The sequence below is a fragment of the Natator depressus genome, chromosome 23 (genome assembly GCF_965152275.1).
Source record: "Natator depressus isolate rNatDep1 chromosome 23, rNatDep2.hap1, whole genome shotgun sequence".
Classification (NCBI taxonomy): domain Eukaryota; kingdom Metazoa; phylum Chordata; order Testudines; family Cheloniidae; genus Natator; species Natator depressus.
Genome location: NC_134256.1, coordinates 5,781,677 through 5,917,257, shown reverse-complemented (window position 1 = coordinate 5,917,257; position 135,581 = coordinate 5,781,677). Strand labels below are relative to the sequence as shown.

Sequence of the window (135,581 nt, the reverse complement as noted above, 5' to 3'; positions counted from 1 at the left end):
CACTAAGAGGCCCCGCTGTGCTAGGTGCTGGACACACAGAGCATGAGACAGACAATCCATGCCCTAAAGAGCTCCCAGTCTAACTAGACCAAGGGTGGGAGAGGAAACTGAGGCATGGGTGGGGAAAAGGGATTTGCCCAAGCTTGCAGTCAGTCAGCCCCATGGCTGCAATCCACTGCTCTGCCCACTGGCCTGTGCTGCCTCTCAGTCCAACTGTAAGACAAATAAGGGGGGGGAAAGATTAAGGCAGGGGTTCTCAAACTGGGGATCGGGACCCGTCAGGGGGTCACGAGGCTATCACACGGGGGGGTCACGAGCTGTCAGCCTCCACCCCCAAACTCCGCTTTGCCTGCAGCATTTATAATGGTGTTAAATATATAAAAACGTGTTTTTAATTTATAAGGGGGGGGTCGCACTCAGAGGCTTGCTGTGTGAAAGGGGTCACCAGTGCAAAAGTTTGAGAGCCTCTGGGTTACGGGAAACAAGGGCCTCACCCCATGGGCAGGGCTGGCCCTTGACCAAACGGTGCCACAAAGCTTCATTTTTATCGAAGCTGATAGACACTGGTTTTATTTTCAGACTAACTGCCATGTTCTACCGTGAAGAAATTGGTCTGTGCCCCAACCGTGGGTGGGCCAGTGTTAAACAGTGTTACCGCAGGTGAGGGCGTTAGAAGGGGAACCCTCGTCCTTTCGTTCCCAAAGGTGTTGGGGTGACCAGCTGCCTGGCTGCCCCCGTCAGGGCAAGAAATGAAATAAGCGAATGGAGCAACGACCTGGGGCGTGTCCCGTTGCGCTGGCAGCCACAGAGTATGGCAGGATCTGGGCAGGGCACCGCGTCACTAGGATTTTGTGTGACAGAGAGGGCCCTACCCAGCAGAAGCTCACACTAGAAGGGTCTGAACTTTGATAGAGTCCAACCCTAACCACTAGACCCCCCTCCTCTCCCAGAGCCAGAAATAGAACCCTGGCGTCCAGGCCTCCCTCCTAACAACTACGCTAAACCCCCACTCCCTTCCCAGAGCTGGGACTGCAACCCGGGAGTCCTGCTTCCCAGCCCCACACATGGTTTCCCACTGCTTTGAGCTAGGATCAGTCAGGGGCCATTCTAACACTGGCTGCCCTCGCTTGGGGGCAAAGCTCAGCAGGTCCCAACAGCATCCGTGTGGCAGATCCACATTCCTCTGGCACTGCCGCACCAGCCTGGCAGCTGGGCGCGGTCTCTGGTTAGGAGGTGGAATTTGGGGGCTTGGATACGGAGCCCAGCCGCAGCCGTCAGGCTCCAGGCCCAGGTCTGGAGTTTAGATCTCACCTGGGCCTCTAGCGCCTACCGATCCACCATTCTGGTGTGCCCGCCTGGCGCAGGCATCCCCACTCTGGAGCTGCACCCCACAAATCCTCAGGAGAGTAACAACAAAATCCGCAGCTGCCCAAGCTGATCCAAGTCATCTGAGCTTTCGGGGGCCTCCCGTTTGCCCATTTCCTCTGCAGCCCCCAAGTCTACAGTCTTCTCTTATGAGCTGGGTGCATCCTAGTTATTGGCTGGGTTAAACCCCCACTGAGGTTGGTGGGGGCGATTGTGTGTGTGTGTGTGAGAGAGAGAGAGAGGAGAGAGAGAGAGACCTTGGAAAAAGCTGGAGAGAGCGATGTTGGGTCTGGTGTTGGCTAAAGAGGCCTGTGTACGTTCTTGGTCAGAGAACAAGGCTGCATCAAAGAAAATCACAGATTCCATCCATTCCTATTTCCATCTGGAAGGTCCCCAGGGTCCCAGCCTTTGACGAACCGCTCGACTTCCTTCTTTAAAGAAGAGGTGACTCAGGCCCTCCCAGGATCCCAGGAATCTGGGAGGTGGGGCTTTTCAACACTCCCCCCCAATAACAGAGCCATGAAACCCATAAGAGTCGGCAACGCGGCCCATTGCAGGGCAGGAGCCTTTGGTGACAGCTGCTGAGCCAGTGCATATGGGCAGGTGGGGGCCACCCGCTAACCCGCCTGATGCATTTAACAGCCCATCCTGGCTCTAGTGCCCGTCTCGCTAGAGCTGGATCCCGCCAAGTGCTAGGCCCCGATCCAGCCGGGCACCTGTTTCTCCCCACTCTCAGCCCTTTCGGTGCAGGGAAGTGAAGAGTTAATCAGGGCAGCGCCGTGTTATCGCAGCAGTGAGTCCCCACAGAGATCCCACCGCTACCACCATCTGTTCCCTTATCTCTCCATATCCTTGTCCCGCATCTCTCAGTGCGGTGCCGCCAGGATTAACCATTAACCAGAACTTGTTGTTTGCTGCCAAATGAAGCAGGACTGAAAAGGGGAACAAGAGAGAGAAAAAGGAGAAGAAAGGCCAATGCAAAGCTAGTGCAGGGTGCTTATTAGCGTGGCATCCGCTGGCATCCCTGGCCCAGGGACTAGTGTCCATAACACCCTGCAATAGGGCTTGGAGACAAGGGCTTGGGGGGGAGGGATAGCTCAGTGGTTTGAGCATTGGCCTGCTAAACCCAGGGTTGTGAGTTCAATCCTTGAGGGGGCCATTTGGGATCTGGGATTTTATGGGATTTTACCATAGTAAAAACAGGAAAATGCTCCACAGTCATTTTTATTAGATTTAACTCATATTTTAAAATCATCACATAAATTAAAGTTGGCTACTCAAGCTTACTATGAAGCACTACGTCTACGTCCTTCTTGGTTTCTTCTTGTAATTTTGCACAACTCTGTTAATGAACTTCTCAAATGCAGTGCGTTCATCTGTGGTGGCTTCTCGTGTGTCTGGTACTTCCAGTCCTCCATGATATGCTCATGATCCAGCAGAAGGTGACGTCTTTCAGAACATAAAATTCTGTTCAATGAGGTAAAGGAACGCTCAGCTGTAGCTGTTGTGACTGGGAGTAGCAAGAGATGAATTCCTACTTCTTTCATCCCAGAAAACGTAGCACAAAGATCGGGTCGAGCCACTAGTGATGATAAAGAAGTTGAAGTCAAATCTTCATTCATTTGTCATATGATATTCCACTCTGTGTTCAAATTCTCTATTCTGTCCTGAGCACCAGGCAGCCCCATTGCTGGCAATGCCTCACTCCACTCAGCTGTCGGTGTTTTAATAAGACTGGGACTATTCAGTTTGGAAAAGAGACAACTAAGGGGGGATATGATAGAGGTCTATAAAATCATGACTGGTGTGGAGAAAGTGAATAACACAAGAACTAGGAGTCACTAAATGAAATTCATAGGCAGCAGGTTTAAGGCAAGCAAAATGAAGTATTTGTTCACACAACACACAGTCCATCTGTGGAACTCCTTGCCAGAGGATGTTGTGAAGGCCAAAACTATAACAGGGTTCAAAACAGGTCTAGATAAATTCATGGAGGATTGGTCCATCACTGGCTATTAGCCAGGATGGGCAGGGATGCAACACCGGGCTCTGACTGTCCCTAGCCTCTCTTAGCCAGAAGTTGGGAGTGGATGACAGGATATGGATCGCTCAATGACTGCCTGTTCTCTTCGTTCCCTTTGAAGCACCTGGCATTGGAAAGTATCTAAAGACAGAATACTGGGCTGGATCATAGGTGCAGTTTGACTTCTATATTTGTGGGGGGCATGTTATGGGACACTCGTTAAGTTTAAAACTGTAATGTCTATTCTTATTCAGATACGCTTACTAAAGTCAGAAGACACCATTGAGATCATCTAGTGTGACCTCCTGCACGTCACAGGCCACAGAACCTCACCCACCCAGCCCTGTAACAGACTTCTAAGCTCTGGCTGAGTTACTGAATCCTTAAATCATGGTTTAAAGACTTCAAGTTACAGAGAATCCATGATTTACATTAGTTTAAACCTGCAAGTGACCCAGGCCCCATGCTGCAGAAAAAGGGGAAACTCCCCCACATTTTCTGCCAATCTGACCCAAGAGAAAATTCCTTCCTGACCCCAAATATGATAATCAGTTAGACCCTGAGCATGTGGGCAAATTCCACCAGGCAAATACCTGGGAAAGAATTCTCTGTAATAACTCAGAGCTCTCCCCACCTAGTGTCCCGTCTCCAGCCGTTGGGGATTTTTGTTACAGGCAGTCGCCGATGGGCCACACACCAGTGCAGGGAGCCCTGTCATCCCATCCCCTCCATAAACTTATCAAGCTCACTCTTGAAGCTAGTTAGGTTTTTTGCCCCCACTACTCCCCTTGAGAGGCTGCTCCAGAACTTCACTCCTCTGATGGTTAGAAACTTTCACCTAATTTCAAGCCTAAACCTGTTGATGCTCAGTTTGTATCTATTTATTCTTGGGCCCACACTGATGCTTAACTTAAATAACTCCTCTCCCTCCCTGGTATTTATCTCTCTGATGTACTTCTACAGAGTAATCATATCTCCCTCAGCCTTCTATTGGTTACACTAACCAAGCCTACAGGGTTCAAAAAAGAACTAGGTAAGCTCATGGAGGATCATCAATGGTTATTAACCTGGATTGGCAAGGATGGTGGCCTTTTTCATTCCCTCTGGGGCACCTGGCATTGGCCACTGTTGGAAGACAGGATACTGGGCTAGATGGACCTTTGGTCTGACCAAGAATGACTGTTCTTATGTTCTCATGGAAGCCAAGCTCTTTGAGTCTCTTCTGAAAAAACTGGTTTTCCATTCCTCAGATCATCCTAATAGCCTTTCTCTCCACCAGCTCCAGTTTGAATTCATCTTTCTTAAATATGGGAGACCAGAATTGCACACAATATTCCAGGTGAGGTCTCACCAGCATGGTCACTTGGGAAACACAGCTCTGTCTGCTGGATACCGAGGCAGAAGAGGTGCATTCATGTAAATGCAGGCTGGTCCTGAAGCCTTTCCCCATTCCTCCCCCTCCTCCGCCCATCACGAGCTGTCAGGGAAGAGCTCATTCAGACCTTGATAACAAATCATAATTTGAAATTATGAGGTTGGGCAATTTTGCCGAAACAAATGTGCCAACGCTGACATAAAAAACAACAGCTGTACCTCCTGTCTGCGGGGCCCTGGCCCTTTACAGCACTATGACCGCTGATAATGGCCCTCGGCAAACAGCTTGTAAATGTCTCCGAGGTGTTTGTGGAGAGGCTGGGCTTGTGGGGGTGTGGGGAGGGATGGGACGGGTACAGCAGAAAAAGGTGGAACTCCCCCACGTTCTCTGCCAATCTGACCCAAGGGAAAAGTCCTTCCTGACCCCAAAGATGATGATCAGTTAGACCCTGAGCATGTGGGCAACATCCACCAGGCAGATATCTGGGAAAGAATTCTCTGTAATAATGCAGAGCTCTCCCCACCTAGTGTCCCGTCTCCAGCCGTTGGGGATTTTTGTTACAGGCAGTCGCCGATGGGCCACACACCAGTGCAGGCAGCCCTGTCATCCCATCCCCTCCATAAACTTATCAAGCTCACTCTTGAAGCTAGTTAGGTGTTTTGCCCCCACTACTCCCCTTGGGAGGCTGCTCCAGAACTTCGCTCCTCTGATGATTAGAAACTTTCACCTAATTTCAAGCCTAAAGCTGTTGATGGCCAGTTTGTATCTATTTGTTCTTGGGTCCACATTGATGCTTAACTTAAATAACTCCTCTCCCTCCTGGGTATTTATCTCTCTGATTTACTTCTACAGAGTAATCGTATCTCCCTCGGCCTTCTATTGGTTACACTAACCAAGCCTACAGGATTCAAAAAAGAACTAGGTAAGTTCATGGAGGATAGGTCCATCAATGGATATTAACCAGGATTGGCAAGGATGGCGGCCCTTTTCATTCCCTCTGGGGCACCTGGCATTGGCCACTGTTGGAAGACAGGATACTGGGCTAGATGGACCTTCGGTCTGACCAAGAATGTCTGTTCTTATGTTCTCATGTAAGCCAAGCTCTTTGAGTCTCTTCTGAGAAAATTGGTTTCCATTCCTCAGATCATCCTAGTAGCCTTTCTCTGCACCTGCTCCAGTTTGAATTCATCTTTCTTAGACATGGGAGACCAGAATTGCACACACTGTTCCAGAGAAGGTCTCACCAGTGCCTTGTATAATGGCTCTAACACTTCCCTGTCTCTGCTGGAAATCCCTCGCCTGATGCACTCCAGGACCACATTAACCTTTTCCTGGCTGCATCACACTGAAGGCTCATAGTCATCCTGTGATCAACCAATACACCCATCTCTTTCTCCTCCACTATCACTTCCAAAAGTCCCCAGCTTAGAGCAAAAATTCTGGTTGTTAGTCCCTAAATGCATGGCCTTGCACTTTGCACTATTAAATATCATCCCATTTCAATTACTCCAGTTTACAAGGTCATCCAGTTCTTCTTGTATGGTATTCCGGTCCTCCTCGATATTAGCAATTCCTCCCCACAGGCAGGCACCCGATGAAGTGAGCTGTAGCTCACAAAACCTTATGCTCAAATAAATTGGTTAGTCTCTAAGGTATCACAAGTCCTCCTTTTCTTTTTGCGGATATAGACTAACACGGCTGCTACTCGGAAACCTCCCCACTTTGTGTCTTCTGCAAATCTGGTAACAATGTGTTTCTGGGGGTGCAGGGAGGGATGGGATGGGTGCAGCAGGATGCAGCCTCCTCTGGGGAGGGACGGGCTCCTACGCCTCCCCCTGCAAAGCTCTCCCTGTGCTGGCTCCCCCCCGATCTCCAGCAGGAAGATGGGTTGCAGGGCGCACCCCCAGCCAGGGGCCCCCAGATCATTGCTCAGCTGCTGGGCACCTGGACCCTGCAGCCGACACCCATCAGCGGGCCCTGCCCGGGGCGGTTTCACTGTGGTGGTGGTTTGATCCTGCTCTCAGTAGCTAATTGAAGCCGGGGATCCACCCCCCGAGCAAACAGCAGCTGCTGATGTAAAAGGCTTGATAGCAGGCGGGGAGCTCCCTGCGGCAAAGGGGGGCATCTCACTGCAGGGCTGGAGGCGTGGGGCTGGACGCTGCTCCTGGGGGGAAGGTGCAACCCCTATTGTGGTCCTGGTGAATTTAGGCTGCCGGTTAACCATTAACCCTGCTGCGGTTAGCTCTGGCGGGGAGCGTTGCCAGCACCCACGGGCAGGCTGGGGTTGCCGAACTGCTGGGAGGTGCCCACCACCTCCCTCCAGGGCCTTGCGTCTTCCTCCCCTGTTCTGGAGATGGCTTCAAGCCCATCTCCAGATGGATCATTTGTGCTCTGGCAAGGACTAGGGGTGCTGTGCTCCCCACCCACCCACGCCCCATTTCTCTGGGCCCTGGAGCTCCCCCATCTCCTCCATAGCAGCCAGGCTGAGAGTCCCTTTATGCACCCCAGTTCTCTGACTCCCAGGCAGCACCTATGTCCAGTAGAGTGAGAAGTTATGGAGAACTCTGCTCACATATACAAAATGTTCTTCTGATCCCCAAAGGGCCGGCCACGTTACCAGGTCAGTATTAGTTAGGATCTTACCCAAAATACCACGCTGCCAGCCAATCCTTAGTGTCTAAAGCTAAAGGATCATTATAAAAGAAAAGAAATAACAAGAAGAGAGTTGTTAAATGGTCAAAGCAATCAGATACATATATAAGACTTCAAAGTCCATATATCAGGTTCTTAGCAGTATTGGTGAGTTTGCTGGCTTGAAAGTCCCTCTGGAACACATCCACAGCTTGGGTGGGTCATTCAGGCCCTGTTCAGAGCTTCAGTTTGCAGAGGAGTGAGTCCAGAAGCAGGACTGAAGACAAAATGGAGATGACGCAGCTCCATGTGGCTTGTACTTCCTGTGTCCCAAACACAAACTGCCCAACACATGGCAAGGAAAAGACTTATAGTTCCCTGTCCATAGGCATGCCCCTACATGTCTTCCGGACTCATAAGATTTAGCCCCTTGTGGCTTCTTTCAAGGGCACATTGTACAGCTGATGTCCCTTGATGGGCCATCAAGCAGGCTTAGTTCTGATGCCATTCTGTCTGGGGTCTCACCCAGACCACAGCACAAGTTTGAGATACAAACATACCATACATATTTATAACTTATCAAACAAAGATGAAATATACATATGTTGATTTAATTGGGGATTAGTCCTGCTTTGAGCAGGGGGTTGGACTAGATGACCTCCTGAGGTCCCTTCCAACCCTGATATTCTATGATTCTATATAAATGTGATGATCATATTTAGTGAATTATAACTTTTCCACTGATAGTTTACACGGCATATCTGGTAAGATTAATTGCAATTCTATACTATTGGTATCAATAATATCATAAAGTGTTTCACATATTCCATGCAGCATCACAATGATGATGACGATGTTAATATCAGGAGGTGGGGTGGGGCAAGGGTGCTAAGAAAACAGTCTGTTATTTGTGAAATACAGTGTTGACAAGCCTACCTGGCAGCTGTCCGCCACACCCGCAGCACCCTGCCCGGCCGGAGGAGGAGCATGGGTGGGAGCAGAGAGCAGCTCCCTTGAAAGGCACCAGTGGAGGTGAGCACAGCTGAGATCTGCAGAAGGAGCCAGGTAGCAGACCCAGCTGATGCTCTACCTGAGCTGCTGAGTGGGGAGGACTCTGGACATTTGCAAGGCCGGAGAGATCTCCTTGGGTTTCTTCAAGTCTTTGCTTTTCCCTCTGGCTTGGTAAGGCCTGTGGGAAGTGATCCGGGGGTTGGGGAGGGTGGCACAGGGCACTCCAGGGGCAGATCTCAGTTGCCCACCTTGCGGCCCTGCTGGAGCCTGTGGGAGAGGTTGGGTCAGAGCTCCTCAGCCGGGGCTGGAGGCACATGGCCTGATGCAACGACTCAGGACTAGGGAGACCCACATCCCAGAGAGTCCCGACTCTGGGGCTTTGGCCAGGTAATACCCGAAGCCCATTGCCAGACAGTGGAACTAGTATTTGTTGGACCCTTTATGTACTCCAGTGGAGGTGGACACAGCCTGTGACCCAGCGGGAGAGTTCGTCACAGGAGGGGACAGACAGCCGCAGGGTGGGAGCAGCTACCAAAAGGGGGCACCAGGACAGAGAGGGCCTGTCACACCCTCGCCAGACCACTAGGTGGGAGCTGTGGGCAAAGATCCCTTCCCTGGCCCCGAATCTCGGGCACTGTGTGTCTGGGCAGCGACTGGGGTAGTACGGAGAGCCTGGAGCACTGGGCTTGGGGCAAGATTTGAGGCCTGAATCAGAGGCTGTGAACCAAAGTCAGGCCATGGGTTAAAGCAAATGCTGACAAGTTTACTGTCCGGTATAGGTACTTGGCAAACTTGTCACTAGTGTACTAGGCACTAGAGATTTATGTAGATGTAGCTTAGCTGGGACAAATACATTCAATTTAGTGCAAAATAAGATGGTTCGACAAAATAATGAACTGGGTGTTTTGTCCAAGATCTCAGGACCAAGGGGAGGTAACAACCAATGTTGTGAACCATGTAAGGTGGTACATGTCAGCTGTTTGTCTCAGGCTATTACTCTCGGGGAACTTCGCCGTCACCCTTTGTGTGGCCTAGGGTATAGCAGCGATCCTGTTGCTGACTGAGCTGCTCCTTGCCACGGGGCACTCGTGTCAGTGAGCCTGTAACCACGGAGCCAGGGTGCTAGGACTGTGCCTTCAGGGCAATAAACCTGGCCGAGGGATTTTGTCACTGGACCGTGCTGTGGTCTTTCTTTATAAGTAGCATTCCGGTCTTATAAATTCACATCCTGCCTTGTCTGCTGTTAGTGTTGATAACACTGGAGCTCCAAGAACAGATGTTCTGGGCTGATCTAGGTTGGGACCTCCAGGCACTGCCTTAATGCCTTGCAGCTGACATTGAGGGGAGCTGGGGAAGGTGGCGTGTCCAGATAGGTCACAGCAGGAAATCGTGGCACGGTCCGTGGCTGACGTGCTGTCCCTCCTGTGTGGCGTTCCCCAGCTTTCCGAGCCAGGTTGTGCTCTGTGCCCAGCCTTGCCCAGGATGGGATGAAGGTTCAGCCCATGGGATAGCACTGTCAGGCCAGAACTACTCCCAGAATTACTCCCAGACCCCTGAGCCCTGCTGCACGATCCCGGCTTCGTCTTAAGCAACTGCAGCCATGGGTGAAATCCCCCCCATCCCCCCCCCCCGGTGGCTGGGCTCCCACCAGCATCGGCACAACGGTTTATTGACCAACTACTTGTCCCCACCCCCTGCTGCCCTCTCTGGCGCTTATAGAGAGCAGCAGGTGCGGGTGCCCGGAGCTCACTCTCCTCCCAGCTCTGCAGGAATCCAGGTGGGCACACGCCAGCCCGGTGCTGCACCCCACGGAGCGCCAGTCTCCATTGACCAGCTCTGCCCCGCAGCACGGCTGTTCTCCCTGCAGCCCCCGCTGGGCAGGGGGCTGTTCGTACAGCTGGGGCCACCACCGAACTTGCTGCTCAAGGGGCTGCCATGGGGACCCGGGGAGCTCGGGGGGAAGGTGGATCTGGGCAGGGCTGGGATGCTGCCCTCAGGCGACAGGCCAGGCTTGGAGTCCGGGGCAGCCTAAGCGCAGGGGGATCTGCTACCCAGGGGCTCTGGGGGTGTTTGGCTCCGGCCCAGCAGCGCCCCCTCCTGGGGGTGGCAGGCCGGCTGTGACGGGCGCGTGTCCCCACAGGGCCGAGTGAGAGGAAGATGCTGCTGCTGTCGCGGGTCGTGTGGCTCTCAGTGCTCTGCGCCGTCACACTCGGTGAGTTCAGATCCCCCAGGCTGGGGGTGGGGGGCAAGGTTGGGAACCCTGAAGCCGCTGAGAATGGAGCGAGGGGGTAAATCCAGGCGTGGGAAATTAATGATGGAGTCACCCATCAAACCCGCCCCCTGGCCCAGCGCCTGGGGCTGGACCTGCCCCTGCAGAGCCAGAGATGCCCCTCGGCTCCGGTCTGGCCCATCCCTTCATGAGGCCGGGCTAAGTCACCCCTGCCGCCTGTTCCCCAGATCCCTAGTGTTCATTGGCCCAACGGACAAGGCCCCTGGCCCTGCCCACAGGGAGCCGATCCCAGAGTGTCCCGTCCCCCCCCCGCGCAGGCCATGTCCCCTGCCAGCCCAGCGCCATCCGAACTGCCCTGGGGCACCCAAGAGCCAGAAAGTGCCAGCACCCAGCATGCAGAGGGGCAGCGAGCTGAGGCAGTCTGGAGAGGGCAGGGGAAAGGGGCCTGGGGAGGGGGAGAGCAGGGATGGGGCGTGGGGAAAGTAACAACTCTAGCTGCCCTCCAGCTCCCACCAATGCCCGCTAGCAGGATTCCCCATTAGCAGGTTTTGTGCTGGGAATGTCCCTGCAGCCTAGACGTCGCCCCCTGGATCGGAGCAGGGCCCATCTACCCTGGTGCCCCGGCTCCAGCAGCGGCCAGTGCCAGATGCTCCAGAGGGAGGCGCTAGACACCCCCTAGTGGCCCATGATGGAATAACCCAGTCACAGGGGAATTTCCTTCCTATTCCCCCCAGGTAGCGGCCCCGAGCCCTGGGGCGGGAACCCATCCAGTCCCACCCACTGTGACGCTGGCTGTCCTCGTTCTCCATAGAAACCTCTGATCCGTTGCTGGATCCTGCTCTTGGCCCAGTGACAGCCAGTGGCAGGGAGTTCCCCAGGCTGATTGTGCCCAGTGAGCCTTTTCTCAGGGTCAGATGTTCTGACCTTCCAGTTTCTGGGGCGCTGGACTCCATCCTGTTCGTCCCATCTCTGAAGGGACCAGGCCGAGGGGCAGCGGGGTCAACAGTGGGAGATCAGAAGGATCAGGGGCCTCCCAGACGGAGAGAGAGTGGAAAGGCTGCGAGCGGAGGGAACAGGTCGTAGGGATGCAAATGACCAGAGGGGTCAGAGAAGACAGACGGGTGCTGAGCCGCACACCCTGGGCAGGAGCTTCCCCAGTCCCACCATGGTCTCCAGCCCAGGCCTTGCTTGGCCTCCCTCCAGCCTGGCCTGGCTCCCCGTTCACCCCTTTGCTGCCAGCAGTGGGTGCTGCTGCGGGGCGAGCAGGCTCCCGGCCAGGCCTCTCTCCAGCCCCATCACATTTAACGCAGGGTTGCGCGTCCCCCCTGCGCCGTGCATGGCCTTTGCTGGCCCCCACCCCCACCCCATTGCCGCGGCCCTGACCCCACTCAGCGCACCAGCTCTGGGCCCGATCCTGCTGCGTGGGCTGGGGCAGGTGGGGGCACCCACATTAATCCAGTCCTTTCTCCCCTCCCCCGCATGGCACAGGCTGCCCCACCATCGTCTCACGCTCCCAGTGGGGGGGCCGGACCCCAAGAAACAGGGTCCCGCTGAGGACCCCAGTGCAGTATGTCGTCCTCCACCACACGGCAGGGAATCGCTGCTTCACACCGGCCTCCTGCAGCCAGCAGGTCAAGGGCATCCAGAATTACCACATGGACAAGAGGGGCTGGGACAACATTGGCTACAAGTGAGTGCGGGCGGGGTGGGGTGGGGGCCTTCCCATAGTTATGGGCAGACTCAGGGCCGCTGCCCCCAAGCAGCCACATGGGGGCAGCAGAGACCACACTCAGGGGTAGAGGGGACTTGTCCACAGTAGAGATTTGATTTTTATGTTTAATATTTTGGGGCTGAAAAGGGGGTATTGGGGGAGGGGTGCACCCAGAGTCTCTGCTGTGGGGGAGGGGGAGTTAGGAGGCATAGAGCCCCTGGCAGGGAGAGACTGGGGGGGCTGAGAGAGCCCCTGAAGAGAGGGGGATGGGAAAGGGGGCAGTCAAGGAGGTCGTGGGGGGATGGAGGGCCGGAGGGAGCTCCTGGGTTGTATCAAGATGCCCCTGCTGGTCTGTGACACCGCCCTGTGCTGGCGTTATCGACGCGTTTCCCTGGAGCCAGCCTGACGCCCCGGGACTAAAACCTGGCCAGAGATTTTACTCCATGAAATTTTTTGAGACGGTGTCGTCGGGAGATGGAAACCCAGCTGGGAATTTCCCGTGGGGCGGCAGGTCCTAGCGCTGTTCTCCTGCCCCAGATCTGGGTCCGCTACAGACCTCGCTTGCCCCCCAGCTGTGTCCAGGCAGAGGCCAGGGCTGCTTGCATAAGGGGTGTTACACATAACACCACCTAATGGCCAAACAGTGCAATACAGGTGAGCCCTCCCAGTCCAGTCCCTTTCCACAGTGGGTCTTTAGCTGCATGGCTGGATTGAGCTTCTAGCTCCGAGGGTCCCAGGTTCAAACCCGGGCAGGGCCAGCATTGACACTGGGGGAGCTGCCGAGAATGATGGGGAAGGGAGGGTGCGACTGACGTGCCTGTGCGGGTCTCACACTGCGCTCTGCCTGCAGCTTCCTGATCGGCGAGGACGGCAGAGTCTACGAGGGCAGAGGCTGGAGCACCAGGGGGGCCCATGCCAAGAACTGGAACCAGAAATCACTGGGATTCAGTTTCCTGGGCAACTTCTCCAGTACGTGGATCCCGTCTGTACAGATTTCCCCAGCTAGGCCCCGAGGGGAGCTGGGAATCCCTCCTGCCAGGCTCCTGCCCACAGCGGCTCTCCCCTGCTGACCTGATGCCCAGGGCGGGGGGTTCTGCCGCAGGGACCATCTCCGGGTGACCTAGGAATTGGTAACTAATGACGAGGGGTCACTGCTGTAGAGCGACCTGGCTGGCTGCGAGCAAACAAGGTGGGATTTTAATCCAGCCAAGTGGAAGGGCCGAGATCGGGCCCAAGACCTACGGCCTGGAGCCTGGAAAGCAGCGACCCAGAAAGGATCTAGGGCCAGGGAAAGCAGCTGAGCAGGAGCAGCCCGTAGGACCCTGGAACTGTAGTGACCTTTGGCTGTACAGGGAGGGGGAGAGCGAGTAGGAGCAGGTGGGGGGGTCACCTGTGTACGGCATCACGGGGCCCATCGCTGGATCCCCTGGCTGGCTCTGGTGGCCAAGGGGAGTTTGCTCCACTGGCTAATCACCCTCCCTGTTCGACATTTGGGCTGGGGACCATGTCTGGCTTCTACTCCCAGCCCCTGGCCCCTCTTCTGCCTTTCTTCGCGTGGCTAACGTGCCCACCAGGTCCTGTATTTCCTCCCCCCGTGATCACCTGGATGGGCTGAGCTCTGCCCGTCCCGCCCTGGCAGCCATTTCTCCAGCCCAGGGATTGTGTTTGTGGCTCTTTTCTCCCCCTAGACAATTTTTCCACATCCCTTTTATCATGTGGGCCCCAGAGACAGGCCAAGGATCCAGCATCCGTCTCCACACAGCCGGACACAGGGGGAAAATCCCCTCCCCCTCATTTCCCTGATCTCATGAGCCCTGCGTGTCCCCATATCACCCTGGGAGCTAGGCTGTTGCTTGTCCATTGTGACCCATAGATCCTGCCCAGAGCCCGGCTCTTCAGGTGCAGCCCCCAGGCTGGAGGTGGGGCCTGCATCCCTCGAGCTGTGATTGTCCGTGGGTCTGGATAAAATGCATTTAGTTTGCCTGGGCCCAGTGCACGTTGTAGGACAGCCCTGGCCTCACCGGGCAGAGAGAGCCTGAGCTGGGCACTCGCAGGAGGGCTGCAGCTGGGGACGCTGGGCACCCGGTGCCCCCTCCCAGCTGAGAGCTTGGGGCGGGGGATGGGATTCAGGGAGAGATCTGCCCCTGGCCTAACCCAGCTGGCCTCACCGCCATCCCGCTGGGCTCCGCCGCAGTCGAGCTCCCCGTGCGAGGGGCACCAGGCTGGGGCACGGGACCAGGAAATGCAGCAGGTGGGAGGTTGCATTACCCAGCGCAATACAGGGCGGACCGGGGAGTGACATTGACACGGCCAATCGAGAGCATGGGCAGAGGGGGGGTTATTTATTCAGGCCACAGTCACATCCCCTGAGCAGAGAGGGGCCAGGGGCCAGGGGCCAGGGCCCAGGGTGAGATTAACAAGGGGTTACTCTATCCTACAGGGAGAGTCCCCAGCGCTGCTGCCCTGAACGCTGCCAGGCGCCTGATCCAATGCGCCGTCTCCAGGGGTTTCCTGAGCCGCAGCTACACCCTGAAGGGGCATCGCAACGTGAACCCAACCAGCTGCCCCGGGGACAGCCTCTACAGGGTCATCAGCCAGTGGCCCAGGTTCAAAGCCTGAGTCCCTGCAGCCTCGGGGCAGCCCCTGCGCCCATTGCTGACCCCATCCGCAGCTTCTGCCTGTTCGAGCAGCACCTCCGCCCCCCAGCAGGGGGCAGCCCCCCGCTTCTCACCTGCCGGCCTGGGAAAGACCCGTTGGGTGGTTCGCACAATCCTGCAAAGGGGTTTTAATTCAAGTGTAGTTTGCCTTTAACCCAGCGCCCCGGCAGCTTAGCGCTTGCTTTGCTTGGGAGCTACTGAGCAGTGACAATAAACCAGCTTCTAGCACATGAAAAGTTGAAGTGCTGGGAATCATTTCATCTCCTGTTAAATCATAAGCACCCCCCAGCCGCTGGGCTGGGCTGGGAGAGCTCAGAGGGTGTGATTATGGTCTGTCGGATCTGCACTAAGAGGCCCCGCTGTGCTAGGTGCTGGACACACAGAGCATGAGACAGACAATCCATGCCCTAAAGAGCTCCCAGTCTAACTAGACCAAGGGTGGGAGAGGAAACTGAGGCATGGGTGGGGAAAAGGGATTTGCCCAAGCTCGCAGTCAGTCAGCCCCATGGCTGCAATCCACTGCTCTGCCCACTGGCCTGTGCTGCCTCTCAGTCCAACTGTAAGACAAATAAGGGGGGGGAAAGATTAAGGCAGGGGTTCTCAAACTGGGGATCGGGACCCGTCAGGGGGTCACGAGGCTATCACACGGGGGGGTCACGAGCTGTCAGCCTCCACCCCCAAACTCCGCTTTGCCTGCAGCATTTATAATGGTGTTAAATATATAAAAACGTGTTTTTAATTTATAAGGGGGGGGTCGCACTCAGAGGCTTGCTGTGTGAAAGGGGTCACCAGTGCAAAAGTTTGAGAGCCTCTGGGTTACGGGAAACAAGGGCCTCACCCCATGGGCAGGGCTGGCCCTTGACCAAACGGTGCCACAAAGCTTCATTTTTATCGAAGCTGATAGACACTGGTTTTATTTTCAGACTAACTGCCATGTTCTACCGTGAAGAAATTGGTCTGTGCCCCAACCGTGGGTGGGCCAGTGTTAAACAGTGTTACCGCAGGTGAGGGCGTTAGAAGGGGAACCCTCGTCCTTTCGTTCCCAAAGGTGTTGGGGTGACCAGCTGCCTGGCTGCCCCCGTCAGGGCAAGAAATGAAATAAGCGAATGGAGCAACGACCTGGGGCGTGTCCCGTTGCGCTGGCAGCCACAGAGTATGGCAGGATCTGGGCAGGGCACCGCGTCACTAGGATTTTGTGTGACAGAGAGGGCCCTACCCAGCAGAAGCTCACACTAGAAGGGTCTGAACTTTGATAGAGTCCAACCCTAACCACTAGACCCCCCTCCTCTCCCAGAGCCAGAAATAGAACCCTGGCGTCCAGGCCTCCCTCCTAACAACTACGCTAAACCCCCACTCCCTTCCCAGAGCTGGGACTGCAACCCGGGAGTCCTGCTTCCCAGCCCCACACATGGTTTCCCACTGCTTTGAGCTAGGATCAGTCAGGGGCCATTCTAACACTGGCTGCCCTCGCTTGGGGGCAAAGCTCAGCAGGTCCCAACAGCATCCGTGTGGCAGATCCACATTCCTCTGGCACTGCCGCACCAGCCTGGCAGCTGGGCGCGGTCTCTGGTTAGGAGGTGGAATTTGGGGGCTTGGATACGGAGCCCAGCCGCAGCCGTCAGGCTCCAGGCCCAGGTCTGGAGTTTAGATCTCACCTGGGCCTCTAGCGCCTACCGATCCACCATTCTGGTGTGCCCGCCTGGCGCAGGCATCCCCACTCTGGAGCTGCACCCCACAAATCCTCAGGAGAGTAACAACAAAATCCGCAGCTGCCCAAGCTGATCCAAGTCATCTGAGCTTTCGGGGGCCTCCCGTTTGCCCATTTCCTCTGCAGCCCCCAAGTCTACAGTCTTCTCTTATGAGCTGGGTGCATCCTAGTTATTGGCTGGGTTAAACCCCCACTGAGGTTGGTGGGGGCGATTGTGTGTGTGTGTGTGAGAGAGAGAGAGAGGAGAGAGAGAGAGACCTTGGAAAAAGCTGGAGAGAGCGATGTTGGGTCTGGTGTTGGCTAAAGAGGCCTGTGTACGTTCTTGGTCAGAGAACAAGGCTGCATCAAAGAAAATCACAGATTCCATCCATTCCTATTTCCATCTGGAAGGTCCCCAGGGTCCCAGCCTTTGACGAACCGCTCGACTTCCTTCTTTAAAGAAGAGGTGACTCAGGCCCTCCCAGGATCCCAGGAATCTGGGAGGTGGGGCTTTTCAACACTCCCCCCCAATAACAGAGCCATGAAACCCATAAGAGTCGGCAACGCGGCCCATTGCAGGGCAGGAGCCTTTGGTGACAGCTGCTGAGCCAGTGCATATGGGCAGGTGGGGGCCACCCGCTAACCCGCCTGATGCATTTAACAGCCCATCCTGGCTCTAGTGCCCGTCTCGCTAGAGCTGGATCCCGCCAAGTGCTAGGCCCCGATCCAGCCGGGCACCTGTTTCTCCCCACTCTCAGCCCTTTCGGTGCAGGGAAGTGAAGAGTTAATCAGGGCAGCGCCGTGTTATCGCAGCAGTGAGTCCCCACAGAGATCCCACCGCTACCACCATCTGTTCCCTTATCTCTCCATATCCTTGTCCCGCATCTCTCAGTGCGGTGCCGCCAGGATTAACCATTAACCAGAACTTGTTGTTTGCTGCCAAATGAAGCAGGACTGAAAAGGGGAACAAGAGAGAGAAAAAGGAGAAGAAAGGCCAATGCAAAGCTAGTGCAGGGTGCTTATTAGCGTGGCATCCGCTGGCATCCCTGGCCCAGGGACTAGTGTCCATAACACCCTGCAATAGGGCTTGGAGACAAGGGCTTGGGGGGGAGGGATAGCTCAGTGGTTTGAGCATTGGCCTGCTAAACCCAGGGTTGTGAGTTCAATCCTTGAGGGGGCCATTTGGGATCTGGGATTTTATGGGATTTTACCATAGTAAAAACAGGAAAATGCTCCACAGTCATTTTTATTAGATTTAACTCATATTTTAAAATCATCACATAAATTAAAGTTGGCTACTCAAGCTTACTATGAAGCACTACGTCTACGTCCTTCTTGGTTTCTTCTTGTAATTTTGCACAACTCTGTTAATGAACTTCTCAAATGCAGTGCGTTCATCTGTGGTGGCTTCTCGTGTGTCTGGTACTTCCAGTCCTCCATGATATGCTCATGATCCAGCAGAAGGTGACGTCTTTCAGAACATAAAATTCTGTTCAATGAGGTAAAGGAACGCTCAGCTGTAGCTGTTGTGACTGGGAGTAGCAAGAGATGAATTCCTACTTCTTTCATCCCAGAAAACGTAGCACAAAGATCGGGTCGAGCCACTAGTGATGATAAAGAAGTTGAAGTCAAATCTTCATTCATTTGTCATATGATATTCCACTCTGTGTTCAAATTCTCTATTCTGTCCTGAGCACCAGGCAGCCCCATTGCTGGCAATGCCTCACTCCACTCAGCTGTCGGTGTTTTAATAAGACTGGGACTATTCAGTTTGGAAAAGAGACAACTAAGGGGGGATATGATAGAGGTCTATAAAATCATGACTGGTGTGGAGAAAGTGAATAACACAAGAACTAGGAGTCACTAAATGAAATTCATAGGCAGCAGGTTTAAGGCAAGCAAAATGAAGTATTTGTTCACACAACACACAGTCCATCTGTGGAACTCCTTGCCAGAGGATGTTGTGAAGGCCAAAACTATAACAGGGTTCAAAACAGGTCTAGATAAATTCATGGAGGATTGGTCCATCACTGGCTATTAGCCAGGATGGGCAGGGATGCAACACCGGGCTCTGACTGTCCCTAGCCTCTGTTAGCCAGAAGTTGGGAGTGGATGACAGGATATGGATCGCTCAATGACTGCCTGTTCTCTTCGTTCCCTTTGAAGCACCTGGCATTGGAAAGTATCTAAAGACAGAATACTGGGCTGGATCATAGGTGCAGTTTGACTTCTATATTTGTGGGGGGCATGTTATGGGACACTCGTTAAGTTTAAAACTGTAATGTCTATTCTTATTCAGATACGCTTACTAAAGTCAGAAGACACCATTGAGATCATCTAGTGTGACCTCCTGCACGTCACAGGCCACAGAACCTCACCCACCCAGCCCTGTAACAGACTTCTAAGCTCTGGCTGAGTTACTGAATCCTTAAATCATGGTTTAAAGACTTCAAGTTACAGAGAATCCATGATTTACATTAGTTTAAACCTGCAAGTGACCCAGGCCCCATGCTGCAGAAAAAGGGGAAACTCCCCCACATTTTCTGCCAATCTGACCCAAGAGAAAATTCCTTCCTGACCCCAAATATGATAATCAGTTAGACCCTGAGCATGTGGGCAAATTCCACCAGGCAAATACCTGGGAAAGAATTCTCTGTAATAACTCAGAGCTCTCCCCACCTAGTGTCCCGTCTCCAGCCGTTGGGGATTTTTGTTACAGGCAGTCGCCGATGGGCCACACACCAGTGCAGGGAGCCCTGTCATCCCATCCCCTCCATAAACTTATCAAGCTCACTCTTGAAGCTAGTTAGGTTTTTTGCCCCCACTACTCCCCTTGAGAGGCTGCTCCAGAACTTCACTCCTCTGATGGTTAGAAACTTTCACCTAATTTCAAGCCTAAACCTGTTGATGCTCAGTTTGTATCTATTTATTCTTGGGCCCACACTGATGCTTAACTTAAATAACTCCTCTCCCTCCCTGGTATTTATCTCTCTGATGTACTTCTACAGAGTAATCATATCTCCCTCAGCCTTCTATTGGTTACACTAACCAAGCCTACAGGGTTCAAAAAAGAACTAGGTAAGCTCATGGAGGATCATCAATGGTTATTAACCTGGATTGGCAAGGATGGTGGCCTTTTTCATTCCCTCTGGGGCACCTGGCATTGGCCACTGTTGGAAGACAGGATACTGGGCTAGATGGACCTTTGGTCTGACCAAGAATGACTGTTCTTATGTTCTCATGGAAGCCAAGCTCTTTGAGTCTCTTCTGAAAAAACTGGTTTTCCATTCCTCAGATCATCCTAATAGCCTTTCTCTCCACCAGCTCCAGTTTGAATTCATCTTTCTTAAATATGGGAGACCAGAATTGCACACAATATTCCAGGTGAGGTCTCACCAGCATGGTCACTTGGGAAACACAGCTCTGTCTGCTGGATACCGAGGCAGAAGAGGTGCATTCATGTAAATGCAGGCTGGTCCTGAAGCCTTTCCCCATTCCTCCCCCTCCTCCGCCCATCACGAGCTGTCAGGGAAGAGCTCATTCAGACCTTGATAACAAATCATAATTTGAAATTATGAGGTTGGGCAATTTTGCCGAAACAAATGTGCCAACGCTGACATAAAAAACAACAGCTGTACCTCCTGTCTGCGGGGCCCTGGCCCTTTACAGCACTATGACCGCTGATAATGGCCCTCGGCAAACAGCTTGTAAATGTCTCCGAGGTGTTTGTGGAGAGGCTGGGCTTGTGGGGGTGTGGGGAGGGATGGGACGGGTACAGCAGAAAAAGGTGGAACTCCCCCACGTTCTCTGCCAATCTGACCCAAGGGAAAAGTCCTTCCTGACCCCAAAGATGATGATCAGTTAGACCCTGAGCATGTGGGCAACATCCACCAGGCAGATATCTGGGAAAGAATTCTCTGTAATAATGCAGAGCTCTCCCCACCTAGTGTCCCGTCTCCAGCCGTTGGGGATTTTTGTTACAGGCAGTCGCCGATGGGCCACACACCAGTGCAGGCAGCCCTGTCATCCCATCCCCTCCATAAACTTATCAAGCTCACTCTTGAAGCTAGTTAGGTGTTTTGCCCCCACTACTCCCCTTGGGAGGCTGCTCCAGAACTTCGCTCCTCTGATGATTAGAAACTTTCACCTAATTTCAAGCCTAAAGCTGTTGATGGCCAGTTTGTATCTATTTGTTCTTGGGTCCACATTGATGCTTAACTTAAATAACTCCTCTCCCTCCTGGGTATTTATCTCTCTGATTTACTTCTACAGAGTAATCGTATCTCCCTCGGCCTTCTATTGGTTACACTAACCAAGCCTACAGGATTCAAAAAAGAACTAGGTAAGTTCATGGAGGATAGGTCCATCAATGGATATTAACCAGGATTGGCAAGGATGGCGGCCCTTTTCATTCCCTCTGGGGCACCTGGCATTGGCCACTGTTGGAAGACAGGATACTGGGCTAGATGGACCTTCGGTCTGACCAAGAATGTCTGTTCTTATGTTCTCATGTAAGCCAAGCTCTTTGAGTCTCTTCTGAGAAAATTGGTTTCCATTCCTCAGATCATCCTAGTAGCCTTTCTCTGCACCTGCTCCAGTTTGAATTCATCTTTCTTAGACATGGGAGACCAGAATTGCACACACTGTTCCAGAGAAGGTCTCACCAGTGCCTTGTATAATGGCTCTAACACTTCCCTGTCTCTGCTGGAAATCCCTCGCCTGATGCACTCCAGGACCACATTAACCTTTTCCTGGCTGCATCACACTGAAGGCTCATAGTCATCCTGTGATCAACCAATACACCCATCTCTTTCTCCTCCACTATCACTTCCAAAAGTCCCCAGCTTAGAGCAAAAATTCTGGTTGTTAGTCCCTAAATGCATGGCCTTGCACTTTGCACTATTAAATATCATCCCATTTCAATTACTCCAGTTTACAAGGTCATCCAGTTCTTCTTGTATGGTATTCCGGTCCTCCTCGATATTAGCAATTCCTCCCCACAGGCAGGCACCCGATGAAGTGAGCTGTAGCTCACAAAACCTTATGCTCAAATAAATTGGTTAGTCTCTAAGGTATCACAAGTCCTCCTTTTCTTTTTGCGGATATAGACTAACACGGCTGCTACTCGGAAACCTCCCCACTTTGTGTCTTCTGCAAATCTGGTAACAATGTGTTTCTGGGGGTGCAGGGAGGGATGGGATGGGTGCAGCAGGATGCAGCCTCCTCTGGGGAGGGACGGGCTCCTACGCCTCCCCCTGCAAAGCTCTCCCTGTGCTGGCTCCCCCCCGATCTCCAGCAGGAAGATGGGTTGCAGGGCGCACCCCCAGCCAGGGGCCCCCAGATCATTGCTCAGCTGCTGGGCACCTGGACCCTGCAGCCGACACCCATCAGCGGGCCCTGCCCGGGGCGGTTTCACTGTGGTGGTGGTTTGATCCTGCTCTCAGTAGCTAATTGAAGCCGGGGATCCACCCCCCGAGCAAACAGCAGCTGCTGATGTAAAAGGCTTGATAGCAGGCGGGGAGCTCCCTGCGGCAAAGGGGGGCATCTCACTGCAGGGCTGGAGGCGTGGGGCTGGACGCTGCTCCTGGGGGGAAGGTGCAACCCCTATTGTGGTCCTGGTGAATTTAGGCTGCCGGTTAACCATTAACCCTGCTGCGGTTAGCTCTGGCGGGGAGCGTTGCCAGCACCCACGGGCAGGCTGGGGTTGCCGAACTGCTGGGAGGTGCCCACCACCTCCCTCCAGGGCCTTGCGTCTTCCTCCCCTGTTCTGGAGATGGCTTCAAGCCCATCTCCAGATGGATCATTTGTGCTCTGGCAAGGACTAGGGGTGCTGTGCTCCCCACCCACCCACGCCCCATTTCTCTGGGCCCTGGAGCTCCCCCATCTCCTCCATAGCAGCCAGGCTGAGAGTCCCTTTATGCACCCCAGTTCTCTGACTCCCAGGCAGCACCTATGTCCAGTAGAGTGAGAAGTTATGGAGAACTCTGCTCACATATACAAAATGTTCTTCTGATCCCCAAAGGGCCGGCCACGTTACCAGGTCAGTATTAGTTAGGATCTTACCCAAAATACCACGCTGCCAGCCAATCCTTAGTGTCTAAAGCTAAAGGATCATTATAAAAGAAAAGAAATAACAAGAAGAGAGTTGTTAAATGGTCAAAGCAATCAGATACATATATAAGACTTCAAAGTCCATATATCAGGTTCTTAGCAGTATTGGTGAGTTTGCTGGCTTGAAAGTCCCTCTGGAACACATCCACAGCTTGGGTGGGTCATTCAGGCCCTGTTCAGAGCTTCAGTTTGCAGAGGAGTGAGTCCAGAAGCAGGACTGAAGACAAAATGGAGATGACGCAGCTCCATGTGGCTTGTACTTCCTGTGTCCCAAACACAAACTGCCCAACACATGGCAAGGAAAAGACTTATAGTTCCCTGTCCATAGGCATGCCCCTACATGTCTTCCGGACTCATAAGATTTAGCCCCTTGTGGCTTCTTTCAAGGGCACATTGTACAGCTGATGTCCCTTGATGGGCCATCAAGCAGGCTTAGTTCTGATGCCATTCTGTCTGGGGTCTCACCCAGACCACAGCACAAGTTTGAGATACAAACATACCATACATATTTATAACTTATCAAACAAAGATGAAATATACATATGTTGATTTAATTGGGGATTAGTCCTGCTTTGAGCAGGGGGTTGGACTAGATGACCTCCTGAGGTCCCTTCCAACCCTGATATTCTATGATTCTATATAAATGTGATGATCATATTTAGTGAATTATAACTTTTCCACTGATAGTTTACACGGCATATCTGGTAAGATTAATTGCAATTCTATACTATTGGTATCAATAATATCATAAAGTGTTTCACATATTCCATGCAGCATCACAATGATGATGACGATGTTAATATCAGGAGGTGGGGTGGGGCAAGGGTGCTAAGAAAACAGTCTGTTATTTGTGAAATACAGTGTTGACAAGCCTACCTGGCAGCTGTCCGCCACACCCGCAGCACCCTGCCCGGCCGGAGGAGGAGCATGGGTGGGAGCAGAGAGCAGCTCCCTTGAAAGGCACCAGTGGAGGTGAGCACAGCTGAGATCTGCAGAAGGAGCCAGGTAGCAGACCCAGCTGATGCTCTACCTGAGCTGCTGAGTGGGGAGGACTCTGGACATTTGCAAGGCCGGAGAGATCTCCTTGGGTTTCTTCAAGTCTTTGCTTTTCCCTCTGGCTTGGTAAGGCCTGTGGGAAGTGATCCGGGGGTTGGGGAGGGTGGCACAGGGCACTCCAGGGGCAGATCTCAGTTGCCCACCTTGCGGCCCTGCTGGAGCCTGTGGGAGAGGTTGGGTCAGAGCTCCTCAGCCGGGGCTGGAGGCACATGGCCTGATGCAACGACTCAGGACTAGGGAGACCCACATCCCAGAGAGTCCCGACTCTGGGGCTTTGGCCAGGTAATACCCGAAGCCCATTGCCAGACAGTGGAACTAGTATTTGTTGGACCCTTTATGTACTCCAGTGGAGGTGGACACAGCCTGTGACCCAGCGGGAGAGTTCGTCACAGGAGGGGACAGACAGCCGCAGGGTGGGAGCAGCTACCAAAAGGGGGCACCAGGACAGAGAGGGCCTGTCACACCCTCGCCAGACCACTAGGTGGGAGCTGTGGGCAAAGATCCCTTCCCTGGCCCCGAATCTCGGGCACTGTGTGTCTGGGCAGCGACTGGGGTAGTACGGAGAGCCTGGAGCACTGGGCTTGGGGCAAGATTTGAGGCCTGAATCAGAGGCTGTGAACCAAAGTCAGGCCATGGGTTAAAGCAAATGCTGACAAGTTTACTGTCCGGTATAGGTACTTGGCAAACTTGTCACTAGTGTACTAGGCACTAGAGATTTATGTAGATGTAGCTTAGCTGGGACAAATACATTCAATTTAGTGCAAAATAAGATGGTTCGACAAAATAATGAACTGGGTGTTTTGTCCAAGATCTCAGGACCAAGGGGAGGTAACAACCAATGTTGTGAACCATGTAAGGTGGTACATGTCAGCTGTTTGTCTCAGGCTATTACTCTCGGGGAACTTCGCCGTCACCCTTTGTGTGGCCTAGGGTATAGCAGCGATCCTGTTGCTGACTGAGCTGCTCCTTGCCACGGGGCACTCGTGTCAGTGAGCCTGTAACCACGGAGCCAGGGTGCTAGGACTGTGCCTTCAGGGCAATAAACCTGGCCGAGGGATTTTGTCACTGGACCGTGCTGTGGTCTTTCTTTATAAGTAGCATTCCGGTCTTATAAATTCACATCCTGCCTTGTCTGCTGTTAGTGTTGATAACACTGGAGCTCCAAGAACAGATGTTCTGGGCTGATCTAGGTTGGGACCTCCAGGCACTGCCTTAATGCCTTGCAGCTGACATTGAGGGGAGCTGGGGAAGGTGGCGTGTCCAGATAGGTCACAGCAGGAAATCGTGGCACGGTCCGTGGCTGACGTGCTGTCCCTCCTGTGTGGCGTTCCCCAGCTTTCCGAGCCAGGTTGTGCTCTGTGCCCAGCCTTGCCCAGGATGGGATGAAGGTTCAGCCCATGGGATAGCACTGTCAGGCCAGAACTACTCCCAGAATTACTCCCAGACCCCTGAGCCCTGCTGCACGATCCCGGCTTCGTCTTAAGCAACTGCAGCCATGGGTGAAATCCCCCCCATCCCCCCCCCCCGGTGGCTGGGCTCCCACCAGCATCGGCACAACGGTTTATTGACCAACTACTTGTCCCCACCCCCTGCTGCCCTCTCTGGCGCTTATAGAGAGCAGCAGGTGCGGGTGCCCGGAGCTCACTCTCCTCCCAGCTCTGCAGGAATCCAGGTGGGCACACGCCAGCCCGGTGCTGCACCCCACGGAGCGCCAGTCTCCATTGACCAGCTCTGCCCCGCAGCACGGCTGTTCTCCCTGCAGCCCCCGCTGGGCAGGGGGCTGTTCGTACAGCTGGGGCCACCACCGAACTTGCTGCTCAAGGGGCTGCCATGGGGACCCGGGGAGCTCGGGGGGAAGGTGGATCTGGGCAGGGCTGGGATGCTGCCCTCAGGCGACAGGCCAGGCTTGGAGTCCGGGGCAGCCTAAGCGCAGGGGGATCTGCTACCCAGGGGCTCTGGGGGTGTTTGGCTCCGGCCCAGCAGCGCCCCCTCCTGGGGGTGGCAGGCCGGCTGTGACGGGCGCGTGTCCCCACAGGGCCGAGTGAGAGGAAGATGCTGCTGCTGTCGCGGGTCGTGTGGCTCTCAGTGCTCTGCGCCGTCACACTCGGTGAGTTCAGATCCCCCAGGCTGGGGGTGGGGGGCAAGGTTGGGAACCCTGAAGCCGCTGAGAATGGAGCGAGGGGGTAAATCCAGGCGTGGGAAATTAATGATGGAGTCACCCATCAAACCCGCCCCCTGGCCCAGCGCCTGGGGCTGGACCTGCCCCTGCAGAGCCAGAGATGCCCCTCGGCTCCGGTCTGGCCCATCCCTTCATGAGGCCGGGCTAAGTCACCCCTGCCGCCTGTTCCCCAGATCCCTAGTGTTCATTGGCCCAACGGACAAGGCCCCTGGCCCTGCCCACAGGGAGCCGATCCCAGAGTGTCCCGTCCCCCCCCCGCGCAGGCCATGTCCCCTGCCAGCCCAGCGCCATCCGAACTGCCCTGGGGCACCCAAGAGCCAGAAAGTGCCAGCACCCAGCATGCAGAGGGGCAGCGAGCTGAGGCAGTCTGGAGAGGGCAGGGGAAAGGGGCCTGGGGAGGGGGAGAGCAGGGATGGGGCGTGGGGAAAGTAACAACTCTAGCTGCCCTCCAGCTCCCACCAATGCCCGCTAGCAGGATTCCCCATTAGCAGGTTTTGTGCTGGGAATGTCCCTGCAGCCTAGACGTCGCCCCCTGGATCGGAGCAGGGCCCATCTACCCTGGTGCCCCGGCTCCAGCAGCGGCCAGTGCCAGATGCTCCAGAGGGAGGCGCTAGACACCCCCTAGTGGCCCATGATGGAATAACCCAGCCACAGGGGAATTTCCTTCCTATTCCCCCCAGGTAGCGGCCCCGAGCCCTGGGGCGGGAACCCATCCAGTCCCACCCACTGTGACGCTGGCTGTCCTCGTTCTCCATAGAAACCTCTGATCCGTTGCTGGATCCTGCTCTTGGCCCAGTGACAGCCAGTGGCAGGGAGTTCCCCAGGTTGATTGTGCCCAGTGAGCCTTTTCTCAGGGTCAGATGTTCTGACCTTCCAGTTTCTGGGGCGCTGGACTCCATCCTGTTCGTCCCATCTCTGAAGGGACCAGGCCGAGGGGCAGCGGGGTCAACAGTGGGAGATCAGAAGGATCAGGGGCCTCCCAGATGGAGAGAGAGTGGAAAGGCTGCGAGCGGAGGGAACAGGTCGTAGGGATGCAAATGACCAGAGGGGTCAGAGAAGACAGACGGGTGCTGAGCCGCACACCCTGGGCAGGAGCTTCCCCAGTCCCACCATGGTCTCCAGCCCAGGCCTTGCTTGGCCTCCCTCCAGCCTGGCCTGGCTCCCCGTTCACCCCTTTGCTGCCAGCAGTGGGTGCTACTGCGGGGCGAGCAGGCTCCCGGCCAGGCCTCTCTCCAGCCCCATCACATTTAACGCAGGGTTGCGCGTCCCCCCTGCGCCGTGCATGGCCTTTGCTGGCCCCCACCCCCCACCCCATTGCCGCGGCCCTGACCCCACTCAGCGCACCAGCTCTGGGCCCGATCCTGCTGCGTGGGCTGGGGCAGGTGGGGGCACCCACATTAATCCAGTCCTTTCTCCCCTCCCCCGCATGGCACAGGCTGCCCCACCATCGTCTCCCGCTCCCAGTGGGGGGGCCGGACCCCAAGAAACAGGGTCTCGCTGAGGACCCCAGTGCAGTATGTCGTCCTCCACCACACGGCAGGGAATCGCTGCTTCACATTGGCCTCCTGCAGCCAGCAGGTCAAGGGCATCCAGAATTACCACATGGACAAGAGGGGCTGGGACAACATTGGCTACAAGTGAGTGCGGGTGGGGTGGGGTGGGGGCCTTCCCATAGTTATGGGCAGACTCAGGGCCGCTGCCCCCAAGCAGCCACATGGGGGCAGCAGAGACCACACTCAGGGGTAGAGGGGACTTGTCCACAGTAGAGATTTGATTTTTATGTTTAATATTTTGGGGCTGAAAAGGGGGTATTGGGGGAGGGGTGCACCCAGAGTCTCTGCTGTGGGGGAGGGGGAGTTAGGAGGCATAGAGCCCCTGGCAGGGAGAGACTGGGGGGGCTGAGGGAGCCCCTGAAGAGAGGGGGATGGGAAAGGGGGCAGTCAAGGAGATCGTGGGGGGATGGAGGGCCGGAGGGAGCTCCTGGGTTGTATCAAGATGCCCCTGCTGGTCTGTGACACCGCCCTGTGCTGGCGTTATCGACGCGTTTCCCTGGAGCCAGCCTGACGCCCCGGGACTAAAACCTGGCCAGAGATTTTACTCCATGAAATTTTTTGAGACGGTGTCGTCGGGAGATGGAAACCCAGCTGGGAATTTCCCGTGGGGCGGCAGGTCCTAGCGCTGTTCTCCTGCCCCAGATCTGGGTCCGCTACAGACCTCGCTTGCCCCCCAGCTGTGTCCAGGCAGAGGCCAGGGCTGCTTGCATAAGGGGTGTTACACATAACACCACCTAATGGCCAAACAGTGCAATACAGGTGAGCCCTCCCAGTCCAGTCCCTTTCCACAGTGGGTCTTTAGCTGCATGGCTGGATTGAGCTTCTAGCTCCGAGGGTCCCAGGTTCAAACCCGGGCAGGGCCAGCATTGACACTGGGGGAGCTGCCGAGAATGATGGGGAAGGGAGGGTGCGACTGACGTGCCTGTGCGGGTCTCACACTGCGCTCTGCCTGCAGCTTCCTGATCGGCGAGGACGGCAGAGTCTACGAGGGCAGAGGCTGGAGCACCAGGGGGGCCCATGCCAAGAACTGGAACCAGAAATCACTGGGATTCAGTTTCCTGGGCAACTTCTCCAGTACGTGGATCCCGTCTGTACAGATTTCCCCAGCTAGGCCCCGAGGGGAGCTGGGAATCCCTCCTGCCAGGCTCCTGCCCACAGCGGCTCTCCCCTGCTGACCTGATGCCCAGGGCGGGGGGTTCTGCCGCAGGGACCATCTCCGGGTGACCTAGGAATTGGTAACTAATGACGAGGGGTCACTGCTGTAGAGCGACCTGGCTGGCTGCGAGCAAACAAGGTGGGATTTTAATCCAGCCAAGTGGAAGGGCCGAGATCGGGCCCAAGACCTACGGCCTGGAGCCTGGAAAGCAGCGACCCAGAAAGGATCTAGGGCCAGGGAAAGCAGCTGAGCAGGAGCAGCCCGTAGGACCCTGGAACTGTAGTGACCTTTGGCTGTACAGGGAGGGGGAGAGCGAGTAGGAGCAGGTGGGGGGGTCACCTGTGTACGGCATCACGGGGCCCATCGCTGGATCCCCTGGCTGGCTCTGGTGGCCAAGGGGAGTTTGCTCCACTGGCTAATCACCCTCCCTGTTCGACATTTGGGCTGGGGACCATGTCTGGCTTCTACTCCCAGCCCCTGGCCCCTCTTCTGCCTTTCTTCGCGTGGCTAACGTGCCCACCAGGTCCTGTATTTCCTCCCCCCGTGATCACCTGGATGGGCTGAGCTCTGCCCGTCCCGCCCTGGCAGCCATTTCTCCAGCCCAGGGATTGTGTTTGTGGCTCTTTTCTCCCCCTAGACAATTTTTCCACATCCCTTTTATCATGTGGGCCCCAGAGACAGGCCAAGGATCCAGCATCCGTCTCCACACAGCCGGACACAGGGGGAAAATCCCCTCCCCCTCATTTCCCTGATCTCATGAGCCCTGCGTGTCCCCATATCACCCTGGGAGCTAGGCTGTTGCTTGTCCATTGTGACCCATAGATCCTGCCCAGAGCCCGGCTCTTCAGGTGCAGCCCCCAGGCTGGAGGTGGGGCCTGCATCCCTCGAGCTGTGATTGTCCGTGGGTCTGGATAAAATGCATTTAGTTTGCCTGGGCCCAGTGCACGTTGTAGGACAGCCCTGGCCTCACCGGGCAGAGAGAGCCTGAGCTGGGCACTCGCAGGAGGGCTGCAGCTGGGGACGCTGGGCACCCGGTGCCCCCTCCCAGCTGAGAGCTTGGGGCGGGGGATGGGATTCAGGGAGAGATCTGCCCCTGGCCTAACCCAGCTGGCCTCACCGCCATCCCGCTGGGCTCCGCCGCAGTCGAGCTCCCCGTGCGAGGGGCACCAGGCTGGGGCACGGGACCAGGAAATGCAGCAGGTGGGAGGTTGCATTACCCAGCGCAATACAGGGCGGAGGGGGGAGTGACATTGACATGGCCAATCGAGAGCATGGGCAGAGGGGGGGTTATTTATTCAGGCCACAGTCACATCCCCTGAGCAGAGAGGGGCCAGGGGCCAGGGGCCAGGGCCCAGGGTGAGATTAACAAGGGGTTACTCTATCCTACAGGGAGAGTCCCCAGCGCTGCTGCCCTGAACGCTGCCAGGCGCCTGATCCAATGCGCCGTCTCCAGGGGTTTCCTGAGCCGCAGCTACACCCTGAAGGGGCATCGCAACGTGAACCCAACCAGCTGCCCCGGGGACAGCCTCTACAGGGTCATCAGCCAGTGGCCCAGGTTCAAAGCCTGAGTCCCTGCAGCCTCGGGGCAGCCCCTGCGCCCATTGCTGACCCCATCCGCAGCTTCTGCCTGTTCGAGCAGCACCTCCGCCCCCCAGCAGGGGGCAGCCCCCCGCTTCTCACCTGCCGGCCTGGGAAAGACCCGTTGGGTGGTTCGCACAATCCTGCAAAGGGGTTTTAATTCAAGTGTAGTTTGCCTTTAACCCAGCGCCCCGGCAGCTTAGCGCTTGCTTTGCTTGGGAGCTACTGAGCAGTGACAATAAACCAGCTTCTAGCACATGAAAAGTTGAAGTGCTGGGAATCATTTCATCTCCTGTTAAATCATAAGCACCCCCCAGCCGCTGGGCTGGGCTGGGAGAGCTCAGAGGGTGTGATTATGGTCTGTCGGATCTGCACTAAGAGGCCCCGCTGTGCTAGGTGCTGGACACACAGAGCATGAGACAGACAATCCATGCCCTAAAGAGCTCCCAGTCTAACTAGACCAAGGGTGGGAGAGGAAACTGAGGCATGGGTGGGGAAAAGGGATTTGCCCAAGCTCGCAGTCAGTCAGCCCCATGGCTGCAATCCACTGCTCTGCCCACTGGCCTGTGCTGCCTCTCAGTCCAACTGTAAGACAAATAAGGGGGGGGAAAGATTAAGGCAGGGGTTCTCAAACTGGGGATCGGGACCCGTCAGGGGGTCACGAGGCTATCACACGGGGGGGTCACGAGCTGTCAGCCTCCACCCCCAAACTCCGCTTTGCCTGCAGCATTTATAATGGTGTTAAATATATAAAAACGTGTTTTTAATTTATAAGGGGGGGGTCGCACTCAGAGGCTTGCTGTGTGAAAGGGGTCACCAGTGCAAAAGTTTGAGAGCCTCTGGGTTACGGGAAACAAGGGCCTCACCCCATGGGCAGGGCTGGCCCTTGACCAAACGGTGCCACAAAGCTTCATTTTTATCGAAGCTGATAGACACTGGTTTTATTTTCAGACTAACTGCCATGTTCTACCGTGAAGAAATTGGTCTGTGCCCCAACCGTGGGTGGGCCAGTGTTAAACAGTGTTACCGCAGGTGAGGGCGTTAGAAGGGGAACCCTCGTCCTTTCGTTCCCAAAGGTGTTGGGGTGACCAGCTGCCTGGCTGCCCCCGTCAGGGCAAGAAATGAAATAAGCGAATGGAGCAACGACCTGGGGCGTGTCCCGTTGCGCTGGCAGCCACAGAGTATGGCAGGATCTGGGCAGGGCACCGCGTCACTAGGATTTTGTGTGACAGAGAGGGCCCTACCCAGCAGAAGCTCACACTAGAAGGGTCTGAACTTTGATAGAGTCCAACCCTAACCACTAGACCCCCCTCCTCTCCCAGAGCCAGAAATAGAACCCTGGCGTCCAGGCCTCCCTCCTAACAACTACGCTAAACCCCCACTCCCTTCCCAGAGCTGGGACTGCAACCCGGGAGTCCTGCTTCCCAGCCCCACACATGGTTTCCCACTGCTTTGAGCTAGGATCAGTCAGGGGCCATTCTAACACTGGCTGCCCTCGCTTGGGGGCAAAGCTCAGCAGGTCCCAACAGCATCCGTGTGGCAGATCCACATTCCTCTGGCACTGCCGCACCAGCCTGGCAGCTGGGCGCGGTCTCTGGTTAGGAGGTGGAATTTGGGGGCTTGGATACGGAGCCCAGCCGCAGCCGTCAGGCTCCAGGCCCAGGTCTGGAGTTTAGATCTCACCTGGGCCTCTAGCGCCTACCGATCCACCATTCTGGTGTGCCCGCCTGGCGCAGGCATCCCCACTCTGGAGCTGCACCCCACAAATCCTCAGGAGAGTAACAACAAAATCCGCAGCTGCCCAAGCTGATCCAAGTCATCTGAGCTTTCGGGGGCCTCCCGTTTGCCCATTTCCTCTGCAGCCCCCAAGTCTACAGTCTTCTCTTATGAGCTGGGTGCATCCTAGTTATTGGCTGGGTTAAACCCCCACTGAGGTTGGTGGGGGCGATTGTGTGTGTGTGTGTGAGAGAGAGAGAGAGGAGAGAGAGAGAGACCTTGGAAAAAGCTGGAGAGAGCGATGTTGGGTCTGGTGTTGGCTAAAGAGGCCTGTGTACGTTCTTGGTCAGAGAACAAGGCTGCATCAAAGAAAATCACAGATTCCATCCATTCCTATTTCCATCTGGAAGGTCCCCAGGGTCCCAGCCTTTGACGAACCGCTCGACTTCCTTCTTTAAAGAAGAGGTGACTCAGGCCCTCCCAGGATCCCAGGAATCTGGGAGGTGGGGCTTTTCAACACTCCCCCCCAATAACAGAGCCATGAAACCCATAAGAGTCGGCAACGCGGCCCATTGCAGGGCAGGAGCCTTTGGTGACAGCTGCTGAGCCAGTGCATATGGGCAGGTGGGGGCCACCCGCTAACCCGCCTGATGCATTTAACAGCCCATCCTGGCTCTAGTGCCCGTCTCGCTAGAGCTGGATCCCGCCAAGTGCTAGGCCCCGATCCAGCCGGGCACCTGTTTCTCCCCACTCTCAGCCCTTTCGGTGCAGGGAAGTGAAGAGTTAATCAGGGCAGCGCCGTGTTATCGCAGCAGTGAGTCCCCACAGAGATCCCACCGCTACCACCATCTGTTCCCTTATCTCTCCATATCCTTGTCCCGCATCTCTCAGTGCGGTGCCGCCAGGATTAACCATTAACCAGAACTTGTTGTTTGCTGCCAAATGAAGCAGGACTGAAAAGGGGAACAAGAGAGAGAAAAAGGAGAAGAAAGGCCAATGCAAAGCTAGTGCAGGGTGCTTATTAGCGTGGCATCCGCTGGCATCCCTGGCCCAGGGACTAGTGTCCATAACACCCTGCAATAGGGCTTGGAGACAAGGGCTTGGGGGGGAGGGATAGCTCAGTGGTTTGAGCATTGGCCTGCTAAACCCAGGGTTGTGAGTTCAATCCTTGAGGGGGCCATTTGGGATCTGGGATTTTATGGGATTTTACCATAGTAAAAACAGGAAAATGCTCCACAGTCATTTTTATTAGATTTAACTCATATTTTAAAATCATCACATAAATTAAAGTTGGCTACTCAAGCTTACTATGAAGCACTACGTCTACGTCCTTCTTGGTTTCTTCTTGTAATTTTGCACAACTCTGTTAATGAACTTCTCAAATGCAGTGCGTTCATCTGTGGTGGCTTCTCGTGTGTCTGGTACTTCCAGTCCTCCATGATATGCTCATGATCCAGCAGAAGGTGACGTCTTTCAGAACATAAAATTCTGTTCAATGAGGTAAAGGAACGCTCAGCTGTAGCTGTTGTGACTGGGAGTAGCAAGAGATGAATTCCTACTTCTTTCATCCCAGAAAACGTAGCACAAAGATCGGGTCGAGCCACTAGTGATGATAAAGAAGTTGAAGTCAAATCTTCATTCATTTGTCATATGATATTCCACTCTGTGTTCAAATTCTCTATTCTGTCCTGAGCACCAGGCAGCCCCATTGCTGGCAATGCCTCACTCCACTCAGCTGTCGGTGTTTTAATAAGACTGGGACTATTCAGTTTGGAAAAGAGACAACTAAGGGGGGATATGATAGAGGTCTATAAAATCATGACTGGTGTGGAGAAAGTGAATAACACAAGAACTAGGAGTCACTAAATGAAATTCATAGGCAGCAGGTTTAAGGCAAGCAAAATGAAGTATTTGTTCACACAACACACAGTCCATCTGTGGAACTCCTTGCCAGAGGATGTTGTGAAGGCCAAAACTATAACAGGGTTCAAAACAGGTCTAGATAAATTCATGGAGGATTGGTCCATCACTGGCTATTAGCCAGGATGGGCAGGGATGCAACACCGGGCTCTGACTGTCCCTAGCCTCTGTTAGCCAGAAGTTGGGAGTGGATGACAGGATATGGATCGCTCAATGACTGCCTGTTCTCTTCGTTCCCTTTGAAGCACCTGGCATTGGAAAGTATCTAAAGACAGAATACTGGGCTGGATCATAGGTGCAGTTTGACTTCTATATTTGTGGGGGGCATGTTATGGGACACTCGTTAAGTTTAAAACTGTAATGTCTATTCTTATTCAGATACGCTTACTAAAGTCAGAAGACACCATTGAGATCATCTAGTGTGACCTCCTGCACGTCACAGGCCACAGAACCTCACCCACCCAGCCCTGTAACAGACTTCTAAGCTCTGGCTGAGTTACTGAATCCTTAAATCATGGTTTAAAGACTTCAAGTTACAGAGAATCCATGATTTACATTAGTTTAAACCTGCAAGTGACCCAGGCCCCATGCTGCAGAAAAAGGGGAAACTCCCCCACATTTTCTGCCAATCTGACCCAAGAGAAAATTCCTTCCTGACCCCAAATATGATAATCAGTTAGACCCTGAGCATGTGGGCAAATTCCACCAGGCAAATACCTGGGAAAGAATTCTCTGTAATAACTCAGAGCTCTCCCCACCTAGTGTCCCGTCTCCAGCCGTTGGGGATTTTTGTTACAGGCAGTCGCCGATGGGCCACACACCAGTGCAGGGAGCCCTGTCATCCCATCCCCTCCATAAACTTATCAAGCTCACTCTTGAAGCTAGTTAGGTTTTTTGCCCCCACTACTCCCCTTGAGAGGCTGCTCCAGAACTTCACTCCTCTGATGGTTAGAAACTTTCACCTAATTTCAAGCCTAAACCTGTTGATGCTCAGTTTGTATCTATTTATTCTTGGGCCCACACTGATGCTTAACTTAAATAACTCCTCTCCCTCCCTGGTATTTATCTCTCTGATGTACTTCTACAGAGTAATCATATCTCCCTCAGCCTTCTATTGGTTACACTAACCAAGCCTACAGGGTTCAAAAAAGAACTAGGTAAGCTCATGGAGGATCATCAATGGTTATTAACCTGGATTGGCAAGGATGGTGGCCTTTTTCATTCCCTCTGGGGCACCTGGCATTGGCCACTGTTGGAAGACAGGATACTGGGCTAGATGGACCTTTGGTCTGACCAAGAATGACTGTTCTTATGTTCTCATGGAAGCCAAGCTCTTTGAGTCTCTTCTGAAAAAACTGGTTTTCCATTCCTCAGATCATCCTAATAGCCTTTCTCTCCACCAGCTCCAGTTTGAATTCATCTTTCTTAAATATGGGAGACCAGAATTGCACACAATATTCCAGGTGAGGTCTCACCAGCATGGTCACTTGGGAAACACAGCTCTGTCTGCTGGATACCGAGGCAGAAGAGGTGCATTCATGTAAATGCAGGCTGGTCCTGAAGCCTTTCCCCATTCCTCCCCCTCCTCCGCCCATCACGAGCTGTCAGGGAAGAGCTCATTCAGACCTTGATAACAAATCATAATTTGAAATTATGAGGTTGGGCAATTTTGCCGAAACAAATGTGCCAACGCTGACATAAAAAACAACAGCTGTACCTCCTGTCTGCGGGGCCCTGGCCCTTTACAGCACTATGACCGCTGATAATGGCCCTCGGCAAACAGCTTGTAAATGTCTCCGAGGTGTTTGTGGAGAGGCTGGGCTTGTGGGGGTGTGGGGAGGGATGGGACGGGTACAGCAGAAAAAGGTGGAACTCCCCCACGTTCTCTGCCAATCTGACCCAAGGGAAAAGTCCTTCCTGACCCCAAAGATGATGATCAGTTAGACCCTGAGCATGTGGGCAACATCCACCAGGCAGATATCTGGGAAAGAATTCTCTGTAATAATGCAGAGCTCTCCCCACCTAGTGTCCCGTCTCCAGCCGTTGGGGATTTTTGTTACAGGCAGTCGCCGATGGGCCACACACCAGTGCAGGCAGCCCTGTCATCCCATCCCCTCCATAAACTTATCAAGCTCACTCTTGAAGCTAGTTAGGTGTTTTGCCCCCACTACTCCCCTTGGGAGGCTGCTCCAGAACTTCGCTCCTCTGATGATTAGAAACTTTCACCTAATTTCAAGCCTAAAGCTGTTGATGGCCAGTTTGTATCTATTTGTTCTTGGGTCCACATTGATGCTTAACTTAAATAACTCCTCTCCCTCCTGGGTATTTATCTCTCTGATTTACTTCTACAGAGTAATCGTATCTCCCTCGGCCTTCTATTGGTTACACTAACCAAGCCTACAGGATTCAAAAAAGAACTAGGTAAGTTCATGGAGGATAGGTCCATCAATGGATATTAACCAGGATTGGCAAGGATGGCGGCCCTTTTCATTCCCTCTGGGGCACCTGGCATTGGCCACTGTTGGAAGACAGGATACTGGGCTAGATGGACCTTCGGTCTGACCAAGAATGTCTGTTCTTATGTTCTCATGTAAGCCAAGCTCTTTGAGTCTCTTCTGAGAAAATTGGTTTCCATTCCTCAGATCATCCTAGTAGCCTTTCTCTGCACCTGCTCCAGTTTGAATTCATCTTTCTTAGACATGGGAGACCAGAATTGCACACACTGTTCCAGAGAAGGTCTCACCAGTGCCTTGTATAATGGCTCTAACACTTCCCTGTCTCTGCTGGAAATCCCTCGCCTGATGCACTCCAGGACCACATTAACCTTTTCCTGGCTGCATCACACTGAAGGCTCATAGTCATCCTGTGATCAACCAATACACCCATCTCTTTCTCCTCCACTATCACTTCCAAAAGTCCCCAGCTTAGAGCAAAAATTCTGGTTGTTAGTCCCTAAATGCATGGCCTTGCACTTTGCACTATTAAATATCATCCCATTTCAATTACTCCAGTTTACAAGGTCATCCAGTTCTTCTTGTATGGTATTCCGGTCCTCCTCGATATTAGCAATTCCTCCCCACAGGCAGGCACCCGATGAAGTGAGCTGTAGCTCACAAAACCTTATGCTCAAATAAATTGGTTAGTCTCTAAGGTATCACAAGTCCTCCTTTTCTTTTTGCGGATATAGACTAACACGGCTGCTACTCGGAAACCTCCCCACTTTGTGTCTTCTGCAAATCTGGTAACAATGTGTTTGTGGGGGTGCAGGGAGGGATGGGACGGGTGCAGCAGGATGCAGCCTCCTCTGGGGAGGGACGGGCTCCTACGCCTCCCCCTGCAAAGCTCTCCCTGTGCTGGCTCCCCCCCGATCTCCAGCAGGAAGATGGGTTGCAGGGCGCACCCCCAGCCAGGGGCCCCCAGATCATTGCTCAGCTGCTGGGCACCTGGACCCTGCAGCCGACACCCATCAGCGGGCCCTGCCCGGGGCGGTTTCACTGTGGTGGTGGTTTGATCCTGCTCTCAGTAGCTAATTGAAGCCGGGGATCCACCCCCCGAGCAAACAGCAGCTGCTGATGTAAAAGGCTTGATAGCAGGCGGGGAGCTCCCTGCGGCAAAGGGGGGCATCTCACTGCAGGGCTGGAGGCGTGGGGCTGGACGCTGCTCCTGGGGGGAAGGTGCAACCCCTATTGTGGTCCTGGTGAATTTAGGCTGCCGGTTAACCATTAACCCTGCTGCGGTTAGCTCTGGCGGGGAGCGTTGCCAGCACCCACGGGCAGGCTGGGGTTGCCGAACTGCTGGGAGGTGCCCACCACCTCCCTCCAGGGCCTTGCGTCTTCCTCCCCTGTTCTGGAGATGGCTTCAAGCCCATCTCCAGATGGATCATTTGTGCTCTGGCAAGGACTAGGGGTGCTGTGCTCCCCACCCACCCACGCCCCATTTCTCTGGGCCCTGGAGCTCCCCCATCTCCTCCATAGCAGCCAGGCTGAGAGTCCCTTTATGCACCCCAGTTCTCTGACTCCCAGGCAGCACCTATGTCCAGTAGAGTGAGAAGTTATGGAGAACTCTGCTCACATATACAAAATGTTCTTCTGATCCCCAAAGGGCCGGCCACGTTACCAGGTCAGTATTAGTTAGGATCTTACCCAAAATACCACGCTGCCAGCCAATCCTTAGTGTCTAAAGCTAAAGGATCATTATAAAAGAAAAGAAATAACAAGAAGAGAGTTGTTAAATGGTCAAAGCAATCAGATACATATATAAGACTTCAAAGTCCATATATCAGGTTCTTAGCAGTATTGGTGAGTTTGCTGGCTTGAAAGTCCCTCTGGAACACATCCACAGCTTGGGTGGGTCATTCAGGCCCTGTTCAGAGCTTCAGTTTGCAGAGGAGTGAGTCCAGAAGCAGGACTGAAGACAAAATGGAGATGACGCAGCTCCATGTGGCTTGTACTTCCTGTGTCCCAAACACAAACTGCCCAACACATGGCAAGGAAAAGACTTATAGTTCCCTGTCCATAGGCATGCCCCTACATGTCTTCCGGACTCATAAGATTTAGCCCCTTGTGGCTTCTTTCAAGGGCACATTGTACAGCTGATGTCCCTTGATGGGCCATCAAGCAGGCTTAGTTCTGATGCCATTCTGTCTGGGGTCTCACCCAGACCACAGCACAAGTTTGAGATACAAACATACCATACATATTTATAACTTATCAAACAAAGATGAAATATACATATGTTGATTTAATTGGGGATTAGTCCTGCTTTGAGCAGGGGGTTGGACTAGATGACCTCCTGAGGTCCCTTCCAACCCTGATATTCTATGATTCTATATAAATGTGATGATCATATTTAGTGAATTATAACTTTTCCACTGATAGTTTACACGGCATATCTGGTAAGATTAATTGCAATTCTATACTATTGGTATCAATAATATCATAAAGTGTTTCACATATTCCATGCAGCATCACAATGATGATGACGATGTTAATATCAGGAGGTGGGGTGGGGCAAGGGTGCTAAGAAAACAGTCTGTTATTTGTGAAATACAGTGTTGACAAGCCTACCTGGCAGCTGTCCGCCACACCCGCAGCACCCTGCCCGGCCGGAGGAGGAGCATGGGTGGGAGCAGAGAGCAGCTCCCTTGAAAGGCACCAGTGGAGGTGAGCACAGCTGAGATCTGCAGAAGGAGCCAGGTAGCAGACCCAGCTGATGCTCTACCTGAGCTGCTGAGTGGGGAGGACTCTGGACATTTGCAAGGCCGGAGAGATCTCCTTGGGTTTCTTCAAGTCTTTGCTTTTCCCTCTGGCTTGGTAAGGCCTGTGGGAAGTGATCCGGGGGTTGGGGAGGGTGGCACAGGGCACTCCAGGGGCAGATCTCAGTTGCCCACCTTGCGGCCCTGCTGGAGCCTGTGGGAGAGGTTGGGTCAGAGCTCCTCAGCCGGGGCTGGAGGCACATGGCCTGATGCAACGACTCAGGACTAGGGAGACCCACATCCCAGAGAGTCCCGACTCTGGGGCTTTGGCCAGGTAATACCCGAAGCCCATTGCCAGACAGTGGAACTAGTATTTGTTGGACCCTTTATGTACTCCAGTGGAGGTGGACACAGCCTGTGACCCAGCGGGAGAGTTCGTCACAGGAGGGGACAGACAGCCGCAGGGTGGGAGCAGCTACCAAAAGGGGGCACCAGGACAGAGAGGGCCTGTCACACCCTCGCCAGACCACTAGGTGGGAGCTGTGGGCAAAGATCCCTTCCCTGGCCCCGAATCTCGGGCACTGTGTGTCTGGGCAGCGACTGGGGTAGTACGGAGAGCCTGGAGCACTGGGCTTGGGGCAAGATTTGAGGCCTGAATCAGAGGCTGTGAACCAAAGTCAGGCCATGGGTTAAAGCAAATGCTGACAAGTTTACTGTCCGGTATAGGTACTTGGCAAACTTGTCACTAGTGTACTAGGCACTAGAGATTTATGTAGATGTAGCTTAGCTGGGACAAATACATTCAATTTAGTGCAAAATAAGATGGTTCGACAAAATAATGAACTGGGTGTTTTGTCCAAGATCTCAGGACCAAGGGGAGGTAACAACCAATGTTGTGAACCATGTAAGGTGGTACATGTCAGCTGTTTGTCTCAGGCTATTACTCTCGGGGAACTTCGCCGTCACCCTTTGTGTGGCCTAGGGTATAGCAGCGATCCTGTTGCTGACTGAGCTGCTCCTTGCCACGGGGCACTCGTGTCAGTGAGCCTGTAACCACGGAGCCAGGGTGCTAGGACTGTGCCTTCAGGGCAATAAACCTGGCCGAGGGATTTTGTCACTGGACCGTGCTGTGGTCTTTCTTTATAAGTAGCATTCCGGTCTTATAAATTCACATCCTGCCTTGTCTGCTGTTAGTGTTGATAACACTGGAGCTCCAAGAACAGATGTTCTGGGCTGATCTAGGTTGGGACCTCCAGGCACTGCCTTAATGCCTTGCAGCTGACATTGAGGGGAGCTGGGGAAGGTGGCGTGTCCAGATAGGTCACAGCAGGAAATCGTGGCACGGTCCGTGGCTGACGTGCTGTCCCTCCTGTGTGGCGTTCCCCAGCTTTCCGAGCCAGGTTGTGCTCTGTGCCCAGCCTTGCCCAGGATGGGATGAAGGTTCAGCCCATGGGATAGCACTGTCAGGCCAGAACTACTCCCAGAATTACTCCCAGACCCCTGAGCCCTGCTGCACGATCCCGGCTTCGTCTTAAGCAACTGCAGCCATGGGTGAAATCCCCCCCATCCCCCCCCCCCGGTGGCTGGGCTCCCACCAGCATCGGCACAACGGTTTATTGACCAACTACTTGTCCCCACCCCCTGCTGCCCTCTCTGGCGCTTATAGAGAGCAGCAGGTGCGGGTGCCCGGAGCTCACTCTCCTCCCAGCTCTGCAGGAATCCAGGTGGGCACACGCCAGCCCGGTGCTGCACCCCACGGAGCGCCAGTCTCCATTGACCAGCTCTGCCCCGCAGCACGGCTGTTCTCCCTGCAGCCCCCGCTGGGCAGGGGGCTGTTCGTACAGCTGGGGCCACCACCGAACTTGCTGCTCAAGGGGCTGCCATGGGGACCCGGGGAGCTCGGGGGGAAGGTGGATCTGGGCAGGGCTGGGATGCTGCCCTCAGGCGACAGGCCAGGCTTGGAGTCCGGGGCAGCCTAAGCGCAGGGGGATCTGCTACCCAGGGGCTCTGGGGGTGTTTGGCTCCGGCCCAGCAGCGCCCCCTCCTGGGGGTGGCAGGCCGGCTGTGACGGGCGCGTGTCCCCACAGGGCCGAGTGAGAGGAAGATGCTGCTGCTGTCGCGGGTCGTGTGGCTCTCAGTGCTCTGCGCCGTCACACTCGGTGAGTTCAGATCCCCCAGGCTGGGGGTGGGGGGCAAGGTTGGGAACCCTGAAGCCGCTGAGAATGGAGCGAGGGGGTAAATCCAGGCGTGGGAAATTAATGATGGAGTCACCCATCAAACCCGCCCCCTGGCCCAGCGCCTGGGGCTGGACCTGCCCCTGCAGAGCCAGAGATGCCCCTCGGCTCCGGTCTGGCCCATCCCTTCATGAGGCCGGGCTAAGTCACCCCTGCCGCCTGTTCCCCAGATCCCTAGTGTTCATTGGCCCAACGGACAAGGCCCCTGGCCCTGCCCACAGGGAGCCGATCCCAGAGTGTCCCGTCCCCCCCCCGCGCAGGCCATGTCCCCTGCCAGCCCAGCGCCATCCGAACTGCCCTGGGGCACCCAAGAGCCAGAAAGTGCCAGCACCCAGCATGCAGAGGGGCAGCGAGCTGAGGCAGTCTGGAGAGGGCAGGGGAAAGGGGCCTGGGGAGGGGGAGAGCAGGGATGGGGCGTGGGGAAAGTAACAACTCTAGCTGCCCTCCAGCTCCCACCAATGCCCGCTAGCAGGATTCCCCATTAGCAGGTTTTGTGCTGGGAATGTCCCTGCAGCCTAGACGTCGCCCCCTGGATCGGAGCAGGGCCCATCTACCCTGGTGCCCCGGCTCCAGCAGCGGCCAGTGCCAGATGCTCCAGAGGGAGGCGCTAGACACCCCCTAGTGGCCCATGATGGAATAACCCAGCCACAGGGGAATTTCCTTCCTATTCCCCCCAGGTAGCGGCCCCGAGCCCTGGGGCGGGAACCCATCCAGTCCCACCCACTGTGACGCTGGCTGTCCTCGTTCTCCATAGAAACCTCTGATCCGTTGCTGGATCCTGCTCTTGGCCCAGTGACAGCCAGTGGCAGGGAGTTCCCCAGGTTGATTGTGCCCAGTGAGCCTTTTCTCAGGGTCAGATGTTCTGACCTTCCAGTTTCTGGGGCGCTGGACTCCATCCTGTTCGTCCCATCTCTGAAGGGACCAGGCCGAGGGGCAGCGGGGTCAACAGTGGGAGATCAGAAGGATCAGGGGCCTCCCAGATGGAGAGAGAGTGGAAAGGCTGCGAGCGGAGGGAACAGGTCGTAGGGATGCAAATGACCAGAGGGGTCAGAGAAGACAGACGGGTGCTGAGCCGCACACCCTGGGCAGGAGCTTCCCCAGTCCCACCATGGTCTCCAGCCCAGGCCTTGCTTGGCCTCCCTCCAGCCTGGCCTGGCTCCCCGTTCACCCCTTTGCTGCCAGCAGTGGGTGCTACTGCGGGGCGAGCAGGCTCCCGGCCAGGCCTCTCTCCAGCCCCATCACATTTAACGCAGGGTTGCGCGTCCCCCCTGCGCCGTGCATGGCCTTTGCTGGCCCCCACCCCCCACCCCATTGCCGCGGCCCTGACCCCACTCAGCGCACCAGCTCTGGGCCCGATCCTGCTGCGTGGGCTGGGGCAGGTGGGGGCACCCACATTAATCCAGTCCTTTCTCCCCTCCCCCGCATGGCACAGGCTGCCCCACCATCGTCTCCCGCTCCCAGTGGGGGGGCCGGACCCCAAGAAACAGGGTCTCGCTGAGGACCCCAGTGCAGTATGTCGTCCTCCACCACACGGCAGGGAATCGCTGCTTCACATTGGCCTCCTGCAGCCAGCAGGTCAAGGGCATCCAGAATTACCACATGGACAAGAGGGGCTGGGACAACATTGGCTACAAGTGAGTGCGGGTGGGGTGGGGTGGGGGCCTTCCCATAGTTATGGGCAGACTCAGGGCCGCTGCCCCCAAGCAGCCACATGGGGGCAGCAGAGACCACACTCAGGGGTAGAGGGGACTTGTCCACAGTAGAGATTTGATTTTTATGTTTAATATTTTGGGGCTGAAAAGGGGGTATTGGGGGAGGGGTGCACCCAGAGTCTCTGCTGTGGGGGAGGGGGAGTTAGGAGGCATAGAGCCCCTGGCAGGGAGAGACTGGGGGGGCTGAGGGAGCCCCTGAAGAGAGGGGGATGGGAAAGGGGGCAGTCAAGGAGATCGTGGGGGGATGGAGGGCCGGAGGGAGCTCCTGGGTTGTATCAAGATGCCCCTGCTGGTCTGTGACACCGCCCTGTGCTGGCGTTATCGACGCGTTTCCCTGGAGCCAGCCTGACGCCCCGGGACTAAAACCTGGCCAGAGATTTTACTCCATGAAATTTTTTGAGACGGTGTCGTCGGGAGATGGAAACCCAGCTGGGAATTTCCCGTGGGGCGGCAGGTCCTAGCGCTGTTCTCCTGCCCCAGATCTGGGTCCGCTACAGACCTCGCTTGCCCCCCAGCTGTGTCCAGGCAGAGGCCAGGGCTGCTTGCATAAGGGGTGTTACACATAACACCACCTAATGGCCAAACAGTGCAATACAGGTGAGCCCTCCCAGTCCAGTCCCTTTCCACAGTGGGTCTTTAGCTGCATGGCTGGATTGAGCTTCTAGCTCCGAGGGTCCCAGGTTCAAACCCGGGCAGGGCCAGCATTGACACTGGGGGAGCTGCCGAGAATGATGGGGAAGGGAGGGTGCGACTGACGTGCCTGTGCGGGTCTCACACTGCGCTCTGCCTGCAGCTTCCTGATCGGCGAGGACGGCAGAGTCTACGAGGGCAGAGGCTGGAGCACCAGGGGGGCCCATGCCAAGAACTGGAACCAGAAATCACTGGGATTCAGTTTCCTGGGCAACTTCTCCAGTACGTGGATCCCGTCTGTACAGATTTCCCCAGCTAGGCCCCGAGGGGAGCTGGGAATCCCTCCTGCCAGGCTCCTGCCCACAGCGGCTCTCCCCTGCTGACCTGATGCCCAGGGCGGGGGGTTCTGCCGCAGGGACCATCTCCGGGTGACCTAGGAATTGGTAACTAATGACGAGGGGTCACTGCTGTAGAGCGACCTGGCTGGCTGCGAGCAAACAAGGTGGGATTTTAATCCAGCCAAGTGGAAGGGCCGAGATCGGGCCCAAGACCTACGGCCTGGAGCCTGGAAACCAGCGACCCAGAAAGGATCTAGGGCCAGGGAAAGCAGCTGAGCAGGAGCAGCCCGTAGGACCCTGGAACTGTAGTGACCTTTGGCTGTACAGGGAGGGGGAGAGCGAGTAGGAGCAGGTGGGGGAGTCACCTGTGTACGGCATCACGGGGCCCATCGCTGGATCCCCTGGCTGGCTCTGGTGGCCAAGGGGAGTTTGCTCCACTGGCTAATCACCCTCCCTGTTCGACATTTGGGCTGGGGACCATGTCTGGCTTCAGCTCCCGGCCCCTGACCCCTCTTCTGCCTTTCTTTGCGCGGCTAACATGCCCACCAGGTCCTGTATTTCCTCCCCCCGTGATCACCTGGATGGGGTGAGCTCTGCCCGTCCCGCCCTGGCAGCCATTTCTCCAGCCCAGGGATTGTGTTTGTGGCTCTTTTCTCCCCCTAGACAATTTTTCCACATCCCTTTTATCATGTGGGCCCCAGAGACAGGCCAAGGATCCAGCATCCGTCTCCACACAGCCGGACACAGGGGGAAAATCCCCTCCCCCTCATTTCCCTGATCTCATGAGCCCTGCGTGTCCCCATATCACCCTGGGAGCTAGGCTGTTGCTTGTCCATTGTGACCCCTAGATCCTGCCCAGAGCCCGGCTCTTCAGGTGCAGCCCCCAGGCTGGAGGTGGGGCCTGCATCCCTCGAGCTGTGATTGTCCGTGGGTCTGGATAAAATGCATTTAGTTTGCCTGGGCCCAGTGCACGCTGTAGGACAGCCCTGGCCTCACCGGGCAGAGAGAGCCTGAGCTGGGCACTCGCAGGAGGGCTGCAGCTGGGGACGCTGGGCACCCGGTGCCCCCTCCCAGCTGAGAGCTTGGGGCGGGGGATGGGATTCAGGGAGAGATCTGCCCCTGGGCTAACCCAGCTGGCCTCACCGCCATCCCGCTGGGCTCCGCCGCAGTCGAGCTCCCCGTGCGAGGGGCACCAGGCTGGGGCACGGGACGAGGAAATGCAGCAGGTGGTGTTGGATCATATTAAAGAAGTTCTGTATTAAAATCACAAATGAGTTTGATTCCCCATAGTTTCAATTCCAGGGTATTACTAATTAAGAGGTCTCTTGGTTTTTGGTGCTGTTTCTCTCCCTCTATGTGTGAAACTTGCAAGCTGCTAATTGCGTTAGTACATTCTAAGACAGAGTCTGTTCTCAAAGCAATTCACACAGAGAGAGACTCAAAGCAATACTCTGTAACAACAGAAACAGCACCCAGAGACTCCCCGCCCTTTTGTTGTATTAACAATTGTGATTAAAATAGAGATAGAGGATGTATGTGGATGGATGCTTGGTGTGGATAATAACTGAATGATCAGGGAGGTGCCAGCCTAAGAATCCAGTGTCCATCGGCTGAAGAAGGCGTCAAGTGGAAATAACCAGAGGACCCCCGGAGGGCAGACTGGAATCCACCCAACAGCCTCAAGAATGGGAGAACCAAAGAACAAGATAACTTCTTGGAGCCGTCAGGAATGTGCTATCTGCTGATTGATTCAGCAACAGCATGATGAAGCAATTCCCATAGAGTGGCATAGGAAGAAATTCCTATAAAAATAGACTCTAAAAAGTGAGAACTTTGGGGTCTGATTCTGCAAACCAACTTCCAGGAGCATCAGATGAGCATCTGACAAGGCCCTGCTCCCTCCTCATGTCCAGGCCACCTGGCCAGTGGCTTGGCATGAGCAACTCTAAGGCTGGTAACTATGATAACAACCTTGCAGAACCTGTGTGTGTGTGTTTGTAGGAATGAATGTGTGAATAAATATGAGATTGAATGGAATGTTATAGCTGTAACTAACTGCTTACTATGATTCTTTCTGTATTCACAATAAATGTGGTATTTTGCCTTTTTCCCTTTAATAAGATCCTGCTGGTTTTTAATTTATTGGTACAACAGTGGGAGGTTGCATTACCCAGCGCAATACAGGGCGGAGGGGGGAGTGACATTGACACGGCCAATTGAGAGCATGGGCAGAGGGGGGGTTATTTATTCAGGCCACAGTCACATCCCCTGAGCAGAGAGGGGCCAGGGGCCAGGGGTCAGGGCCCAGGGTGAGATTAACAAGGGGTTACTCTATCCTACAGGGAGAGTCCCCAGCGCTGCTGCCCTGAACGCTGCCAGGCGCCTGATCCAATGCGCCGTCTCCAGGGGTTTCCTGAGCCGCAGCTACACCCTGAAGGGGCATCGCAACGTGAACCCAACCAGCTGCCCCGGGGACAGCCTCTACAGGGTCATCAGCCAGTGGCCCAGGTTCAAAGCCTGAGTCCCTGCAGCCTCGGGGCAGCCCCTGCGCCCATTGCTGACCCCATCCGCAGCTTCTGCCTGTTCGAGCAGCACCTCCGCCCCCCAGCAGGGGGCAGCCCCCCGCTTCTCACCTGCCGGCCTGGGAAGGACCCGTTGGGTGGTTCGCACAATCCTGCAAAGGGGTTTTAATTCAAGTGTAGTTTGCCTTTAACCCAGCGCCCCGGCAGCTTAGCGCTTGCTTTGCTTGGGAGCTACTGGGCAGTGACAATAAACCAGCTTCTAGCACATGAAAAGTTGAAGTGCTGCGAATCATTTCATCTCCTGTTAAATCATAAGCACCCCCCAGCCGCTGGGCTGGGCTGGGAGAGCTCAGAGGGTGTGATTATGGTCTGTCAGATCTGCACTAAGAGGCCCCACTGTGCTAGGTGCTGGACACACAGAGCATGAGACAGACAATCCATGCCCTAAAGAGCTCCCAGTCTAACTAGACCAAGGGTGGGAGAGGAAACTGAGGCATGGGTGGGGAAAAGGGATTTGCCCAAGCTCGCAGTCAGTCAGCCCCATGGCTGCAATCCACTGCTCTGCCCACTGGCCTGTGCTGCCTCTCAGTCCAACTGTAAGACAAATAAGGGGGGGAAGATTAAATAAGGGGGTAAGACAAATAAGGGGGGGAAACCCTCGTCCTTTAGTTCCCAAGGGCGCTTCTCTCGCCTCTGCCCTCACTAAACTGACGCTCACCGCTCGCGACTGTGAGTGGCCGTGGGAGCAGAATCCTGGAAGCTCCCCACACGTGAGGGACAGTGTCCTGCGGCTCTGCATCGTGCATGAATTGGAGAACTGGGAGGGGAGAGCGCTTCCCGTGGGGCAAAGTGTGATGGGTGTTGGCCAATTCAACATAGGGCCTTTAGCATGGACGGCCAAACATTCCCCATGTGGCAGCGTCTGGTGAATTGTTCAGGAGTGTTCTCCTGTCCGCCGACAGCTTACTCAGGTCACACAACCCCCACCCCTCCTCCCCCCCGAGGGCTTTTCATGGTGCTTCATTTGTCCAATCCTTTCTTCGATGGAGGCTCGCGCAGTGTCCCCCGATGGAGTCGCGCCCCCCTCCGAGCCTGGCCTGCAAGGCCTCTTGCCTGGCGACATTACCCCATGCTGGGCCCTCTGCCCAGGCCCCCCCCAGCTCTCCTCAGCCGCTCGCCGCGCTCGGCTGCAGGGCCCGTGTGGCATGGCCAGCGCCTGCTGTCCCAGCTCTGGGCCCGCGGCTCCCGCTGCAGCTCGGCCCTGGCTCCCCCGGCTCCAGGCCAGCTCAGCCCCCCTGGCTCTGCTCTGCCCCCAGCCCAGCTGCGCTCCCCTTAGCTCTGCCCTGCCCTGCCTCAGGCAGCCCCAGCTCACACAGAGGATGGGGCCCCGGGCGCCTGACTCTCTCACTGGCCTGCTGGCCTGTCAATCGGGAAGGCAAGGTCGTTGGCTGCTCCCCATTGGCCCTGGGCACTGTCAATCCCAGGATCGTGATTTCTCTTCGGCCCTTCCCCTTTCTCCTGGCGTTGGGACAGGGCAGCCAGAGCCCCAGTGAGTGTCGGTGAGGGGCCAGCAGCCCCTGACACATGGGCAGGGGGTTCCTCTGGGTTTCACCGCACACTCGCTGGCCCCCAGCCCCGAATGGGCGAGACGAGCCCAGAGCATGAGGGCAGAGGCTGGCACGGCCCAAGAACCCGTCAGAGCCTTCAGCCTCGCTGGCGCCAGCCCGCAAAGGAAACCACTTCCCCAGCCCCACCCCGTTTAGCCAGCCTCAGTAGCACCCTGCGTCGGTGCTGCCCCCCTGTGGGGACGCATGGGCAGCAGCGCCCCTGGTGCTGCAGTGAATAAATGGGGGTGTTGGGGTGACCAGCTGCTCGGCTGCCCCCGTCAGGGCAAGAAATGAAATGAGCGAATGGAGCAACAACCTGGGGCGCGTCCCGTTGCGCTGGGAGCCCCAGCGATTGGCAGGATCCGAGCAGGGCGTCCCGTCGCTAGGATTTTGTGTCACGGAGAGGACACTACCCAGCAGAAGCTCACACTAGAAGGGTCTGAACTTTGATAGAGTGTGACTGTAACCACTAGAAACCGCCCCCACCCCCACCCCCACCCCCACCGAGCCAAAAATAGAACCCCGGCATCCGGGACCCCAGGCCTCCCTCCTAACAACTGCCCTAAACCCCCACTCCCCTCCCAGAGCTGGGACTGCAACCCAGGAGTCCTGGTTCCCAGCCCCACACATGGTTTCCCATTGCTTTGAGCCAGGATCAGTCAGGGGCCATTCTAACACTGGCTGCACTCGCTTGGGGGCAAAGCTCGGCAGGTCCCAGCAGCAACCGTGTGGCAGATCCACGCTTCTGTGGCACTGCCGTGCCAGCCTGGCCTGGGATCTGCCGGCTGCATTGGAGCGGCTGCGCGCGGTCTCTGGTTAGGAGGTGGAATCTGGGGGCTTGGCTACGGAGCCCAGCCACAGCCATCAGGCTCCAGGCCCAGGTCTGGAGTTTAGATCTCAGCTGGGCCTCGAGCGCCTACTGATCTCCCATTCCGGTGTCATTTCCAGTCTGCTCCGCTGGCCCCTCTCCCAGGCACGTGGCAGTGCCAGTGCAGGGCAGCGATAGTCATTCCTCCGAGCCTTCCCTGCCCCGACTGTGTGACCCAGGACTTCAGGCAGTGGCAGGGGAGCCAGGACTCTTGGGTTCTACTCCCAGCTCCGCCACTGGCTTTTTGCTCCTATGTGCCTCAGTTTCCCCTCTGCCCGATGGAGGCTAACGCTCCTGGCCTGGGTGCAACGCTGCAGGCGCTGCGTGTCTGAGCCGAGCAATGTCGACGCGGGGGTTACGCCGGCCTGGCTAGAGCTGTGTAATGACTGTGGTGGATGGTTTCCCCCTGTGGACCAGCCTTTCCCAGCACCCCGCAGGGACTAGGCGCACTCGATCGGCTGCAAAATCCGTTTCCAAGAGACGCTTTTGTGCAAAAGATCAGAGGAGCTGATCCCCATGTGAGTCTTCGTGCCACGAATTCAGGGTAGGGCCTTAGCTAACCTTTGACCTTGTCACCTCCAGTGGAGATCAAAGGACAGCTCAGTCTCCTGTCCCTCCCTCTCCTGCCCCAGTAGATCCCTCCCCCTCTCCCTTCAGTCACAGCCTCTCAGGGCTCTGCAGCCCTGGGGTCGTGCTGGCCTATGGGGCCATGGGGCCAACCGGACACAGATCAGGACCCTCCTTCCCTTGGTCAGGCTAAGCCAAAAGGATGGGGTTCTGGGTTACTTGCCTCCAGCCCCAGACACCCCTCCCTTCTCCCAGGGAGCGGCCGCAGACTCCTTCCCTCCAGCCCCTTCTGTTGCCAGCCTCCTGCTTACATAGGCCCCCCCAGCTGAGCCTGCTTCCAGTCATTTCTCCGCTCCCTTCTCCAGGTGCTTCCTGTACAGTCAATTGGGCCTAATTTACCCTGTCAGGGCCAGCGTGGGGAGCACACCCCAACACCCCTCCCGATCACTAGACTCCCCTCCAGAGCTGGGAATAGAACCCAGGAGTCCTGGCTCCCAGCCCTGCCTGCTTTAACCAGTGTACCTCACCCCCCACCCAGACCTGAGAATAGAACCCAGGAGTCCCAGCTCCCTGCTCTCACCACTAGACCAACTCATTTCACCGTGGCCATGGAGCAGCTCTCACCAGGTGTTGACACTGGCCCTGCTGCCCTTGGCTGGGTCCCCCCAGTGACCAGAGGTGACCGTCCAAGCTCCAGATATACCTCTGGGGGATATCAGCTGCCATGGGTCAGCAGAGTGACACTGATTTCCACCAGCTCAGGAGATGGGCCTGGCAAACTCTGTCTTGTGTCTGCCCCAGCTTCTTCCACCTCACCCACCCTCCTCCCCAGCTCGCTAAAAATTCCTGCTATTAAAAGTCGGGTGGAAGATTCCCGGCTCTTCCATTTGTTACAATCAGGCAATTTTTTTCAGTTCATTACAATCAGTCAGTTAAACCCTGACAACAATCAATGGTGGAAATTCACTCAAGGTAAATTGCCTGAGAAGAATCATAGAAGTGTATGACTGGAAGGGACCTCAAGAGGTCATCTAGTCCAGTCCCCTGCACCCAAGGCAGGACTAAGTATTCTAGGCCATCCCTGACAGGTGTTTGTCCAACCTGCTCTTAAAAATCTCCAATGATGGAGATTCCACAACCTCCCTAGGCAATTTATTCCAGTGCTTCACCACCCTGACAGTTAGGAAGTTTTTCCTAATGTCCAACCTAAACCTCCCTTGCTGCAATTGCTTCTTGTCCTGTCTTCAGAAGTTAAGGAGGACAATTTTTCTCCCTCCTCCTTGTAAACAACCTTTTATGTACTTGAAAACTGTTATCATATCCCCTCTCAGTCTTCTCTTCTCCAGACGAAACAAACCCAATTTTTTCAATCTTCCTTCATAGGTCATGTTTTCTAGACCTTTTATCACTTTTGTTGCTTTTCTCTGATTTTCTCCAATTTGTCCACATCTTTCTTGAAATATGGCGCCCAGAACACAATACTCCAGGTGAGGCCTAATCAGCTCTGAGTAGAGCGGAAGAATTACTTCTCGTGTCTTGCTTACAACTCTCCTGCGAATACATCCCAGAATGATGTTTGCTTTTTTTGCAACACTGTTACACTGTTGACTCATAGTTAGCTTGTGGTCCACTATGGCCCCCAGATCCCTTTCCGCAGTACTCCTTTCTAGGCAGTCATTTCCCATTGGTGTGTATCTGACTGTTCCTTCCTAAGTGGAGTACTTTGCATTTGTCCTTATTAAATTTCATCCTATTTACTTCAGACCGTTTCTCCAGTTTGTCCAGATCATTTTGAATTATAATCCTCTCCTCCAAAGCACTTGCAACCCCTCCCAGCTTGGTATCGTCTGCAAACTTTATAAGTGTACTCTCTATTCCATTATCTAAATCACTGATGAAGATATTGAACAGAACCAGACCCAGAACCCAATCCCTGCGGGACCCCACTCATTATGCCCTTCCAGAATGACCGTGAATCACTGATAACTATTATCTGGGAACAGTTTTCCAACCAATTCTATGCCCACCTTACAGTAGCTCCGTCTAGGTTGCATTTCCCTGGTTTGTTTATAAGAAGGTCATGCAAGACAGTATCAAAATTAAAGTCAAGATATACCACATCTACCACTTCCCCCCTATCCACAAGGCTTGTTATCCTGTCAAAGAAAGCTATCAGGTTGGTTTGACATGATTTGCTCTTGACAAATACATGCTGACTGTTACTTAATTATATTCTATATGTTTGCAAATTGATTGCTTAATTATTTGCTCCATTATCTTTCTGGGTACAGAAGTTAAGCTGACTGGTCTGTAATTCTCCACGTTGTCCTTATTTCCCTTTTTGTAGCTGGGCACTATATTTGCCCTTTTGCAGTCGTCTGGAATCTCTCCCATCTTCCATGACTGTTTGAAGACAATTGCTAATGGCTCAGATATCTCCTTGGTCAGCTCCTTGAGTATTCTAGGATGCATTTCATCAGGTCCTGCTGACTTGAAAACATCTAACTTGTCTAAGTAATTTTTAACTTGTTCTTTCCCTATTTTAGCCTCTGGTCCTACCTCATTTTCACTGGCATTCATTAGGTTTGACGTCCAATCACTGCTAACGTTTTTGGTGAAAACTGAAACAAAAAAAGTCATTAAGCACCTCTGCCATTTCCACATTTTCTGTTATTATCCCCCCCTCCACTCCATTGAGTAATGGCCCTACCTTGTCCTTGGTCTTCATCTTGCTTCTAATGTATTTGTAGAATATTTTCTTGTCACCCTTTATGTCTCTAGCTAGTTTACTCTCGTTTTGTGCCTTGGCCTTTCTAATTTTGTCCCTACATACTTCTGTTATTTGTTTATATTCTTCCTTTGTAATTTGACCGAGTTTCCACTTTTTGTAGACTCTTTTTTGGGTTTCAGATCATTGAAGATCTCCTGGGTAAGACAGGGTGGTCTCTTACCATACATTCTATCTTTCCTACACAGTGGGATAGTTTGTTAGTATTGTGCCCTTAATAACGTCTCTTTGAAAAACTGCCAACTCTCTTGAACTGTTTTTCCCTTTAGACTTACATCCCATGGGATCTTACCTACCCAACTCCCTGAGTTTGCTAAAGTCTGCCTTCTGGAAATCCATTATCTTTATTTTTCAGTTTTCCTTCCTACCATTCTTTAGAATCATGAACTCTGTCATCTCATGATCACTTTCACCTAAACTTGCCTTCCACTGTCGCCACCCCATTGCCATCTGGTGCACTGCCTTGTGGGAGATTTATGCAGGGCATTGTGGGACACCAGCCCCCCTCAGGGAACAGAGGGAGCTTCAGGGGCAATTCCTCTGCTCCATCCCCTGATCTGCCCCTTTTGGGCTGTTTTTAGAATCCCCGCAGTTCCACGCTCCCCCCGGCTCGCCGGCAGAGGCCTGGGTTTTGGACGGGCCAGCAGAGTTCCTGTGGCTGGCCTAGAGAGAGGTGAGTCCTCAGTCTTCCACGGGCACGCAGCCGGGAATCTGAGACAACCGAGGCAGGCCCGATGCCCACTCTGACCCCTGCCCGGCAGCTCTGTTCCCTGTGTGCCCGCCAGAGCCAGACCCGCCGGCTCCGCCCACGATCATTTCCGCCCGTCAGCACCACAGGGCGAATCCAGCTCTGACTGGGCAAGGCAGAGCACAGCCTGGCGCAGGCATCCCCACTCTGGAGCTGCACCCCAAAATCCTCAGGAAAGTAAGAACAAAATCCAGGGCTGCCCAAGCTGATCCAAGTCATCTGAGCTTTCGGGGGCCTCCCATTTCCTCTGCAGCCTCCAGGGCTAGAATCTTCCCTTATGAGCTGGGTGCATCCTTGTTATGGGCTGGGTTAAACCCCCATTGATGGTTGGTGGGGGCAAGTGTGTGTGTGTGTGTGTGTGTGTGTGTGTGTGAGACACACCCCGGAAAAAGCTGGAGAGAGTGATTTTGGGTCTGGTGTTAGCTAAAGAGGCCTGTGTATATTCTTGGTCAGAAACAAGGCTGCATCAAAGAAAATCCCAGACTCCATCAATTTCTACTTCCAGCTGGAAGGTCCCCAGGGCCCCGAACTTTGACAAGCCGCTTGACTTCCTTCGTTAAAAAAAGGACAACTCAGGCCCTCCCAGGATCCCAGGAATTCGGGAGTCTGGGGTTTTCAACACCCCGCCCCCCACCCAAATAACAGCACCATGAAACCCATAAGAGTTGGTGACGCGGCCCCCAGCAGGATGGGGCTGAGTCCTCGGTCGCTGGGCACAGGGCTGTGTGCTGGGGGGCTCAGAGCTTTGCTGGGATAACCAGCCGCTGGGGCGAAATGCCAAGCACAGACAGCTCAGATGGGACTTGCTGGCACATCTGGTTTAAATGGCACCTAAGTGGCATCAAGCTCTTGTGCCGGCTTTTGCCATGGTGCGGCACGGAGAGTTTTGCTGAGCACATTGGGATCTGGGGTGGCCTCTTCTCAGTGGGGAATGAGCATGGGGGTGCAGTTCCCTCCTGACTCCACCAGGGGGCGATAGCCCATTGCAGGGCAGGAGTCTTTGGTGACAGCCGCTGAGCCAGCGCATGTGGGTAGGTGGGGGCCATCCGCTAACCCGCCCAGCCTGGCACTAGTGCCCGTCTGGCTAGAGCTGGATCCCCCTGAGTGCTAGGCCCCGATCCAGCCGGGCACCCGTTTCTCCCCACTCTCAGTCCTTTCAGTGCGGGGAAATGAAGAGTTAATCTGGGCTGTGCAGGGGCGGGCCACCGTCTGTTCCCTTATCTCTCCATGTCCTTGGCCCGCACCGGTCAGTGCAGTGCGTCCAGGGTTAACCATTAAGCAGGACTTCCTGTTTGCCGCCAAATGCAGCAGGACCGAACAGGGGAATTAGTAGGGTTGTTAGGGGTCCGGTTTTCAACCAGTATGCCTGGTCGAAAAGGGACCCTGGAGGCTCCGGTCAGCACTGCTGATCGGGCCATTAAAAGTCCTGTCGGTAGTGCAGCAGGCCTAAGGCAGGCTCCCTGCCTTCCCTGGCTCTGCACAGCTTCCAAAAGTGGCCAGCTCCCAAGCAGAGGGGCGGCCAGGGAAGTTCCGCATTGCATCCGCAGCTCCCATTGGCCAGGAACCACGGCCAATGGAAGCTGCATGGGTGAGGTGCAGGCAGTGCGCACTGCGCAGAGCCGCCTGACCACACCTCCACCTAGGACCTGGATATGACGTCCGCTTCTGGGAGCAGCGTGTAGCCAGAGCAGGCAGGGAGCCTGCCTTTGCCCCACTGTGCTGCCAAACAGGAGCCGCCTGATGTAAGTGCTGCCCGCACCCTAAACCCTCTGCCCCAGGTCAGAACCCCCTTCCACAACCTAACTCCCTCCCAGACCCCACAGCCCCTGCCCAGCCCTGAGTCTAGGGTGACCAGATGTCCTAATTTTCTAGGGACAGTCAAATATTGGGGGCTTTTTCTTATGTAGGAGCCTATTACCCCCTACCCCCATCCCAATTTTTCACACTTGCTAGCTGGGCGCCAAACCTGAGCCCCATCCCACACTCAAACTCCCTCCCAGAGCCCACACCCTGAACCCTCTCCTGCACCCCAATCCACTGTCTCAGTCCTGAGCCCCTCCTGTACCCCAAACCCCTCATCCCCAGCCCCACCCTCAGCCGGAGCCCTCACCCCCTTCCACACCCTAACCCCCTGCCCCAGCCCAGAGCCCCTTCCCACACTCTATCTATCATATCTATTCAGGAGACACCATCACAGGGCCTAATAACATCAGCCACACTATCAGAGGCTCGTTCACCTGCACATCCACCAATGTGATATATGCCATCATGTGCCAGCAATGCCCCTCTGCCATGTACATTGGTCAAACTGGACAGTCTCTACGTAAAAGAAGAAATGGACACAAATCAGATGTCAAGAGTTATAACATTCATAAACCAGTCGGAGAACACTTCAATCTCTCTGGTCACGCAATCACAGACATGAAGGTCGCTATCTTACAACAAAAAAACTTCAAATCCAGACTCCAGCGAGAAACTGCTGAATTGGAATTCATTTGCAAATTGGATACTATTAATTTAGGCTTAAATAGAGACTGGGAGTGGCTAAGTCATTATGCAAGGTAGCCTATTTCCCCTTGTTTTTTCCTACTCCCCCCCCCCCTCCGATGTTCTGGTTAAACTTGGATTTATGCTGGAAATGGCCCACCTTGATTGTCATGCACATTGTAGGGAGAGTGGTCACTTTGGATGAGCTATTGCCAGCAGGAGAGTGAGTTTGTGTGTGTGTTGGGGGCGGGGGGTGGTGAGAAAACCTGGATTTGTGCTGGAAATGGCCCACCTTGATTGTCATGCACATTGTAGGGAGAGTGGTCACTTTGGATGAGCTATTACCAGCAGGAGAGTGAGTTTGTGTGTGTATGGGGGTGGGGGGGTGAGAAAACCTGGATTTGTGCTGGAAATGGCCCACCTTGATTTTCATGCACGTTGTAAGGAGAGTGGTCACTTTGGATAGGCTATTACCAGCAGGAGAGTGAGTTTGTGTGTGTGGTTTTTGGAGGGGGGTGAGGGGGTGAGAGAACCTGGATTTGTGCAGGAAATGGCCCACCTTGATTATCATACACATTGTGAAGAGAGTGGTCACTTTGGATGGGCTATTACCAGCAGGAGAGTGAGTTTGTGGGGGGGGGGGGGCGCGGAGGGTGAGAAAACCTGGATTTGTGCTGGAAATGGCCCAACTTGATGATCACTTTAGATAAGCTATTACCAGCAGGAGAGTGGGGTGGGAGGAGGTATTGTTTCATGGTGTCTGTGTATATAATGTCTTCTGCAATTTCCACAGTATGCATCCGATGAAGTGAGCTGTAGCTCACGAAAGCTCATGCTCAGATAAATTGGTTAGTCTCTAAGGTGCCACAAGTACTCCTTTTCTTTTCCCACACTCTGAAGCCCTCATTTTTGGCCCCACCCTGGAGCCTGCACCCCCGGCTGAAGCCCGCATCCCCCTGCACCCAAACCCCCTGCCCCAGCTCAGTGAAAGCGAGTGAGGCTGGGGGAGAGTGAGTGATGGAGGGAGGGGGGCTGGAGTGAGTGGGGGCTGGGGCCTCAGAGAGGGGTGGGGCGGGGCCGCAGGAAGAGGCGGGGTATGGGGTGGGACAAGGATGTTCGGTTTTGTGCAATTACAAAGTTGGCAACCCTAGGATCGAGAAAGAGAAAAAGGAGAAGAAAGACCAATGCAAAGCTGATGGGGGGTGCTTGTCCAGCTGGCACCCACTGGCATCACTGGCCCAGGGACTGGAATCCATAATACCCTATAATAGGGCTTGGAGACATGGAAACAACGCTGCCAGCTGGAGACTGGCAAGCAAATAGAAAGGTGTCAGATTCTGAGATACAGGAAAGTCCATGGTTTTCCCCAGGAATTGAAATTAGGGAGGGTGTTTGAATTTTCAGGGGGGTGAGGGCCGATGAGTGGTGAGACTGTGAGGGTGGACTGTATGGCACCATAGTGAAAACTGAAAAATGTTTCACACTCATTTTATTAGATTTAACTCATGTTTTAAAATCATCACCCAAATTAAAGCTGGCTACTCAAGCACTACATCTACATCCTCCTTGGTTTCTTCTTGTAATTTTGCACAACTCTGTTAATGAACTTCGTGCAGTGTGTTCATCTTTGATGGCTTCTTGTGTGTCTGGTGTGACATTCTATACCTTGGGGGAGTGGCCTGTAACCCCCATACTCCTTATTTATATGCAATTGTGATCTTGCATATAAAGCATGGCATGTAAGGTATCAGGGTAAATGTTATGATCTGCTGAAACCCACTGTTCCATCTAAATATATGTATCATTAATTCATATGAAGTTATGAGATTGCGTTGTATGGTTGTCAGTAAAACATGCTGCAAGTTGGGGAATCAGCCAGATATTAGCTCCCCACAGACAACAGCAAGGAAAGTAATCAATGCCTGGGCAGGTGTCAAAGAGCCATCAACAGCCATTGTCCAGCAAGGGAGCTACAATTCAATGACTCACCTGCATAAGGCCAGACCAGGGGAATTGCTCAATCTTCCCTGGGGACTGAGAAATGCCCACCGGACATGCCTGGACTTGTGTTCTCCAAGCACATGGATTGAGGGCTGCAAGCAACAAAGACACTGAGAAAACTGAAGACTCCAACAGAGGAGACTGGCCCAGGTTTCAAGGGTGAAACCTGTATACTATGAACTGTAATATCCAGGGGGGTGAGAAAAACTACTTAATCTAGATGTTGCCCAGTCTAATAGGGTTGAGAGTTTAGACTGCATGCTTATATTTTATTTTCCTTTGGTAACCAGTCTGACTTTTTACCTACCACTTATAATCACTTAAAATATACCTTTTGTAGTCAATAATTTTGTTTAATTGTTTATCTTTACCAATGAGTTTGCCTGAAATGTTTGTTAAGGGGGTTTGCTCAGGTTTACAAAGGCTGGGCTATATCTGCTTTCCACTGATGAAGTGGTGAACCAGTTAATAAACTTGCACTGCTTGTCTTGAGCAGTGCAAGACAGTATATTCCTGAGGTACAAGGCTGGGAACTGGGGGGATTTGGCTGTGCCTTCCTCTGTGTGATTCAAGAGTGGCTCTGGGAGCATTCATGCAATCTAGCTGGGTGAGGGGTTCCACATGCAGTTATGCTGAGTGATCACAGCACCTGGAGGGGTTTGCTGCTTGTCACTAGCAAAGCATTGTGAGAGACAGCCCAGGCTGGAGAGTTAAGGAGGCATAGCAGTCTCAGGCTTCACCCTGGGGATTTCGTCACAGTGTTGTAGTCAGCAGGATGAAATACACAGCTTGTTGTACTGAGCATGATTTGCACTTCACGCTGTTGCCGGCACCCAGTGCCGAGAGGCTGAACAACAGCTTGAGTTGGTTCGTTACCCGGTGTGCTACACCCAATAATCACAACGGGGTGGAGAAGCAGTAAAGTTTATTTGCAGCTGCAAAATGGTACAGGGAGAATAAAATCTCAAATCCTGCACCCAGAGCAGGAAGTTACACAGGCTTTTATACATCCTTTTTCCCAGCATACTTATCCAATAGCAAGCTGCCCCAAGTATCCATATAGCCAGCCAATCCAGTTCCCAGCTAGTTCCCTGATTCTCTGTATCATTTGTTAAACTATACATAAAGCTGCTTTATTCAGCATTGTTCTTGCATATCTGCCTTGTTTGGCCTTGCTTAGTTTCAGGCAATCTGACTCTGCAACATATTGTTGCAGATCCTCAGCATAACTGCTGTGTGTGCCTCCAGGCGGGTGGGCCAAGGACACTTGGGCCTAGTACGCAGAGCTGCTGCGAGTGCCTCCAGGCGGGAGGGGGGGCCAAGGACACCTGGGCCTAGTGCAAGGGGGCTTCATCGATACTCGTGGTCTTCCATCCCCTCAAGTTACCTAGTGGCCATGCCCCAGTGTCCCCAACAACACACTGGTGTAAAGATTTTAAGTGAGGCTTTAGGTGTGGTGGCTAAGGACAGTCAGGAGGAGGCTACAGCTTTGTTATTTTCTGTTTGCTTATTTTGGGAAAGGGAAGAAGGGACAGAAAAGCAGGAAAATGAGTGAAAGCAGCGAAGCCATTACAAAGTTGGAGTTTTTGGAGTGCAGTCTGCAGAAAAAGAGAGAGAGAGGACCAGAGACTATTGTAACTGAAAGAACTGGAGATAAAAACGAGAAGGGAAGTGAGCAGGAGGAAAGAGAAAGACAGAAGGAGGAAAGAGAAACAGGGCAAAAACACCAACTGGACCTGCTAGAGAAACAGACCCAGAATCCACCAACTCCAGCGATTCCCATCACACCAAAAATCCACAACTGGGACCATTTATGTTTTGCATACAATGAGGCGGACAATATTGCTGAATATCTGACTACTTTTTGAAAGGCTGTGTGCAGTGCATGAAATCCCTGACGCTAAGACAGTTCCTACCCTGATTGCAACCAGTGGTTCTCAAAATGTGGATCGGGACCCCAAAGCGGGTCACAACCCCCTTTGAATGGGGTCGCCAGGGCTGGCTTACACTTGCTGGGGCCCGGGACTGAAGCCCGAGCCCCACTGCCCAGGGCCGAAGCCAAAGCCCGAGAGCTTCAGCCGTGGGTGGCAGGACTCAGGTTGCAGGCCCCCTGCCTGAGGCTGAAGTCCTTGAGCTTCAGCTTTGCCCGCCCCCTCACCCGAAGCAGTGGGGCTCGGGCTTTGCCCCCTCCCCGCACCTGGGAGAGTGGAACTCAGGCAGGCTCGGGCTTCGGTCCCCGCTCCTGGAGTCATGAAGTAATTTTGTTGTCAGAAAGGGGGTCCCAGTGCAATGAAGTTTGAGAACCCCTGTTTCAGACTATTGTAAATTCAAAACCACTGTTTTACAAAGGTTTCAGATTACCCCTGAAATGTACAGAGTTAAATTTAGGACTCTTAAGAGGGATATGTGAACAAAATGAAATATTTGATGGGAAAGTGGGTGAGGGACAAAGGTGTTACAGGCGTTGAAGGAATGTTGGATCTTGTTGCTCAAGAGCATTTCCTAGGCGCATGTAAGGCTGATGTAACCAGTGTCTATGGGACAAAACGGTAAAATCTGGGAGGAAGCAGACAACCAAGAGCTCCTGTTAGTTCCTGTCCTCAACACAGACACCCCCCCCCCACACACACACACACACACACACACGTGATCAAAACCTATGATATTGGTTTTGTGAGATTAGCCTCTGCAGAACCAGATATGGAGCACCTTCAGGTTGTCCAAATTAATCGCAGGGAATACTTGTGGCAGAAGGATACAGGGGCCCAGATCTCTCTGGTGAAGCAGAGTGTGGTCCCAAAGGCTACTATTTACCTGGCCAAATGGCAGAGATTGTGGAGGGTGGGCTTTGTCATCCCAGCCCAGGGCTTTGTCAAGCCTGACCTTAAAAACTTCTAAGGAAGGAGATTCTACCACCTCCCTAGGTAACGCATTCCAGTGTTTCACCACCCTCCTAGTGAAAAATTTTTTCCTAATATCCAACCTAAACCTCCACCACTCATCCAGTCATCCATCTGCTGACCAGACCGGGAGATTCGAGCAGTGTGCTGCTTGCCTGGAGCTAGAATCCAGGATATGACAGAGTGTCTGCCGAGACTGATCAAGATCTTGGACCGCTATCCCTTCCTACTTCTCCACATGGGCACCGATGATACTGCCAAGAATGACCTTGAGCGGGTCACTGAGGACTACGTGGCTCTGGGAAGAAGTATAAAAGGAGTTTGAGGCGCAAGTCATGTTCTTGTCCATCCTCCCTGTTGAAGGAAAAGGCCCAGGTAGGGACCGTCAAATTGTGGAGGTAAATGCCTGGTTATGCAGGTGGTGTCGGAGAGAGGGCTTTGGATTCTTTGACCATGGGATGCTGTTCCGGGAAGAAGGATAGCTAGGAAGATATGGGATCCACCTGATGAAGAGAGGGAAGAGCATCTTCGCAGGCAGGCTTGCTAACCTAGTGAGGAGGGCTTTAAACTAGGTTCGCCGGGGGATGGTGACCTAAGCCCAGAGGTAAGTGGGGGAGTGGGATACCGGGAGGAAACACAAGGAGGCGGTTTCAGAGTGGTAGCCGTGTTAGTCTGTATCAGCAAAAAGAACGAGTACTTGTGGCACCTTAGAGACTAACAAATTTATTTGAGCATAAGCTTTCGTGGGCTACAGCCCACTTCATCGGATTAATGCAGTGGAAAATACAGTAGGAAGAAATATATATACACAGAGAGAACATGAAAACAATGGATGTTGCCATACACACTATAGTGAGAGTGATCAATTAAGGTGAGCTATTATCAGCAGGGAAAAAAAACCTTTCAACGGGTCACTTGCTGGAGGATTCTCTGCTCCTTGAAGTCTTTAAACCACGATTTGAGGACTTCAATAGCTCAGCCATAGGTGAGAGGTTTTCTGCAGGAGTGGTGGGTGAAATTCTGTGGCCTGCGTTGTGCAGGAGGTCAGACTAGATGATCATAATGGTCCCTTCTGACCTAAATATCTATGAATTTTGTAGTGATAATCAGGATGGCCCATTTGCAACGGTTGACAAGAAGGTGAGAGTAACAGTGGGGCGGGGAGGGGAATAAGCATGGGGAAATAGTTTTACTTTGTGTAATGACCCATCCACTCCCAGTCTTTATTCAAACCTAATTTAATGGTGTCCAGTGTGCAAATTAATTCCCATTCAGCGGTCTCTCGTTGGAGTCTGTTTTTGAAGGTTTTTTTGTTGTAATATTGCCACTTTTAGGTCTGTAATCGAGTGACCAGAGAGATAGAAGTGTTCTCGGACTGGTTTTTGAATGTTATCATTCTTGATGTCCATTTATTCTTTTACGTAGAGACTGTCCGGTTTGGCCAATGTACATGGCAGAGGGGCATTGCTGGCACATGATGGCATATATCACATTGGTAGATGTGCAGGTGAATGAGCCTCTGATAGTGTGGCTCATGTGATTAGGTCCTATGATGGTGTCCCCTGAATAGATATGTGGACAGAGTTGGCAATGGTTTTGTTGCAAGGATAGGTTCCTAGTTTAGTGTTTTTGTTGTGTTGTGTGTGGTTGCTGGTGAGTATTTGCTTCAGGTTGGGGGGCTGTCTGTAAGCAAGGACTGGCCTGTCTCCCAGGGTCTGTGAGAGTGAGGGATCGTCCTTCAGGATAGGTTGTAGATCCTTGATGATGCGCTGGAGAGGTTTTAGTTGGGCGCTGAAGGTGACGGCTAGTGGCGTTCTGTTACTTTCTTTGTTGGGCCTGTCCTGTAGTAGGTGACTTCTGGGTACTCTTCTGGCTCTGTCAATCCATTTCTTCACTTCAGCAGGTGGGTATTGTACTTGTAAGAAAGCTTGATAGAGATCTTGTAGGTGTTTGTCTCTGTCTGAGGGGTTGGAGCAAATGCGGTTGTATCGCAGAGCTTGGCTGTAGACGATGGATCGTGTGGTGTGGTCAGGGTGAAAGCTGGAGGCATGTAGGTAGGAATAGCGGTCAGTAGATTTCCGGTATAGGGTGGTGTTTATGTGACCATTGCTTATTAGCACTGTAGTGTCCAGGAAGTGGATCTCTTGTGTGGACTGGTCCAGGCTGAGGTTGATGGTGGGATGGAAATTGTTGAAATCATGGTGGAATTCCTCAAGGGCTTCTTTTCCATGGGTCCAGATGATGAAGATGTCATCAATGTAGCACAAGTTAGGGGACCAGAGCTGAGGAAGCGTTGTTCTAAGTCAGCCATAAAAATGTTGGCATACTGTGGGGCCCTGCGGGTACCCACAGCAGTGGGAAGCCTCCTGATTCATACTGAGAAAGTAGGGCAATCAACAGGTTATCTTAGGTGCTTGTACATGAATGCAAGAAGCCTGGGAAAAAAGCAGGAAGAACTAGAAGTTCTGACACAGTCAAGGAGCTATGATGTGATTGGAATAACAGAGACCTGGTGGGGTAACTCACTTGGCTGGAGCACTTTCATGGATGGGTACAAACTGTTCAGGAAGGACAGGTACGGGAGGAAAGGTGGAGGAGTTGCATTGTATGTAAGGGAGCGGTGTGATTGCTCAGAGCTCCAGTATGAAACTGGAGAAAAGCCTGTTGAGAGTCTTTGGGTTAAGTTTAGAGGCGAGAGCAACAACGCTGATGTCATGATGGGCGTGTGCTATAGACCACTGGATCAGAAGGATGAGGTAGACGAGGCTTTCTTTGGACAACTAACTGAAGTCTCCAGGTCACAGGCCCTGGTTCTAATGGGGGACTTCGATTACCCAGACATCTGCTGGGAGAGCAATACAGCAGTGCACAGACAATCCAGGAAGTTTTTGGAGAGTGTTGGGGACAACTTCCTGGTGCCAGTGCTGGTGGAACTGACTAGGGGCCGTGCTCCTTTTGACCTGCTGCTGACAAACAGGGAAGAATTGGTAGGGAAAGTAGGAGTGGGTGGCAACCTAGGCAGCAGTGACCATGAGACGGTTGAGTTCAGGATCCTGACAAAAGGAAGAAAGGAGAGTAGCAAAATACCAACCCTGGACAGAAACCCAGACTTAGACTCCCTTAGGGAACTGATGGGCAGGATCCCCTGGGAAGCTAATATGGGGGGGAAAGGAGTCCAGGAGAGTTGGCTGTATTTTAAAGAAGCCTTATTGAGGGTGCAGGAACAAACCATCCCGATGTGCAGAAAGAATAGCAAATATGGCAGGCGACCAGCTTGACTTAACAGTGAAATCTTTGGTGAGCTTAAACTCCAAAAGGAAGCTTACAAGAGGAGGAAATTTGGACAGATGGCTAGGGAGAAGTATAAAAATATTGCTCGAGCATGCAGGGGTGTAATCAGGAAGGCCAAAGCACAATTGGAGTTGCAGCTAGCAAGGGGTGTGAAGGGTAACAAGAACGGTTTTTACAGGTATGTTAGCAACAAGAAGGTGGTCAGGGAAAGTGTGGGCCCCTTACTGAACGGGGGAGGCAACCTAGTGCCAGATGATGTGGAAAAAGCTGAAGTACTCAATGCTTTTTTTGCCTCTGTCTTCACAGACAAGGTCAGCTCCCAGACTGCTGCACTCGGCAACACAGTATGGGGATGAGGTGAGCAGCCCTCAGTGGTGAAAGAACAGGTTAAGGACTATTTAGAAAAGCTGGACATGCGGAAGTCCATGGTGTGATGGGTTGGATCACAGAAACCCCCTTGGGAACAGCCAATTGATGTGCCAAGACTACTTCTGCCCCTGCTTTCCCTGCCAGCTTGGGACTCCAGCACCCTGTCTTGTGGAGCCAGACACGCCAGTCTGCTCCAACACAGACCCAGGGTCTGATCCACGTGCCCCAAAGCTGCAGACTTAACTGAAAGCAACTTAAGAAGTGTTCCTGTCTTTGAAACTTAGATGCCCAGCTCCCAGTGGGGTCCAAATCCCAAATAAATCTGTTTTACCCTCTATAAAGCTTATACAGGGTAAACTTATAAATTGTTCGCCCTCTATAACACTCATAGAGAGATATGCAGAGCTGTTTGCCCCCTCTGTCCCCCAGGTATTAATACCTACTCTGGGTTAATTAAGAAGTAAAAAGTGATTTATTAAATACAGAAAGTAGGATTTAAGTGGTTCCAAGTAGTAACAGACAGAACAAAGTGAATTACCAAGCAAAATAAAATAGAACACGCAAGTCTAAGTTTACTACAGTTAATAAAACTGAAAACAGATAAAATCTTACCCTCAGAGATGTTTCAATAAGTTTCTTTCACAGACTGGACTCCTTCCTAGTCTGGGCACAATCCTTTCCCCTGCTACAGCCCTTGTTCCAGCTCAGGTGGTAGCTAGGGAATTTTTCATGATGGCCGCCCTTTGTTTTGTTTTACCCACTTAGATATCTTTTGCATAAGGCGGGAATCCTTTGTTCCTCTGGGTTCCCACCCCTCCTTCTCAATGGAAAAGCACCAGGTTAAAGATGGATTCCAATTCAGGTGACATGATCACGTGTCACTGTAAAACTTCATTACCCACTTGCCAGCCCACAGGTATACAGGAAGACTTACTAGTAAACAGAGCCATCTACAGTCAATGGTCCTGGTTGATGAGAGCCATTAAGATTCCAAACCACCATTAATGGCCCACACTTTGCATAACTACAATAGGCCCTCAGAGTTATATTTCATATTTCTAGTTTTAGATACAAGAGTGATACATTTATATAAACAGGATGACCACACTCAGTAGATTATAAGCTTTGTAATGATACCTTACAAGAGACCTTTTGCATGAAGCATGTTCCAGTTACATTATATTCACACTCATTAGCATATTTTTATAAAATCAGATAGAGTGCAACGTCACACCCTCCTCCTGAACTTACTGCCAGAGGCTTGGACACTGAGCGTGACAGAGGCAGTTTACCTGAAATTTGTTTTTGGGCTCCTCTCTGGGGCAGACACTCCTGTGTCCCCCAAAAGGGAAAGAGACCCGGATCCAGCTGTGGGCTCATAGCTACCAGCTATGACAGACCTTTCACTGGCCAGCAAAATCCCACCCCTCTTACACTGAGGTTGGGCTTGCTTTTAGCTACAGAGTTCTTGGGCTTTGTTCCCACTGCAGCAGTTACCAGAACCCCCACTTTCAGCTCCAGGATACAAGTCTCTATGCACCTTTTCCACTTCATTACAGCCAGTTTGTGCTTCTGGGTCTCAATTTGCTTTTTTAAGTCCAGGGTTTGCTGGTGGGCAGCCTTTCTTTTCCCAGGGCAGCCTTTTCCCAGCCAAATTTCCCATCAATTTCCATTCGTTTTTCCTTTAGACCGTCACTCGATGAGCTGGGATACCACAGAGAACCCCCTGCTGCCAGAACAAGCACCCCTCCACTCCTGTCTTGTTAAGTTAGACACTCCAGTCAGCTTCAGCACAGACACAGAAGTTGGGCCACACCCATCTGCAGTTTGCTGAAACTGAGATGCCCTCAGCTCAGGGGATTCTTAGTTAACAGAGATTTTCCCAGTGCCCAGTTGTCAAGGTTCCTCCCCCACTCTGAACTCTAGGGTACAGATGTGGGGACCTGCATGAAAAACCTCCTAAGCTTATCTTTACCAGCTTAGGTCAAAACTTCCCCAAGGTACAAAATATTCCACCCTTTTGTCCTTGGATTGGCCGCTACCACCACCAAACAAATACTGGTTACTGGGGAAGAGCTGTTTGGACACGTCTTTCCCCCCAAAATACTTCCCAAAACCTTGCACCCCACTTCCTGGACAAGGTTGGGTAAAAAGCCTCACCAATTTGCCTAGGTGACTACAGACCCAGACCCTTGGATCTTAAGAACAATGAACAATCCTCCCAACACTTGCACCCCCCCTTTCCAGGGAAATGTTGGATAAAAAGCCTCACCAATTTGCATAGGTGACCACAGACCCAAACCCTTGGATCTGAGAACAATGAAAAAGCATTCAGTTTTCTTACAAAAAGACTTTTAATAGAAATAGAAGTAAATAGGAATAAAAAAAAAAATCCCCCCTGTAAAGTCAGGATGGTAGATACCTTACAGGGTAATTAGATTCAAAACATAGAGAACCCCTCTAGGCAAAAACCTTAAGTTACAAAAAAGATACACAGACAGAAATAGTTATTCTATTCAGCACAATTCTTTTCTCAGCCATTTAAAGAAATCATAATCTAACACGTACCTAGCTAGATTACTTACTAAAAGTTCTAAGGCTTCATTCCTGGTCTATCCCCGGCAAAGACAGAATATAGACAGACACACAGACCCTTTGTTTCTCTCCCTCCTCCCAGCTTTTGAAAGTATCTTGTCTCCTCATTGGTCATTTTGGTCAGGTGCCAGCGAGGTTACCTTTAGCTTCTTAACCCTTTACAGGTGAGAGGAGATTTCCTCTGGCCAGGAGGGATTTTAAAGGGGTTTACCCTTCCCTTTATATTTATGACACCAGTGTTCAGCCTTTCTGGGCAATTTGCAACTTGTGTCATTCTAGCTTCCTCTGATCTTCACTCTTACTTATTTTGCTTCCCTTTCTGTCCCTATTTCCCTTACCTGAAATAAGCAAACAGAAAATAACAAACCGGTAACCACTTGGTCTGTTTTTCAGCCACCACACTTAAAACTCACTTAAAATCACTACCAGTATCTTAAAGCAATTAGCTGTGCACAGATCCGGCCGACTTCGCCACTGTGACGGGTTGGATCACAGAAACCTCCTTTCAGAGTAGCAGCCGTGTTAGTCTGTATTCGCAAAAAGAAAAGGAGGACTTGTGGCACCTTAGAGACTAACTAATTTCTGTGAGCATAAGCTTTTGTGCGCTACAGCTCACTTCATCGGATGCATAGAATGGAACATATAGTAAGATAGATAGATATATACATACAGATAAGTTGGAATCAAACTTTGAGAGGCTAATTAGTTAAGATGAGCTATTATCAGCAGGAGAAAAAACTTTTGTAGTGATAATCAAGATGGCCCATTTAGACAGTTGACAAGAAGGTGTGAGGATACTTCACATGGGGAAACAGATTCAATTTGTGTAATGACCCAGTCTCTATTCAAACCCAAGTTAATGGTAGCTAGTTTGCATATTAATTCAAGCGCAGCAGTTTCTCGCTGGAGTCTGTTTTTGAAGCTTTTCTGTTGCAAAATTGCCACCCTTAAGTGTTTTACTGAGTGGCCACAGAGGCTGAAGTGTTCTCCTACCGGTTTTTGAAAGTTATGATTCCTGATGTCAGATTTGTGTCCATTTATTCTTTTGCGTAGAGACTGTTTCTAGTTTTAGATACAAAAGTGATACATTTATACAAATAGGATAACCACACTCAGTAGATTATAAGCTTTGTAATAATACCTTACAAAAAACCTTTTGCACGAAGCATATTCCAGTTACATTATATTCACACTCATTAGCATATTTTTATAAAATCATATAGAGTGCAACATCACACATGGGTCCAGATTTAATGCATCCGAGGGTGCTGAGGGAGTTGGCTGATGTGATTGCAGAGCCATTGGCCATTATCTTTGAAAATTTGTGGTGATCAGGGGAGGTCCCGGACGATTGGAAAAAGGCAAATATAGTGCCCATTTTTTAAAAAGGGAAGAAAGAGAACCCGGGGAACTACAGACTGGTCAGCCTTACTTCAGACCCCGGCAAAATCATGGAGAAGGTCCTCAAGGAATCCATTTTGAAGCATTTGGAGGAGAGGAAGGTGATCAGGAACAGTCAACATGCATTCACCCAGGGCAAATCATGCCTCACCAACCTGATTGCCTTCTATGATGAGATAACTGGCACTGTGGATATGGGGGAAATGGTGGATGTGATATATCTTGACTTTAGCAAAGCTTTTGATATGGTCTCCCACAGTATTCTTGCCAGCAAGTTAAAAAAGTATGGATTGGATGAATGGACTATAAAGTGGATAGAAAGCTGGCTAGATTGTCAGGCTCAATGGGTAGTGATCAACGGCTTGATGTCTAGTTGGCAGCCGGTATCAAGCAGAATCCCCCAGGGGTCAGTCCTGGGGCCGGTTTTGTTCAACATCTTTATCAATGATCTGGATGATGGGATTAATTGCACCTTCAGCAAATTCTCAGATGACACTATGCTGGGGGGAGAGGTAGATATGCTGGAGGGTAGAGATAGGGTCCAGAGTGACCTAGACAAATTGGAGGATTGGGCCAGAAGAAATCTGATGAGGTTCAACAAGGACAAGTGCAGAGACCTGCACTTAGGACGGAAGAATCCCATGCACCTCTACAGGCTGGGGACCGACTGGCTAAGCAGCAGTTCTGCAGAAAAGGACCTGAGGATTACAGTGGATGAGAAGCTGGATATGAGTCAACAGTGTGCCCTTGTTGCCAAGAAGGCCAATGGCACATTGGGCTGTATAAGTAGGAGCATTGCCAGCAGATCAAGGGAAGTGATTATTCCCCTCTACTTGGCACTGGTGAGGCCACAGCTGGAGTATTGCGTTCAGTTTTGGTCCCCCCACTACAGAAGGGATGTGGACAAATTGGACAGAGCCCAGCAGAGGGCAACGAAAATGATTAGGGGGCTGGGGCACAAGATTTACGAGGAGAGGCTGAGGGAAGTGGGCTTATTTAGTCTGCAGAAGAGAAGAGTGAGGGGGGATTTGATAGCAGCCTTCAACTACCTGAAGTGGGATTCCAAAGAGGATAGAGCTCGGCTGTTCTCAGTGGTGGCAGATGACCGAACAAGGAGCAATGGTCTCAAGTTGCATTGGGGGAGGTCTAGGTTGGATATCAGAAAACACTCTTTCACTAGGAGGGTGGTGAAGCACTGGAATGGGTTATCTAGGGAGGTGGTGGAATCTCCATCCTTAGAGGTTTTTAAGATCAGGCTTGACAAAGCCCTGGCTGGGATGATTTAGTGGGTGTTGGTGGGATTGAACTAGATGACTTCCTGAGATCTCTTCCAACCCTAATATTCATTATTCTATTCTATGATTCTATGGCAGAGGGGCATTGCTGGCACATGATGGCCTATAACACGTTAGTAGATGTGCAGATGAATGAGCCCCTGATGGTGTGGCTGATTTGGTTCGGTCCTGTGATGGTGTCGCTAGAGTAAATATGGGGACAGAGAAGGCAATGGGGTTTGTTGCAGGGATTGGTTCCTGGGTTAGTCTTTCTGTGGTGTGGTGTGTAGTTGCTGGTGAGTATTTTCATCAGGTTGGGGGGCTGTCTGTAAGCGAGGATTGGCCTACCTCCTAAGGCCTTTGAGAGTGCGGGATCATTTTCCAGGATAGGTTGTAGATTGCTGATGATGTGCGGGAGAGGTTTTAGCTGGGGGCTGTACATGACAGCCAGTGGTGTTCTGTTATTTTCCTTGTTGGGCCTGTCCTGTAGTAGGTGACTTCTGGATACCTGTCTTGCTCTGACAATCTCTTTTCTCACTTCTCCAAGTGGGTATTGTAGTTTTAAGAATGTTTGATAAAGATCTTGTAGGTGTTTGTCTCTGTCTGAGGGATTGGAGCAAATGCAGTTGTATCTTAAGGCTTGGCTGTAGACAATGGATCCTGTGGTGTGGTCTGGATGAAAGCTGGAGGCATGTAGGTAAGTATAGCACTCAGTAGGTTTCTGGTATAGGGTTGTGTTTATGTGACCATCACTTATTTGCACTGTAGTGTCCAGGAAGTGGATCTCTTGTGTGGACTGGTCCAGGCTGAGGTTGATGGTGGGGTGGAAATTGTTGAAATCCAGATGGAATTCTTCAAAGGCCTCCTTCCCATGGGTCCATACGCTGAAGATGTCATCAGTGTAGCGCAAGTAGAGGAGGGGCGTTAGGGGACGAGAGCTGAGGAAGCGTTGTTCTAAGTCAGCCATAAAAATGTTGGCATCCTGTGGGGCCATGCGGGTGCCCATAGCAGTGCCCCTGACTTGAAGGTATAAGTTGTCCCCAAATCTGAAATGGTTGTGGGTGAGGACAAAGTCACAAAGCTCAGCCATCAGGTGTGCCGTGGCCTCCTCAGGGATTGGCCTACCTCCCAAGGCCTGTGAGAGTGGGGGATCGTTTTCCAGGATAGGTTCCTAACAGCTTGTAGTCCATCCTCATGTGGAATGTTGGTGTAGAGGGCTTCTACATCCATGGTGGCCAGGATGGTGTTTTCAGGAAGATAACCAATGCATTGTAGTTTCCTCAGGAAGTCGGTGGTGTCTCAAAGATAGCTAGGAGTGCTGGTCACGTAGGGCCCGAGGAGAGAGTACAAATAACCAGATAATCCTTCTGTAAGAGTGCCAATGCCTGAGATGATGGGGCATCCAGGATTCCCAGGTTTGTGGATCTTGGGTAGCAGATAGAATACCCCTGGTTGGGGCTCTGGGGGTGTGTCTGTGTAGATTTGTTCCCATGCTCTAGCAGGGAGTTTCTTGAGCAGATGGTGTAGTTTCTTTTGGTACTCAGTGGGATCAGAGGATAGTAGCCAGTAGAATGTGGTGTTGGAGAGTTGTCCGGCAACCTCCTGTTCATAATCCGACCTGTTCATGATGACTACAGCACCTCCTTTGTCAGCCCCTTTGATTATAAAGTCAGAGTTGTTTCTGAGGCTGTGGATGGCGTAGCATTCTGTACGGCTGAGGTTACGGGGCAAGTGATGCTGTTTGTTCACAATTTCAGCCTGTGCACGATGGTGGAAGCACTCTATGTAGAAGTCCAGTCTGTCATTTCAACTGTCAGGAGCAGTCCATGCAGAATTCTTCTTATTGTAGTGTTGGTAGGAGGGTTCCTGTGGGTGAGTTCGCTGTTCAGTGGTGTGTTGAAATATTCCTTGAGTCGGAGACAGCAAAAGTAGGCTTCCAGATCACCGCAGAAATGTATCATGTGCATGGGGGTGGTGGGGTAGAAAGAGAGTCCCCGAGATAGGACAGACTCTTCTGCTGGGCTAAGTGTGTGGTTGGATAGATTAACAATATTGTTGGGTGAGTTAAGGGTACCACTGTTATAGCCCCCTGTGGCATGTAGGAGTTTAGATGGTTTACTGTCCTTTTCCCTCTGGAGAGAAGTAACATGTGCATTGTAAATGGCTTGTCTTGTTTTTGTAAAGTCCAGCCACGTGGAAGTTTGTGTGGAAGGTTGGTTTTGCTTACTCTGTCCCCATATCTACTCTAGTAACACCATCATAGGACCCATCCACATGAGCCACACCATCAGGGGCTCATTCACCTGCATATCTATCTACTAATGTGATATATCCATCGTATGCAGGCAATGCCCCCGGCCATGTACAATGGCCAAACCGGACAGTCTCTACATAAAAGGATAAATGGACACAAATCAGACATCAGGAACGGTAACATACAAAAGCCAGTAGGAGACCATTTCAATCCCCCTAGGCATTCTAGAACAGATTTAAAAGTAGCCATCCTTCAACAAAAAAACTTCAAAACCAGAGAAAGAGAAATCGCCGCGCGACAATTCATTCACAGACTTAACCCCATTAATTTGGGCTTGAATAGGACGTGGGAGTGGCTGGCTCACTACAAAAGCAATTTTCCCTTTCTTGGAATCGACATCTCCTCATCAATTATTGGCAGTGGACCACATTCACCCTGACTGAACTGGCCTTGTCAGCACTGGTTCTCCCCTGGTAGGGTAATTCCCTTCTCTTCATGTGCCAGCATATTCATGCCTGTATCTGTAATTTTCTGATATATAAAGAAAGAAAATTAAATAAATAGACCCATTCAGCCCGAATACTAACATGTTCTGTTACCTTGTGTCAAGTCACTTAAGGGACCCTGGTTAGGTTTAACATTGGAAAGTCTATTCTTACTCTTCAATACAACAATTGAAATCGGGGCTCCAGTTTCTGGCATATTCTGAACAGGGCTGAGCACACAAATGATGCCCAGCGAACAATCCAAATGGAAGAGTGTGTTGGCATGCTGGCTCTACGTTCAGACAGATTAGGGGCAAAGGGGGCACAGGAGGGGGGCAGGGACACAGTGCAGGGATTCGGGAATCCATGGGGGTCAGGGGGGTGCCAAAATACAAATTTGCCCAGATGCCATTTTCCATAAGGCTGGCCCTGATTTCAGCTGGCCGTGCGGGAGCCTCCCTGCTAGCGCGGGCTGGGCAGGCTCTGTCACCAGAAAAACTGTCCCATGGCCGCTGTAACGCTTCGACCCGGTGACCAGTGATCTCAGCTGTACTGAGCTGCAGCAAAAGCCTCTGGACGGAGGCTAATCAGCTTAGTCATCACACACTGGAGAAAGGAGGGGTCCGAAGTTGTCTAGGACCCTTAGGCAGAACCCACAGCCCCAAACACCTGCCAACCTCTCTGGCTCTCCCTCCTCTGGGCCTGCCAGGCATCACTCCCTCATCCCACGGAGTAGCGGTGGCCTACTTGCCTCCAGGCCTAGATTGTTGCCAGCCTCCTGGTTATATAGGACCCTCCAGCTGAGCCTCCTACCAGTCAATTACCTGCTACCTGTCTCCTTCTCCAGGTGCAGCCGGTGCAGTTAACAGGGCCCCATTTATCCTCTCAGGGCCAGGTTAGCCCCCACAAACTTCTTTTCCTCGCCTGCAGATGAAAGTGAGCTCAGCCCAAGCGGCCCGGGAATGCGATTCCTTCCAAGGACATGCTCAGCTGAGACGTCATGACATTGACTTGGTGGGCAACAGAATGCCGTAAGAAGAGCATGGCATGGATTTTATTAACACTACTGAGCTGCCTGTCAATGATTTCATGACTATACATACTGGTGACTTCTTTCTCTAATTGTCACTGTAATTGGCAGTGGAAGTCACTAGATTTGTCACTGGACACTTTGACACTTATTTTCTCACTAGCCAAACCAAAACGTCAGTCAATCTAGTGACAAAGTAGCTACACGAGCAAAACCCGGTGAGATGGGAGAAGCTGGGGCAGGAACAAGGCAGAGTTTGTCAGGCCCATCTAGCAGGGAGGCTCCCCCACGACCAGCCGAAATCAGGGCCAGCCTTATGGAAAATGGGCACACTTGTATTTTGGCGCCCCCTGGCCCCCGTGGGTCCCTAACCCCTGCTCTGTGCCCCAGCCCCACTCCTGTGCCCCCTTTGCCCCCAATCTTAGAGACAGCATGCCGACACACTCTTTCCCAACACACACTTTCTCTCTGTCGCCCCCCCACACACACACACACTTCAGCTGAAAAGAGACTGGCAATCTAGTAGGATGCCCATGGAACGATGGGCTCAGGAAACCTGCAGCATGTGAGGCTCTGCCTGCCCCATGAGGCATTGCAAACCCTTCTCAAAGCAGCTGCAGCCAGTTGCCCAGTGGGATAGCTACCCACCGTGCACTGCTCTCTGTGTCGAACGACGCAAGAGCTGCTAGTGTGGATGGGCTCTGCCGACAAAAGGGGCACAGTGTGGGCACGTAACAGTGCTTTAATTACAGCACTTTCATTACACAACGTGACTTTTGGTGACAAAACTCTGCAGTGTAGACATAGCCCAAGAGAATAATGGAAGGAAAAGCCAGGGGCCCATTTACGGGGCACCTCCTAGCCCCAAGTGGGGTCTTCGCTGGGTGTGAAATGTGAGCGCTGCAGAGGACAGGCGCTGCTCCCAGCCTGTGCCAGGGAGTCAGGATTTTATTTGCACACAGAGGCCGGGTGACGAAGATAAGAGAGGGCTGGTGATTATATTAAGGATCTGGAAGCTTTATATGAGGCTGTGACACAGGAATCCCTGGGCGGGAAGGGGAGGGGTTTGGAGACAGATCGCAGGGGACTCAGAAGACCTACAGCCACGCCTACGTTGAGAAAAGGGGGAGATTTGGGGGCAAAGGTGAAAAGAAGGGGCCAAAGCCCAGGGAAGGGTGTCCCGTGTATAGAGAAGTTCCCACTCTGCCTGTGGTACTTATGTGGCCCCTTCACAGTAGTATCTGAGCCTCGCAAGGTCTAACCAATTTCTCCTCCCAGCCCCGGTGAGGTCGAGCCGGGCTGCTCTCCCCATTGTACAGATGGGGCACTGAGGCACACACAGACTAAAGGCCAGATCTTCAAAGGTATTTTGGCACCTAGTGGGATTTTCAAAAGCACTTCGAAGGTTTTGGTGCTTTGTAAACCCCACTAGATACCGAGCTGCATCTTTGGTGCCTAAAAGCCTTTGAAACTCTGCCCTTAAAGCCCTGGCCTGAGCTCAGACAGGAAGCCCATTGGGGAATTAGAACCGGGTCTCTCTGCGCTAGCTCCCTATGCACTGGGCAAGCCTCTCTCTGCTGCATGCTGCAAACCAAGGACTCAGATAGATGGGAGCGAACCCAAGGTGGCCAGTTCTCTGAGCCTGCAGCAATCAGTGCGGGGCGATTGGGAAGGATGTCGTGGTTTACAGCGTGAAAAGCAGCCCAGATGTCAGAAAGGATGAAGAAAGAGAGAGAACGACAGTAGATCACTGAGCCCCCCACGGGTGGCAGGTTCTGCCCCAGGCCTGGCTGCAGAGCAATGGTTGCTGTGCAATTTTCCATTTACCTGAAAAACATTGTGTTTTGTCATTCTGTGTTGTGAGTGTGAGAGATGGAAGGAATGAGAAGGTGCCAGATGAGGATCAGAGGTGATTATGCCTCAAATTCTCAGGGTTTCTGCTGTATTCAGGCCAATTCCAGAACAAAGACCAGAAATTGCAACCACGGAGTCCATAAAGTCAACAATTATTGTCATGATTTGTGTTATTCACTGGGCACCATCTGTGTGCTCAGCCCTGTTCAGAATACGCCAGAAACTGGAGCCCCGATTTCAACTGTTGTATTGAAGAGTAAGAATAGACATTCCAATGTTAAACCTAACCAGGGTCCCTTAAGTGGCTTGACACAAGGTATCAGAACATGTTAGTATTCGGGCTGAATGGGTCTATTTATTTAATTTTCTTTCTATCTATAGGAATTAGATACAGTGCTCCTTTCAGCTCATTTCTAAGTTATTCTCTGCAAAAATACCAGAGTTTTCAGGTGCCTAAGTAGCCCTGGAATCAGAGTTAAAGTTGCCCCCCAGATCCCCACCTACCAAAATCTGAAATGGCGACCCTGGGAAAAGTGCCTCGAATAGATGGAGGAGCTCAGTAGAAGTACGGGGGCAGCGTCACCTGCCCAGGAAATCCCAGCGAGCAGAGAGGCAATTGTGGGTGGCTGCCGTGAAGGAGACGTTGTGACGTTATTGACAGAATCTGTAACCGTATAGATCGCTGTTGCAACCACTGTTATATATTTGCAGCGAATATTGTACAAAGGTTGTCGTGTGAGGTGTCTATGGGAAGGTTATGATTTGCTGGGTATAATTAGAATCATAGAGTCATAGAATATCAGGGTTGGAAGGGACCTCAGGAGGTCATCTAGTCCAACCCCCTGCTCAAAGCAGGACCAATCCCCAATCAAATCATCCCAGCCAGGGCTTTGTCAAGCCTGACCTTAAAAACTTCCAAGGAAGGAGATTCTACCACCTCCCTAGGTAACGCATTCCAGTGTTTCACCACCCTCCTAGTGAAAAAGTTTTTCCTAATATCCAACCTAAACCTCCCCCACTGCAACTTGAGACCATTACTCCTTGTCCTGTCCTCTTCTACCACTGAGAATAGTCTAGAACCATCCTCTCTGGAACCACCTCTCAGGTAGTTGAAAGCAGCTATCAAATCCCCCCTCATTCTTCTCTTCTGCAGACTAAACAATCCCAGTTCCCTCAGCCTCTCCTCATAGGTCATGTGTTCCAGACCCCTAATCATTTTTGTTGCCCTTCGCTGGACTCTCCAATTTATCCACGTCCTTCTTGTAGTGTGGGGCCCAAAACTGGACACAGTACTCCAGATGAGGCCTCACCAATGTCGAATAGAGGGGAACGATCACGTCCCTCGATCTGCTCGCTATGCCCCTACTTATATATCGCAAAATGCCATTGGCCTTCTTGGCAACAAGGGCACACTGCTGACTCATATCCAGCTTCTCGTCCACTGTAACCCCTAGGTCCTTTTCCGCAGAACTGCTGCCGAGCCATTCGGTCCCTAGTCTGTAGCGGTGCATTGGGTTCTTCCGTCCTAAGTGCAGGACCCTGCACTTATCCTTATTGAACCTCATCAGGTTTCTTTTGGCCCAATCCTCCAATTTGTCTAGGTCCTTCTGTATCCTATCCCTGCCCTCCAGCGTATCTACCACTCCTCCCAGTTTAGTATCATCCGCAAAATTTGCTGAGAGTGCAATCCACACCATCCTCCAGATCATTTATGAAGATATTGAACAAAACCGGCCCCAGGACCGACCCCTGGGGCACTCCACTTGACACCGGCTGCCAACTAGACATGGAGCCATTGATCACTACCTGTTGAGCCCGACAATCTAGCCAACTTTCTACCCACCTTATAGTACATTCATCCAGCCCATACTTCTTTAACTTGCTGACAAGAATACTGTGGGAGACCGTGTCAAAAGCTTTGCTAAAGTCAAGAAACAATACATCCACTGCTTTCCCTTCATCCACAGAATCAGTAATCTCATCATAGAAGGCGATTAGATTAGTCAGGCATGACCTACCCTTGGTGAATCCATGCTGACTGTTCCTGATCGCTTTCCTCTCATGTAAGTGCTTCAGGATTGATTCCTTGAGGACCTGCTCCATGATTTTTCCGGGGACTGAGGTGAGGCTGACTGGCCTGTAGTTCCCAGGATCCTCCTTCTTCCCTTTTTTAAAGATTGGCACTACATTAGCCTTTTTCCAGTCATCTGGGACTTCCCCCGTTCGCCACGAGTTTTCAAAGATAATGGCCAATGGCTCTGCAATCACATTCGCCAACTCCTTTAGCACTCTCGGATGCAACTCGTCCGGCCCCATGGACTTGTGCACGTCCAGCTTTTCTAAATAGTCCCTAACCACCTCTTTCTCCACAGAGGGCTGGCCATCTACTCCCCATGTTGTGATGCCCAGCGCAGCAGTCTGGGAGCTGTCCTTGTTAGTGAAGACAGAGGCAAAAAAAGCATTGAGCACATTAGCTTTTTCCACATCCTCTGTCACTAGGTTGCCTCTCTCATTCAGTAAGGGGCCCACACTTTCCTTGGCTTTCTTCTTGTTGCCAACATACCTGAAGAAACCCTTCTTGTTACTCTTGACATCTCTTGCTAGCTGCAGCTCCAGGTGCGATTTGGCCCTCCTGATTTCATTCCTACATGCCCAAGCAATATTTTTATACTCTTCCCTGGTCATATGTCCAACCTTCCACTTCTTGTAAGCTTCTTTTTTATGTTTAAGATCCGCTAGGATTTCACCGTTAAGCCAAGCTGGTCGCCTGCCATATTTACTATTCTTTCGACTCATCGGGATGGTTTGTCCCTGTAACCTCAACAGGGATTCCTTGAAATACAGCCAGCTCTCCTGGACTCCTTTCCCCTTCATGTTAGTCCCCCAGGGGATCCTACCCATCCGCTCCCTGAGGGAGTCAAAGTCTGCTTTCCTGAAGTCCAGGGTCCGTATCCTGCTGCTTACCTTTCTTCCCTGTGTCAGGATCCTGAACTCAACCAACTCATGGTCACTGCCTCCCAGATTCCCGTCCACTTTTGCTTCCCCCACTAATTCTTCCCTGTTTGTGAGCAGCAGGTCAAGAAAAGCTCCCCGTTCACCCCTTTGCTGCCAGCAGCGGGTGCTGCTGTGGGGCGAGCAGGCTCCCGGCCAGGCCTCTCTCCAGCCCCATCACATTTAAAGCAGGGCTGCGCATCCCCCCTGCACAGTGCCCCGCCTTTGCTGGCCCCCACCCCCACCCCATTGCTGCGGCCCCGACCCCACTCAGCGCACCAGCCCTGGGCCCGATCCTGCTGTGTGGGCTGGGGCAGGTGGGGGGCACCCACATTAATCGTAGCCCTTTCTCCCCTCCCCCGCATGGCACAGGCTGTCCCCGCATTGTCTCACGCCAACAGTGGGGGGCCCGGCCCCCAAAAAGCAGGGTCCTGCTGAGGACCCCGGTGTCCTACGTCATCCTCCACCACACGGAACGGAAGCGCTGCTACTCAGAGACCACCTGCATCCAGCAGGTCAGAGCCATCCAGAACTACCACATGGACAAGAGGGGCTTGGCCGACATCAGCTACAAGTGAGAGGGGCAGGATGGGGTGGGGGCCTCCCCACAGCTGAGGGCAGACTTGGTGCCACTGCCCCAGGCAGCCACAGGGGGGCAGCAGAAACCACACTCAAGGGAGAGCTGGGGCTGGTGGGAATTTAATATTTTTGACCAAAAAGAGGGAATGGGGGAGGGGTGCACCCAGAGCCCCAGCTGTGGGGGAGGGCGATGGGGGGGCACAGAGCACCCCTGGCGGGGGGGGGGGAGGTGAAATGGGGTTTATACTGAGCCCCTTCCATTGCGGGGGCGGGGAAGCACCCTGTGAAGTGGGGGAGAGAGCCAGGGAAGGTGCTGAGACTTGGGGGGTGGGAACCAGGTTCAGACTCGGAAGGACCAACTCAGTAGCTCCTATCGCTGTTTCTCAGGCAGTTCCTTGTGGGACCCCATGTGCCCCCCCACACACACCCTGCTCAAGTGCTGGTGCAATGTCCCATCCCCTGCCCCACCCCAGCAGCTGCCGCACATGCTACGGCCCCTCCCCCAGGCCGGGACCTGCGGGGACTGGAAGACGGGACCAGGCTGGGCTGTGGGCCTGTTTCCCAGTGGCCAGCCTAGACCCAAACACTGCCGTGGCTGCTTCAGCCCCTCCCCCAAGTCCTGCCCCGCCATGAGACACTGGGGGGTCGGGGGGCGGGTGGAAAACATGGCCAGTGCAGAGATGTGTTTGCACCCACAGCTCTCCCAGTTCTGCCAACCCTGCCCGCTATGAAGCAGGATGGGGGGCAGAGAGCCCCTGGCAGGGGGAGATGGGGGGAGGGGGGCCTGAGGGAGTCCCTGAAGAGCGGCGGATGGGAAGGGGGCAGTCATGGAGCTGGTTGGGGGATGGAGGGCCGCAGGGAGCTCCTGGGTTGTGCCACGAGTTCGGCCGACAGACACCGTACGGCCTGCATCCTCCTCGTCTGTGACACCGCCCCATGCCAGTGTCCTTGACGCCTTTCACTGGGGCCGGCCTGACGCCCCACCACGAAAACCTGGCCGGAGATTTTGCTCCGTGAAACATTTTGAGATGGTGACGTCGGAGGATGGAAACCCAGCTGGGAATTTCCCGGGGGGCAGCAGGTCCCAGCGCTGTCCTGCCCCAGATCTGGGCCGGCTACCGCCCTCGCTCGGCCCCCAACTGTGTCCTGGAGAGGCCCAGGGCTGCTTCTATAAGGGGAGTTACACACAGCGCCACCTAATGGCCAACCAGTGCAATACAGGTTAGAGCCCGCACACACATTCCAGTCCCTTTCCTCAGTGGGTTTTTACCTCCATGGCAGAGGATTGAGCTTCTGGCTCCAAGCGTCCCAGGTTCAAACCCGGGCAGGGTCAGCGATGACCGTGGGGGAGCTGCCGAGAGTGACGGGGAGGGGAGGGTGAGGCCAACGTGCCTGTGTGGGTCTCACACTGCGCTCTGCCTGCAGCTTCCTGATCGGCGAGGACGGCAGAGTCTATGAGGGCAGAGGCTGGAGAACGAAGGGGGCCCACACGAAAGTCTTCAACTCTAGGTCCCTGGGACTTGCCTTCCTGGGCACCTGTTCCAGTAAGTGGGTCTCTTCTATAGGGATTTCCCCAGCTAGGCCACGAGGGGAGCTGGGAATCTCTCCTGCCGGGCTCCCACCCACAGCGGCTCTCCCCTGCTGACCTGACGCCCAGGGCGGGGGGTTCTGCCGCAGGGACCATCTCCGGGTGACCTAGGAATTGGTAACTAATGACGAGGGGTCACTGCTGTAGAGCGACCTGGCTGGCTGCGAGCAAACAAGGTGGGGTTGTAATCCAGCCAAGCAGAAGGGCCGGGATCGGGCCCAAGGAACGCAGGCCAGACCTACGGCCCGGAGCCTGGAAAGCAGCGACCCAGAAAGGATCTAGGGCCAGGGAAAGCAGCTGAGCAGGGGCAGCCCATAGGACCCTGGAGCTGTAGCAACCTTTGGCTGTACAGGGAGGGGAAGAGCAAGTAGGAGCGGTGGGGGGGGGTCACCTGTGTACCCCATCATGGGGCCCATCGCTGGACCCTTGGCTGGCTCTGGTGGCCATGAGGAGTTTGCTCACTGGCTAATGGCCCTCCCTGTTCGACATTTGGGCTGGGGACCATGTCTGGCTTCAGCTCCCGGCCCCGGCCCCTCTTCTGCCTTTCTTCGCGTGGCTAACGCGCCCGCCAGGTCCTGTATTTCCTCCCCGGGTGATCACCTGGATGGGCTGAGCTCTGCCCGTCCTGCCCTGGCAGCCATTTCTCCAGCCCAGGGATTGTGTTTGTGGCTCTTTTGTGGGCCCCAGAGCCGGGCACAGGATAGAGCATCCATCTCTCCACGGCCAGACACGGGGAAAATCCCCTCCCTCCGATTTCCCTGATCTCATGAGCCCTGCGTGTCCCCACATCACCCTGGGAGCTAGGCTGTTGCTTGTCCATTGTGACCCCTAGATCCAGAGCCCAGCTGTCCAGGTTGCAGTCCCTGGGCTGGAGCTGGGGCCTGCGTCCCTCGAGCTGTAACTGTCCATGGGGCTGGATAAAATGCATTTGGTTTGCCTGGGCTCAGCGTGCGCTGTAGGATGGCCCTGGCCTCGCCAGGCAGAGAGAGCCTGAGCTGGGCACTCACAGAGTGGCTGCAGCTGGGGGCGCTGGGCACCCGGTGCCCCCTCCCAGCTGAGAGCTTGGGGCAGGGGATGGGATTCAGCGAGAGATCTGCCCCTGGGCTAACCCAGCTGGCCTCACCGCCATCCCGCTGGGCTCTGCCACGGTCGAGCTCCCCATGCGAGGGGCACCAGGAGATGCAGCAGGTGGGTGGGGGGGAGTAACATTGACGTGGCCCGTCGAGACCGGGAGTATGGGGGGGGTTATTTATTCAGGCCACAGTCACATCCCCTGAACAGCAGACACGGGACAGAGGTCAGGGTGAGATTAACAGGGGGATGCTCTATCCAGCAGAGACAAAGCCCAGCGTCGCCGCCCTGAACGTCACCAAGAGACTGATCCAATGCGCCGTCTCCAAGGGCATCCTGAGCCCCAACTACACCGTGGTACGCAGTTAAAACTGACTGGCCCGGCACTGACCTCTCTGGGAGCATCAGCAGAGGGCCCAGGTTCAACGCCTGAGTCCCTGCAGCCTCGGGGCAGCCCCTGCGCCCATCGCTGACCCTGCCCGTGGCTTCTGCCTGCTCGAGCAGCACCTCCGCCCCCCAGCAGGGGGCAGCCCCCCGCTTCTCGCCCACCTGCTGCCTCCTGAGGTCCGGAGAGCAGGGCTCTGAGAGTTGGGGTTACGCTCCCGTCTCCCCTGGGCTCTGCTGCCCTCCCCCGGGGGGCTCAGATTTCTAATAGCACCTGGGAGCCACCTGCCTCCCCCAGGCTACTTCCTTCGGCAGATGCCAGGCCGAGCCCCTCGCTCCCGCCCGCAACGGGCATGTCAGCTTAGCCCGGGTCCACACACAGCCAGGCCCAGGGTCTTACAGCATCCAGGGGGGTGGAGCCAAGCCTCAGCTGAGCTCTGTGGCGACGGCCCTGCCAATTCCTGGGCAGCTCAGGAAACGTCGCCTCCATTCCCGTGTGAAACGTCCGAGCAATTCTCAATCCCAGAGTCAAATCCGCCTCTGCCCCCAGCCCCCCTGAGATCGGCAGCAAAGATTTCATCTGGAATCCCCCAGAAACCGGCCGCTAGTTAACCCCCCACAAAGGGAACCCAAGTGTCCCCAAAAAGAAAAGGAGTACTTGTGGCACCTTAGAGACTAACCAATTTATTTGAGCATAAGCTTTCGTGAGCTACAGCTCACTTCATCGGATGCAAGTGTCCCCCAGCCCTGACACTCGGCTCTGCCTGGCCCCCGCAGGGTCTGGCTCTCAAAGCTTTCAGCCCTCGCCCCTTTCGCCCCGACTGTCCGTTCCCGCGAGCCTCTCTCACCGAGGGGGGCAAAGTGTTTGGATCTTCACACAGCAGGTGCCGGGGAAGGACCCGTTGGGTGGGTCGCAGAGTCCCACAAAGGGGTTTTTAGTTCAAGTGCAATTTGCCTTTACCCAGCGCCCCACGGCTTAGCGCTTGCTTTGCTTGGGAGCTACTGAGCAGTGACAATAAACCAGCTTCTAGCACATGAAAAGTTGAAGCGCCGGGAATCATTTCATCTCCTGTTAAACCATAACCACCCTGCCGCTGGGCTGGGCTGAGCTGGGCAAGCTCAGAGGGTGTGATTATGGTCTGTCAGATTAGCACTAAGAGGCCCCCTTGGGCTAGGTGCTATACACACAGAACATGAGACAGACAGTCCCTGCCCTAAAGAGCTCACAGTCTAATTAGACAAAGGATGGGAGGGGAAACTGAGGCACAGGGAGGGGAAAGGGTTTTACCCAAACTCACAGGGCCAGTTAGTGGCAGAGCATGGAACAGATCCCATGGGTGCAGTCAAATGCTCTGCCCACTAGGCTGTGCTGCCTCTCAATCCAGAGGGAGGAGGGGGAGAGAAACCAAGGGGGCGCTGGTTCCGCATGGGTCACACACAGACAGGCCCGGCAGGAAGGGGAGGGGAGCTGGGGTTTGCTCCTGGTGATGGGAGCTGGGGCTGCGGCTAGCGACCGGCGGGAGGGGGCCGGAGCAGAGGGAACAGCCATGCCCCACAGTGCCCAGGGCTGCCCAGCATGTGGGGGCGCTATGGGAAGGGGGCAGCAGCACTGACGGGGCGGCTCTTTGTTACGAGAGTCGCTGTGGAGCAGCCCCCGAGCGAGGCTGGGAGCCCGGCACCCCAGGGCTGGACGGGCCCCGTAAACAGGAGCAACCCCTGGTGGGCCGGCAGCTGGAGGCCACGCTGCCGAGAGCGCAAGTCTGGCCCCCCCGCAGCCCCCGGTGTCCTGCCCCTGGCACAGTCCAGGTTCAGCCCAGTTATTCCGGCTTCTGAGCCGTGGGCCCCGGGGGACGCGACCACCTGGGATCCAGGCCTCCCGCTGGGGCAGCCGGAGCTGCAGAGAATGTGTGAAAGCCCCCAGGAAGGGAAGGCCCAGCCCACTGGGCATCGGCCTCTTCAGAGAGTGAGACCTCCAGGGGCTCAAGCAAGAGGTTTCATTTCTGGGCCAGACCCAGTCCTGCTGCAGCCACCGACCCTGGCCAAGGCAGGGTCTCAACACAATCTCCCTTCCCGTCCTCTCATCATAACACCTTCTCCGGCCCCTGCAGGGCTGCCACAGCCCGGGGCCCCCAAGCCACAAGTTGCCTTGCCTGGTCCCTTGGCTGTTTTGGCCACTGGCTCCATGGAGCTCGGCCCAGGAGGGGCGAAGGATCCTGTAAGGCCCAGGGAGGGGTTGGTCCCCTTGCCAGGGGAGGCTCTGTGCAGTCACAGCCACAGGTACTCGGCCAGGAAGGCAGCCAGGATCTTGCAGAGGTTCTCCACGGTCGGGGGGTGCAGGTTCTGCTCCGTGTCCTCCATCGTGTGCCAGACCCACGGGAAGGGAGTTGTGATCAGGTGCAGCACCGGCACTCCTGCGGCCAGACAGATACACGGACGGTCAGCGGGGATCCAACCTGGTACCTGCAGTGCTGGAAGTGCATCTCCAATAGCTGTCAGCAGTAGTAGGCTGTTATCCCCATGTGGCCCAGCCAGTAGAGGGCGACATGTGCCACATTCTAAACCCACACACGGCCTCAGCAGATGTAGCCAGGCCCTCAGGCACCAGGGCACGACCTGACCTTACGTCCAGGAGCCGCCTGCTCCCCTGGCCTTGCATGGAACAGATAGCCAGGTGCCTTATGGGACAGGGTGGCCAGGTCCAGAGACTAGATAGCAATAATGTAACTATAAAGTATTTTGCCTCCCAGAAGCCCAGAGCCCACATTAATAACACCACCACCTACCTCTTTTCAATAGTGGATCCCAAAGCACTTTAGAAAGGAGGGCGTTCTCATTATCCCCATATTACTCATGGGGAAACTGAGGCACGGTGAAGGGAAGGGTTTTGGTCAAGGTCATCCAGCAGATCAGTGTCAGTGCTGGGACTACGACCCAGATTTCCTGGGTCCCAGACCATTGCTCCATCCAGTAGGCCACCCTGTCAGCATTCACACACAGCCACCTCTGGGGTGGTGTGCGCCAGACAGGCCCACAGCAACGCTTAGCAATCGCACCACACTTGTCCCCAGTGGGTCACAAAGCCAGCTCAGCCTTGGGCTCAGCGGGCAGGCTGAGCTGCAGGGACTGATGGGGTCGAGAGGGCTGCGGAGTGGGACTGGAAAGCGCCAGGTCAGTGCCTAGAGCTACATGGGACTTTTCAGTCATAACTTTTCTCACACATTTTTAAAATGAAGGGTTCTTCCCCCACCTCCCCCCCTCACCAGCTCCCATTCCTCCCAAGGGCAAATTTCACCCTGCCCTTGGTCCCTCGTTCACAGCAGCTACCCCCAAGAGGCCCTAGGCAGGTCAACGGAGAAATTCTTTCATCAGCCTAGCGCTGTCTACACTAGGGCACAGAGCAGTTTAACTACCATGCTCAGGGGTATGAATTTTTCACACCCCTGAGCGATGCAGCTGGGCCGACCTACCTTTCTAGTGTAGAGCAGCCCTCAGGCCCTCTGCAGACTCAGGCAGTTTTGCTGTGTCGGTCACACCCGGGGCAGCTTCCCAGCAACGGGCTCAGGCTGGCTGCAGACTCAGGCAGTGTCCATCACACTAGGCCAGGGTTGGAAGGTTTTCTTTGCAACTGTGAGGGTTGGAAACTTCCTCTTTGAAGTGAAAGCCGAGATTCTGATGACGTCACACCAGCCACATAAAAGGATCCCCGCGGCCGGATCCAGACGGCACCCCCTACAGACACCTGGCTGCTAAGCCAGGCAGTGTCTTCTGGTTATCCCTCCGCCCGGCATACTGCGGTGTGACTCCTGGGAGCCAGGACAAGCCTTGCTCCTTTACTGGGGGAGCAATGGCTGGCAACTCCCGGAGACACCAGACATCCAGTCTCTGTAACTGAACATACACACAGCAATGCCTTATCCATACCAACCGCTCGCCCAGGCACCCGATGGTGCTTTCTTCCGAGCAAGCATATGCAGCCACCATCAATATCCCACCACATTTTTTAAGACAAAGAAAAACGCGAGTGCTACCCCATGCAACGTACTTCAACGCTTAGCCGAGCGGTCGGCCACAGGGATTGTTCGCCATTTGGTCTGTTCCTGCCCGGCCCCCGGTCTTGGTCACTGTGTGTCTGGACAGTGCCCGGCGTGATGGGGCTCTAAACTCGGTTACTGTGTCTGCACAGCACCCGGTGTGACGGGACCCCAATCTCGGTCACTGTGTGTCTGTGCAGCGCACGGCGCAATGGGGCCTTGATCTTGATCACTGTGTGTCTGTCTGTCCAGCACGACGGGCCCTCGGTCTCGCTCAATGTGTGTCTGGGCAGCACCCGGCATGACGGGGCCCTGATCTCAATCACTGTGTGTCTGTGCAGTGCCCGGCGCAATGGGGCCCTGATCTTGGTCACCGTGTGTCTGTCCAGTGCCCAGCACGACAGGCCCCTGGTCTCTGCGTGTCTGGGTAGTGCACGGCCCGATGGGGCCATCATGTTAGTTGGGGCCTCCAGGTGCTACTATAATATAATTAATGAGATTTATGCACCTGTTGGGTAGCCTTGAGCTAGTCCCTTCCCCCTCCGTGCCTCAGCCCCCTTATCTGTAAAATGGAGACAGTGACACCGGCCATCGCTGAGAAGTGCGAGATCCTCAGCAGGGCCAGTTGTTTTGGCATCAGTGATGTCTGGCCTTTGCACTGACACCTCTGTCCCAAGGCTCATTTCTGACCACGCAAGGTGTTCTTCCACCGCTGGACTAAATCCACCTCTCCCAGAGGCACTAGCTGGGTTAACAGAAGAATTCTTCATCAACCTAGCGCTGTCTACACCCGGGCTTAGAGCAGTTTAACTACAGCAATCAAGGGTATGAATTTTTCACACCCCTGACCGACGCAGCTGGGTCGACCTACCTTTCTAGTGTAAATCAGCCCTCAGGCCCCATGCAGACTCAGTCACTGTTGCTGTGTTGGTCACACCCAGGCAGCTTCCCCTTCTCAGAGCGATGGGCTCAGGCTGGCTGCAGACTCAAGACAGCATCGCTGTGTCGCTCACACCAGGCCAGGGTTGGAAGGCTTTCTTTGCAACTCTTGAGGGTAGGAAACTTCCTCTTTGCAATGCAAGCCGAGATTCTATGTCACACCAGCCACATAAAGGCATCCCAGGGGCTGGATCCAGACTGCACGCCATACTGACACCTCTGTGCCAGAGGGATGGTGGAAGATCATCCTAAAAGTGTCAGCGCAGATGCTGCTTGGGACTTGAATGCCCCTGTCGGTTTCTCTGCGTGTATTCTCAGCAGCACCATGGAGAGGTGCAGTGAAGGCGGGTGGCTCTAAAGCTGTTAGAAACGGGGCTTGGCAGAATTCCCTTTTTTAAGTAACTTGACCGGATCAGACAGATGTTTATTTTTAAGCATTTTAAAAGATTTGGAGCAACTGAACTGTCCAGTTGCAGGACGTTATGGGGGGACCGTCGGACAATAATTATTGAATGACGGTAGATGTTGAGATTCAAGAAATTAAATCGACCCAAATGGCATCCCTGGGCCAGCTCTGCTAACACGGGCATTGCAATGTGTTTTAGCACGTTAAGGTGGGACTCGAGTTCTCAAGCAGAATTTGTCTTGAGTTGCCTTTAAACTTCAATTTTCATCCGCCCAAATGGTTTTTCGGGGGTTTGCGTGTGCACGCGGAAATCGACGCTTCCTGACATTTACAGATAAAAATCTAACCTTTCCAAGCCCAGGCATAAGCCAGGCTTAGGCTTTAAAACTCATCAGATCTCGCAGCCCCGACACTCCGTTCCCACAGCCCCTTCACTTCATTGGAAAAGGCTTTGCAAAATCTCCTGCCTGTACGGCCTTCAATAACCAGGAATCACTGCGACCCACCACCAAAATGCAGCCAACTCTAAGGTGGGACAAGGCAGCTATATAACAAGCCCATGACACAGCAGTTTAGGACAGGAAGTGAAGAATACCAGATCTGAAGCTGCAAGGGGAGTTTAAAGAGGTAGGATGGAATCACCCTGGTTGGTAATTGGCTGGCGACAGGGGCTGACACCCTGCATCGTACAAGGAGAGAGAGATCTTTAACCTTAAAGAGTGAACGCCTCCAATCTCGGTGTCTGCGGGTTTGACTAGTTTTGTTTCAAAACTTTTTTTGAAAAATACTTCAAAATTCTCAGAGCATCCCACAGCAGGGATGAAAGGTGAAAAGTTCTTTTTTGGTTCAAACTGACTTCATTTAAGTTAACTTATAGACAAAAATCTAAACCGGGGGCATCCTTGCCTCCCCATCTGTAAAGAGCCTCCCCAACACAGCGGTCGTGAGGATTAACCGGTGTCTGGGAAGCGTTTTGTAAACGTAGAGTCCTGTACCATGGGTAAGTATAAATAACTTTCAAAGTAATTAAATGATCAACATGTCGCTTGACCCAACTGCAATTTTCCCCCCGATTTTTGTTGGGCAACATTTTTCAAAATTTCAGCTTCTCTTCCCGATTTGGGACAGGGAAACGTTTTTGAAACTTCACAAATTTTCCCAGCCCAGACCTGAAGCCCACCCTGAGGGAAGAGCCTAGAGGGCAAAGTACTAAACCAGCCCCTGCAAGCGCCTCAGGAGCGGCTCTCCCACACTCCTCTGGTGGCCCAGGAGGGGTCCCTGGGATGGGTCACGCTGCGTGTGTATAGCCGGGAGTGCGTTGTGAATGCACCCAGAGAAGGATGGGGCTATCCTACATTCACCCAGTAAGGCTGCAGCCCCCTCACGCTCGTTAGCCACACCCTGCTGCCCTCTCAGGCCCAGCCCAGCTCGGCCATCGCTAGCCACTGCTGCTCTGCGGTATCTGAAATAAAGGAGGGCACAGACCATGGCCAGAAAGACACCCGGTGATCACCCAGGCCGGAGAACCCCAACCCAGCCATTCCAGCAGCCAGCCCCTAGCTGGGGGTCGAGCTAGGGCTGAATGTTGAGACATGTTCAGTCTTGATGGAGAGAATCAAAGTGATGGAGAAATCCCCCCTCCCCCCAGAGGAATTGCTCCAATGGTTATTCACCCTCATTAAAAATTTGCACCTTATTTCCACTCTGCATTTGTCTTATGTCAGCTCCCATCACTGGATCCCATTTTACCTTTGTCTGCTGGGTTGAGGAGCCTTCTACTCTCAGAAATCTCCTCCCCATGGAGTGCAGACAAACTGGGAAACCAAGTCACCTCCGAACTGTCCCTTGGCTAAACTAAATCGATTGAGCTTCTTTGGTGTCTCGCTAGGCGGCAGGTTTCTCAGTAACACGGAGCCACGCTAGAGGATGGTGGTTCAAAGCCTGCATCCCCATCACAAAACCACAGCCCCGGAGACTGACTTACACCCCCACAAGACAGGCTGAGACAGGCTGGAGGCTCACTGTGCTTTGGGCTCCAGGCCTTTAACCTTCACTAGCCCTCACATTCTCTGCAGACACGTAAGTGGAACGAAAACTAGCCTGTTGTGTGTCACATCCCCTCTATTGTTCCCAGCTGATGGCGATTCTCCTTTGGCTCAAGGACGGGGCTTCGGTGGCATGAGCCAAATTCCATCCTCACCATCGCTGGCGCAGGGTGGAGCAGAGGCACGGGACGGGATCAGCAGCCGGCGGGAAGTTAGAAAGGTTTATTTACAACAGGGATCATCAGACAACACAGCAGAGCAACATCATGTAAGGGGATGGGGAGCACACAGGATCACAACACAAACACCTGCCGCCCACTGGGGCGCTGAGAGGAACCAGATACCACTCAGGGGCCAGCACTGCCGGATTAACTGTGGATGCCGCTACTGGCTTGTTCGTGGAGTGAACCGGAGAAGTGGGGGGACCAGATCCCATAGCAGACAGGGCTGCTGAGGCATGGGGCTTTTAGCTCTAACAGCTGAATGCCCAGCGCTGAGCTGGTCCAAGGCTCCTCCAGGCCCATCAACCAGGCAGGAGGCTTAGAGCAGCTGAGGGAGCAATGGCCAAAGGTCTCCTGAAGCCCCATGTGCTGCCAGGAAACCAGATGAGGGGGAGCACAGCAGACGCTCCCCCAGCCGCTCAGACACGGGAGATTTCACGCACCAACGTTAAAAGCAGTTAAGCTGCTGGAGCAGCCAGAGACTGAACACTAGCTCGCTCATTTCACTGCCTCCAGGCACGACCAGCTCAAGGAGCCGGAGGCCGGTGCCTCTCCCTGCTCGCTCTCTCCCGGGTGCTCAGAGCAGGGGATTGAGCGCAGGGCAGCCTGCTCGCCTAGGCAGGCAAACTGGCCGCAAGGCATCCTACCCTCTCGGCTGCCGTGGTGGGACGTGGTTAGCTAGGAGCAGCTGGTGCAGGGAGAGGGCTTGGCACGATCAGACCGTGCCACAGAAGCAGGTAAGCGCTGTCCCTGTCTGGAGCTTGCTTGGCCTGCGTGTTAAGAAGCTGCCCCCTTTCCCCCACCGATTGCAGGATTCCAGCCTCCCCGCATCAGGCTGCTAAAACTGAGCTAAACAGGAGAGAGAAGGTGGGGTTGGGGGGGCTAGAAGAGGGTCCCATCAGCCTGTTGAGATCTCCATAGGACCCTCCACTCCGCAGTGGCCTTCCCCTTCCCAAAGGGGGTCAGAAATCCACAAGCCACAGTGGGGCAGGCGCCTCCTAGCTGCCACCAATGCGAAGGGAGTCACTCCCAGGAGGAAATGTCCCATGATCCTTTGCTCCTGGGCTACTTGGGTACAACTACAAAGCCACCTGCCTTCTGTCCAGCCCGTGGGGGTGGGGATTTCTGATGGGAACAAGCTATGGGGGAACTAAGATCCTGAGCCCCCACTCCCAAATATCCACCTTGCTAATCTTCTATTGTCCAGCCTGGAGTAGAGCCCTGTCCTGCCCAGGGCAAAGGGTCCCTGTGGGAGAGAGAGGTCTTGGCTTGGCCCATGGGAGCTCCAAGGGAGGGAGGGCTCCAAGGCCTGGTCGCTTGGCCCACCTCTCCAGGCCCCCCTGCAAGCAGTGTGGAGGGCTCCGAGCCTGGGCCACGTGCCCGCCCTCCCCCTCCCAGACTCCACTGGCTACGTCCTGGTGTCCAGGTTGTTCATGTACTCCTGCAGGGCCTGCAGCCGGGCGTCGATCTCAGACAGGTCGGCCGACGGCTCATCACACAGGTTCTCTGTCGGAGGAGACGAGCATTCCTTGGCTGGGCCCTGCGATCACCGGGCCAGCCCCACACTCTAGTCCCCGGTCCCCTGGCGAGCCGGGACCATGAACCCCATAGCCTCAGGAGTGGGGAACTGCTCAACAGGGAACCTCTCTCCGGCCCTGTGAGCAGCATCAGAGGGCTCAAGGCCAGGCAGAGGGAAGCTGGGTATGGGGAGGGAACTTCTGAGGGAGGAAAGGTTTGGGGGAAGACGGGGCATGTGTGCAGGGATCAAAGAAACCGTATCACAGAATATCAGAGTTGGAAGGGACCTCAGGAGGTCATATAAGTCCAACCCCCTGCTCAAAGCAGGACCAATCCCCAGTTTTTGCCCCAGATCCCTAAATGGCCCCCTCAAGGATTGAGCTCATAACCCTGGGTTTAGCAGGCCAATGCTCAAACCACTGAGCTATCCCTCCCCCATAGTCTGCAGAGAACCGTGGGCTGCTCCAGGAGGATTTGCCTGCTGCTGAAATGCAGCCACCTCTGGGGTGGAGTGTGGCAGCTGTTTATATCGGGGGTAGGAGTGAAAGTAGCTTGTCCAGTTGAAGCTCCAAGGCACATGGAATTTGGCAGTACTCTGGGGCTAGGAGTCCTGCTCATGGGAAAAGGGCCAGAGGCCTCCGTAACCATGGTGGGGACAAACTGAGTGAAACGAGGCATCCAGATGACAGGACGTCTAAGCAGCAGGGCAACTGCTCGTGCCATGACAGGGCCCTGGAGTCAGCCCAGACTGCGAGGGGAGAGCGCCCCCTGCTGAGCCCCCACTCTGCAGCACAGCCCAGCTCACCTTTATCCGCTCGCTTGCTCGCGGTGGGGGTGCTGGCCAGGCGTTTCCTGCGGCCGGCATCCGCTCGAGGAGCCTGCAGGGAGAGGAGAAAGCTGCAGGGTCGTCTCCCAGCTGGTTCCCCCACTCCCACCCCCACCCCGTCCCCGTCCCCGCCAGCACCCCACTTCAGCCAGGAATTACCAGGGCTGTCCGAGACGAAAGCAAACTGACTGGGGCAGAGTCCCGTTTCCTGCTGACACATTTATTCCCAGGGTGCAGGGAAAATGGGACACCTGGGCTCTGGACCGCAGCCAGTCAGCGGCAGAGGTGGCAACAAAACCACAGCCCCGGAGACTGACATACACCCCCACAAGACAGGCTGAAGGCTCACTGTGCTTTGGGCTCCAGGCCTTTAACCTTCACTAGCCCTCACATTCTCTGCAGACACGTAAGTGGAACGAAAACTAGCCTGTTGTGTGTCACATCCCCTCTACTGTTCCCAGCTGTACCCAGGCGTCCTGGCTCCCAGCCCCCCTGCTCGAACCACGAGACCCCACTCCCCTCCCAGAGCCTGGGATAGAACCCAGGAGTCCTGGCCCCCTGATCTAATCATGAGACCCCGCTCCCCTCCTATAGCTGAGGCTAGACCCCAGGAGACCAGGCACCCAACCCCCACTTTAACCACTCGGCCCCTCCCTCATCACAGCCCCTCCCCCTCCCAGATTCGCCCGGTGCTCTCCGACCTACTCCAGGTCATTTAGCACTGAAGGCAGAGGGACTGCCTCGTGGCACCTGGGTGGGGAGGGAGACCCCGGCGCCCCCCACGGCCCCAGCCTCTCCTGACTGGCGGCGACTTGGAGCCCTGAGCTGGCTTCCTGCAGGAGGGAAAGGAAACCCGTTGTCTCCACGTCGCCCCCCTCTGGCTGGAGCACGCCATGGAGCTGTGAGGAATCACGTCCTCAGCCAGTGGCTCTCAGCATGGGCTCCAGCATGGGCTTTGCCCCCACAGAGAACAGGCCACACCAGCCCCGGGAGCCCCCACCTTCGCCTCATGCACACAGGGATCTGGAGCAAGATGCCTGCTGCCCGGAGGGCCTGGGGGCTGCGGCACAGCCAGGGCGGCGCAATGGGGCCCGTGTCCCACCAGGCCCTGGCTTACCTCCCACCCAGGCTAGTTGAGAGGCACCCTGACAGGGGACAAAGAACTACTTACCCCGGTGGGGCCGTTCCAGGAGGAGGAACTCAAGGGCTTCCTGCCTCTGGGTGCCCGCCGCCTGCCCCTGCCGGAGAGAGAGGGAAGAAAGCCGCGGTGATGGGGCAGCGCTCCGCCAGTTAGCACCGGCAGCAGCCGGCTCCAATCCCTGCTCCCGTGGCTAGCAGGGGTGCGCTGTGATGGAGAGGCCAGGCACTTGTCCCTGGGGGGAGTCGTGCCACTCAGACACCTCCCTATGCGGCACCAGGGCCCCACCGTGGCAGCTCCAGGGTAAGCCAGCTCCTGTACCCCCAGGCATCAATCTCTAGTCTCTGGCATCTCAGGAGTCCCCACAGCCACCAGCTCCCACCCGCCGGGAGGGCCTGGCCCAGCTTCCAAGAGAGGCCTCCAACTGTGGGTGCCCACCCTCGGCGCCCCTGAGCGTGGCGTGCTGAAGTGCTGAGTGGCCTGCGTGCCAGACGGAGGCAATGGGAGCTGCTGCTGCTCAACCCTCCAATAATCAGGCCCCAAAGCAGAGATCATGTCTCAAAAGTTGGGTCAAAATTACTTGCCAAAGCAAGTAAGTGGCAGAGCTGGGACAGAACCCAGGGGTCCTGGCTTCCAGCCCCCCTGCTCTAACCACTAGATCCCACTCCCCTCCCAGAGCCAAGGAGAGAACCCAGCCCCCCTGCTCTCCCTGTCCCAGTAGCAGATTGTGATTTCGTTACCTTAGGGGTACTGGCTCGGAGTAATCATCCGCTTCGCTGCCCGAGCTTGCTGAAGAGCGCTGGCTGCGGAAGCTCTCCACTGTGGGAGTGAGAGACAGTAAAGGGGAGCTCAGTCCTGGCAGGGGGATCTCCAGAGCCCAGCGTCCCTGCCCCCCAAACCTTCCCCCACACACGCACTCCTACAACGCACCTCAACTGGGGAAGTTCACGTCTAGCATGGGCTTTCCCAATACCTGCTCCAGCCTTGATCAGCTGGTCCCCGGAGAAGGGACGGTCCAGGGGCTGGGGGATGTGGCCATGGGGCTCCCAGGCAGTGGCAAGCCCAGTGCAGTATCCCACCCCGGAGACATTCCTGGTCCCAGGACGTACCCGACGAGCTGCGTCCGCGACTCCTGCCCAGGCTGTCTCTGCTGAAGGCTGCCAGGCCCCGGGAGTGGGAGCGGCCCCAGCTGCCGGGCGGTGCATCACCCGCGCCCCGCCGGATCCGTCGCTGGCTGCGCCCAAGGGAAGAGGGTTATGTGCATAAGCCGGCATCTCACGACCTGAAGCTTCCTTGCCAAAACGGGCTGCCTGCCCCTGAAATGCAGCCACCTCTTGGGTGCAGCAGGCACGCAGCTCGTGGCAGGAAGGGAAGGGGACCGCAGGGAAGCAGAGGACTGGGACCCCGAAGCTGCCGCCACGGCCCTTGCTAAACCAGCCGGAATCCTTAAATGGGCCCTGGGGCTCCAAGATCTCGGTGGGTTTCAGATGGCGTTCCTGCCACTGGAGCCGTGTCAATGCCTCCTGATTAACCCTTGTGGCTCCCACACCCTGCCCTCCCCAAGGATGGCGGAAGGGCTCAGATTCGGGGGGGCAGCGCCCACCAGAGCGCTGGCAACAGTCCACTTCCCAGGCAGCACAGGGGCCACTGAACGCGGCGGCTAGAGGTGGAAACACGTGGCCCCGAACACCCCCTAGGGACACCCTGATCTTCTAGGGGGAGGTGGGGGGACGACTTACTTTTTCAGTTCAGCCTCCTTCTGCTTCCACTCTTTGGCCTTCACAAAGGCCGTGGGGTCGAAGCGCGGCGGCCGGGTGCCTGGGAAAGGGGAGACCGGCAGTGGGGTCAAGGGCGGGGGCTGCTGCTGCCACACCTGGGATCTGAGACGGGGGGAGGGAGGGGCTGCTGCCGCCTTGCCTGGGATCCAAGATGGGGGTGGGGTAGGGGTGCCAAGGGCAGGGGGTGCTGCTGCCACCCCTGAGATCTGATCACCCCGCAGTGCAGGGTGAGTAAACGAGAGCCCTGGGGATGGATGGTCTCCCCTCCCAGAATGGGCACAGCATGGGCAACGGCAGCCCTGCCCAACACAGTCCCCTCCCCACCTTGATGGGGCAAGACGGATGTTTGGTCCCCCTGGTCTATTCAGCTCTCGGCCGAGGCTACTGACTGGGGCTGCCTGAGGTAGACCCCACGCCGGTTGGCTAGGAACTGGGCTGAGGCCCCAGGCCCCTAAATCTCATGTCACAATGGGGACCAAGGCCCGGCACGCTGGTCATCACAGTGAGAAGTGGCTCAGAACCAGCCACCTCGAGGAGAAGGGCTGGGTAGACCCTTCCCCACCCCTCCAAACTGTTCAGCATTCAGCTGCAGGAACTGGGGGGGGAGGGGGATTGCTACCTCCCCCGCATCACTGCATGTGACCAAGGTTCTCACCTTGCTTGGAGACATCTCTGTCGGAGACTGGGAAGGACAACCTAGGGTCTCCAGGCCCTGTGATCTGGGCAGTGGACCCGACCAATGGCTCCTCTCCTACCCCCTCACCTGTGGGTGATGGTGACTGGCGAGGGAGTCGGGTCTGGCTCCCGCCACGCCCTTCTCTGGATGTGGAGCGTGGCCGGTTCACTGGCCAGGCCCCGCCACACTCCCGGGAGTTGGAGCGCTCCCTGGAGGTGGAGCGTCGCTCCTCTCGGCCCATGGCCGCAGCGCTGCTCCGGCCCGGGGCAGCGTGACTGAAGCCACGGGAGGACGCCGATCGGTTCTGAGGGGATGGGCCGGTGGGGGTCAAGCGCCTGGAAAAACAGGAGGGAGCAGTCAGAGTTTTAGATGTGAAGGACAGACGGGCCTGTTCGGGTCATCCAATCTGGCCTCCTGCCTCACACTGGCCACAGAATCCCCCTAGGTATCCCTGCATCCAGCCCAGATCTGACAGTCGAGCCACAGCAGAGATATCCAATGTCAGTGAAAGACTCCAAGCCCTGGAGCACTCCCTATCCCCATCACTGGGTCAGTGGTTCCAATGGTCAATTCCCCTCCCGGGTAAACACTGGCGCCTTATTCCAAGCCTGAACCTGCCTAGCTTCAGCTCCAGCCATTGATCTTGTTCTGCCCTTGTCTGCTGGATTGAAGAGCCTCCCCTCTCAGAAATTCCCCCCGTGCCACAGGGTCACTGCTCTGTGCCGGCAGCTCTCACCAGCCCTGACAAACTCACTGCACAGACCAGATGATCTGTGTCTAAATGGTGCCATGGGACATCACGCACAAACGGTAACACGCTGGTCCTGAAAACCAGGGCGTGGTGGGGGCACGAAGGGTTATCAAAGTGCATTAGATTTCCGAAAATGCGTTCGGCAAGCAACGCATAACCCTAATCTGCCCTAGACAGAGGGACGGGTATTTGCTTGTCTGACCAGCCTGGTGGCCAGGCAAAGACAACACACGGTCATTTACATACAAGGTAAACCAAGCGAAGGAGCAGGGAGAAGACAGCCTGACACATAGGCCCCAGCAGAGAAAGGGGTCTGGGCTTACTCGCGAAGAGCACGTTTCCAAGGTTTACTGGGCTCTAACATGCGGGGGAGGGAACTCGGGAAGCCAGGCTGAAGGAAGACGGGTGAGAAAACGTCTTTGAACAAAGCACTCTCATGGCTTAAGTTAGACTGAAGCCTTAGAAGTGTATTCTCACTTCTGTTTGTTTGTAACCATTTGTGTCTTTATGCCTTAGACTTGGTATCCCTTAAACTGGTGTCCTTTTCTTAATGCACCTGTTTTACTTTTCCCATAACCCAGCTCAGAGCTTGGATTGAAACAGAGGATTTGTTAACCCCATTAAGGTAACCAGCGGCTGTGGACGGGCTCTTTAAAGGAGCAGCGAGCTTGGTACAGTTTTGTGAGCATGACAGTAAGGAGGAAGGGGGCGCTGCAGAGAGACGTCTCTGGGGAACTTGGGAATGGGGATCACTGGCAGGGCCCGGGTGAGTTTGCCGGCAGGGCAGACATGCCAGCGTGCCCGGGAGCTAACACAGTTTAGCAGCAGCAAAGCTCCCACTTGCTGAGGCCGAGAGGGGTAACACAGTAATTTACAGCTCTGGGAACCCCAGAGGCTTGTCACACCTGCCCAGGGAGGTGCTGACAAACCGGGATCGCATCACCTCTGAACCATCTCGGGGATAAACTAAACAGATCCAGCACACAGATCTCATGCTCACAGGCAGGTTTTCCAGCCCTTGGCTCGTCCTCATGGCTCCTTCTGAATCCTGTTTAATTTTGCAGCATTCTTTTGGATGTGCGGACACCAGAATGGGACCCATGCTCCAGTGATGGGCTCGCTAATGCTGGATACAGACATAGCACTGCCACCCCACTCCTCCTCAATATCCCCACCCCTTATACCACCAAGGGTCATGTTCCCCACTTAGCCCCAGCATCGCCCTGGGAGCTCCTGGTTAGCTGGTTCTCACCATGGCCCCTTGATGCTTTTCAGAGTGACTGCTTTCCAGGACACAATCCCCCAATTCACAAACATGACCTACACTCTGTGTCCCTAAGTGCCATCAAAAAGATGCAGCCACCAGGGCTGGCTCTGCCCTGCGGAAGCCCCACTGACCCTTCAAGACAGCCGTGGGTAAGGACTGATGTCCCCCATCCTCCTTACCCTGTCCCCTAGCAGGAGATCTCATGCGTCAGGACACATTACAATCCCTGCAGAGTACGGGAAGGAATCTTCCAGCATCGCACAACTGGCCAGATGCATTATGGGGGTTTGATCCTTCCTCTGTAGCATCAGCGATCCGCTAATACCAGGGGACCAGTATTTAAAGGCCAGTGGGCAAAACCTGGGCTCGAGTATCAGAGGGGCCGTGATCCTTAGACAGGTGAATGAAAAGCATCTCCTTCAACGCCGCCTAGGGTCCTGATCCAGCCTAGAGCAGCTGGAGTCACTCACCCTTTCTTGTATAAGGCCAGCTCATTGGTCAGACTCTTCACTCGGACCCGGAGGCTCCTCTCCGATGCTTTCACCTCCGCCAGCTGCAAGGAAGGGGAAGAAATCTCATTCCTTCAGCTGCTGGACATGCTCTGGAACGGGCCCAGGAAATCGACCCAAAAGACAGTCTTGCAGCGCAGACAGACAATGGAATCTGGGCAGGGCTACATGATTGCCAGCAACATTCCCCTTCACTTTCTGCCCTGAACTGGGGTGCCATGGTGTTGTGTTAAACAGCTGCCATGGTCCACCCCAGAGGTGGCTGCATTTCAGTGGTGGGCAAGTGAGCCCTGTATAGAGAGTCAAGGGCTTTGGAATCATCGGGTATACAGTGCTATGAGTGCTATGTAAGATCTCACGGTAATAATTATTACTAGGGCTGTCAAACGATTTTAAAAAAATTAATCGACGTTTTAATCCCACTGTTAAATAATAATAGAATACCATTTATTTAAATATTTGTGGATGTTTTCTACATTTTCAAATATATTGATTTCAGTTACAGCACAGAATACAAATACTTGATACTATTATTTATTACAAATGTTTGAACTGTAAAAAAGATAACCGAGGCATGGAGAGTGGTAGCAACTTGCCTGAGGCCACAAAATGAGTCAGTGGCAGAGTCAGGTTTAGAACCCAGGAGCCCTAGCTCCCAGCCCCCCTGCTCCAACCCCACTTCCCTCCCAGAGCTGGAGCTAGGACCCAGGAGTCCTAATTCCCAGCCCCCTGCTCTGACGACTAGACCCCACTCCCCTCCCATGCTGCTTCCACTAAGGGTCGTCTCTCCTTCAGATCTTCGCCTTTAGGAAGCTCTAGCTCCACATCTGAGGAATTTGGAGTCCTGACTTCTCGTCTATGGGGGGCAATGTCACACCAGCACTGGGGGAAGGGCTGGAGGGAGAGAAAAGGGGCTGTCGCACCAGGAGGCGTGTGGGGAGGCTGTCACACCAGTGCCAGGTTGGGTGCGGGCCCTACCTGGGCAATGCTGTTACACCATCACCTAAATGGGGACGGAGGGGGGGTTGCACTGGTGCCAGGGCCCAGCCGAGGGGTTCACTACCCCACCTCGTCAGCCAGCTGCCGGTTCTCCTGCAGGCGCTTGCTGGCTGCTCGCTGGTGCTTGGTTCGCTCCTTCAGCAGCTCCTCCTCCAGGCTCTGGACAATCTTCTTCAGGATCTTCACCTCCTTCCCGGCGCTGCTCTTGCTGCAGAGCTTCAGCTCCTCCTGCAGCCCGAGCAGGGCTGACTCCACCTCCTGCTTCTCCTCCAGCACCCGGCCCAGCCTGGGGAGGCAGAGACACGCACAGGCAGGGGTCAGGGGGCACAGCGGCTCGCAGGGCAGAGAAGGGGGCAGGGGATCAGCACTGCCAGTAGGAGGCACTGTGACACATGACGCTTACTGTACATAGCGAATCCCCTCATGGCAGCAGACCTCAGAGCACTGGACAAACATTAATTCACACTTAGACCCGCTGAGATGAGAAGATAAGTCCCGTTTTACAGAGGGGAAACTGAGTCACGGAGAGACGTGGTTTACTCCAGGTCACCCAGTGAGTCAGTGGCAGATCCCAGAACAGAACCCAGGAGTCCTGGCTCCCAGGCCCTCTGTAGTAATACCCAGACCTCTCTCCTCCCTTAGTGTCAGTCTGAAGCATGGAGCTGGTATTCTCATTTGCATAGTGGATCGGCTGGGACAGCTGACTGTGCCCCAAGTAGTCCACAGGGGCAGGTGCTCGAGACAGCCTTGGGGGGAGGAATCAGCTCAACGCCGAGGCTCCCGTCACCCTGTCCCTCCCCTCACTCACTCGTCCCGCAGCCGGCGGATCTCCGCATCCCGGAAATCCCTGCCTGGTTTGGCCTTCAGCACGGCCAGCTCCTCCTTCAGCTCCCTGATGACCTTCTGCAGCGCTACAGGGTCTGGCTTGCCCACATAGGGCAACGGGAGGGGGTAGTGGATCCTGTGGAAAAGCAAGAGGCAGGGGCAGCTGGGATCAGCACGTGCCCTGAGGTTGCTACAGTCACATGGCTACACATCCCCCTCTATCACCCCTCCCCTCCAGTTAGATTAATAGCTAGAATTAATTAGACTAGAAGATCACAGTGGTCCCTTCTGCTATTAATCTGACCCCCTAGTTAACCCAGCCAGAGACCTGCCCTGAATTAATTCCGCTTTGAGCTAGAGCAGATCTCTCTGACAAACATCCAACTGTGATTGAAAATTGCCAGGGATGGAGACTCCATCATGACCCTTGCCAAGCTGTTCCAATGGCTAATTACGGTTAACTGTTTGAGCCCGATTTCCAGCCTGAATTTGTCTAGCTTCAGCTTCCAGCCATTGGATCCTGTAAGACCTCTGTCTGCTACCTTGAAGAGTCCTGAACAAATATTTGTTCCCCAGGTAGGTACCGATAAGACTGGGATCAAGTCACCATTAACCTTCTCTTTGTTACGCTAAACAGATGGAGCTCCTGGAGTCTCTCACTATAAGGCAGGGTTTCTAAGCCTTCAATCATTCTTGTGGCTCTTCTCTGACCTCTCTCGATTTATCAACATCCTTCTCGAGTTGCGGACACCAGAGAGGGACACAGGATCCCAGCAGCGATCGCATCAGAGCTAAATCCAGAGGGAAAATACCCTCTCTGCTCCTACGTGAGATCCCCCTGGTGATGTAGCCCAGGACTGCGTCAGCCGTTTTGGCCAAGGTGTTGCACTGAGAGAGGCCTTCACCTGATGATCCACCACTAAGCCCAAGCTGCTGCTGTCTTCCTAGTCCACCCGCCGCTCCGAGCTGCCCTTACCTGTCAAACTCGACGGAGTAGATGAGGATGAGATAGCGCTTGGAGCTCAGCAGCGAGGACTTGGAAGCGGAGGGCGCGTGCCTCGGGCCCACCCCAATCTTCCGGCTCCTCAGCGCCTCCAGGTCAGTGTAGGTGAGGAGGTCCAAGGTGACCGACTCGCTGCTCTGCAGGGGGGGGGGGGGGGGGGGTGGAGACGCGCTGACTCAGAGGGACTCACCAGCCCAGCCCTTCGTGCTGCACTCACAGTGAGGGAGGTGGTGATAGAGTGTGGCTGGCCATGGGGCTGCCCCGAAAGAGGACAGCTCCCACCATGCCACTCTGCACTAGAGCGAGTGACAGCAGTCCAGCGGGATGGGGTGGGCATGCGAGGCAGCTGGCTGGTACAGCCAGCTCCATTTTTCCACAGAACAGGAGGGACCCTTGGGCTCCTAGTAAGCTGTCCAGTGAGACCCGTGGCAGCCCAGATCCCCTTCTCCCATTGCCCTTGGGCCAGGTGCATGTGCCCCAGGGGAATGTTAGCCATGAGCTCTGCAGGCCTCACCTGGCTCAGGGCAGACTCCAGCATGCTGCAGAAGATCCCAAACTGCTTGAAGTTCCCGGTCTTGTGAGTTAAATCTTCAATGACTGGGAGCAAATGAAACAGGGAGAGACCCTTGTCAGGCAAGATCAGACTCAGCTCCCCCCAGGAGTCTGGGACTCCCAGCCCTCTGAGCGTATCACTGGACTGCACTTCTTCTGGGAACTGGAAGGAAACCCAAGAGTCCTAGACACTCCCCTGCTCTATCCACTAGACCCCACTCCCTCTCAGAGCTGGGGATAGAACCCAGGAGTCCTGGACTCCCAGCCCCCCTGCTCTAACCACTAGCCACGACACCCCTCCCACGGCTGGGGATAGAATCCAGGAGTCCTGAACTCCCAGTCCCCTGGCCCTTGTTGCTCCCTCTCCCAGCTGATACAGCCCTCACAGGGGGTGACCCATGTAATGGGCTTGGCGGGACACTCACAGGCAGCGTCAAACTCTCCTCTCCACTGATCGGTGGTGAGCCGGTCCTCCACTTCCACCTCCAGGACGCTCCCGTTCACGGTCATCCTCACAACGTGCTCCGTTCCGCGGAAGACGTAGTCAGCCTGAAGCCCCTGCAGCTTGGCCATGGTGAGCCCTCAGTGCTCAGGCCCTGCGTTCTCAGGCAACCCTGCGGCCGGAGAGGGAGTTCACAGGAATTGGGATTGACACTCAGGAGCCCGGGACTAGGATGGCAGGGGGCTGTGGGGTGGGAATGAGAAGCATGAGGAGAGTGGGGGACGATGCCCAAGGCTGCGGGTCAGCATTGTGTGGCATTGGCAATTTAGGGAGCCCAGGGCTGGGATGCTGGGGGGAATGTGGGTCAGGATTGAAGGGCATGGAGGGAGCCCAGGGCTTGGGCACAGGTGGCTGCAGATTGGGCCTGAGGGGCACTGGCAGAGCTCGGGGGGGGGGGGGGGGAGCCCAAGGCTGGGATAGCAGCAATTGAGTCAGGGAACATGGTCGGGACTGAGGGGCAGAAGCCCGCACAGCACCACAGTGCAAGTTACACTATCCCGTGGGAACAGATCAGATTTCAGGCCTAGCTGGGTCTGTGTGCCTGTCTCCTTCCTCTGTTAGTTCAGGACTTGCTCCAGCCACCCATGGCAGAGTACCCCATGCTGGGGAATTCCATCCCTCAGATCCAGAGCGCTTTCCGCAAAGACTCGTCCTGTTCAGATAACACACACGAGCCCCGGACTGTCCTGTCACTGGGAGTGTACAGCCTACTCCACTATCAAGGTGACCGTGATCCTTGAAGGTGTAAACAGGGGAATAGCAAGGTGTAGTCTCTGTAGGTGACGTCTTTGGCTTTAGTGAGACCAAAAGGATGCTCACAAATTGGAGAGGGTTCAGAAGAGAGCTGCTGGACTGTTTCCAGATCTGGGGAACCTGCCTCATAGCAAAAGATTAAGGGCTTCTCTACGCAGGGACACGCACCGAAATAGCTCTTCTGGTGTAGTTATTTGAATATAAGTCTCCCCATCAACACTTTTGTTTCCAAAATACAAATGCCTTATTCCAATATATCTTAATCCACTCTTATTCCAGAATACGAGTGTCCACATGGGGATTTACACCAAAGTCACTACTCCAGAATCAGTATTTCAGTAAGTTTCCAAGTGCAGACAAGCCCGAAGGAAGCTCAATCTGTTTAATCCAAGATTAAGCGGTGACTTGACCCTGGTGGTCGGCACCTCCAAGGGGAGGAGATCTCTGAGAGTAGGCAGCTCTTTATACCAGTTGACAAAGGCAGCCTGAGATCCAGTGGCTGAAGCTGAAGCTGGACAAATTCAGGCTAGAAATAAGGTACAATCTTTTAACAAGGAAGTTAACTACTCACTGGGACAACAGACCCAGAGACAAGAGAGATTCTCCATCACTTGGGGTCTTTTAATCAAGCGTGGGTATCTTCTTGAAAGATCTGCTGTAGCGCACACCGAAATGGTGGGCTTGATACAGAGATTACTGGGGGTGCGATGCTCCAGCTGGGGCTTGGCAGGAAGTCACACTGGATGAACAGAATGGTCCTTTCTGGCCACAAAATCTACAATTCTGTTTACCAGCAGGATGCACAGGCCAAGCCCATGAGCAGGCGCAGCGACAACGTAGATTAGAACCACTGCGCACGTGCACTGGGGAGCAGAGTTCCCCGACAGCGAGCGCTGTAGCCCAGGCAGGGCTCAGGTGTTTTTCAAACTGTGTTGTCTGACTGTACTACAGCTCCCACCGCTGGTCCTAGGAAGTGACAGCAATGGCATTGCAGATCCCGTTAACGGCAGTACAGAATCACAGGATGGGAAGGGCCCTCGAGAAGTCATCTAGTCCAGTCCCCTGCAATCAAGGCAGGACTAAGTATTATACAGACCACCCCGACAGGTGTTTGTCCAACCTGCTCTTAAAAATCCCCAATGATGGAGATTCCACAACCTCCCCAGGCAATTTATTCCAGTGCTTCACCACCCTGCAACACAGCCTGGTGCAACTGCACTGACCCAATGCTCTAGGACAGAGGTTCTCAAACTGTGGTCTGCAAGCTCCATTCAGGTAGTTCATGGATAGTTCCCTCTAAGGTGCATGCCTGGGTGACCGCACACAAGAGAATGAAGGGTGGGGGAGAGAGGGAGAGACTTCTCTCCTTCCCAGCCCCAGCTCAGGGGCTGCTGTGGTGGGGGAAGAGGGCGAGACCCCCCTCCTTCCCAGCCCCAGCTCGGGGGCTGCTGTGGTGGGGGAGAGAGGGCACATCCATCGCATTAGAAAGGTAAGACTACTGAGATTAAAATACGAGTTGTGTGCTTTTATTTGTAGAACCAAAAAACATTAATTATTATTAAGTTTTTTTTAATATAGCACTTTTATCCAAAGCACTTTACAATAATTAGCTAACGGTACAAACAACATTTGGGAAGATCCTTAAGTGCTCCACCGAGACCCGCAGCAATTTTCAAGTGGTCCACGAAAAAAAAGGTTTGAGAACCACTGCTCTAGGGCAGAGGGAGTGGTTGGGTGCTTGCTGGGGCCGCTGTCCAGCTGGGAAAGCAGCAGTGCTGACAGGGCTATGCCAGAGGTTCTCAACTCTTTCCATACCAGAGTCCACCCTCCCAGTACAGCAAGGGCCAGAGCTCCCAACCCCCTGCCGCCTCTGCTCCCAGAAGGACAACCCTTGGAGGAAGCTGGCTGCAGCTTCTCCCAGCTGAGAACAGGCTGGCTGCATCCGAGCTGTAGCCGTGATGGCTGCACCCACTCTCAAAGCCAGGCACAGAGGAGGCAAGCAGGGCTGCTGCTGCCCCACCACTAGGTGTAGAGGGAGGCAAATGCCACCACGGAAAGGGCAGAGCTGCTGCTCCCGGGCTGCCTCCTGGCTCCCACCAGCCCAGAGGGGATCCGCCACGCAGCACTGTCCCCCACCTGTCACACAGCTCCATCCTGACCCACACGGCTCATTTCTTAGTGGACATGACTAGGAAGGTGCATGGAAGGCCACAGTATAAACAGGGGCTTAACAAGCAGCGTGCTGGAGTCAGGATGTCTGTCATAGCTACGATACGCAGGAGCACGCTGGTGCTACGGCCCATGGAAGAGATGAACCGGGAACGTTATACCTGGACAGAGCAGGCTGTACGGGGATCGGCTCCCCAAAAGTGACCGTGCTCATCCCGAAGCGTGTGATGCCGTGTATCGCTCTGAACGCAGGTGTTATTAGAGTTAGTAAAAATGTCGTAGCAGGTGTAACTTTGGTGCGCCCTCTACCCGCCCCCTTCACTTGCGTCTGATAAGCTCAGCATAGCTTTGCAGCAGGCCAAATAAAGGCACCTGAGTCGGACCGAGTTCTTGGGGAACCCCAACAATGGCAAATGTGGGGGCAGGTGGTCAACCCCCCCCCAAAAAAACCCCCACCCCTAGCTGCCCCAAACCGTGGTACCGTGGGGTGCGGAGAGGTGCTGGGTAAAGAACAGGGACTCTGGGGTGGGGGGTTACCAGGCAAGGGACCCCCATGGCAGGGAAGTGCACGGGGGGGGGGAGCAGCAATGGGGGACCCCATGGGAAGGGGTTTAGGGAAAGGGAAGCTAGGGGACAGGAAGTAGCAATGCCACCCCCCCCGGCAGGGCATGGAGGGAAACTCGGGGGGGGGGGGGTCCGGAGGTCACAGACCAGGAAGGAGGTCACATGCCAGGGAGTCCCCATGGGGGGGAGGGAGTTCCGGGGGGGGCGCTATGGGGGAGGGGGCACCAGGGGATCACGTGCCAGGGGATCCCCACAGGGGGAGGGGGTTCCAGGGGGCTCCCCCACGGGGGGAAGGGATGCAGGGGGATCACGTGCCAGGGGGTCCCCACGGGGGGAGGGGGTGCTGGGGGGGCACTATGGGGGAGGGGGCTCGGGGGATCACGTGCCAGGGGGTCCCGACGGAGGGAAGGGGTGCCGGGGGGGGGGCGCTATGGGGGAGGGGGCACCAGGGGATCACGTGCCAGGTGGTCTCCACAGGGGGCTCCCCACGGGGGGAGGGGGGGATCGGGGGATCACTTGCCAGGGGATCCCCACGGGGGGGAGTTTGGGGGGGGCGCTATGGGGGAGGGGGCACCAGGGATCACGTGCCAGGGGATCCCCACAGGAGGAGGGGGTTCTGGGGGCTCCCCCAAGGGGGGAGGGGTGGATCGGGGGATCACGTGCCAGGGGATCCCCACGGGGGGGAGTTCGGGGGGGGCGCTATGGGGGAGGGGGCACCAGGGATCACGTGCCAGGGGGTCCTCACAGGAGGAGGGGGTTCCAGGGGCTCCCCCAAGGGGGGAGGGGGGGATCGGGGGATCACGTGCCAGGGGATCCCCACGGGGGGGAGTTCGGGGGGGGCGCTATGGGGGAGGGGGCACCAGGGATCACGTGCCAGGGGGTCCCCACGGGGGGAGGGGGGCCTCGGGGATCACGTGCCAGGGGATCCCCACGGGGGGAGGGGGGCCTCGGGGATCACGTGCCAGGGGATCCCCACGGGGGGAGTTCGGGGGGGCGCTATGGGGGAGGGGGCACCAGGGGATCACGTGCCAGGGGATCCCCACGGGGGGGAGTTCGGGGGGGCGCTATGGGGGAGGGGGCACCAGGGATCACGTGCCAGGGGATCCCCACGGGGGGAGGGGGTTCCGGGGGGCTCCCCCAAGGGGGGAGGGGATGCCGGGGGATCACGTGCCAGGGGCTCCCCACGGGGGGAAGGGGTGCTGGGGGGGCACTATGGGGGAGGGGGCTCGGGGGATCACGTACCAGGGGGTCTCCACGGGGGGGGCCGATACAGGCCCGGGTCACTCACCGCCTCGGCCGCCAGCTCAGCCCAACCGCCGCCTCCCCTGACAGGACCCTACCCCCCAGCGCCCCGCTCCGCTCCCATTGGCTGCCGACCAACCGCCGCCGGCGGGCCATTGGCTCGAAGCCTCTGTCTGTCACAAGCAAGGCCCGCCTCCTCCGCCCAAGCCTGCGCGGCCACTGGTTTTCAGCGGCCGTCCATCAACCGCAGCACCCTCCCACCCCTCGCCGACTAGCACTCAGAGTTTCCATTGGGTCCCCACTGGCTGCCAATCCCCCTCACAGCCCCGCCCACTCAGAACCCGCCTCTTTCATCCAGCCCAGCCCGATCATTGGCTGTTCTTCGCAGTCAGTCCCAATGTACTTTCTACTTCTCGGGAGCCGGGAGCCGCAGAGCGAGGGCCTCTAGTGGCTGCTCGGCGCATTGCACCCGGCCTGGCCCCTGGAGCTCCAGGCGCGCTTTGAGCGCGGGGTTGTGAGTTCGAGCTCACCGAGGGGCCGCTCCTCTAAATCCCTGTCCTGGCTCCCTGGGCTGAGAAGCAAAGCGGGATCAGAGCATCAGCCTCGGCGGCGCGACTGGGGACAGGATAAGAGATAGTGCAGATGACACTAAAGTGGGAGGAGTGGTAGATACGCCGGAGGGCACCACCAGGCTGCTCCCCAGCTAGCAAACCCCCGGGAGAAGGGATTTCCCACTGGGAATTCCCATGGCCAGGGCAGCCCTGTCACCCCATCACAGGCCCATTGTATGCTCAGAGATCTGAGCTTTCTTTAGTAACAAGCCTCTCACCTTCCTGGCTACCGAAGACACCTTCAAAGTGTGTAACGGCTCCAGTGACCTCTGCCTGAGTCTGCAGCCAGCCTGAAACAGGAGCTCCAGCTCTTTTGTGTGAGTTGTTAACAACGGAGACTTAAAAAGGTCACAGTTCTCAACTATTTTGCTGCTGATTAAACCTGCACACCATGCACATCAGTGAGTGACTGGGCAAAACTGAAGCTTATAGATGGAGCTTGGGTTGTGGGGGCAGAGCACCACTTTCCTCCCCCACCATCCCATTCCCTGCATCTCTGTCACACGCAAGGATGTCCTGGCTTTGCAGTGGCCAGCACAGTATCTAGGCAATTTGCTAGGGAAATATCTCAGGTTTTAGGATGATTCCCTTGGGAGATGCTGCTTTGGATTTGGCCCCATTGTGGTCTGATCTAGGATCCTTGCAGGGACCCCTGTCACCCCTCAACCCCGACCACCCCCTTCAGAAAATTAGAACAGCCATACTGAGTCAGACCAAAGGTCCATCTAGTCCAGTATCCTGTCTTCCGACAGTGGCCAATGCCAGGTGCCCCAGAGGGAAGAAACAGAACAGGTAATCATCAAGTGATCCATCCCCCATTCCCAGCTTCGGGCAAACAGAGGCTGGGGCACCATCCCTGCCCATACTGGTTGATAGCCATTGATGGACCTTTCCTCCATGAACTTATCTAGTTCCTTTTTGAACCCTGTTATAGCCTTGGCCTTCACAACATCCTTTGGCAAAGAGTTCCACAGGTTGACTATGCATTGACTTCCTTTTGTTTGTTTTAAATCTGCCTGTTTATTTCATTGGGTGACCCCTAGTTCTTGTGTTACAAGAAGGAGTAAATAACACTGCCTTATTTACTTTCTCCACAACAGTCATGATTTTATAGACCTCTATCTCATCTCCCCTTAGTTGTCTCTTTTCCAAACTGAAAAGTCCCAGTCTGATTAATCTCTCCTCATGCGCAAGCTGTTCCATCCCCCTAATCATTTTTGTTGCCCTTTTCTGAACCTTTCCCAATTCCAATCTCTCTTTTTTGAGATGGGGCGACCACATCTGCACGCAGTATTCAAGATGTGGGCGTACCATGGATTTATACAGAGGCAACATGATATTTTCTGTCTTATTCTCTCTCCCTTCCTTAATGGTTCCCAACATTCTGTTGGCTTTTTTGACGGCCGCTGCACGCTGAGTGGATGTTTTCAGGGAACTATCCACAATGACCCCAAGATCTCTTTCTTGAGTGGTGACAGCTAATTTAGACCCCATCATTTTGTATGAATAGTTGGGATTATGTTTTCCAGTGTGCATTACTTTGCATTTATCACCATTGAATTTCATCTGCCATTTTGTTGCCCAGTCACCCGGTTTTGTGAGCTCCCTTTTTTGTAACTCTTCACAGTCTGCTTTGGACTTAACTGTCTAGAGCAGTTTTGTATCATCTGCAAATTTTGCCACCTCACTGTTTACCCCTTTTCCCAGATCATCTAGGACTATGTTGAATAGGGCTGGTCCCAGTACAGACCCCTGGGGGACACCACTAGTTACCTCTCTCCATTCTGAAAACTGGCCATTTATTCTTACCCCTTGTTCCCTATCTTTTAACCAGTTACTGATCCGTGAGAGGATCTTCCCTCTTATTCCATGACTGCCTACTTTGTTTACGAGCCTTTGGTGAGAGACCTTGCCTGAGAACTCACCCGTACTTACATCTCTCTAGCTATTGGGGCAGCCGAGCCCCCCCAGCGCCCGTTAATCTTTACCTCCAATGCATGCAGCCACCCCTAATCTGGCTCTCTGTGGCAGGACACATTCAGCTCCTCTGCTGGGGCATGTTCTCTACATCACAGTAGGGGGTGCACAGGCTCCAGGGACCATGCTCCCTAGCAGAGCTCCCCACTCTGCCTTCCCCCTTCTCCTTGGTCTCCCCACCCTCAGCAGCCATCCTCTCAGCATCTGCCCAGCCCCAGAGCAGCCCTGCTCCCCCGACCCCCTTGGAAAACAGTAGCCAGTTTGGGGCAGCGGGGTCACACCAGGGCAGAGGGGGCAGGGCCGGGACATGTAGGGATGGGAGAGGCAAAGCCAGGGCTCCTGTTGGGGTCTTCTGGGCATATCGGGCTTCATAGCCAAGCAGCTGGGGGGCCCCCTCGTTGTAGCTGGTAGAGGAGACTGAAGAGGGTCCCGCTGAGGAAGAGGAAAGTGGGCCCACAGCAGGCCAGAGCACTGAGTGTGCGGATGCTGGGACGCTGCTTCTGGCCCAAGTCCCTTCACTTGCTTGCGGGGGAAAGATAGTGAGTCAGGCTGGTTTCTAGCAGGACGGGGGTCAAGATCCCCCCAAACCTCCAGGGAGTGCGAGAGGGAGTGGGGCCATGGAAACAGAAATCCCTTCCCACCAAGGGGGTCCCCAGCAGTGCAGGGCTGAGAAAGCTTCGCAGGGGGCCGTGCACGTGCATCTCCCTCCCAGCCGCCGCCGCCCAGAATAAAAGCGGGGAGACAAGGGGCTCACCCTCGATTGCTAGCCGGAAAGGAGATCTGTCCCAGAGCCACGCAGAGGAAAAGCCGATCAAACACCCAACCGGCTGCTAGAACAGCTGTTTATTAAACAGAAGGGAAAGGGGATAAGGGAGTGTTTCATTTTTTAATGAAAAATAACTCTCATAAACAAACCCTCAAATCTCATAACACCGAGAGAACAATCCCTCCCCCCCGCAACGTGTTGTAATAACAAAATCAGTTAAAACATGACGTAGCTGCATATTTTAGAGTTCAGTTCTTTTTCTGACATGATTTTAAAATAAATCTCACATTTAAAAGTCCTCGTGATTCCTGTGATGCGTAAAACGAAACGAATAACACTTGGTCGGGAAAAGAAGTTTCCAACAAAACAAATCTACCGAAGACAAAAGCCTTGCACCCATCTACCCCGACGGATGCTGCCTCGTCTGCAAATGCTGAAAATTAAATCTCCGCGTGAGTTAGCAGGCCAAGGGCAAAACTACGAAACTTCCGGTTCGTTGGCACTGGTTCTCTTCCGCCCGAAGTCACCGCAAGGCAGGGAAACGAAAACCAGGCTGCTGTGGGGATGTAAAGAAACCAGGGCGACTTTCTGCGTGGCTGAGTCAAATCCACCCTGGACTTGAAACGCAAACTCGGAAACAAACGGTAGAAAATAGACTTCAGTTCCAAGCCCCTTCTGGTGGCTCCCCGGTGAAAGGTCCCAGGGTGGAGGTGGTTTCTTCCCCTGCCGTTCACCGTCTCACTATGAAGCCAGCCGAGTTGCGCCCGCCTTTGCAGTAGAGGGACTGCTTCTCTTGATTGTGCGGGCAGTATTTCAGCGTGTGGGCCCCATCGCCCGTGGCGCCACACACCGGGCAGACGTAGTTACGCAGGATGGGACACAGCACGATGCCATCGGCTTGCTTCAGCAAGTGGGAGGAGTAGACCCTCTTGGACTCCCCGTTGTGCCTGCAGAAGTTGCATAGGAGCCTGCCGGGCGTCTGAGGGGTGGCCGCCCTGTTCTGCCCGCTTTGCGGACAGCTGCTGCCATTGCTCCTGTTCCAGTCCGATGACTTCAGGCTCGAGGCGTCCCCCGGAGGCATTGGAAGGGGGGTCCCTGGCAGGCAGAGATCTGCAGTCTCACAGGTTAGGAGGCTCCTGGACCCCCTTCTGTGCTCCTCAATGATTTCACCAAGAACCTTTGACAGGTTCAGGTAATCCCGCCACATGTTGAAGTCATGCGCGATCGTGACTGGTGGAGAAGGTGGCCCGGAAGGCCAGTCGGGAAGCATGGTGCTCATCAGAGAAGCCCCCTACTCTGCAAAAAGCTCCTCGACCCCTGCTCCTTTAATAGGCGTGGCCTGCAGTAGGCAGCATTGCCAGCAGGCTGCACTGTGCCCATCCAGTGCAAGGAGGTGGAGTCTCCGATTTAAAGGGCCGGAAATCAAAACAGAAAAGCATCCCCCACCGGAGATTAATGAGCTAAATATCAAGGTTCAGCTATAGCAAATCTACTGGGCATCAGACGCACCCCTCTTCTAGAAAACTGAATTCCATTTTCCCTCCCTTCTGCTCCAGAAGCTCGCGTCCCACCCAGGGGCAATCCGTTATTTTTTGCCAAGGTCCAAATTTCTTGGTCCAGGTATAGTCAAGATCCAGACTCCAGAGAAAATAATAAAAATAAACTAACAATAATGATCATCATAAGTAAATAAAAAGATCTCGAGGTCCATTCAAAAGCGTCTGCTGGTCTGGAGTTGGCCCGGGGTCTGCCTATTGACTGCCCCTGGCCTCGGGTAACGCTGTCAGCGGCTACGATCGAACGTGGGATCCCTTGACCTTGATGTGGGAGCCTCTACTGCCTGAGCTAAAAGCCACCCCTCTCTTAGCGGCGGTTGTAGCAGGCTCATCCCTAGAGCCTTGCAAATCTGCGGATCGCCGCTTTATAGCCACAAGACTATGTTTGCGGGCTCCTGGCTTGGATGCGGAGCTACACAGGGATCTACTCATCAATCTGTAGCTGGCCTAGCCACCACTTGAAGGGGGCGGAGCGCCACTCTGAGCAGGCATGGCTTACGCTGGTGTCACGAAAACATCCACAAAAGTCTCAGATGTGGCTGCTTTTTATCTCACTCAGATTTAACCATCAAACCGAGTCTGAACAGCATTAGTTGAAAGCTTTTTAAAGACTTTTAAAAATGTTTAAAGAGGCCTTTTCTGCTCCAGCCTGTTAACACTTTTCTGTTTTCTTTTTTAAAAAAAACCCCAAACCCCACACACATATCTGCTAAAACCTGCCCTCATCAGTTGCAAAGATTGACAGAGATGCTAAAGGGAGGAGGTCCATAAAAAGTAATGGACATGGTCACTTTCCCACCAGTCCCCTCCTTAAGGGAAACTGACCAGCATATCTGTACCAAAGTAGTTATTCCACTCTAGGTATTCCAGCATAACTCCAAGGCAGAGTAAATATTCTGGAATAAAGTCATAAGAACATAAGAAGGGCCATACTGGGTCAGACCAAGGTCCATCTAGTCCAGTATCCTGTCGTCCGACAGCGGCCAATGCCGGGTGCCCCAGAGGGAATGAACAGAACAGGTCATCATCAAGTGACCCATCCCCTGTCACCCATTCCCAGCTTCTGGCAACCAGAGGCTAGGGACACCCTCCCTGCCAATACTGACTAATAACCATTGATGGGCCTATCCTCTATGAACGTATCTAGTTCTTTATTGAACCCTGTTATAGTCTTGGCCTTCACAACATCCTCTGGCAAGGAGTTCCACAGGTTGACTGTGTATTGTTTAAAGAAATACTTCCTTTTGTTTGTTTTAAACCTGCTGCCTATTAATTTCATTGGGTGACCCCTAGTTCTTGTGTTATGAGAAGGAGTAAATAACACTTCTTTATTTACTTTCTCTACACCAGTCATGATTTTGTAGACCTCTGTCATATCCTCCCTTAATCGTCTCTTTTCCAAGCTGAAAAGTCCTAATCTTATTGTGATGAAGCGGGACTGTTCTTAATGTTTCCTCTGAATAGTGTGGGGGTGCCCCAGTTTCCCCTAGGCAGTTCTTAAGTCTCTAGGTGGTGGGGTAAGGGTGTATGATCATTGCAGAGCCCTAGAGGGCAGGTGTATGGACACAGAAAATGGCCAACACCCTGTTTCCTGGCAACTGATGGCCTGGCCCTTCCCCCCTGCAAAGTGAGAGCTAAAGGGGTTGGAGAACAAAGGAATCAGGTGACCTCCTGGCCCGGGAAAGGGACAAACCCCAGAGGAGGAGGGGCTGGAGAGAGTTTGGGGCTGGCTGGGGACATGGAGTGAAGTGCAGACGTGGTTGTCTGGCTCACTGCCCCCCAAAATGGACCCGGCTGAGGGGTCCTGTTCTCTGCACCTACAAGCTCTGGTTTAGACCATGTTCCTGTGGTCTAATAAACCTTCTGTTTTACTGGCTGGCTGAGAGTCACGTCTGTCTGCAAAGTTGGGGTGCAGGACCCTCTGGCTTCTCCAGGAGCCCGCCTGAGCGGACTCGCTGTGGGAAGCGCACGGAGGGGCAGAGGATGCTGAGTGCTCCGAGGTCAGACCCAGGAAGGTGGACGCTGTGTGAGCTATTTGCCCTGCATACAGGCTGCTCACAGAAAGGAGTCTTCCCCAGAGTCCTGACTGGCTTCGTAGGGAGCAGTTCCAGAGCATCGCCCGGGGACTCCGTGACACTTATTAATCTCTTTTCATACAGAATCTTTTCCATACCCCTCGTCATTTTTGTTGCCCTTTTCTGAACCTTTCCCAATTCCAATATATCTTTTTTGAGATGGGGCGACCAGGTCTGCACGCAGTATTCAAGATGTGGGCGTACCATGGATTTACATAGAGGCAATATGATATTTTCTGTCTTATTATTAGGGCCCTACCAAACTCACGGTCCATTTTGGTCAATTTCATGGTCATAGGATTTTAAAACCGGTAAATTTCCTGATTTCAGCTACTTAAATCTGAAATCTCAGGATGTTGTAATTGTAGGTGTCTAGACACAAAAAGGAGTCTTGGGGGGTTGCAAGGTTATCGTAGGGGTTGTGCTAATGGCACTCTTACTTCTGTGCTGTCTTCAGAGCTGGTCAGCTGTAAAACAGCGGCTGCCAGCCGGGAGCCCAGCTCTGAAGGCAGCGCAGAAGTAAAGGTGGAAACTCTCTTTGGGTCAAGACCCTGAATTTGAGAAACGCTGGTCTCCCCCGTGAAATCTGTATAGTAGAGGGTAAAAGCACGCAAAAGTCCAGATTTCACGGGGGGAGACCAGATTTCATGGACCGTGACATGTTTTTCATGGCCATGAATTTGGTAGGGCCTTACATATTATCTACCCCTTTCTTAATAATTCCCGACATTCTGTTAACTTTTTTGACTGCCACTGCACAATGATGCCAAGGTCTCTTTCTTGAGCGGTAACAGCTAATTTAGACCCCATCATTTTGTATGAATAGTTGGGATTATGTTGTCCAATGTGCATTACTTTGCATTTATCGACATTGAATTTCATCTGCCATTTTGTTACCCAGTTTGGTGAGATTTCTTTGCAGTCTGCTTGGGACTTAACTATTTTGAGAAGTTTTGTATCATCTGCAAATTTTGCCACCTCCCTGTTTCTCGGTTGATTTTGGAATAGAGTGTGCATACAAGGAGTTATTCCGGAACGCCTGAGTTATCCTGGAATTTCTATTGAATGAAATAGTTATTCATAGAATCATAGAATATCAGGGTTGGAAGGGACCTCAGGAGGTATCTAGTCCAACCCCCTGCTCAAAGCAGGACCAATCCCCAATTTTTGCCCCATATCCCTAAATGGCCCCCTCAAGGATTGAACTCACAACCTTGGGTTTAGCAGGCCAAAGCTCAAACTACTGAGCTATCCCTCTCTCTCCCCCCCCCACCCCCGGGGGGGGGGAGGGGGAGAGGGGATATTTATTTATGCTGGAATAAAGTGATTTTTTGTTGTGGAATAGACTGTTTGGAGGGGGCATATTACAGAATACCTGAATTATACCAGAATTCCCCATGTGGACAATGCCTAGGAAAAGACAGGGAAATTAAATGCAAAAAAGCTCCAGAACGAATGCAGGTTAAAATATCAAGCAATCAATATTAGGACATTTGAGCAATTAAGGTTAAACCTTAAATTTAGCCAGCTCGCATGATGTGTCGTCTTGTTTTCCTCATTCAAGAGAAACTGTCCTGACCAGCTCATTAAAATGCTAACCTTGCCAAGGAAAACCAGAATAGAAAAAAACACTTTTGCAGACTCACAGCTGGGCCAAGTTAGCCTCTGTGGAGGCACCTCACATTCTGGAATAGTCCAGTTTGGGGCTCAATCCTGCAAACCCACATGTATGCAACATTATGTCCAGGAGGAGCCCCATTGACTTCAGAGCAAAGGGCGGCACCCAGACCTTTGATTGGTTGGCATTTCAAGTAAGGTGAGGTGTCTTGCATTTAATTTCCCTAGTGCTGCCCTCTCAGTGCTCCCTCTGCTCTATCCTGGCCTCATCCTGGTCTGCTCTATCTCCAGTGTCAGTTCTTTGGGTCAGAGACCTTTTGTTACCCTGTGCAGATCAAGTGCAATGGGGTCCCCATCTCGGTGGGGGCCTTAGGCACAACCCTAACAAGCCTGATTAATAATAACCTGCTTTCCCGGCATTGTTTTGGGCCTCTGGTGTTTTTCTGTTTATGCGTCTATTGCACCTGCCCCACTGGTGCCGCTCTGTCTGGAACAAGTTGGAAGTTTGTATCTTTCCCTGGCACCTCCCCTCCCACAGAGCTCTAGGGAGGTGAGTTACAGGCCCCTGACTGCTGAGTGAAACTGACCAGAGCAGCTGTTCTCAACCTTTCCAGATGACTGTACCCCTTTCAGGCACCTGATCCCTCTGGCGTACCCGCAAGTTTCACCTCACTTAAAAACGACCTGCTTACAAAAGCAGACATGAAAATACAAAAGTGTCCCAGCGCGCTATTCCTGACCTGCTGCTTCCTTTCTCATTGTGTCCGGATGACGTTTTACTTTGCACCGACTTCGCTAGTGGTGTTTCCGTAGCCTGCCTGTTGTAAAACCAGGCAAATGTCTAGATGAGTTGATGTACCCCCGGAAGACCTCTGCGTATCCCCCTGGTGGAGAACCACTGGACCAGAGCCAGGAGACGCAGACCGTTCGGGGCTGGAGCTGCAGAGTGAGCAAGGGCTGACATACCTGCTCCGTCTGGGTGGGTGGGGTGAAGCTCAAAGTGTAAACAAGCCGGACAAAAAGCCCCCTGTGACGAAGTGGGAATTTTCTGTGATATGTTTATGACGCCGATGTGTGCCTCAGTTTCCCCCTAAACTTCACATTGTTACCCAGTGGAGGGCAAAGGGCTAAGTCTGTTTTTGGAGGGCAGGTCAGGACACGAGGTGAGGAGGGGGCACACTGATGGGGTTCCTCCACCAGACCGCTTAAAAGCCACAGATCCCGTGGAGCTGTGACACACACAACCCCCCCAGTCACTTGATCTTTGACTGTGAGGCTGGATCAGGGCCAGTGAAAACACGGGGGGGGGGCTGAGAGGGGGTGTCTCATGGTTGATTCTCCCCTGAAAATCCACCGGGAATTCCCCTGCTGCCGGGGGGGGGCAGGAGGGGGATAGAGCACCCCTGTCCGTGCCTTCCCTGCCATAGGCATCTGTAGGGTCCCACATTTCAGGGAGGGGCCCAGTGGGGCATTCTAACTCCAGGAGATTGCTTGAGGAGCCCTGAAGGGACTACCCCCTGCCCAGACCTGGCTGGTATGGATGCACATGGGATCCAAGGTTGCGTCCGATTATAGGGGACTGGCACCTGTGCACTGGGGGGACTGTGCCAGGGCTGGGCCATGCTGGGGGCAGCGTTGCAGGGGGCAAAGCTCTTTAAAGGCCTTTGGGAGGGTCTGAGGCTCGAAGAGAGCCAGCAGAAGGCAGATCTTGCAGACTGGGCAGAAAAGGGAGCGAGGATGAGCCGTTCGGGGAAGAGGCGCGACCAGACACGCACGATCGGAGGCAGGCCTTAGAAAGGGTGATGCCGCCACAGGAGACTGACCAGAGGCAGAACCAAGTGCCAGCCCCAGAGCCGTGCCCAGCGGAGCGGCCCTGGCAGGGCAGGTGGGCGTCCCAGCAGACAGAGGCCAGAATGGCCGAGCGGGAGAGTTTGGGGCCCTCTCCTCGGGGAAGAGGGGGACAGGAGAGCACCCACAGCCCCCTGCGCCCCAGCCGGACCGAGCTCACGGCTCCCACAGGTGCAGCTTGAGAGAGAAGTGCTGTCCGTGGGCCCAAGCAGCTTGCAGACCCCGGTGCAGGAGCCAGGGCGCGAGCTGGAGAGGCGCTAAGCGTTGCTGCCAGAGTTGAACCAGCCCCAAAGGGCGGAGGAGGAGGTTTCCGGGGTGCAGAATAAAGGGGCTCTGAGTCATGCTGCGGTTGCGACCCAAATGAGGGGCTAGGTAGGGACATCGGTGGGGGCGGGCTGGGGCGTGCCAGCTGTGGCTGAGGTTTCTGAGCCTAGAGCGGCGTGCAGCTGGGAAACAGGCAGACGACGATGCGCGCAGCCGGCCGGGTTCCAAGAGGAAACCCAAGGGGAGCCATTCCTGGGCCCCTGCAGGGGGCTCCCCAGAGATGGGAAGGGGGAACCCCCAGCGGCAGAGATCCCGATGCTCTGACTGCCAGGGGACACGAAGGGGCAGAATGCCCAGGGCTCAGGCACCAGGGGGCCGGCAATGGCTCACAGCTTTTCAGTTACTGCCAGCCCAGGCAAAGGGGCAGCCGGCACCCCGAGACACTGGAGCTAACAGGGAGGCAGCTCCCCAGGAGGGGCCATGATCTACAGGATGCTGAGTTCAGTCCTCAGCCGACCGTGACTATCTCCCGCTGCTCGCTAATTCCACAGGTTCAGGGAATTTAAGGCCGGAAGGAGCCATCCTGTCCACTAGGCTGACCTCCTGTCTAGCCCAGGCTCACATCTAGACGTTCACCCGCTCGCTCCCCCGTGTGCCGAGCTTAACGACCCTAATTAGACGCCAGCGTTTGGGTCCTCGGCAGGCTAAACTCTTGTGTGCCCTAAGGCACCAGCCATCGTCGCACTTCATGATCCATAGCAGATGAACACCGGGGGGGGAGGGGTTTGCAGGGTCAGATCACAGTTCAAACCCAGAGGCTTGGGGGTAAAAGGGGCACATGGGGTTGCGTGAGAACACCCTATGTGTCACCCATCCGGTGCGAGCCACAGGGGGAAATCACCCACGCTGGAACTGAAAGGATGGTCTGGTGAGTAATGTACCACCCTGGCACCCGACGGACCAGTGCTCAAGGCCCTGCTCTGCTATAGATGCCCTCTGTGACTGTGGGCAAGTCATTGCCATGCTGTGCCTCAGTTTCCCCATCAATATGATGGGGATAATGGTCTTGTCTCACCTAGGGTATGTGTGGCTAAGTACCTTAGAGTCTTACAGATTGTGAGCTGCCTAAATACTATGGCGATGGCCAGATAAGCACCCGAGATAGGTAGGAACCGCTCTGTAATGACTTATGGATGTGGTCTGCTGGTTGGGGTGTATGGTATGACGTTTGAAAGAGGTGTTAGGATCTTCTGGGGTATCCCTCAGCTGACCTTCTTCAGAGGGGGAAGAGATGGGGCAGTTTGGGGAATGGGTCTGGGTCCAGCTGGGAATTCCTGTTTGCTTTAGGAATCGCAGCCCTCCGGGGGACTGGACCCTCTGGGAAGCTGATATCAGGCCATCAAGGGGCTATCAAGGCTGATGGGACAACAGGGTTGTGCTGTCTTGGGGCCAGGAAGGAAGGGGTTAAGAAGCCCCTTTGCAAAGCTGGTGTTCCTCAGTTTAGCGGCCAGGTGGTCCCCCAGGAGTCACACTGCAAACCGGTCTGAGCCCAGGAGGGGGCCTTCAGAGCCCCAGGTGGACACCACAGCCAGGGCCGGCGAGCAAGGACGTGGGATCTGATGATGCCAGTGACTGGCCACTAGGGGGCTCCACCAGTGACAGTTGTTACTTTGTTAGATGGCTCCGTTTCCTGGCCAGCTGCTTTCAAAGCAAGTCACCTGGCCCTGACCCCAGCCCCGGACCCAGCATCAAGGGGCCAGATTTGGCCTTTGCCCAGTGGCCGACTCTCAGCAAACCCTGATGAGTCGGATCTCACAGGATCATAGAAATCTGGGGCTGGAAAGGACCTTGAGAGGTCACCTCGTCCAGCCCCCTGCACCGAGGCCAAACCAAGCCCACCTAGACCAGCCCTGACAGGGGTCTGTCCAGCCTGGTCTTAAAAACCTCCAGTGACGGGGATCCACCCCGCCTCCCGTTCCAGAGCTGAACTCCCCTTCTAAAGTGTGTCCTCAGAGCCAACCTCAATCTTCCTTGCTGCGGAGTAAGCCCATCGCTTCTTGTCCTACCTGCAGTGGACATGGAGAAGAATCGATCTCCGTCCTCTTTGTAGCAGCCCTGAACATATTTGATGACCGTTCTCAGCCCCCCCACCCGGCTTCTTTTCTCACGTTTTCAACCTTTCCTCACTGCTCAGGTTTTCTCTTGGATCATTTGTGTTGCTCTCTCTCCAATTCGTCCACATGAAGGGCGGCGCCCAGATTAGGACCCAGCGCCCCCGCTGAGGCCTCACCAGTGGCGAGTAGAGCGGGACAATTACCTCCCGCGCCTGACAATACCACACTCCTGTGAATACGCCCAGAATGGTACTCAACCTTGTTAGCCGCTGCTTCACAGGGTTGATTCGTTCAATTTATGATCTGCTAGAACCCCCCAGGATCCTTTACATCAGTACGATCGCCTAGCCAGTTCGTCCCCATTTGGTGGCTGTACATTTGATTTTTCCTTCCTAAGCAACTGAAACATGGGCACAAGTGTCTATTTAGGGTTACCACCTGGCCGATATTTGACTGGCCTGGTTGGGTTTTTTATGGATTTGCCAGTTGCCAGAAAAAATAATTTGATCTGCAGGGTTGTTTTTTTTTAACGTGGGTCTAAAGATTTGCATTATTATCCCAAGACACGGGGGTAGCTAATCTTAACAGTTGCTGTGTCCAGCTAAAGATGCTAAGATGTTGCCGTTCAAAATAACAAACTGCTGGAAACTACAAAATCAAAGGACAAATACAAATTCAAGAGATGGACTCAATGGGTTTTCTTTATGTATAAAATTCCAAATAAGGCTGGTGATGAATCGCAGTTAACTCAGGTGATTAACTCGAAAAATTAATCGCGATTAAAAAAATTAATTGCAATTAATCACAGTTTTAATCACACTGTTAAACAACAGAATACCAAATGAAATGTATTAAATATTTTTGGATGTTTGTCTACATTTTCAAATATATTGATTTCAATTACAACATGGAACACAAAGTGTCCAGTGCTCACGTTATATTATTATTTTGATTACAAATATTTGCACTGTAGAAATGATAAACAAAATAGTATTTTTCAGTTCACCTCATACAAGTACTGAAGTGCAATCTCTGTATCCTGACAGTGCAATTTACAAATGTAGATTTTTTTTGTTACATAACTGCACTCAAAAACAAAACAATGTAAATCTTTAGAGCCTACAAGTCTACTCAGTCCTACTTGTTGTTCAGTCAATCGCTAAGACAAACAAGTTTATTTATGTTTACGGAAGATAATGCTGCCTGCTTCTTCATTACAATGTCACCTGAAAGTGAGAACAGGCGTTCGCATGGTACTTTTGTAGCCGGCGTTGCCAGGTATTTACCAGATGCCAGGTATTTACCAGTGCCAGATACGCTAAAAATTCGTATGCCCTTCATGCTTCGGCCACCATTCCAGAGGACATGCTTCCATGCTGATGACACTCGATAAAAACTAATGCATTAATTAAATTTGTGACCGAACTCCTTGGGAGAGAATTGTATGTCCCCTGCTCTGTTTTACCCGCATTCTGTCATATATTTCATATTATAGCAGTCTTGGATGATGCCCCAACACAATGTTCGTTTGAAGAACACTGTCACTGCAGATTTGACAAAACGCAAAGAAAGTACCAATGTGAGATTTCTAATATACAGCACTCGACCCAAGGTTTAAGAATCTGAAGTGCCTTCCAAAATCTGAGGGACGAGGTGTGGAGCGTGCTTTCATACGTCTTAAAAAAGCAACACTCCAATGCGGAAACTGCAGAACCCGAACCACCAAAAAAGAAAATCAACCTTCTGCTGGTGGCATCTGACTCAGATGATGAAAATGAGCATGCGTCGGTCAGCTCTGCTTTGGATCGTTATCGAGCAGAATCCATCACCAGCATGGATGCATGTCCTCTGGGATGGTGGATGAAGAATGAAGGGACATATGAATCTTTAGTATATCTGGCACATAAATATCTTGCAACGCTGACTACAACAGTGCCATGAGAACACCTGTTCTCACTTTCAGGTGACATTGTAAACAAGAAGAGGGCAGCACTATCTCCCGTAAATGTAAACAAACTTGTTTGTCTGAGCAATTGGCTGAACAAGAAGTAGGACTGAGTGGACTTGTAGGCGCTAAAGTTTGACACTGTTTTATTTTTGAATGCAGTTATTTTTTTTACATAATTCCACATTTGTAAGTTCAACTGTCATGATAAAGAGATTGCACGACAGGACTTGTATGACGTGAATTGAAAAATACTATTTCCTATGTTTTTTACAGTGCAACTATTTGTAATCAAAAATAATATCAAGTGAGCACTGTACACTTTGTATTCTGTGTTGTAACTGAAATCAATACATTTGAAAATGTAGAAAACATCCAAAAATCTTTGACTAAATGGTATTCTATTGTTTAACAGCTGCCGTGGGGGGGCAATGGGACCCTGCAGCTTCCAGCCACAGGTCAGGGGGGTGGCCCTGGAGCTCCCAGCCACCCGGGATCTGCCCAGCCACTTTCCTATGATTTTGTCATGGATATTTTTAGTAAAAGTCACGGACAGGTCACAGCTTCCCTGAATTTTTGTTTATTACCTGTGACCCGTCCGTGACTTTTACTAAAAATATCCATGACAAAATCTTACCCTTAACTATAAGTGGCTGTTGAAGGGGGATGGGTTGCGGAGTTGCCTTGTGGTTGGGGTTTGAGGGTGTGGCAGGCTGGCCTTGTTGGGGGGTGGGGTGCCTTTTTTTTGCATTTCAAAGGTGGTAATGCTAGCGTAGATCCGAAGCGTCTCCACTTTGGGGATGGGACCACATTCTGATCTGAGCCCATTGGTGTAAATCCAGAGTGATTCCAGATTTATGCCAACATTACTGAGAGCAGGATTTGGCCCTGGTGGGGGATGGGTGCGGGGCAGGAAAGGGGGTGACTGAGACCCAGGAGGATAGTAGGAAATCCCTCGGGAACCTGTAAGGCTATCTGCCTGCTCACCCTGACACTGCTATATGCCTCACCCCCGGGCTGGGGAGGGGGGGCAAGGGGCGGGCTGTGCTGAGGCTGCCAGTGAAGGGGTCAGCTAATGTCCAGTCGGGAGCTGGGCTGAGAACTCACAAACTCGTTTCACCCACAGGCTACCCCCCAGCCACCCGATGGGTGCGGAAGCCTCAGAGCCAGACACAGGCATTCGATAGTGAGCCAGCAGGGGATCCGATTTAACCCCCCGGCGCCGGTGGGCTCTGCGGCGGGGGGTGGCGGGGGCGGGCAAGGAGAGGGCCATGTGCTCCAGCCCCTCTCAGGGAGGAGCACATACAGTGCTGGATTTAGGGCCTTCATTTTTGGGCCCCCCCCTCAGGACCCAGCCAAGAAAAATAACATTCTCTCTTGTCTCCCCCCACCCCTGTTTTTCATTCCTTTTTTCTTTATCCTTCTCTTATAAGACAAGTCATGGGAAGTAAATGAAAATAAAGTGAGGTACCTTGATTGGGGCAGGGGGTTGGGGTGCAGGAGAGGGTGAGGGGGGACGGGCTCTGGGCTGGGGCAGGGGGTTGGGGTGCGGGACGGGGACAGGGGGGCGGCACTTACTTCGGGCGGCGTGGCTCCCAAAGCGACCGGCACACCCCTCTGGCAGCGGCTCCTAGGTGGGTGAGCCGGGGGGCGGGGGGTCTCCGCGTGCCGCTGCCCACAGGCGTCACCCCTGCAGCTCCCATTGGCCGCAGTTCCCAGCCAATGGGAGCCTGCGGAGTTGGCGCTCGGGGCGGGGGCAGTGCGCGGAGACACCCCCCACCCCTCGCCAGGGGGCCGCAGAGACGTGCCAGCAGCCGGCCACTTCCGGGAGCGGTGTGGGGCCACCGGCCACGGCGTGCAGGCAGCCTGCCTGAGCCCTGCTGCACTGCCACCCAGGACTCGGGGGCAGGTTGTCAGATGAGATTTGTCCTGCATTTTGGGGGCCCCGGGCCACTGCACGGTTTGTTTCATGGTAAATCCGCTCCTGAGCATATGACCCCCTGCCCTGTCTCACTTCCTCTTTGGGGTGGGGGGAAGGGCATGGCTAATGCAGACCAGGGCGTCCTATTGGCCAGAGGAGGGACACGAGTGTTGGCTCGAGCAGCCCTGGCCCGTCTCATCTCCAGTCATCAAAGGTGCCCTGGCACTTGCTGAACGGCTTGAACTTGTGCACTGCTTGGCCGCCCCCGCCTCACCCCAGAGGTGGCTGCATTTCCAGTGGGTAAAGCCAGATTTCTGCTCCCGTTTCTGCTGCTGTGACCTGGGCTGACTCCATTGAGCGGAATGGCTTTGCTCCGGTTTCAGAGCCCCCTTTGCTGGGCCTGTGTGCTTGGCCTTGCCTGGTGACAGTTAGCGTGGCCTTGGGGCTGCTCTAATTCATGCTCTGCCTCCTATGAACCCTCCTATGAACCCTGGAATAGCCACAGCACAGTGCACTCCGGTCAGGCCCCTGATCTGTCCCTGTGGACCTTGGGGGGCAGAGAATTGCCACAATGCAGTGTGCTTTGGCCATGCCCCCGATCTGTCCCCTATGGACCCTGAGGGGCAGTGAGTAGCCACAGGGCAGTGTGCTCCAGCCATGCCCTGATTCATTCTCCTAGGGGAGACGCAGGGCCAGGGAAGCCGAATGGGCTGAGACGAGATATTTGAGCTGGAACTGGCTGGATCAGCACCCATGAAGGACAGCCCCCTGGAAGATCCAACAGAAAAGCCCAGGACGGGGAGGGCCGTTAATGCATAAGGACCGGAAAGCCCCCGCAGCCTGACCGGGTGAACCCAGTGTGGCTGGGGACCACAGGGCCGAGGTGCTGAGAACTGGGCTCCCAGCCACACTGGGTGCGTCTAGGCTGGAGCTCGAGGTGCCATTTCCAGCCCTAGGAGATGTCTGGGGATTTCTCCCTCCTGGCTGCTGGGCAGACGCACCCCAGAGCCAGAGGCGATGGCTGCACACCAGCACCCGTGCTTGGCTAGCCCCCCAGGGTAAAAGGAGTTTGTCTGCCGGCGGAGGAAGCCCCTTTCCCCGAACAACAGGGCCTTGAAAGCAATATCTGGCCGACAGAGCCAAGCGTGGGTATGTTTTAAGCATAGACCAGCCCCAAAGGGACCAAGGCGTAGGGCAGCCCCCGTAAATCCATGACTGGACAATCCTCCAGGAGCCGTTCCTGCCCCGTTGATGCTGCCGGAGGGGTCTGAGAAACGGCCCCAGAGACGCCAGGGCGCCCTGTAACCAGCCACCCCACAAAACACGGCCTGCACATCGCAACCATTGGCAGACGGGAGGGGAGTTTATTCCGGGCCGGGGCTCCCGCTGGCTCTGTCCATCGCGGAGGGGGTGGCTCCCGGCTCCCCCAGCAGGTGGCTCGCCCCTCATGTGTGGAAAGGCTCTATATTTTCTTCTCTGCAGAGAGACATGGGTGGGAAGGGCATAGGGAGAAGGGGACAAGGGTCAGGAGTTGGCTGGAGACATCCCCATTCTGCTGCGGCAGCCGGTGGGGCTCACAGGCTAGTAAAGTACGTCCCATTCCCAAGCTGTGATTCAGTATCCAAAAGGGACAGTCGAGGGCACTCTCCCCTCGCGGCCAGTGCAGGCCCCAATGCCCCAGTGTGACACTAGGGGGCGCTGTGCTGCAGGGAGCAGGATGGGGGCTCAGTAGGGGGCGCTCTCCCCTCACAGTCAGTGTACCCCAGTGTGGCATAGAGCCGAGCTCCAGATGATAATGCTGCTACCCCAATTTACACCAGCTGCGAATCTGCCTTATCAAACATAGGTTCTCCCTACTGTGGCCAGCTCTCACTTTGGGTGCATCCACATCCACCCTCTTGAAGTTCCACTTGGACACAGGCTTCGGCACTTCCTGTCCTAAAGTGCCGTGTGGCTGTTAAACAGCTGCTGGGCCCCACCCCAGAGGTGGCTGCATTTCTGTGGTGGGCAAGCCATCCCCACGTCTCCCTCACAGAGAAGGTTAATTAGGGAGCCCCAGATGGTTGACCCTATAAAGCCAAGAGTGGCCACCACGCCTTTGGGGGAGACTCTCCTGCCAGCCTGCAGAGCGCATTGCGAGGGCTCCTGAGGGCAGAGGATTCAGGGGGGAGTTTGATGCTAATTGGATCTGGTGGGTTTGAGCCAGGGGAGATGCTTTCCGGCTCGTAGCCCTCAGCACTGGTCTGGAAACTCCAGCTCCCAGTCTCCCATCTGTTGCTAGTGCAGGTAGGACTGCTCCTTGGGGGCCTCCGGACTGCGCTCCCAGCCTCCCACCCCTAGGAGGCAGCGCACGGGGATGCCAGGGCAGTGTGGAGCTGGACTGGGAGGAGGCGGGCTGTGGGGACAGAAATAGAGGGGAGCGGGGCTGCTGCCGGCTCTGTGCTGCTGGGGGGAGAGTTTAATGGGGAGTTCAAACCTTTTTCCTTCGTGGCAAGTGCAGGCACCTGGAAGAGGACACACAGGACAGCAGGGGTCAGCTGGCTGCAGGGATCTTGGCGCTGTGTCATCTCCTTTACCCGCCCTCTGCCCCTGCCCCCTATCCTAGAACCCCCAATCCCGTCTACATCCCAGCTTGTCCCCCTGCCTGTCCCACTCTGCCAATCTCCCCGGGTGCCCTGCAACGTCACCACGGGCAGAGCCCCAGTTGGTGTGCTCTGGCGCCGCTCTACAGGAGCCAATAGCGCGGTGCAGATTTACCCCAGCCCTGGATCTGCCCCCACGGCTCAGCGAAATCAGGGCCATGCTCTGGCCTTTTCTGTTCCGCCTCCGGGTTCTGCGGCCGGGGAACCCTTCCCACGCGAGCAGCAGTGACGCGTACGCCACGGTCCCCCTTTCCTTGAAGGTCCCCATGATATTTACAGAGATGCTGGCAGGGCGAGCGAGCCCTGGAGTGAAAAAAAAACGAACCAACCCCCAAGGTTTTAGGGCCCCGAAAACCGACCGGAAACGTTGCTGGAGCTTTCCAATTCCAACGGCAACGTTTCGGCCTGAGATCACGTCCGCAGCTCTCTGGTGCCGGCAGCCCCAGCATCACAGCCTCAGGGGTTCAGGCCGCCGAGCTCGGCCCTGGAGTCCGTGGGCCCCCTCGCATGGGGGAGTGCCCAACGCCTTTGTGAGGGGCCCGTTGCCTGCCCTTGGAGGGGCCAGTATCGATGTCAAATAGACTGTGGTGGGCAGCGTCCAAGTCTTGGATCAGTCACTGCACTGCAACTCGGGAGAGCTGGCTTCGACTCCCAGCTCTGCCCCAGACCTTGGGGAAAGCACAGCCATGCTCTGTGCCTCAGTTTCCCCACCCCACCCTCTGTCTATTCAGAATGCGAGCTCTTTGGGGCAGGGCCTGGCTCTCACTGTCACCTTGTCCGTATACTGAAGTCACATGGCTTTAACTCACCGGCTGTACGTAAAGGAGTACAAACTCCCTAGTTATACTGGTAGAAACATTCTTCTCCTGGGACAGCTATCTCCATACGGGAAGGGGGAATCAGGGATCTGGGGATAAGGAACCTTTCTACCAGCATAAAGGTTTGTCTACACTGCAGGCGGGAGTGGCCCAGCTCTGGTGCTGTAGGAACTCCACCTCCCGGAGAGACGGTCTCTAGGGCGACGGAAGCATTTTCCCACGGACTGAGCTGTGTCTACACTGGGGGTTCGGTCAGCGGAGCTACGGCGTTCAGGGGGGTGCATTTTTCACACCCCCTGAGCTCTGTAGCTCTCAATCTGAAGTGTAGGCCAAGCCTCGCTGGGTCTCTAATAGGGGTTGTATCAGTATAGCAAGATGGGTAAAAAAAAAAAATCACATCCCTAACCCATGCACAAAATCTGTATATAAAACAGGCCCATGTATCTGGGCAGCGCCCGACACAGAGAGATCCTGAGCTCGTTACTATGTGTCTCTTCAGTGCCCGGAACAGTGAGCCACTGATCTCAGTTACTGTGTGTCTGTACGGCACCTGGCATGACAGGGCCCTGATCTCAGTCACTGTGTATCTGGGCAGTGCCCGGCCCGACGGGGCCCTGATCTCAGTCACTGTGTGTCTGGGCAGTGCCCGGCGTGACGGGGCCCGGATCTTGGTCACTGTGTGTCTCGGCAGCGCCTGGCGCGACAGGACCCTGATCTCGGTCACTGTGTGTCTGGGCAGCACCCGGCGTGATGAGCCCCAATGTTGGTTACTGTGTGTCTGGGCAGCGCCTGGCACAATGAGGCAAGTCATCCTACTCCTGCTAATAAGTTAATTTCAGATTCTGACTCCTGCTGGACCTGTGAAAATTGGATTTTGACTCCCACCAAATACCCAGCCTGCCCCACAAAACATCGTCGGGTCAGACTAAGCAAACTGAAAGGCCTCTGACTTCTGGAAAGGGTGCATAAAATCCAACCCTTTGCTCCCGCCTCCCCAGTTTACTCTGGTAGGAGCTGGTGTGCCAGGTCCTCAGCTGGTGTGATTGGGCCTAGTCCCCTTGACTTCAGTGCTCATCTGAGTTCCAGTAGAAGGGGGTTTGGCCCCCGCGTCGGGTACTTACACAGCTGCTCTTCCAGGATGTAAATGTCATCTTGCTGGAAGAGGAGAAAGAGAGCTGCTGTCCTTAACCAAACCCACAGGTTGGCTTTAAGCGTCTTTATCCACCCGAGTTCTCTGCCCCTCCAGCACATCGCAGGACAATGGGGCGTGGAGAGCAGAGCGCCCCCCTGTGGCAACACACTTCATTGCACTGCGGCTATTCTCTGCCTCCCAGGGCCCATAGGGAGCAGAGCATAATTTAGTGCAGCCTCAGGGCTGCTCTAAGTGACACTGGGGGCAGGGCCCATAGTACAGGGAGGTCAAAGTCACTTTACCCCCTAAGCCAGGAACAGGATGGGGGAGCTGGGAAACAGCCCCAGTATCTCAGTAAATGCCCCCAGGCCGTCTGGTGCGAGCTCTCATCCTGGCTCTTGACGGGTTGGTATCTCTGCAGGGTGCAGGGGGGCTACATAGAGGGTCCTAGAGCAGGAATCACAGGGTGCAAGGAACACCCCTAGGCAGAGCAGGGGCATTTAAAGGGGCATGCACAGAGCAGATGAGCCCAGGGCTCACCTGAGGGTGAGGGGATGGTGTGTTAGGGCCAGCATGAGGCTGCCCATAACCCCTGGTAGGATCAGGCCTGGAGGGTTGGGGTAACAGGGTGGGGTGGATTGGTGTGTGGAGCTGGTAGGATGCCAGGTGGTGCCAGGGCCGTGTAGCCTCCCACACGGGGTGAGCCCAGGGGCAGACCCTACGCCAGCCCACAGAACCCCGCTCACCAGGCTCTCCTGAAGCTCCGTCAGCTGGATGATCTTCTGCTTGATCTTGTCATTGTCCCTGGAATTCAGTGCAAACGTCCACGATCACGTCCCTCCTGCTCCCCATGCGAGGGGCGCTGCGTGCTGGCGCCTGGATGGGGCCACCCCACACCGCCAATGCTGACCCTGGCACTGCTGTAGGGGGCGCTGTGCTGCAGGGAGCGGGACTCAGCAGGGGGCGCTCTCCCCTTACTGTCAGTGCAGGCCCCCAGTGTATGGGATTGTGTAGCTGGAAAGCTCTATGCCTGAGGGCGAGGGCGCTCTCTGCTACCCCCCATTCTTCCCTTGAGATGATGCCCAGGGAGTTGTGACACTCCTCACTCAGCTTCCATCAAGGTTAGATGCCTGTCACCTCCTTTAATAGCTAGATAGTCCTGACTCCCAGCCCCCTCTGCTCTAACCCTTAGACCAGTCACATCTCTGGGACACACTGAATTGGCCCCTGGGTATCATATTTATTCTACTGCCATCTGGACCTTAAATAATGACAATCCCTAGCTCCCATATAAGGCTTTCCAAAGGAGGGCAGTGTCATTGTCCCCATTTTGAAGAGGGAGAAACTGAGGCACAGAGTGGGGACATGACTTGTCCAAGGCTGTCCAGGAGGCCAGAGGCAGAGCCAAGTCCCTTGAGTCGCAGTCCAGAGCTCTGGCCACTAGGTGGCCACAGACTGGCCATGATTCCCCCTCCCCCCCCAATCATCTCTGTAATGTTCAGCCCCTTTTAGAGTCGGGGACCAGATCTGGGGGTAAATGGGTGAACCTGGGGGGATCCGGCCCAGGGATCAGGGAGGGGCGGGAGGGTCACGTACCTGAGAAGGATTTCCTCTGTTGACTTGAAGACTGGGGCAAGGGGATGAAAGAGTGAAGCTGTTACCAACATGTGTGGTATCGTACAGAGCCAGCTGCATTCAGCACCCCCGGCGCTGGTCACATGGCCAAGACCCAGGAGTGGGTTAGTCTCCAGCCAGGAGCAGGGTCTAGTGGCCAACATAGGTTTTGTTCATAGATTCCAAGGCCAGATGGGAGCACTGATCATCACCCCCCCCCCCACCCCCAACAATAATTCCTGGAGCAGATCTGTTAGAAACACATCCCAGCTTGATTTAAACAGGGCCAGCACTGGAGAATCCACCCCGAAAAATTTACAGAGGAGCGTGCTGGGTTCCCCAGCACTGACCATTTTAAAACCAGGATTGGATCTTTTTCTAAAAACCCTGCTGTTGGAATTATTGCAGGGCACGTCTCTGGCCTTTGTTATCCAGGAGGTCAGATGAAATCGGTGGCTCTCCACCCGGGGTACACGTCCCCATGGGGGTACGCAGAGGTCTCTCAGGGGGTACATCAACTTATCTAGATATTTGCCTCGTTTTACAACAGGCTACCTAAACAGCGCTAGCGAAGTCAGTGCAAGCTACAATTTCATACAGACAGTGGCTGGTTTCTACTGCTCTGTGTACTGCAAACTGAAATGTAAGTACCAGATTTATATTCCAATCGATTTCTTTTAGAATTAGATGGGGAAAATGAGAAAGTCGGTGATTATTCAGTACTCGTGTGGCGGGGACACTTTTGTATTTTTAGGTCTGATTTTGTCAGCAAGTCGTTGTTAAGTCAGGTGAAACGTGGGGTACGCAAGAGAAACCAGACTCCTGAAAGGGGGACAGTCGTCTGGAAAGGTTGAGTGCCACTGGGCTAGATGATCCCAACTATCCTTCTGGCCTTAGAATCTAGGAATCTAGAAAAATTTCCATCTGAGCATTTGTCTGTTGGAAAACGCCCTCTGACCTCAGACCTTTCATCAGGATTGTGGCAGACTTTCATTTCAGAAGAAAATGGAAAGGCCAAGTTCTGACTGGGGACTGTCCGAGTCCTCGTTTCTGGATTGATTTGATTTTATAGTAGCTGTGAATTACCAACATACTGCAATATAAAACAAGAACTGTCGAGAGGAAGAGGCGAACCTCGTCCCGTTGCCACAAGGGCCTTTCAGAACCGTTTCCGTTCCATTTTTTAGAGCTATTTGACATGATGGATTTTTTTAAAGGTCAAAATCGGAACAAAACCTTTTGATTTTATTCAAAAGGAGCACGTTGGCTGGCCTGATGTGATTTTATTTTTTTAAATTTCACACAATGGGACATTTCAAAAAAGTTTGTTTTCAAATTTTGAAACGTTGGCATCTCCTGTGGAAGGGAAATCCCAAGCTTCCATCTGCTCCAGCTTGTGAATTCCAGGCTGCTCTGTACAGGTCTCTAATGGTATAAAATCATCCCCCATCCAATCGTAGTTGGACGCCCAGCTTGGCTCCCATCAGAGCCAAAGGAACGGCTACCATTGACCACGGTGGGATGGGCCAGTAATCTAGGGGCAGAGTTAAGAGGCCCCCAAAACAGGAATGCAAACCCAAGGGCAGAGTTCATAGATTCATTGATTCCAAGGCCAGAAGGGACTATTGTGATTATCTAGTCTGACCCCCTGGATAACCCAGCCAGAGAACTTCCCCTCAAATAATCCCTAGAGCAGATCTTTCAGAAAAACATCCCAGCTTGATGTATGTAGCGTTGTATAGCCATATTAGTCCCACGGTATTAGAGAAACCGTACTGGTCCAATAACAGATATTACCTCTCCCACCTTGTGTCACAGACTCACAGGTCGTGCCCACTCTTGGCCCCATGTGGTCCCAGGAGGAGGACGCCCGAGAAGGGCTGTCTCACTGAAGGCCTGGCCTCCCTCAGCACTGCACATCCAAGTCTCCCCTGCATCCAGGTGGGCTCTGCCTGCTCTCTCTCCTGAGCCCAGAGTCCCCCTGGATGCAGGGGAGACTTGGATGTGCTGTGCTGAGAGAGGCCAGACCTGAGGGCCCTGAGAGTTTCCTGTGCTGGGTTCAAACGCTCAATAAACCCTCCTGTTTTACGCTGGCTGAGAGTTGCTCCGGTCTAGAAATCAGGGTTACTTTATTCCCTTTGGGAGTGGACGCCCTGGGGGTCCAGAGCGAGTGGACTCCCTGAGGGGGCCCATGGCGAGAGACAGGCGTGCTAAGGCTCTGAGAGGTGTGGTTCCAGGGGGGGCTTAACCCCTGAGAGAGAGTGGACCCCTGAGAAGCGCTGTCTCACTGAAGGGGGTTCCCCCGAGGGACCGCTCGGGGCCAAGAGTGGGCACCACCTGTGAGTCCGTGACACCTTGTCTCTCCAATCTTGATTTAAACAGTGAGGAAGAATCCACCGCGACCCTTGGTAAATTGTTCCAACAATTAATCACACTCACTGCTCAATGCTGATGCCTTATGTCCAGGCTGAATTTGTCTAACTACAACTTCCAGCCATTGGATCGTGTTAGACCTTCCTCTGCTAGACTGAAGAGCCCATTAGTAAATATTTGTTCCCTGTGTAGATACTTATAGACTGTAAATTTATAGACTTAACTGTAGTTAAGGTTGTGTAGGCCCCAGAAATAGTAACCCAAACCCAGGGCAGAGTTAAGGTTATTCAGGCCCTTCAGTAGTAATATGATAGCTACCATCATACCAGGGCTTGAACCAGGGACTTCCAGAGCTAAATGCACTAGCAGCTGCAAGTTGAGTTAAGCGTCTCAAACCAGGAGGTGTAACAGACTCCTCGCCTCTGTGAACCAGCACAGCGCATGCCCTGCAACACCCACTCACCAGTGGGTGACAGTCACCCAAACCCAGGGCAGAGCTGCGGTTATGTAGCCCCCAGAGAAGTCCCACAAACCCAGGTCGGCCACTGATGTCTCTGCCTCAGGTGGGTGCTGGCGGACAGCAGGGCTGGAGAGCTCAGGACGAAGGCAGAGGGAGGTCTGGTGCCCTGGTTAGAGTCCAACGTCGTCTCTAACCCCAGACAGGACCATTACCTACTGATCATGCCAACCTGGAGGCCTCAGCTAAGCCCAGGAGACCCTGACGGGCTGCATCCTCTCACCTTCGTTCTCCTCCTTCAGCCGCAAATTCTGTAGGGACAAGGGCAGACAGGCCAGCTTAGCGACAGGGGGAACGGCTGCTGCGTTTGCTACCGGCCCTGAAGAGCAACCGGCTCTGGTGGGGTGGACCCCCGTCTGGGCATTAGCTGGGGGCTCTGCCAGGTCTGACCCTCAGCCTGGGCATTGGCCATGGAGACCATGGGGCTCTGACGGGGCCTTCCCCAACATGGGCATTGGCCACAGAACTGTCTGGGCATTGGCACTCTGGGGCTACAACTCAGGCATATGAATTAAAGCTGCCAGCCCAGAGCCCACCAAACCCACCCTACCTCCAGCAGGGTGAGGGGACCCTGGGCTGCTCCCGGGGCAGAGGCCAGGTGTCCACGAGGCTGGAGCACTCACCATGTACCGCAGGTTGGCGTTGGCTACTTGCAGGGATTTAATCTTCTCCATCTGGGGGAGGGTCGTCCGGGAGGGAGAGAACAGAGGTAAGTAGGACTGTATGGGGAGCGGGGTTAAAAGTTCCCGTATAACTCCCTCCTCCGCCATGTCTGAGCCATTATCACTAGAAGAGGAAACTGAGGACACCAGTGGATCCAGAGCAGGAGCGGGGAATACTCACTAGGGCTTGATTGCGCCGTTCCAAGGAGACCATCCTGCTGCTGCCCTTCCCAGCCATGCCGGAGTGCTGTGCAGAGAACAGTGGGGTGGGGGGTGTCAGATCAGCCCTGAACCCCCACAATTATTCTGCTGTGAGCATCTCCCCTAATCCTTCAGCAAATGGGCAGGTCCCAGGACACAGCAGGGAGCTGCTGGAAGCTCAAGGAAAAAAGTCATCTCTGAGTTTGCCTCAGTAGTACACGATTCAGTGGCAACCTCCAAGTTCTCGAGCTAAGTAGAGCTTGGCTAGGCTGGCTGTTCTCAAAGGAGAGCCCAGGTTGCTGCAACCCGATTTAGCAGGTGTTGGACAAAGGGGAGCTGTGCAGTGTGGGGGTGCTCTCCAGTGATTCCCCCAGTGTGGTACTAGGGGCTGAGTTCCCCTCCCAGCCAGTGCTGACCCCAATACAGTAATAATTCAGTGATGTGAATTCATGCCCAGGAGGGAGGCCGGTGCTGCTCTCAGCTATGGCCCTTTATTTTCTCTTTACAGTCAGTCACTGAGCTTTTCGCTCCCTGGAAGCAGCGACCCTGCAGGATGGGGAAGCGGCTGGATCTGGGGACGGGGACAGAGCTCTTTGCCCTTTGGCCACCAGCTTGGCCCCAGCCCGTGAGAGACCCAAGCCACTGTAATCTGGTGGCCAGTTGGCCACTCCTATGACAGGACATTGGGTCTTGGGCCAGCTCCCTGCAGTTCAGATGTCCGTGTCACCGAGACCAGCAGCCATCAGTGACTCCCGGTCTGAGACCAATCGAACAAGGGACTTTCGAGAGTGGGGCGACCTATTGGGCCATCCTACCCCACATGGCTTGGGTCCCAGAGAAGGGCCCTTCCCATTAGCCTCGTCCCAGTGAATGCGATGGAGATGCCACCTCAGGGCCCATCCCCACCTGGAGCAGGATCCCAGCAGAGATGGAGACACCTCCCTATCCCGTCCCCACCAGGGGCAGGATTGTCCCCGCTAGCCTATTCCCCAGGGCTGGGCCCAGCCTGGTTCTGAACAGCCCAGGTGATGGGGCTCCCATGAAACCTCTCCCTGGGGCCTGCAAGACGGTTCATTACCTGGCTGCCACCTCCCTGGCCCAGCCCCTCTGCGTGGTCGCCCCCTGCGTCCAGGGCCCCCCTCTAAAGGTTCCTTCCCTTGTGATGTCACCCATGATGTCATAGGGCAACCAGAGGGAGCTTGTGGCTGGTCGTTCTCCCTGGAGGGGGAGCAGGGGAGGGGACACAAGCGGTGGGGGCCTGGGGAGGCAGAGCAGGATGGGGGAGGGGATAAAGAGCAGGGGGCAGTGAGGAGTTCTGGGGGGCAGCCGCTTGGTGCCCCATGTACAAAGCGATTTTGGGGGTTTCTCAGCCCAGGGACAGGGGTCCCTACCATAGGCACCAACTTTACAGTGTGCCACTGAAGGCCCCCATCCCTTACAGCCCCAGCACAGGCTGGGCTCCCCACCACCACGCTGGAAGGGGGGGCCCTAGGGCAGGGGAGGGTGTCTGGGGGGGACACAGAGGACTCAGTCTCCAGGACTCTCAATCCATCCCCAAGGCCTGGCGGGGGGGGACCCCTGCAATCGCTGGAGAGTGCTCCCCATGGCAGGGGGGTGGGCAGCCACCCAGGGCATCTTGGGATGAGCCCCAGTGAACACATTTCATGGAGACAGCCAGCCAGGTGAGAGCCAAGCCACCAGGGACTTTCCCAGGTCCATCCCCAGCCCCCTTGGGCCCCTGGCTCTCCAAGTGGACTAGCTCAGCCCCTGGGTCTGGCTGCCTTCCTGCCCTCCGTGCCCCTCACCCCACCAGCAGGATGCGAGTGACCCCAGTCCCATTCAGCCAGGGAGGAAGCAGCCCCCAAACACCGGGGCCTTGTCCATGTGCAGCGACCCCACCGTGGGCAGCAGCGCCGCCTTCCCACCCAAATGGGCCCATCCTACCGTGGCCAATGCCCCATTAGCCCCGTTGATTTCCGGGGCAGGGAGGGGGGGGAGGGGTCTCTCCCGATCGCTCTGAGGAGGTGCCGACCCGACACCGCTGAGCCTAACTGTTGGAGTCAGTGGGGTCAGATCCCAGCTGGCGTCAATGGGCGTCTCTCCATTGGAGTCAATGGGCCAGATCCCAGCTGGTGTCAATGGGACCAGATCCCAGCTGGGGTCAATGGGACCAGATCCCAGCTGGGGTCAATGGGCCAGATCCCAGCTGGGGTCAATGGGACCAGATCCCAGCTGGGGTCAATGGGCCATAGCTCCATTGGAGTCAGTGGAGTTAGTTTACCCCAGATGAAGCCCTGGGTCACTCTGTTTAGCAGGGTCTGTGTCTCTTGCTCCCACCAGAGTGCCAGGCTCATAGCTGAAGGGGGTGCCAAGAACCCCCCAATGCCCTCTGGCCCAGCGCAGCCTTTTGGGACAGAACCATACACTTCCAGTGTCACCATCCGTAAAACCCAGGGGCTCCTTATGGTGTCTAAGGGCAAATTCTGGCCTCGT

The 135,581-nt window shown here is 54.3% G+C and overlaps 6 protein-coding genes across 7 annotated transcripts; 4 read left to right on the top strand and 2 right to left on the bottom strand.

Annotated features, from left to right (window-relative positions):
* The first annotated feature begins 10,562 nt into the window (after window positions 1-10,562).
* Window positions 10,563-14,965, top strand: LOC141976317 (peptidoglycan recognition protein 1-like). The gene is made up of 4 exons (XM_074937253.1): window positions 10,563-10,617; window positions 12,124-12,325; window positions 13,197-13,315; window positions 14,787-14,965. The coding sequence occupies exons 1-4, from the start codon at window positions 10,563-10,565 to the stop codon at window positions 14,963-14,965; spliced, it is 555 nt and encodes a 184-aa protein (XP_074793354.1).
* Window positions 14,966-25,909: 10,944 nt separating this feature from the next.
* Window positions 25,910-30,313, top strand: LOC141976406 (peptidoglycan-recognition protein SC2-like). The gene is made up of 4 exons (XM_074937395.1): window positions 25,910-25,964; window positions 27,472-27,673; window positions 28,545-28,663; window positions 30,135-30,313. The coding sequence occupies exons 1-4, from the start codon at window positions 25,910-25,912 to the stop codon at window positions 30,311-30,313; spliced, it is 555 nt and encodes a 184-aa protein (XP_074793496.1).
* Window positions 30,314-41,257: 10,944 nt separating this feature from the next.
* LOC141976397 (peptidoglycan-recognition protein SC2-like) lies at window positions 41,258-46,588 on the top strand. The gene is made up of 4 exons (XM_074937384.1): window positions 41,258-41,312; window positions 42,820-43,021; window positions 43,893-44,011; window positions 46,410-46,588. The coding sequence occupies exons 1-4, from the start codon at window positions 41,258-41,260 to the stop codon at window positions 46,586-46,588; spliced, it is 555 nt and encodes a 184-aa protein (XP_074793485.1).
* A 27,207-nt stretch (window positions 46,589-73,795) lies between these two features.
* On the top strand, window positions 73,796-81,706 carry LOC141976788 (peptidoglycan-recognition protein 2-like). Its single transcript, XM_074937952.1, has 4 exons — window positions 73,796-73,819; window positions 78,417-78,673; window positions 80,104-80,222; window positions 81,603-81,706. Exons 1-4 carry the CDS (start codon window positions 73,796-73,798, stop codon window positions 81,704-81,706), a joined length of 504 nt encoding a protein of 167 aa, XP_074794053.1.
* Window positions 81,707-89,334: 7,628 nt separating this feature from the next.
* CCDC61 (coiled-coil domain containing 61) lies at window positions 89,335-106,541 on the bottom strand. Of its 2 annotated transcripts, none has more exons than XM_074937391.1 (14): window positions 106,436-106,541; window positions 101,631-101,819; window positions 101,168-101,250; window positions 100,627-100,790; window positions 99,634-99,786; window positions 98,895-99,111; window positions 97,788-97,870; window positions 95,387-95,634; window positions 94,585-94,663; window positions 93,955-94,079; window positions 93,586-93,664; window positions 92,879-92,945; window positions 91,687-91,759; window positions 89,335-90,869 (listed from the first exon to the last, which is right to left on the bottom strand). In XM_074937391.1, exons 2-14 carry the CDS (start codon window positions 101,776-101,778, stop codon window positions 90,772-90,774), a joined length of 1,617 nt encoding a protein of 538 aa, XP_074793492.1. In that variant the 5' UTR covers window positions 101,779-101,819; window positions 106,436-106,541; the 3' UTR covers window positions 89,335-90,771. The 2 variants fall into 2 exon arrangements, with proteins under 2 accessions (XP_074793492.1, XP_074793493.1); XM_074937392.1 differs by having other exon boundaries at window positions 106,482-106,541.
* A 3,485-nt stretch (window positions 106,542-110,026) lies between these two features.
* Window positions 110,027-111,914, bottom strand: NANOS2 (nanos C2HC-type zinc finger 2). The gene has a single exon (XM_074937553.1). It carries the CDS (start codon window positions 111,066-111,068, stop codon window positions 110,520-110,522), a length of 549 nt encoding a protein of 182 aa, XP_074793654.1. The 5' UTR covers window positions 111,069-111,914; the 3' UTR covers window positions 110,027-110,519.
* Between the last annotated feature and the right edge of the window lie 23,667 nt (window positions 111,915-135,581).

Excerpts from the sequence above, each read along its gene's own strand:
- LOC141976406 (XM_074937395.1), top strand. The coding sequence starts at position 25,910 with ATGCTGCTGCTGTCGCGGGTCGTGTGGCTCTCAGTGCTCTGCGCCGTC. Across the intron at positions 25,965-27,471 it reads GCTCTGCGCCGTCACACTCG|GCTGCCCCACCATCGTCTCC; the intron begins GTGAGTTCAGAT and ends CGCATGGCACAG. Across the intron at positions 27,674-28,544 it reads TGGGACAACATTGGCTACAA|CTTCCTGATCGGCGAGGACG; the intron begins GTGAGTGCGGGT and ends CTCTGCCTGCAG.
- NANOS2 (XM_074937553.1), bottom strand. The coding sequence starts at position 111,068 with ATGAGCACCATGCTTCCCGACTGGCCTTCCGGGCCACCTTCTCCACCA.
- LOC141976788 (XM_074937952.1), top strand. The coding sequence starts at position 73,796 with ATGGGCTCAGGAAACCTGCAGCAT. Across the intron at positions 73,820-78,416 it reads GCTCAGGAAACCTGCAGCAT|GTGGGGGGCACCCACATTAA; the intron begins GTGAGGCTCTGC and ends GGGCTGGGGCAG. Across the intron at positions 78,674-80,103 it reads TTGGCCGACATCAGCTACAA|CTTCCTGATCGGCGAGGACG; the intron begins GTGAGAGGGGCA and ends CTCTGCCTGCAG.
- LOC141976397 (XM_074937384.1), top strand. The coding sequence starts at position 41,258 with ATGCTGCTGCTGTCGCGGGTCGTGTGGCTCTCAGTGCTCTGCGCCGTC. Across the intron at positions 41,313-42,819 it reads GCTCTGCGCCGTCACACTCG|GCTGCCCCACCATCGTCTCC; the intron begins GTGAGTTCAGAT and ends CGCATGGCACAG. Across the intron at positions 43,022-43,892 it reads TGGGACAACATTGGCTACAA|CTTCCTGATCGGCGAGGACG; the intron begins GTGAGTGCGGGT and ends CTCTGCCTGCAG.
- LOC141976317 (XM_074937253.1), top strand. The coding sequence starts at position 10,563 with ATGCTGCTGCTGTCGCGGGTCGTGTGGCTCTCAGTGCTCTGCGCCGTC. Across the intron at positions 10,618-12,123 it reads GCTCTGCGCCGTCACACTCG|GCTGCCCCACCATCGTCTCA; the intron begins GTGAGTTCAGAT and ends CGCATGGCACAG. Across the intron at positions 13,316-14,786 it reads TTTCCTGGGCAACTTCTCCA|GGAGAGTCCCCAGCGCTGCT; the intron begins GTACGTGGATCC and ends TCTATCCTACAG.
- CCDC61 (XM_074937391.1), bottom strand. The coding sequence starts at position 101,778 with ATGGCCAAGCTGCAGGGGCTTCAGGCTGACTACGTCTTCCGCGGAACG. Across the intron at positions 99,787-100,626 it reads TACTCCGTCGAGTTTGACAG|GATCCACTACCCCCTCCCGT; the intron begins GTAAGGGCAGCT and ends GCTTTTCCACAG. Across the intron at positions 94,664-95,386 it reads CCAGTCACCATCACCCACAG|GCACCCGGCCGCCGCGCTTC; the intron begins GTGAGGGGGTAG and ends CCCCTTTCCCAG.